Source organism: Littorina saxatilis, linkage group LG15 (genome assembly GCF_037325665.1).
Source record: "Littorina saxatilis isolate snail1 linkage group LG15, US_GU_Lsax_2.0, whole genome shotgun sequence".
NCBI classification, from domain to species: domain Eukaryota; kingdom Metazoa; phylum Mollusca; class Gastropoda; order Littorinimorpha; family Littorinidae; genus Littorina; species Littorina saxatilis.
Window position 1 is genome coordinate 22527370 of NC_090259.1, and position 142925 is coordinate 22670294.

The window sequence follows — 142925 nt, forward strand, 5'->3', positions numbered from 1 at the left end:
CTTGAACGGCAAGTTAAGCTGGGTGTCGTCCATCCCCGTGGACGCACTCGTTATCCTTTCCTTCATGCTCGCAATCGCAATCAGGAAGGTGACCCCCGGAAAGACGCTCCCGGCCAAGCCGTTCGCGGTCGATCCCAGAATCACCAACTTCCACAATACCTAAATGCCGTTTTCCGCTGCCCACGTCACTGCGCTGGACAACTTGAACGGCAAGTAAGCTGGGAGTCGTCCACCACCGTGGACGCACCCTCGTTAACCTCTCCTTCATGCTCGCAATCGCAATCAGGAAGGTGACACACAGAAAGACACTCCTGGTCGATCCAAGCACCACCTAGTTTCGCACACAGTGCCTAAATGCCGTTTTCCGCTGCCCACGTCACTGCGCTGGACAACTTGAACGGCAAGTAAGCTGGGAGTCGTCCACCACCGTGGACGCACCCTCGTTAACCTCTCCTTCATGCTCGCAATCGCAATCAGGAAGGTGACACCCAGAAAGACACTCCTGGTCGATCCAAGCACCACCTAGCTTTGCACACAGTAAACCAGTCGTCTTGCACTACCATGCAATCCGAAAGCTGACTCCCGTACTGACACCATTGTCTAGCAGAGAACCAGCTTTACTGTCTACCCCCCGCCCAGAGGGCGGGGTCGGAAGCCACACACACTCGCCCCCGTCCCCAGACTGAGCAGAGTGCAGTGGAACTTCCTTACGTGTACCAGGGCTCTTACTCCCCACTGAAAGGCCGCCAAAGCGGGTTGAGTCAGCCGAGAGATAAGAACTTTCGCCCGGCCGCCATGCGCCTGAGGCTACTCGCTCCTGACCACGTGCCGAGTTTTGGCCGGAGAACCCGGTTACTAACTCAGCAGACATACCTTGTGTACGAGACGGAACGCCGGAATGCGAACCCAAAAGCGGACACGGCACAATCTCCTCATCCTGAGAGGCATGCACCTCCGCTCTCGTGACTGTAGTGGCAGGAGACGAGCGAACGCTGGCAAGCGAAGAGACGCCAGCCACACCCGAGGGAAGAGAACGAAGCTCCGCTCTCGTCGAAGTAATCTCGGCCGCTAAAGTAGACACCTGCGAACTAAGAGATAACAACAAAGCAGCAACATCAGCGGATGCCAACCCCGGCACCACAGGGGGAGAATCCCCCTTAGCAGGTTTATTCACGTGAGCGGTCTTGTCAACCGGCTTAGCCGACAAAATGGCCGCCGTCTTGTCTACCGGCTTAGCGGGCAAATCAACAAACACATCAAAAGATTTTTTTTTGCAAGAGTATCTTCACCAGAAACGGATTGTTTAGTCTTCCTAGAAGATTCTTTAGAAGAAGTGGGCGCAGCAGCTACCTTTTAGGCGTACACCTCTTCTTGGCATTGTCGGCCATGACACAACAAAGACTCACGAAAAAATTTTGAAAAAATTTTGCAAGTCCAAAAAGCGGCCAACAACGCTGCCAAAATCAAGAATAAACAAGAACGACCTCACCTCAACAGTAGTAGAGAAGTCCAGATGCAAGAAGATACCAAGAGGAACAACAAAGTCAAAAGACTAAGTCAAAACGGCTGAAACAGCCGGAGCGTACATCAAATGCGACCAGTCTCACTGGCGCTGAGCTTTGGAATGAATTGCATATGGCGGTGTATGCGCGCGCATACGGAAGGCAGTCTCGTTTCCGGGCTGGCTTAGACACCCTTACGGGTCTCATGTCACTCTTTTTTTAGAGGCGCCTTCCTTGTTACCAAGGGGACGCGTACAGCGTTACCAGCACTGAACTAGGGTTAATTGCTATATGTGAGTTGGGTAAGATATGTAATTTAATGTACTACATTGCAAGCCCCTGGAGCAAATTTTTGATTCGTGCTTTTGTGAACAAGAAACAATTGACAAGTGGCTCTATCCCATCTCCCCCCTTTCCCCGTCGCGATATAACCTTCGTGGTTGAAAACGACGTAAAACACCAAATAAAGAAAGAAAAGGCCTGATTTTTGCAGATTGTGGGAGGTCATAAAAAAGGGTTCTACTGTATACAGGAATGTGCCAATTTAACTTGTTGTCACATGGTCTCCAGCTAAACAAGTCGGTGAGCGTTCTACCTGATCTGTACACAGCAGAGCTGATTTTAGCTGAGATGAGAGATCACACTCTTCACTAATGCATAAGCTATTACAGAGCAAGGCACAAGAAAGGTTGCCGATGGTGTTTACCTGAACAACACACCTGACGTTCACATTTACGAAAAAACAATATGCATCATATTCTGTTTATCTGAGCACTATGAGTGATGGGAGTACCTAACAGAACCATGTGCGGTAAAAACAACAATGTGCATCATATTCTGTTTATCTGAGCACTATGAGTGATGGGAGTACCTAATAGAACCATGTGCGGTAAAAACAACAATGTGCATCATATTCTGTTTATCTGAGCACTATGAGTGATGGGAGTACCTAATAGAACCAGGTGCAGTAAAAACAAACTCTGCATGACATGTTTTAAAACCACTGAACCATCGGATGATCATTACTCTTCCCTGGTTCAGTCCTTTCTTTTCTTTCAGTGATAAAATGCTTGCTGGAACACCTAGCTATCACATTAGCAGAATTCCAGCTTCAGGGATATATAGACACATGCATCCATGCAGTAAGTGCGATGTTTAACAAAAAAATACTGTAATGTCGTATTTATCTGACAATAAGCGTGATATTTTGTTTTACCTAGACGAAACAGTAATTTCATGTTTATTTGACAATAAGTGTGATGTTTTGTTTTACCTGGACAAAATGTGTGGTGTTGTGCTTACCTGAACAATACTGTGATGCTGTGTTTATCCAACAATAAGCGTTATTTTTTGTTTTATCTGGACAAAATGTGTCGTGTGGTGCTTACCTGAACAATACTGTGATGCTGTGTTTATCCAACAATAAGCGTTATTTTTTGTTTTATCTGGACAAAATGTGTCGTGTGGTGCTTACCTGAACAATTCTGTGATGTCTCGTTTATCCGACAGTAAGTGTGATGTTATGTTTTACCTGGACAAAATGTGTGGTGTTGTCTGTGCTTACCTGAACAATACGAGAGATGTTGTGCAGTAGTATGCTGGTCTCCATGGTAGGGGCAGGTAAGGCTTGCTGCTGACCACCCGTGCTGTTGAAATTCTCCACCTGGTTATAAAACAACAAAAGACAAAAGTTGAGAGAAAAAAAAAATTAACAGGTAATCCACAATAAACAATAAAGCTTTTCAATTTTTCATTGGCAAACATTAACCTGTCATAGAATTTTAAAAAAGCAATAAAAAAATTAAATGCCGCTAAAGCAATGTTTGACATCATTCTCTTCCTCACCCTTGATACTCCTCACCCCCCCCCCCCCATACACACACACACACAGACACAATAAACTAACATGTCTTGAAAGTATTCTTTTGAAACTAATTTTAAAAGACCTTTCAAGTTGCCATGCTTCAAGCTATACACACATACTTACATCAACACCTCCCCCCTACCCCCCCTCCCCCAAAAAAAGAACACTGTAAAAACACACAAAAACAAACAACAACAACAAAATCAAAAAGGAGCATCAGTTTAAAACACACAAACAGACACACACAAACAGACAAACACAAAGAGAAACATAATTTCCACCATTCACTGACCTTTTCCAGAATCCTTTCCACCTTGTCGGACATCTTGCTGACGGCCATTCTCATCTCCGTGTTCTGCTGTCTGGTTTCCGATAGCAACAGCGGCGCCATAGCGTCTGTGGAGGAGGAACCGGGCACCAGGCCAGCTGAGCTAGTTGTTAGGGAATGGCTTGCTAGGGTGTGGGTCGCTATGGTCGTGTTCAGGTCAAGGTCGTGTGTCAAGGTTGAGGTCAAGTTTGCAAGGTCAAGTCGGTTTCAGTGCAATGCAGCCAGGGTCAAGTATACACACAGGCAAGTTTGATAGCACAGTGTGGTCGAGGTCATAGTTTCACAAACAAACAAACAAACAAATAAAACACAAATTTGAAATGAGGTTGGGTTAAACCAGAAAAGTTTTGGGTTAATGTTATGTGTTTGAAGAGAACAGACATGTGAGGGACAGAGAAAAATAGTTACAAGGATAAAGGGATAGAATGTTGAGACACGAATACAGGTACAAAAATAAATAAATAAAGTGCAGTCACAAAAGCAAGGACATGTAAAAGCAAGGTAAAGATGAGAAAGAAAGAAACAACAACATCTGAATCAATAGGTTGCCATCGACACCAAAACTTATAGTAATTGATGAATTTTCTAACTAAGCTCACTGCTACAGCAGACATTCATACAAACAATGAAACATACAAACAATGAAGCATACAAACAATGAAACATACAAACAATGAAACATACAAACAATGAAACATACAAACAATGAAACATACAAACAATGAAACATACAAACAATGAAACATACAAACAATGAAACATACAAACGATGAAACATACAAACAATGAAACATACAAACAATGAAACATACAAACAATGAAACATACAAACAATGAAGCATACAAACAATGAAACATACAAACAATGAAACATACAAACAATGAAACATACAAACAATGAAACATACAAACAATGAAGCATACAAACAATGAAGCATACAAACAATGAAACATACAAACGCCACTGGAGCTATTATTATCACTAAAGTTGATAAGAGAAAACAATCTTTTTACAGCACACTTTTCCAACATGAGTCTTGTTTGCTGTCAAATCTAATACATACTACCAAAACAACCTCAAATCAGCAGACAAAGAAGGTACCAAAAGCTCCAGTAAACATACAAGTACCAAAATAGGCGCACATGTATGCTGCATTAATTAGCAAAGGTAGTTGCAACTTCAACGCCTAAAATGTCCACTTTTAGTGTTACAGTCTGTCACCAAAATACTTTACATCCTTCTATCTGAGCTATTCCTCAAAATTCACAACAAATATATATCTTGAACGATAATATCTGTAATTTGGACGTTGTTTCATCATTTGCTGCTGTAATCTTTTCAGACTGAACAATTATCTCATAAGTCTTCATTTTCTTTTTCTAAAGTCTCTGTTTCTTTACTGAAAAGACCAAAAGGTCGAAGCACTGCAAATTTTCAGCAATGTCATTGATTACATGTTTCATAAATTAACACCTCTTGGGTTTTTTTTGGGTTTTTTTTAATTGTGACATTTTTTATCTTGATACTGTGATTTCTGAAGAATAAAGTTTAACGAACATACTAACAGTGACACACACACACACACACACACACACACACACACACACACACACACACACACACACACACACACACACACACACACACTATGATACCTGAGAGTGGTGTGGGTTGTGGTGCATAGCCAGGTGCCTGTGACGTTGCCATAGGAAAACCACCCATCTGGAACAGATATATTGATTCATCCACTGGGTACACCCACCAACCAAAGAAATTATCAAACCGCCAGCCAACCAACTGATGTATAAAAACCAGAAAAACCATGCATTAGATGTGGACAAGATAACCAAAATTGCATTAAATTACATATTCTTACTCCGAATCACATATAAGCATTGACACAGTTCGAGATGCTATAGGTCTGAAAAGTCGGTATAGCATCTCAAACTGTGTCAATGCTTATATGTGATTTGGTTAAGTATATTAATCAAATGAAAATTTATTATTGAAATTTTCGACTTAAAATCATGTATCAACTCATTGTTCCTATCTCTTGTATAACCTAAGCGTCCGCTTTGTGACCTCTTTGCAAAGTGAACGTGGGATTTCAGGAAGAGCGACTGATCTGCTATGTTTACTAGAAACTCAAACCAAACATACTACATTGGAACTTCGCTTTTAAGACCCCCCTCCCTACCCCTATCCACCATTTTAAGACTTCCTCCCTTTTAAGATGTAACAGTTTCTTCACCTGTTGTTGTTGTTGTTGTTGCTGCATGGCGAGCATGGCCTGCTGTTGTTGTTGTAGCAGCGTGGGTTGTGGCTGGTACACCGACAACTGCTGAGCACCTGGTAAATCTGAAAGCACATGAATGTTTGTAAAGGCATAATGGCATACACACACCCACACACACACACATAAATCGAAAATTTTTAATTAAATTTTCATTTGATTAATATACTTACCCGAGTCACATATTAGCATTGACGCAGTCGAGATGCTAGGTAGACTGAAAAACGCTATCCCGTCTATAGTATAAGGGAAGCAACCCAAGCAAAAAAGTAGCAAGCTTGCTACCCTGGGTTGCCTCCCGTAGCGTGCATCACGCCACAGATCTCGTACCAAATACGAGACACCCTCATTCGACTTCTAGAATACAAAGAAACTAAAAGCGGGGAAGGTGGGAGGGAATTACCTATGTGACTCGGGTAAGTATATTAATCAAATGAAAATTTAATTAAAAATTTTCGATTAAATTACATATTCTTACTCCGAGTCACATATTAGCAGATAACTCCAACAAGGTGGTGGGTAAGATCAAAAAGTTCAAACTCACTCTAAAGTTCTGGAGAGACAAAAGCCAGCTGCCGCCAAGGAAGGAATGGGCCGAGACCCATCCTGACAGAGGGCAGCAATGTCTGCAGAACCTGATAAGACAAAATCCTAGCGCCAGAAGCTGTGCGCAGGACATCATCCAAACCCCATAGGCCAAAAAGGCCAAGGAGGAGGCCCAGGCCCTGGAAAAGAGCTCGGGCCGAGCCGAGGGAAAGATAGTATAAGCTATGACAAGGCGGAGGGCAAGAAAATCCCTTGCCAAGAAACTGGCCCACTGCCAAAAGTCAGGAAAGGATCCCGTGAGAAAGCAACCACTGACTCACTCTAAACCCTTGCCAGGAACTGGCCCACTGCCAAAGGACAGAAACGGACCGAGAACCACCCTGATTGACAGCCGAGATGTCTCTCAGGCAAGAAATGCGAAAGACAACCTCAGAGAGCCAGTAAGCTGTGCCCAGCACTTCTTCCAATCTTCTGAACCGTAAAACAGTCCGGAAAAGGACCCCAGTCTTGGATAAACCCGACCAAGTAGAGGGAAGGACAAGCTGCCCCCCCCCCCCCCCCCTTAAATGGAAGGAAATGCTAATGGCCTGGAAAAGATCCGTGCGTAAGGTTGCCGGCTAAGCCCTGAAAAGGACCGACCCTCACGGAGACCATAAGGCAAACATGCCAAAGTAAGAAAACTTTGGGATGGAGTGAGGCCCAAAGGCCGTTGAGAGAACAGTCAGCTCCGGAAGAGTGACCAAACTCCAAACCGGAAAGAGAGAGACGCCTGAGTATCAAGTACCAGGGTCCACCTCAATGAGCAAAACTCAAGGGAGACGGTCACCAGTCGTCCCATGCCCATCCCTGCGCAAGCAGAGAGAGGGGTAAAAAAGGGGACGAAGCGACCTAAGGTAGTGCCTAAGCACCGCAAATGCGGACCCGCAGTGGCCAAATCCTAATGTGACCGGAGACCGGAAACAAAATGACAAAAGCCAGCGTGATCGCAGAGCAGACTGCTTGTAGGTAATTGAAAATGAATCAAAAAACCCGAAACAGAAAGGACGAAGCTGGTAAGAAAGACGGAAAACCGTGAAGCGAACCAGCCGTCAGCCTCCCGAGACCAGAGTTCTCAGTAATAGTCATAGTTGCAAGTGAAGAAGGGGTGACCAGGCCGGAAGCCCAACCCGGCAGAAATCGTCCCAACTCACATCATGTAAGCATGATGGAGAAGAGGAAGAGACGAAATCCGCAGTCACAAGAACCAATTGCCAAAGTCGCAACACGACAGGCAGGAGACTATAACACAGGCTAAGGCCGAGAGCCTTGCTGCCCGTAGGCCGGCCATCGCACCAAAGTACTCAAAGTACACAGGCACAGTAAGAAACCAAAAGTTTCGGCCGCCGAAAAAGATGCTGGCCTAGAGGCCAGCACCGAGAAAACTGGGACATTAGCTAGACCTCTGCCCAAAAGGGGAGGAGTAGCCAAAAAACCTGAGAAAAAGTGACAAGCCAAGAATGACTTCTCAAACATGCATTGCCCAGACAATGCACCCTCAGGAAAATCTGAATGTTACTTCCGAGGCCAACTCAAGTGAACCTTAAGTTTGGACGAAACACCAGAACGCGTCTGATCGCTAGAGAAAGACAAAGTCAGACTCGGCGAAAGACAAACCTGGACCGAGTCCAGAAGCTCGTGGCAAGAGAAAACGGGGAAGCCCAAAGGCAGAAACCCCCCTTTAAACGGAAATCGACCTCTCAGCACCCATACGCTGGGAAAGAGAAAGAATGTCGAAGCCCGAAGCCACAAGCACAAGGAAAGCAACAACCACAAACTCCAACGGATGAAATGGCTGTTGCTCCCGCCGAGGCTAAAACCCCGAAGCCCTAAGGCCGGCTGTTGTTTCAAAAACCCAGCGTACCTATGACGGCTGTGAAAGAAACAATCTCACCTGAGCTGAGGACGTAGGCCGCTTAGGCTGAGTCCGCTTAGGTATAGCCTGCTTAGGAGCGGCCTGCTTTTGCTGCTTTCAAATTGAAGCTCAAAAGAAGGGAACCGCTGTTCTCTGTTGGTCTCAATCCCCTGCTTCTGGCATGAGAGGCCAGGCTGCCGGAGAGAGACCGTCCACCAAGGATGACGAACTGAGAATGTTCCTTGTCGACTCCTCAGAAAACCAGGAGTGGGCAAGAAACAAGTCCCTTCCGCACGAGACCGCATGGAAATAGTGCAGAGAGGACAGCCTCATCTGTGCCTCGTCCACCCTTGTAAGTGTGGAGAGGAGTGAGACACTTCCTCCGCGTCCTGCCCTTTACTAAGGGGAAAGGGCGCCAAGGAATCTGCCAGAGCGCGAGAAAGCGCCCGCAGGAGAGTCTCGGAAATGGAACTGAGTTCCAAAAGTTGTCAGCCCCCTTCCTCAGAGAATAGGAGATTCTGCCCATAGAGCGGCAGAACCGAATCCTTCCTCAACGGCTTCGTAAGAAGCGAAAGAAGTTCCGGCGTGACCGGAAACGGTGCACGCGGACGGGGAAAGGCCAACAGGCGGCTACGAGACGACCTTGGCCAAGGCAACTTCCTCTGGTCCGCTAAGGGCACGAAGGAGGAAGCCTGCGCAGGAGCGGCAAGGCATTCCGATGCCAGCTCCGAAGCTGAACCCTGAGGAACCAGCAACGAAACTGACGCCGGAGGCCACCCCCTGTCGAAGAGGGGGGCTCGGCGAAAAGGCAAAAAGGTGAAAAGCTACAAAGGGCGATTCTTCGAACCAGAAGTAGCTGCTTCCTCTTTGCCAACCGAAGTCCTTCCTGTTGGCAATCGATTGTGCTCATTCCCTAACTGAGGGGAGGATGAGAGGAATCAAAAACCAAGGAAAGTGGGAGAGAGGAGCTAGCGGCCACCACCGGAGTGTGTGGATGCTGCTGTCCCAACAGAGGCAAGAAGCCTGTATGCCCATAGGGCAAGCCTTGCTCGAAATTCACCGGCGACCAAACGGAAGCAGCGGGAACTGAACCGGAAAATCCGGGAGGAGCCGGAAGTGCGGCAGCAACAGCAGCACTATGCCAAAGCTGGTGCTGAGCCACCTACGAGCTGAAGCTCGGAACCCAAAGGTAGGCCGTAGGCCAGAACCGGAAGTGACAGTAACCTGTGCACTACCCGCTTGACCTACCCTCCTGCCAAGGCCGGAAGCGAAGCTGCCGGAAATGGCTGCCGTGCAAAGGGCAAAGCTCAAACCGGAAAGGGCCATGGGCTGCCCACACACCGATGAACTAACATTTCCAGCCGGAGCCGGAATAGAAGCTGTCGCGGACGACTGCTTACGTATAGCGCAGCTCAAGCAGGATGGGATCATTATTTGTCCACCTTCCAACGAGGCACTACTTCCGTGAACCGGAAGTGCCGCTGTCGCGTACGACTGCCGACGTAAGGCAAGGCTCGAACCGGACGTGACAGTAGCCTGTGCACTAACCAGTGAACCTACACTTCCGGTCGGAACCGGAAGAACAGCTGTCGCGGGCGACCGCTGTCATAGGACAAGGCTCGAACCAGACGTGACAGTAGTCTGTGCACTAGCAAGTGAACCTCTACTTCCGGCCGGAGCTGGAAGCGGCTGCCGCGAACGACTGCTGACGTAAATTCGGAAGCTGGCCAGAGCCGCCGAAGGCAGCTGCTCCTCGTACACGGACCCGAAGTCCGAAACGCCACCTGAAGGGGACGGCTCATAGCCAAAAGAACCCGACAAATGACGCTGCGAGGGAAGGCCGTAAGCCGAACGCCCATCCTGTTGGCCATCGATGAAACTCGCACCCCTGACTAAGAGGAAGATGAGAGTCACCAACAACCGAAGGCAGCTGACGAGAGGAGCTAGCGGCCACCACCGAAGTGGGTGGCTGCTGCTGTCCCAACAGAGGCAAAAAGCCTGTATGCCCAGGAGAACCACCGTATTCGAAATTCACCGGCGACACAACGGAAGCAGCGGGAACCGAACCGGAAAAGCCGGGAGGAGCAGGGAGTGCAGACGCAACAGCAGAACTATGCCATAGCTGGTGCTGAGGAGTCTGCAAGCCACAACCCGGAAGCCCTAGGCCGGAACCGGAAGTGACAGATGACTGTGCACGACCCGTTTGACCTACATTTCCTGCCCAGGCAGGAAGAGCAGCTGCCGGAAACGGCTGCTGTAGCAGGGCAAGGCTCGAACCGGAAGGGACCATGGGCTGTCCGCAAACCAGTGAACCAACACTTCCGGCCGGAGCCGGAAGCGAAGCTGCCGCGAACGGCTGCTTACGTAAAGCGCAGCTCGAACCGGATGGGACCATGGTCTGTCCGCAACCAGTGAACCACCACTTCCGGCCGGAGCCGGAAGGAAGCTGCCGCGAACGACTGCTTACGTAAAGAGCAGCTCGAACCGGAGGGGACCATGGTCTGTCCGCAACCAGTGAACCACCACTTCCGGCCGGAGCCGGAAGGAAGCTGCCGCGAACGACTGCTTACGTAAAGCGCAGCTCGAACCGGAGGGGACCATGGTCTGTCCGCAACCAGTGAACCACTACTTCCGGGAACCGGAAGTGCAGCTGCCGCGGACGGCTGCTGCGAGCACATACCTTGCGTCGACCGTATCCCCAAAGGGACCTGCTCAGGTGCACTCCCGCAAGCGGAAGCCACCGAGCGCCGGCCAAGAAGAGAAACGCCTCCCTGTGCACGGACTCCAGGGCCATCACAGAAGCCAGCAGGCTGGACAGGTGATCAGGAACAAAGGAAGCCAACGACCGAGGGTCGCACACCCCCGGGAGGGAGGCAGAGCTGGAAACAGGGTCCGTCCGTGACATTTCTGTACGAACGAGCGTCCGAATTTCTGGAATCAAAGAAGACAAAAGGCTAGCAACAAGAGCGCCAGCCTCCGGCGCAGGTACAGGGGTAGAAACGGCCGTGGTAGCGGCCACACCCGCCGCCCGCGAGCCAGACGAAGTTTCCTCCAGAGCCTAAATAGGCACAGAAAAACGAAGTTAGTCTTCGGGTCAGAAACGTAAACCGTGGGGTTCCTAGCAGAAGAGGTGGAAGCCGAGGACTTAGGTTTAACAGGGCCTTTGCCCCTACCCTCGGCCTTAGCCGCTCGCTTTTCTCACTATCAGACATGCTGACACACGAGAAAAACAAACTACTGAAAATACACAAGTCTCTAGGACGTAAAACTTCAGCAGAATAAACTAGCACTAACGCACCAGCTACAAGCAGCTACCAATGCTACTGGTAAACGCTCAAAGTCCCTAGCACGAACCCAAACTAACCAGCAAAAAACACCACGTGTAAGCGAAAAATGGCGACCAAAATGGCGGCCACAGCAACAAACTACTGAGCAAAATTCGTAAGTCCGCGGACGGAAAAATTCTCAGCAGAATGGCAATGCAAACAACAACAAAAAGGAACAATCTCACCGCTAGAAACAGCTATGAGCAGACGGGGAGCCGAGGCCGGTAGGTGTCAAGCAGACAGCAAAAACGGCCTAGGAGCGAAATCAAGCACGACCTGTCTCTCTGGCTGAAAGATGTCGAATGAGGGTGTCTCGTATTTGGTACGAGATCTGTGGCGTGATGCACGCTACGGGAGGCAACCCAGGGTAGCAAGCTTGCTACTTTTTTGCTTGGGTTGCTTCCCTTATACTATAGACGGGATAGCGTTTTTCAGTCTACCTAGCATCTCGACTGCGTCAATGCTAATATGTGACTCGGAGTAAGAATATGTAATTTAATGAATCCACATGCACACTCACACACAACCAAACACACACATTTATAAATCAATGCATACACACACATGCACACAGACACATGCATGACAAATACACACACACATACACACACAAACATACACACACACACACACAAATATAAACAGCTAACAATATGCACATGTCTCATGTTTTAACTACTCACATAAGCGCAAATAAAAAGCAGACACGTTTTTTTTCTAGAGACCAAAACATCGAGAGCAAAAAAGAGGACATAACAGACATTTCAACTAGAAAAACAAATAACAACATGTCAAGACTGTTGTCTTGTGATAATACTTCGCCATCAAACTCACTTTGCAAAAATGCCGGCTGAGCCTGTTGAGGCATCTGCATGCCAGCCATGTTTGGATCCATCGGTTGACCCATCTGCTGAGCGTACATCTGAGGCATGGGTTGACCCATTGCGTTCATCTGAGGCTGTGCCAGGTGCGGTTGAACCGGTTGGGCTGGGTGTGGTTTGGAAGGCAGCTGGGGCCTATTACTGGTAGGCTGAGGTGATTGCTGCAGTGTGAGGGAGACAACTTGAATGGATTGACATCATTTGTCCATCTGCAGTTCAACAACTAAGATATTCCTGTATTTCAAAAATCCGAAAACGTTCAGTCTTTTCAGAGATGTGTATAGTCTTGTAATGAAGGTAACTTTATAAAGAGAAATCTGTGACAACACAGTATGTAAAACAAACAAACAAACAAACAAACACCAATCCCCCTCACCCCACCCCAAACATACACACACACTTTTTCCTACTGGAATCAAAATAATGGATGATTCAGGCTGATGTTCTTATATTTTTGCAACAAAAGCTTGAACTTATGACGTACAGGTTCCTCTTCACTGTCAGGTTGTGCGGGAACACCTCCAGACATCTTGGGTAACATAGGCTGTCCCATCTTTGCCATGCGTGAAATCAGCTTGGCCTTGTCAGACTTAGGCGACTGTAACGTACAAGATGGTAAACGCATGAATGCACACACACACACAGACAGACACACACACACACACACACACACAAACCCACCAAAATCCTGCGCTGCAAGCCAAAAATGATTCTTAACATCCTCATATGCCTCTTAAACTATTAGAGACTTTAACCGGTTATACAAGTGCTAAAGTTCTTTATGTGAATTTGCATCACCTCATAAGTACACTACATCATACATAATCTCGCACGTCTGCACGTCTCCCCAAAACTAACAAAGTATTTCGAGAACAAAGACACTTTATCTCTGTGACTTTGTCATACCAGCAGTAGGAAATGACTAGTAAGGCCTCCACCAGGCTGTGCTTGTATCGTATATCAGGAAGTGCAGGTAAGCTCAACAACAACAACAGACATTAACAGATCAAAAGAGCCATTCTTCCTCCTCTTCTTCTTCGTTCATGGGCTGAAACTCCCACGTTCACTCATGTTTTTTGCATGAGTGGGTTTTTACGTGTATGACTGTTTCTACCCCGCCATTCAGGCATCCATACACTGCTTTCGGGGGAGAAGGGCAATGACAAAAATCTCAAAACACTGACGTGAGACAGTTGCTCGGTGATGGACTTGGATCGTTCTTTCACAGTGTCGTCGTGTGGGTCAACATCCGGCATATCGCCGGGCACAGGTTCAGGGGCAGTCACTGCTGCTGGAGTGCCGTCCCCTTTTTGTAGTTTTACCTGGGAAATATATCAGTTGGAAAAATGTCAGAGAGTACACTGCATGTTTTTACCACTCATTACAAAATAAGCTTCTATTACGTTCAGGTTTGAATGCAATTGTTTTGTCTTCCTCTTCTTGTCATTTGCCTTTTAGACTCGGATTGAAGCTGGTGGTCTTTGAAGCCTCCACGGGTCCGGGCAGCTTTTCTTGGAGGGGCGTCGGCCTGGGCCAAGTCTCGCTCCTCAGTTGGTGGAGGTTTCTTCAATCCTGTAGGATGTGGGCTGCGTCTTGTTCTGCCTCTCCACAGGGGCAATTATTTTTTTACCTTTATGGAAACTCAGACACTAAAATAAACTTTATTTACAAAGACTGAAAAAGGAAGAACTGAGAGGCAGAGAATCACTGCAGCTAACCGATATCGCCATGGATATGACTGCAACTCACCCTCACAACCTCAACTTCGAAGATGAGCGTAGCATTTGCGGGGACACGGTCTGGTACGCCTTGTGTCCCATACGCCAAGGCAGGGGGGATAACCAGTAGCCGCTTACCTCCCTTCCTCATTCCCAGCATCCCCTGGTCCCATCCCTGACAAAAAAGGGGTATTGAATATACAAAGTAACTTTACACCATAACTGTGCAAAGAAAAGAAAAAGTTTGAAAAAAAAAGAAGAAAGAAAAACCGAAAGAATGAAAGAATGCAGAAAAAGTCAAAAAGACGATTTTTCTTATTGTCAAGCATGGCTTGAAGGCACATTAAGTCTCCCGTAAACCATCGCATATACCGTCAGGCTTTTACACACAGTACAAACACCCTTTCATTTAAACACTCACCGCTTGAGAACATCTTAGGTGTCCTCCGTAAAGAGCGAGCAATTTTCAAAGAATTTATTTTTGCGTGGTTTATCTTACCCCTGAGCCATCGTGAACCCGTGTGATCCAGTTTCCCTTTTTTCAAACTTTCAAAACTTCGAATTGTACTGATCTTGTCTTGATGAAAAAAGAATTCTTTTATGATTTAAGAATGTTTGTGTAACAAGCTGTCAATTTATTATTTAGATTTTAAAAGTTAGATCTAGCGCGAAAACGCACCACGGAAAGTGTCCGAGACAATCTGCAAAATTAATTATTTAAAAATTGCTCGCTCTTTACGTAGGGCACCTAGGATGTTCCCATCTGGTGAGCGTTCAAATGGAAGGGTGTTTGTACTGTGTGTAAAAGCCTGACAGTATCTGTGATGGTTTACGGGAGGCTTACTGTGCCTTTAAAGACCATCTTAACTTGCTTTACACTAAAAGAACAAGGCAACATGTACAATCTAAGAATTTTGTCTGTATATTCTTTCGCACTCGGAATAAAAAGGGAATCGTTGACAAAAGAGTGTTTGTGAATACATTTTTCATTTGTATCAACAACACAACAAAACAAAAGAAAAAAAACCCGAACCCTAACCCGAATTACAGACCGACTGGTTTATTGAAAGATTAATAGATCAGAATCAAATGAAAAGCAACACAAAAAAAGATTCAAGAAAAAACTCACCTTGATCACTTTGCCCTTGCCCACTTTGAAGCGGAAAAGTTTGTCTGAATTTGTGTTGGTGTCAAAAACCTGAAAACAAAATATCACATGGAGTCTGAGATTCCCTCTTGTATTCATTTCTGCTAAAAATGTCAAAGTTTGGCTCACCTACCTAAAGAGCATTAAACTGAACATAATTTCTGTCCATTGTAACTTTCCATAAAATTATGTAACCAATCGTCCTGGTATACTGTTTGACCTCTACTCAACACATGATAGTTAATTTTACACACGCTTCGTGATCTTTTTCTCGGATCTCTATCTTCGGTCAATGAAGCATACTTTCTTGATCTGATATATTGTTCTGACCTCTGGCCACACTATCACTGGATAGTTTTGACCTCTAGGATGTCTTCTGACCGAACAGTTAAGTTTAGTTGCCAGAACATTTGGACAAATACAGTGGAGTCCGGGTACAACGAATCTCAAGGGAGATACATTTTAGTTCGTTATATCAGTAATTCGCTGTAGAGTTTTCAACCCTAAATGGCCTTAAGACAAGTTTTCCCACTCACCTTCAAATGATCGTCCCATCGATCTTTCCTTGGAGAGTACAATCTCTGCATGTTTTCAACAGCTTCATAATATAATCCATAGAGGCATAGTTCAAATGTTCACTTTACTGTCACAATTTTAGAAGTAAAATTTAAAAAGTCGTGTAAAAGCATGTACATGTACATTCTGATCAATCTCCGATTTCATGGTGTCCACCAGTTCTGGTGCATGTACTACCCTGGCCAAGTTTCCTCTCAAGACATCAAAGAGACCGCCCCATAGGTTAAACTCCCCATAGGGTCACTGACCTGGGTGCAGGAAGCGTTTCCTCTCTCATATGAAAGGGGAACCACCTCTCATAGCTAAAACTGGGTCAATGACCCCTGGGAAGAAGGTCAATGTCTCATAAACAAGGCCACCCAGCTATCACAATGGACCTGCCTTTGAATCACGCTGTGTGCACTTGTGTTTGTGTATTTTTGTCTTTGGAGACAATTATTGACATCAGTTCGTTGTAGCCTTGTGACTTTTAGAGACCAAACGGCTCTGGGGCATTGAAAACGTGTTTGTTATAAGAGGGGTTCGTTATGCAAATGAGTTCAAAAGGTTCGTTGTAGCCGGAAAGTAACAAGTAAGAAATAGAAGGCTGTCTGCCGGGAAATCAATGGCAGTTCGTTAAAAGCGGGATTTCGTTATACCCAGGTTCGTTATAGCTGGACTCCACTGTACACATTTTAAGTCCAAGTCCAGCTAAACTGTGTCCTCTGAGTCTTGAAACAACACCAGCTTTGGATGTTATGACTGTAACCAGTTCCATATTACACATCATCATCATCCATTAAATGTGAGCATAACCGCAGGAAACTTCAAAAATGAAAACATCTACACAGCCTAAACAACTTTACATGGCAGTGGCCAAAAGCATCTCTGGCTTGAGGCTGCCTAACAAGCATATATGAATGGATGAGTAACACTGCATGCAAGTTTGTTTTGACAATTATATATACCTAACGTTAAACTTTACAAAATAGTCAAACGGATGTAGATGCTTAGCTGTTTTCAGTCAAAACTTGTTCCTGAGTAATTACCAATCTAAATGATATGATTTATCGCAGAATCCATCTAGATTGCGTAATTATTTCCTCAAATATTACACATTTTTGTCTTCACATTCAGCGTTGACATACGTACCTGGCCGAAGCTGTTGTTGCTAAGCAACCAGCCCGTGTATTTGGCCTCCACACTGTCCCCCGTCTCCAGTTGTCCCCCCTCCCCCAGCTGGAGGTCCTGCTGAACCAGAGCAGTGGGCTGGCCGCCCGTGCATAACGCCTTGCATAGCCCCACCTGGAACACATCATAGATTTCACATCACTCATTTCTGGACTCTCTTACTTCTGTTTGTCAAATTAGAGTCGGCTGGCCGCCCATACATAATGCCTAGCATAGCCCCACCTGGAACAAGGACACAGCAGTAACCAGGTTAGGTCTTTCTTTATCAATATTTCGGCAGTGACAAACTGTCTTCTTCAGGATGGTAAAATGAAAGTACGGAATGACGGCACGTGATGGACAGTGTATTAGATTGTCATCATGAAGTATGACGTCATATTCTTTCTCGCGCGTTCTTTCTTTCTTTCTCGCGCGTTCTCTGTCCGGCTGTCTGTCTCTTTTATTCTTCTTCCAAATCATGAACTGGGAACCGGCACGGTTGGCCTAGTGGTAAGGCGTCCGCCCCGTGATCGGAAGGTCGTGGGTTCGAACCCCGGCCGGGTCATACCTAAGACTTTCAAATTGGCAATCTAGTGGCTGCTCCGCCTGGCGTCTGGCATTATGGGGTTAGTGCTAGGACTGGTTGGTCCGGTGTCAGAATGATGTGACTGGGTGAGACACGAAGCCTGTGCTGCGACTTCTGTCTTGTGTGTGGCGCACGTTAAATGTCACAGCAGCACCGCCCTGATATGGCCCTTCGTGGTCGGCTGGGCGTTAAGCAAACAAACAAACAAACAAACAAACAATGAACTGGGTCATTTTTGACGTTTCAATTTCAGCGAGTGGAGTTTTGAGTAGAGCTGGTTAAATTGGGTCTGCGGGTGGCCCAGGCTCAGTAAAAGTTTAAAACTATATACACAGTTCTGTGGAAATCTGTGTTCGAGGAGGATGAACCTGGCACTCCCACCAAGGTTGGCTTGGAAACACTCCAGTGAAGGAGCTGTGGAGAGCCATGTTGGGAGTTGGTTCCATTGACTGATGGTGCGTGGGAAAAAGGTGTTGCAAATGGAGGGGTGTGTCATTCTCATTTGAAACATTCTCTACGAGCCTGACTAGACTCTCTAACCTGTAGTCTGTCAATTTACAGTAAAACTAGGGCTAACTCCTGAATTAGCCCTGCGGAAGCGATGTCATATGCCAAAGTGTATGCCAAAGAAGCGTGAATATTTTGAGATTCATTGAGATTGATGGCGAATACATCATTCACTTTTCTATACAGTGGAACCCGCCCCCCTTTTAGGACCTTCAAAAATCTGAAAAAAATCAGGTCTTAAAATGACGGGAGTCTTAAAAAGAAGGTAAATGTACAGAGGTTATGAAGAGAACATCTGAGAAAGGAGGGTCTTAAAGTGGAGGAAGTCTTAACTTGGGAGGGGGGGGTCTTAAAAGGGGGGGGGGGGGGGGGTTCCACTGTAGTAACACCCTGTCAATACAAATGCCGGTGGTCGTTGTTGACAGGTTCGACTGTGGATCTATACATTTTGTCCCCAACACTACAACTATTAAACAAACACTGACGCAATTATCAGTCTTGCAATTATTAATTCTTTTATATCTCACCTCCTTTAGAAACTTCTCTGCATCCTGGCTGCTTGTGAACATGAAGGACCAGTTAACACGAGCGTCATCGTAGAAATTGGCGTAGTTGTTCGCTTGTACCTTGTTCAGAGAAGAAAAGAAAAAACATGTTGCAAAGCCAGGAACAGAATAAAGGAGACAGAAGGGCCTTGTCATTCAACCACACACATACAGACCTGTTTACCTAACTGGAACAGTTGGTGTATTTTCCACAGAGACTATAGTGTATTTTCAAAATATTGAGTGTATTTTCTTACCAGGTAGAGGTGCTTGTTAATCATATGTGACCGACGTAAAACTGTTAGCAGTGCAATTCATCGGATCACGTATAATCCAGGGAAAATATAGACCAATCGTAAGCGCTAACCGAAGCAAACCGGATTGTATCCATGGCCAATCACGTACACAACCCACATTCAGTTTAGAGACGCACGAAATAAAAACAAAAAATTATTTTTGTAATCGTCGTACTTTCTTATCAACCAGCGTATTTATCGTATTCTTGGAAACTTGGCGTACAAAATACTGCGAAATCGTATGAGTAAACAGGTCTGCACATTGTATGCAAACGTAGAAAGTAATGGTTTGACCAAAAAAAACCACAACTGAAAACTGTAAGACCCAACAACAAAGAAAAAAAATCATCTGTAACTCAAGAAATTAATGTACCTGAACAAACTTCCAAACTATTGCTTCAAAATGATACAAACTTTTGCTTGATGTCACTGTACAGATGTTAAGTTGTCCCATTACGGATGTATCGTAAATTAAGCCACATTAAAAAAGGTGGAATGCATTTACATGTTCATGTGCAGGTGTAAACAAACCAGCTAGGCTTCTTGTCTTGAAAATTCTTTCTGTCAGGTGAAATGTACACGATAAATCTTAAACTTAAACCTTCATGTGATTCTACCTCCATGTTCCCTATAATTGTGAATTCAGCCCTCGATCTCAACAGCTGTTTCAGTACCAAAGACAAAGTGGTGATAACTCACATTTAAGGCAAAGGCAGTAGTTATCTTGGCGTTGGTGAGCTGCTGCTGTTTGCTGACATACAGCAGTACGCGGTACTGAAAAAGAAAAGTGCTTGCTATACAATGGCTGTATGATACAAAATGAGACTGATAGAAAAGCTGAAGAGACAAACAAAATCAACAACCAACCAATCAACCTAAGAAAAGAGAGAAAGAAAGAAAGAAGGAAAGAAAGAAGGAAGAGAGAAAGACAAACAGAAAGAGAGAAGAAAGAATTTAAAGGAAAAGAGTCATGGATATCACGCATGCACAAGTTTTCTTTCCACTGATGCAAAACTTTACATAAAATCCTCAGCTATAAAGAATGTTGATGATTCCATTAGTGATCATGTGAAAACTAGCAATATAAAGACTCTTTCTCCCATCCCTTTCTTCCCCTTTAAAGACTCAAAAGTTTACTGTCCTTATAAAAACAAGGAACATTGCCTCTGTCTGCTTGCCTCAATTAATATCCCATCCCATGAGGACTTTTGGAGATCCATTGTGATGTAAGTCAAGTAACACCCATAACACCCAGTCTCTTCCTCACCCCGCTAGCTACCAGCTGTACATCTGACTTATACGTATGGAAGCATTTACTTTTTATTTAAAGCATTGAGGGGGAATATATGTGAGCAGAGTATGGAAGGCCATCAGGCCCCCGATTTTTTTTAGCCAAATCAGAATTATAAAAAAAAACACTTAAAAAAACAACAACACACAGAGACAAAAATACCTACCTACTTACCCTTTTTTGGGGTGGGTGGGTTTGGGGGGTGGGGTGAGACTTGTCACTGAAAACAAATATTCTAAACACAGGCATGGTACTGAAGGAATGGCAATTTCAGCTGAAATAAAGCCGGGGGTCCAGGGGGCCGCTCAGGCCCCCTGGCGGGGTCAAGGGGCAGCGCCCCTTGTGGGGGTCAGGGGGCAACGCCCCCTCAAGCTGACGACTTTTTACTGATTCAAATGTGTTTAGTGCCCTCTCCTTTAAGCTGAGAGGGATATAAGTGAAAGATAACAAGGCTTGAGTAAGAAAAAATAATAATCTCAAGTCAATAAGCAGATTTTTTTATTTTTTTTTTATTTTTATTTTTATTTTTTTTTTTGATTTTCGTTTTCGGCGGATTTCCGCCGATCGGCGGAAGAGTACCATGCCTGAAACAAATAATGTTGAGGGTGGGTGGCCTTATGCATACATAATTTCTTTACCTCGTGCGCAGCATGACTGGCAAGAATGGCCGCTCCCACTTTGCCCTGGCTGGCATACTGGCCATCCACTCTGAAAACAGAAATGAACGCACATACATTTTCAACAACTTGGTAGACATTGACCCTGAACGAATTTTTTTCACTTCCAAAGTTTGAGTGCACAAGAACACACAACAACAAAAAATGTAAGATGATTCATTTGATACCGGGGGCCCGGTAGCTCAGTCGGTAGAGCATTGGACTTGTGATCGGAAGGTCGCAGGTTCGAATCCGGGCCGGGACGGACACGGGTCAACTTTATGTGCAGACCCAGAGACGGAAGCCATGTCCCACCCCCGTGTCACCACAATGGCACGTAAAAGACCTTGGTCATTCTGAATACACCTAAACACGCAGACACCTGGGTAGCGCGACTCCGTTGCTGCTAGCTTTCCACTGGGAGGAAGCGACCCGAATTTCCCAGCGATGGGACAATAAAGTATGAAAATGAAAAAAAATGAAAAAAAATAAATGTAAAAAAAAAAAAAAAATCCAGTGTGCAAACAGATGAACCAACCTGCAACCAACCGACGGATCAATCTAACAAGGAAACAGAAAACACAAAGTAAACAAATAAATTAGCCAAAACGTACAGTTTGTAGGCATGAACGACAGTGGCTACGTTGACGCTGGTGGCAGCAGCTCCTCCTTCCCCTCCTGCTCCCCCACTCTCTGCAAAGTAAGGAGTAGACAGTGTTTGTAAACAACCACATCGATATGCATGACGCCATTAGTGCGTTTGCTTCTGACAGTTAACAAGCTCATTTAGCAATAGAAAATGAACCTGTAGATCCTCATGCACCAGTCAGCTTAAAAGCACCAAAACTGTTTGTTGGTTAACATCATGGTTGTTATCAATCACTCCTGAGTCCTACGTAGATTTTTAGCGTCAAAACACCAACACTGTCGTCTGGTTAATAATTCCACAGAATTTCAATCACTCCTGTGCCTGAAGATTGTCAGAATCAAAACACAAACTGACCTTGCTAGCTGGTTAATATAATAACTAAAGTACAGTTTTTCAATGAATTCAACAAGTGTAGTAAGTGGTAACCGTGCTTCTGCTGGTCTTCATCATTTGTCTTATGCACACACTAGCAGATGTACAGTGGAACCTCCCCTTTTAAGACCTCCAAAAATCAGAGAAAATCAGGTTTTAAAAAAGACGGAGTCTTATTAGAATGGGGGTAATTTAACAGAGGTTATGAACACAAACTGAGAAAGTCTGAGAAAACAAGGTCTTAAAAAGGTGGGGGTCTTAAAAGGGAGGATCCACTGTATTCAGACACAGACATACACATGTACACATACAAATCACAACCATCTGGGAATGTACACACACAAAAACACACACAAATGCAAGGTGTGTTAAATACCAGAAGGGGTACACTACGTTTACATTGTTTTACTAACAAACATTCAAGCACTGCACCTTTCTTCTTTGGCTGTTTGGGAGCGGTGTAGGTCAGAGACTCATTACCGCCTTTACTGGCAGCCTTGTCCATGCCAAACACAGATGCCAGCTTGGACCTGCACGAGTGAAAGAAAATCAAATTATGTGAATTTCATTACAAAGAAGCAAATTTAAACAGGAACGGAGCCAATTCTATAACAGAAAAGGGAGAAAGTTACACAGTTTTCTGTCTTTTACCATATATACCCTGAAGAACCGGATTTGGATTCATTCATGTATGCATTCACAACATCAGCTTGGCTCTTCTAAAACTTCTTTACCTTCTCCTGCAAACAGCTAGGTTTAACACATTTAGATTTGATAAATACTGCATTCAATATTCCAAAAGCGTTCTGGCTTCATCTGCTGGATACAAGAGTTACTGATAGTGTCAAAAAAGTATTAGAGCTTAGAATTGCGACTTTGATTGAGAAGAGTATAGCTTTTTATTGTTGAATCTGTCTATAACAATGTACACGTGGTATTTCGACCATCCAAACAACCAATCAAAAGTGGTCCTTAAAGATAGTTATTATGGGGGGATAGGTGAATCACATTGGAAAGAACAACACTGGGTTTTGCTGGGGGCGGTCGTAATGGGCAGGCAGTCGTTATCAAGATCGAGGTGGTCGCCAGGACAGGTAGTACTTCACATCAATTTGATCAATAGAATTCATCATCACGGTTATGGAGCAATTTAGTGTAAATTGTTGCAAGTCTATCGTAATAACAGTGACTGTTTCTTAACCATCTTTCTGTCAGATTCCTAACCACAACAAAAAACAAAAACAAAATCCTTATGCTAATGGCCACTGGGGTACACAAGTTTAAAGCTGAAAATGTGATTCAAGGGTTTATGTTCACACCAGAAAATAAAGTAATAACAGAGCTTTCTTTTAATGAAACAGGCATTTGCACAGCGTGTCAAGTTCTTGGTCAGCACAAACAACACTAACGTTATTTTTTAAGTAATTTTACTTCCCCGCCCCCTCTGCACACACATCGAACTCTGCAACAGTCACAGTGTGTTATGATTTTGTATTTTCTCCACAGCGTTCGCATGAAACCTACCCCCCAGGCGAGAGAAAGTCCTGTTCGTCATCTTCAGACGTGAAAAACATTCCCAAACTTCGCTAAACTTGTCCACAGGCTTTGGCACAACTTCAAACAGGGCCCGTCTCACACCGATCATATGAGTAGCGAAACCGGAAGTGTGAACTACGCATTTGTAAATACGGACAGAATCCCAGCAAAAAGTGATGACGTCAATTTTCAACTCTTCCGGGAATGGGATTTTCGCGGGATACCCCACATGCATTTCAAAATAGAAATGGATAATCAAGCACACAAAAGGAAAAATGAAAATCTCATTTGCAAGACATAATCCCCGATCATTCTGCTATTGTTTGGTGAACACATTTTCTAAATCTCTCTTCGCAGTCAAAAATGAGATCAAAAAGAAAATCATAGGGCGCTTTTTTGGACCACCCAGTAAATAAGACGTTTAAGTCAGTGTTCGCCAGTCTCCTGTTCATCGTTTGAAACTGGGAAAACTTGAAATGTGAACATTTACTTTCACAAGCATTATCGTCTGGGTTGGTCATTGTTTCGTACAATTACAACACACCGTGCCGTTGCGTTTGAACCGTGCCCGGCCTAGACCCTATCGATATTCCAAGCTCTCGTAATCTCTCGCAAACTTCAGAGCATAGCAAAGCATGCGGTACAGCGATCTCGTGCGAGCTGCACAAGCCAAGGTTCGAAGTTCTCGCGATGTTCAAAGCATAACTAAGAGCGTGTCTCGCGAGAGCTGCTCAGATACCGAAAAGGTCTATTGTTCAGTGATTATGACGCCCCTCATCATGATGAAATAACTCAAGGATTGTGCCGCTCTGTCACTTTTCCCACTCGGCCTCGTTGATCTTGTATAAACTCCACTCTGAACACACAAAAAACACCTTCGATAGTACTCGGACGATCGACCTTGGGTACCTTACATTCATTGGGTCAAATTTGTCAAACCACGCATTTTTTATTTTTTTTAACTGGCTTAGAACTGAATTTGATTCATCCTAAAATGTTTCCTTTCACATTCAAGGGACGTAACCGCTCGGTACACGTTTTTGAAGAAATCGAATTTTCGGGTGAAATCTTTCTTCACATGCAAGACTGAAACTGACATGCTTTTTGTCCAAAAATAAGTTCACTTCTTTAATTTTACCAGGAAACAACATTTCAGTCTCGAGTATAGATCGAGTGGGAAAGGTGACAGAGTGGCCAATCTCACATCGTTACACCGGGGAGAAATCAGCTTTACGAGTCAAAAAAAAAACCCAGCTCAACATCAAGTTGGGTACGCGCAGAGCCGCCTCGTGTGCTGCGTACATGCCGGTCTTGCCCGCAAAACAAAAAGGTACGGTAAAGGTGGCAAAGTTGAACCACCACAATGCCAAATATTATGCTTTGCAATATTGATAAGGATATACTGTCTGTTACTGTTCTTGAGCCTAGGGCAGACACACTCGCATACACAACAAGAATTAAAAACAAACATATTCAAAAGAAGGAAAATAAACAAAATAAAATTCCATTATTATTAAAGTTTGGTTACGGCTTAGCCGGCCTGGTAAATTGGACGACAATAATAAGGTACACGTTGGACCAATAATAAAAACCAAGTAACAAATAACTGACAACACATTTGTAAAAATTTTTTTAAAATAACCTAAACGCATATTATCCCGAATAATGCAGAATAGAAAATAAATCAATTTTTATCATTGTGTTCATTGTCCAATTTTCTCTCTCATTTATTTGGGACATAGGCTACGTTTTAAAAACAACAATAAAATAATGCTGAACAGCTGATTGCAACACATCTCACGCACGAGAAGAAGAAAACATAACTAAACAATTTCAGCACATAGATGTTATGATGACATACTTCATTTGTAGTACACTGGTCCAACTTTCACTAATGATGTTATAATGCGTCGGATTTTTCAATTTTCCCTCCGTGCAGAGGTCCAATTTAGACATTTTTTACTTTTTACACACACACACATACACACACACATACATACACACACACACACACACACACCAAATGAAAACAATAACAGAACCCATGAATTTCTATAATATTATATATATGAATGACGTACATCGAACTGAACATTGCAACAAGAAAACAACACTCGACGTACCCACATCGATTATAATACAAAGGCGTATTCCTTCCAAAAACAGATGGACACTTCCAGAAAAACACACGTACGTGTTCACAACGGAAGCTGGTGGGTGTTTTATGGCGATGGGGCATGTGATAATAATATTTTTGAATGGAATGAGCAAAGTCACTACTTAACCGCGACGAGTACATTTATATTTATGCGCTGTACGCCACAACGGTACGTAATCAATTTTGATTGTTTGTATAGCTAAGAGAAAATTAAAAAAACAAAAGTAACACGACAAAAATAATTAATACATTCTGTGTTGCGAGAATATGCTTTTTCAATGTTTGAGTCTCTCTTCTGAGGGGAGGACATGTGGGGGCGGGGGGGGGGGGGGTAGGTGTGCCAGTGTGTGTGTGTGTGTGTGTGTGTGTGTGTCAGGCTCAGTGTGTGTGTGTGTGTGCGTGCGTGCGTGCGTGCGTGCGTGCGTGCGTGTGTGTGTGTGTGTGTGTATGCGCGCGAGCGTGAAATGTTTGGAAGCAAAATGCCAAATATACATCCGTTTTCCCGTAACTTTGCAAGTTTTTGCAATAAGGTCTACTTCTTTTTACATTTAGTCAAGTTTTGACTAAATGTTTTAACATAGAGGGGGAATCGAGACGAGGGTCGTGGTGTGTGTGTGTGTGTGTGTGTGTGTGTGTGTGTGTGTGTGTGTGTGTGTGTGTCTGTGTGTGCGTGTATGTGTGTGTGTGTGTGAGTGTGTCAGTGTAGAGCGATTCAGAGCGGTAAACTACTGGACCGATCTGTATGAAATTTTTACATGAGAGTCCCTGGGCATATCATTCCCAGACGTTTTTTTTTCTCACTTTTTGAATAAATGTCTTTGATGACGTCATATCCGGCTTTTTGTAAAAGTTGAGGCGGCACTGTCTCACCATCATTATTCAATGAAATTGATTGAAATTTTGGCCAAGCAATCTTCGACGAAGGCCGGACTTTGGTATTGCATTTCCGCTTGGAGGCTTAAAAATTAATTGATGAATTTGGTCATTAAAAATCTGAAAATTGTAATTAAAATTATCTTTTTTATAAAACGATTCAAAAACAGTTTCATCTTATTTGTCATCATTTTCTGATTCCACAAACATTTAAATATGTTATATTCAAATTAAAAGCGAGCTTTGAAAATTAAAACTATGAAAATTATGATTAAAACTAAATTTCCGAAATCAATTTAAAAACTTATTCCTTGTCCGTTCCTAATTCCAAAATCATATAGATATGATATATTTGGATTAAAAACAAGCTCAGAAAGTTAAAAAGAATAGAGATACAGAAAAGCGTGCCTCGTATTTTGCTCAGCGCAAACACTACTGCGCTTTTCTGGATTGTCAATTTCACTGCCTTTGCCACGAGCGGTAGACGATGCTACGAGTATACGGTCTTGCGGAAAAAATGCAGTGAGTTCGACTGAGATTGACTAAATGTTGTATTTTCGCCTTACGCGACTTGTTTCTTTTCACTTTTTCACCACGATAAAAACCAGTGTTTATTACATCAGACCTTTTTACTTGTACCTTAATTGCGTGTGCCCCCTCACTTTGACTTTGACCTTATCGGTCTGTGCGATATGTTTCCACTTGTCCTTTCATACAAACAATGATAACAGGATGGTGTGCTGATAACCGGCAGACGCAAGGTGACAACCACATTTGCCTGTCGCTACGAAGGAGGACGAAAAGACGAAACTAAAAAAGACAGCTTACGAATAAGCGGGGACTTTTTTTATGAGAGGCCACGGTCGTCTTTCAGTTAAAACATTTTGGTGGGTACGTTTTTGCATTGAGCAGAATTGAGTTACTTATACTGGACAAATAATGTTGTGAGGACATTTCAAGATGCTCAATGTACTTGTGTATGGCAAGCATGCTTTTGCAAGGTGCGCAAGGCGACAACCAGAAAGCGAAAAGAGAATGGCGATATCCGATGTGTATTTGTTCTTTTTTTAAATTTTTTTTTTACTATCATGATTACCATTTTCAACTCTGTGTTCGCGAAAAAAAATTTCAATCGAGCTGTTGGGGGTCTGGCAGAGAATGGGTAACCGTGTCTGCTGACCGCTTCCTGAGATGGACGGGGAGCACCATGTAGGTCTCGGAAAGGCGTGGTAAAGATTTCGTGCGGCATCAAGCGATGAAAGGAACTGCAAATACTGGATCTACACTGACTTTTGACGCTAGATACATAAATCGAAGTATTTCTTACCGCTGAACCATTTCCTCCGCCCTTTTTGTACCTGCAGTTAGAATATCAGTTTTTGAGAGTCATTGCCACAAGATAATTTGAACGCACCTCTCTTTGTCACATAACAAACGGATGGAAATTACCTCAGCTATTGAGGTCTAACGAATGACGTCTCACAACGTGCGCGGTCGTCCTTGGCGGTCAAGAAAGCCGCCGCGATCATTGCGCAGACGACACTTCTAGACCCTCAATATTGTTTGTGCGCATCACGTGCTCCACATAAATCGGCCGGAAACGAGGCAATTGGGAAACCTGGATAGGATATGGAACATTCTAGAAATGTCAAGGGAGGTTACTCTTGCCTTTTTTTTAGCCCCGGATCTCATCGTGGTTCTTCTGCTTTTGGCAGGTCAAACAGACTGGAATTTGAGGATCAGGGTTTAATAGATGGTTGTGGTAATACTCTGATCTGAAAATTCTCCTGTTTTAAGTACGAAGTGGTAAAACAGCTTGGCATCACTGGAATGCGAATACAACGAGATACTGATAAGAAGAGAGAGAGAGAGATAGAGAGAGAGAGAGAGAGAGAGAGAGAGAGAGAGAGAGAGAGAGAGAGAGAGAGAGAGAGAAGAAAAACATCCCCAAAACGAAGATGCCTCAGGAGTGTGAATCTTAGTTTTCCTTATCCACAGGACGTCTGAAACAGGCACAGAAAAAAACAAAAACAATGACAACTTTGAACAAGTTCAAGGCAAAGTACATTATTACCCGGATTTTTTTTTATCTCCTCCCTTCTATTCTATCGGGGACGGGGGGAGAGGTGGACAAGAAAGAGGGCATGGAGGGAGGAGGAGGGAAAGGACGGGGAGGCTCGAGACTGCAGTGATTTAACCCAGTCTTTCACTTGGAATAAGTGAATTCTGTTCTGTAATGTGCACTAGTGATTCAGAGATAAACAATTGCAGTGCACTTTTAAATCTTCTTCGGTTCCAGTCCTCTAAGGCACTACGTATATATTCCGTAGCTGAATTTTCACCGGTGTTCATCCTTATCACTCAGAATGGCGTTGAGGTTGGTCCTGCTGCTGGCGGTGCTCACAGAGATCGACTTGTCAGTGGGCAGTCCGACGTCATTGAACAGACAGAAGAGGTCTGATGACACAGGTCCACTGGGAGTGGTGGTGGAGCATTTAACCCAGCAGGTCATCTCTCTCAAACAGCAGGCGGAAGTGTTCAAGACAGAATTCGTCGCCCTTCAAACAAGAGCAGGTACTGTTCTACGTTCGTGGGCTGCACCTCCCGTACGTGTCCACGAGTGTACTTTTAAGCCTGTTTTGCTGGGTTTTTTTCCCGCCACTTGGTCCGTGGTTTTTTTTTTTATAATGTGTTTTATTAAGGATGCATGCTGGGTATTTTCGCGTTCCCATGACCCTCCAAACTAACTCCGTCATGTATGACATGATCTTTTCCGCGCGTATTTAATAGACGATGTTCTGAAATAACTCGGGTTTGTATGGGCTGTGAAAGAGTTTGTTTGTTTGTTTAACGCCCAGCCGACCACGAAGGACCATATCAGGGCGGTACTGCTTTGACATATAACGTGCGCCACACACAAGACAGAAGTCGCAGCACAGGCTTCGTGTCTCACCCAGTCACATTATTCTGACACCGGACCAACCAGTCCTAGAATTAACCCCATAATGCCAGACGCCAGGTGGAGCAGCCACTACACTCTAAACAAAAGTGTTCCACTCCTGAACACCCTTTCTGTAACCACTTCTGAACACCCTTTTAGTAGAACACTTTTGGAACACTTTTGGAACACAAAAAGTGTTCTATACACAAAAAAGTGTTCCAAAAGTGTTCCAAAAGTGTTCCAAAAGTGTTCACATCTGAACACTTTTAAGTGTTCACCCTGCTGTAACCACTTCTGAACACATAAAAGTGTTCAGGTCAACACTTTTGGAACACTTTTGGAACACTTTTAGAACACTTTTAGAACACTTTTAGAACACTTTTGGAACACTTTTAGAACACTTTTAGAACACTTTTGGAACACTTTTGGAACACTTGTAGAACACTTTTAGAACACTTTTGGAACACTTTTGGAACACTTTTAGAACACTTTTGGAACACTTTCATCCTGCACTGTCATACAATTCAGAAAGACATTAAAATCAAATTTTGTGAGCAAAGAAGCATTTTTAATTGACAAAAAGAAATGTCTGCAGCAGTCGCAGAACAAACGGGTCTGGGGTAGGAATTGTTGAACACATAATTATGATAATATACCGAGCAACAAAATTCGTCATTGTTTGATTGACAAAATCTTCATCAATTATAGAGTTAAAATTATTAAACTACAAAAGTTTAATGAAGGCATGTTTGACCTTGCTTTTGTGTGATTATTTTGATGCTGTGACTGTTTTAACACACAAGACAAGCAGGTTTATCGTAAAACACATAATGCGCGCTCGCAGCACGTGCAAGTAGAGCAGGAGAAATCTGATATGTGAGATGTGTTCACTAATGCATTAGCAACCAAAAGAGACCATGGCACGCTTGCTGCCAGTCTCACTTTTGAAACAGCCAGGATGCCAAGATTGACACCACCAAAATGCCAGGTCGATTTAAAGCTGGGGGTGATCCAGAAGCGCTGGCATGTGCTTTAAACGTGCATGTGTCAACAGTTTATCACCTTCTGCAATGTTCTGGTGACATTGGAAGCACTGCAGTTATGCAACGCGGTAGATTTTTTCGCATTACCCCAATAAGACAAGATCGCAATTTCCTTCCACAACGTCTTCGACATCGATTCAATTCAGCCGCTGACAATACCAGGAACATCACTGGTAGCAACCAGTGTCCGATCAGTGGCCAGAGAACGCGATGAAGGCTGACTGAGCGAGACCTCCAAAACTTCGTTTTGTCCCGTGTGTTGAAACAATCGCAGCATCAAAATACTCACGCAACAGCTGTGTCAAACATGCCTTCATCAAAATGTTGTGGTTTGATAATTCTAACTCCATAATTGTTCCGAGATTTTGTCAATCAAACATTGCAGAATTTGTTCGCGTTTCTTTTGTTGCTCGGTATATGTTGCTATTAAATAATATGAACGGAGCTCTGGTAAACCCCATCTTGAAAGTTCACACACGAAAGTCCGATAACAAAAACACCCTTCAGAGTTGGGAGGATTCCAGGCCCTTGGTCTTTGGTTTAGTTTTCAACTCGCTGTCCGGAGCATCCTGTTCGAAATAAAAGTGAGTTTTAGAACATGATGCATTTCCAACTCTTAACAGGTTTGTGTTAAACGTTTGTACTTAATTGATAACACTGAAGTGTAAATCTTAACTAATAGTGGACTTCTTCTTGCTGTCAGCAGATCTCCAACAATCGCAGTTACAGGTAAACTTTTTTTATTCCAGAACGGGCATAGGTCACATAACAGAGAACAAATACGTCACGTCCAATTCGCTCTCACCTTCCCAACACACAATGACACTCGCATGCACGCACATGCACACACGACTGAATGTAAAAAGTAATCCCTCTTGAAGCAGGAGTCTGTCCCTAAGAACAAAAAGTAGAATTAAAATAGGTCTTTCGCAAGGATTTCATTAGCGCGTGGCCACTCTGGAAAATGGCACTCTACAAATTGTTTATATAAGGTAAGCAGTAAACCGTACTGCTAATGTGGCGAGGCCTTGAGCACGCCCGTTTTCCTTAACTCGTTCTTAACCTATGTGAACCCAGGGAAAACACCTTGTCAACAATCACTGGAAGCCAAAGATCACTGTCGCAATTAATCGTGAACTCCGATGAGTTTTAGTTTAAAGAAAAGGGTGTCATATTGAATGCACCCTCTAGTAATCCGTTTGTAAAGAAACTACCTAAGTTTTGTTGGTTTGATCTAAATAATGAATTATAAGGAAATCATTTATTATGTAATGTATTCTATATTATAGAATGCATTCTATAACGTCCCGAACTGCCTTCTATGATAAAATGCATTCTATTTACACAAAATACCAAAATGCTTTTTATGATAGAATGCGTTCTTTAACGTCCTGAAATGCATTATAATTTATATGCATAATGTCCCGAAACTACAACAGGCCAGCCCCGCAAAGAAAAGCAGAACTACACACACACACACACGCACAGAGAGAGAGAGAGAGAGAGAGAGAGAGAGAGAGAGAGAGAGAGAGAGAGAGAGAGAGAGAGAGAGAGAGACAGAGAGAGAGACAGAGAGAGAGAGAGACAGAGACAGAGAGAAAGAGAGAGCTGTGTGTGAGAGTGTTTGTAGATCTGCTTTCGAAGCAGGGACCATACCGAGCTGGCCTGTAGAAGTTTTGTGGCGCTTTATGGAATGCATTCTATCATAAGAATGCATTGTTGGACGTTATAGAATGCATTCTATAATAGAATACATTTCTGGGCAAATGACAAGTATGATTGAATGCATTCTATATTATACAATGTTTTCTATTTTATAGAATGCATTCTATAAATATAGAATGTGTTCTATGATATGGAATGCATTCTTTAATATAAAATGCATTCTAATTTCTATCATAATTTTCTAAAATATTTCATTATTTAGATCAAACTAACCAAAACTTACAAACGGATCGCTTTTAACTCACGTGATCTCAAGCTAAACCTAAGTGAACCGAAGGAAAACACCTTGTCAGCGACCATTGGAGGCCAGCGATCACTGTCAAAACCAATCATAAACTCCGATGAGAATATTTTCAAAAGAAAAGGGTGTCATATTGAATGCACCCTGCATACACTGTTAGCGGCAATGGCAGATCCAAGCGGATCAGCAGCGTGTTGTCTGTTGGCCATGCTTTGACTAAAGCTGGCCTCAGTGTTTACGGCACTACTCTACCATAACGAATGGAAATTCTGAGTAGACTAAGTTCAGGAAAACATTTTATCATTGCAGGCCTCAGCACTCACTGAACTTAAAAATATGTATATTTTTTCCACCTTTTAAGGAGAAGACTGCAAAATAAGGCAGCATTCTCAAAATGTAACTGCGCTGTATCCCACAGAAAGCTTAAACTTACATGAAGTGCATCCACAAGGTTTCGTCGCATTACTGTTAGCTCCATCTCCAGAAAGTGAACTGCCTCAGCGAAGCAGTATGGTTCCTGCACACACAAGATGCATGTTAAGAAATCAAACACTATTTTACTGAAGTTCCTGATTCTCATACTTTTTTTTATTGTGAAACTGTGTATCAACATTTAGATTTCTGTCAAATGTGGAAGGAGAGGGGGCTGGCTGTGTGTGTGTGTGTGTGTGTGTGTGTGTGTGTGTGTGTGTGTGTGTGTGTGTGTGTGTGTGTCCACATATGAGTTTGGCGACTGTCTGGTGTGTTTTGCACGGAAATATTAATTTTGAAACAGAGTATTTCAGCAAATAGTATAATCAATGATTCCGCAACCGCCGGCACAATTGGCCTAGTGGTAAGGCGTCCGCCCGGTGATCGGGAGGTCGTGGCTTCGAACCCCGGCCGGGTCATACCTAAAACTTTAAAATTGGCAATCTAGTGGCTGCTCCGCCTGGCGTCTGGCATTATGGGGTTAGTGCTATGACTGGTTGGTCCGGTGTCAGAATAATGTGACTAGGTGAGACATGATTGATGAAGCCTGTGCTGCGACGTCTGTCTTGTGTGTGGCGCACGTTAAATGTCAAAGCAGCACCGCCCTGATATGGCCCTTCGTAGTCGGCTGGGCGTTAAGCAAACAAACAAACAAAACTTATCAGATCAATATTTCTCTGCAAAACTACACACTATATGCAAATGCAGGACATGCGTACCTTGGTAAACACGTCTGGGTTGCCGTCAGTGCCTCCTGTTCATCCTCAGTGCAATTCAGAAGAAATGTGCGCAGGTTACGCCCACATCGATTCGCCACATGGGCACATCAGCTCAAACGGCTTCCCAGTTCCCTGAAAGTGTGATAGATCTGTGAAATTAAATACAACCAAGCATGCATAGAATTATTCTAAATTGCGCACACAATCAACCTGGCCACTATTATGATGAATGTTGTTCATTAATGTATGCTGTTTTTAGCCTACCGCTTCACTTTATCTAGCGTGCAGATCGTACATCTATGATCTAACCAAAGGAAGAAGAAGAATCCGAAAATCTGCAAATGTATTGCTCTGACCACAGGCGGAAGGTATCGTTCACTGGACCACCATTATAATTATAAGGAACCCCTGGACATACAAGTATAACAATAACACAAAACCAAGCACATCAACCAGAATAAAAAATCAACATCAAATTGAAATAGAGTTTATTTACCAACGCAGAACTAATGTAAAAGGTCCACTGATCAGCTGAAACCGTTGCGACAGCAAAATTAGAGAAATTGTCTTCAAACGTCCACAGATACAAGTAACAGGAACATGTTACAACAAAAATACGAGTGACTAAGCTTAGATGAATTAATAAAAAATCTCAGCAAGCAACTTACAGATAACAATCGGAAATCCTGAGCCAAATCAACGCAGCGACAACGCAGACAGGTCCACAGATCTAAAAGTGTCAACGTTCTTTTTTGGTCCAGCTGAAGCATGATGGGACAATTAGTAACATTATTAAATTGTAAAAATAAAAATGCTAATACTTACTGCTTATTAGATGTCTCAGATGAAATAAATGTTTGATGAAAAAATATAAGCACAACACGATTAAAAACAAAAACAAAAAAACGTCCCGCAGCGGTCTAGGGGGTATAAACATTATATACTCTAAGCGACGCTAGATCCCGACGAGTCTCCGTAGCTCAATCGGTAGAGCGCTGACATGGCAAGGCGAAGATCTCGGGTTCGAATCTGCTCATGGCCCAAATATTTTTAATGTATTATTTTATTCGGACCATGACTAAAAGACGAAGTGGAACACTTGTGGAACACTTGTTGAACACCTGGTGTTCCACTGTGCAAAAAAGTGTTTACCATGTGTTCCAAAAGTGTTCAGGTAGCAGAAGATGCTTCAGGATAACACATTGAGAACACTTTCTGTGTTCCAAAAGTGTAAAAATGTGTTCACCCTAACACTTTAAGTGTTCACCCAAAACACTTTCAGTGTTCTCAAAGTGTTATAAAATTTAAATTGCCAATTTTAAAGTCTTAGGTATGACCCGGGCGGGGTTCGAACCCACGACCTCCCGATCACGGGGCGGACGCCTTACCACTACGCCAACCGTGCCGGTTTGTGAAAGAGTGAAAACCCTTGCTTTTACGGGAACACATAAATCTGCACGTGCTCCTTGTCTACGTGTTTCAGACACGCCCCTCTGTGGTGATGGAATGTTTGTCCTCGTAAAAGCAAGGGTATTCACTCTTTTGCAACCCATACTAGCAGTTGCTCTGGGAGACAGGAAAAACCTCCACCCCATATGGCAGGCCGACATCCTTCTATATATATATACGACTTGTGTCTGTCTGTCTGTCTGTGTGTGTGTGTGTGTGTGTCTGTGTGTGTGTGTGTGTGTGTGTGTGTGTGTGTATGTGTGTGTGCGCGATGCACGGCCAAAGTTCTCGATGGATCTGCTTCAAATTTGGTGGGCATATTCAGGTACACCCGGGACAGGACACAACCTGGTCGATATTTCAACACGTTCTCCCAGCGCGCAGCGCTGAACCGATTTTGGTTCCACCTCAGCTACCCGGGCCCCCATACCGACACACCAAAGCCAAAGTTCTCGGTGGATCTTTTTCAAATTTGGACACCGTATTCAGCTACACCCCGGACACAATATCATCGATGAGATATTTCAACACGTGCTCTCAGCGCGCAGCGCTGAACCGATTTTGGTTTTTCTGTTCATTTCACCATTCCCAGTAACTCTTCCTTATCTTCTCCATGTTTTCAGCGTTTACCTCCCTTCCTTCGTATGGTGCACTATAGTATGAGGGGGCATCTTCGGATATTCCCGGCGTTCTGTTACTATTTTTAGAAGGTCACCGCAGTGTCCAGAACGTAAATTGGACCCGTAAATTATCCTCACTGTAAAAGTGCAAAGGTCGAATCAGTTCATAGCCACGCGAAAAATACACTGTCATCTATCTCTCTATAGATACGGCTTCTCTGTGTTTGTGTGTGTGTGTGTGTTTGTGTGTGTGTGTGTGTGTGTGTGTCTCTATGTGGGCAACACCTGTGGATTGTTCAGTTCTGTTTGTGATGTGGTCTGGCGGCTTTTGTGTATTTGTATGTACTGGCCTTCCTTTGAGAAGCCATAACAGTTCAAAAGGGCTTAGAGATAAGCTCTAAACTGCTCAATCCTGTTTGAGTGGAGTTCGCCTCCAAAGGTGATTAACACGGTTACATTCGTCGACAACGATGGGACTCGATATGGTCAGGAATGGCATTATGGCCACTGAATCATTTTCGTGCTGTTCCCATTCCACGAATCTGGGAGGGACCTAAGCTTGGCGGGTCCATTGTTCGGACCCGGCGAAGCCGGCGTACGGCTCTAAGTACTTCTTCCCGGCGAAGCCGGCTACCCGGCGAAGCGGGTATTCATCTAGTACATGTATATGTACCGTAAACTACCTTGTATACGTCCACCCCCCCTATGCACCAACTAGGTACTATACCCTTTGAAGGAGCAGTTTCTTTGCTAGAATAACGATATTTTGTTCATTTGGCATGGAAGTGTTCAAAGGATGCGTTATTGCACACAACTGTCCTCTCTCTCACACACACACTGACACAGTACATACACTGACACACACACACATACTGACACACACATACACACACACACACACACATAAACACACACATACACACACAAGAAATTCTGCAAGAACACCTAAATCAACCTCTTCAGGCATCACTTCCCGTTTTGCCGTTTTTTCTTTACCCTCCCAGTCCGATGCATCAAAAAGGTATCGTGATTCTCTAGCCACTCTTCATGTAGAATCCTTCTGGCCTCTCCGCGAAACATTTCCACACACACACACATCATAGTAACACACACACACACACACACACACACACACGGAATTCTGCAAGAAAACCACGAAGATAACCTTGTTGCTTTAGTGTATGTTAACAAGTTTATGACTTCAAAAGATCTTTGTTTCTGATGACACGGCCCTCTACCCGTTCTTGGTCAAATAATTGCGAATAAGGCTACAAACCTAGAGAACACAAAGCACTTTGTCAATCCTCCTCCGCCTCCTCTTCCTCCTCCTCCTCCGCTTCCTCCTCCTCCTCCTCCTCCTCCTCCTCATCATCATCATCATCATATTTGAAGTATTCTGACTCGCTCACTGAGTTGTATCATGTTATTTTGAAGGATAGTGGGCTTTTAACTATGATTCGCGATGGCCTCTTCACTGCATGGTCTTCACTGGTCCATATTAGGCGCCAAGGCTCCTAACATGGACCAGTTGGGGATTTTTCTGTATTCTTACTGAATGTCTATCAAAGCTAACTCGCTCTAATTAGACCTAACGGCGAAATAAAGAGAGAACAAATACAAAGTACAAAATGAAACTTCTCCACAAGGAAACAAGCTAATTATCACCTTGGGACAAAAAGTGGTCTGTACTCGGGTCGCTTCCCCCACATGGTCTTCACCTGCATAAATCGACCTCACTGTGTTTTTTGTGGGAATAACGGGAAAGCAATCATATTTTTTTAATTGTTTTTTTAATTGTTTTTTTTTTTAGCCCATATTCAGTTCATTTCAAAAAGTGTATAAACATATACTCTGCATCTTCTTTCTTATCTTTCCATAAACATAATTATGTAATAATACTAACAGCAACGAAATCCTGTTCTCTACATAATTTCTAATCGTGAATTAGAAAAATAATAATCATCCTTATCTTGCTCAAGTCGACTAGCGACATGCCGGCAGACAAACGAAATGTTTTATGTCCAAATAAAAACAAAAAAACCCATCAACCTCATATTAACTCCAAAATCAAATTTCCTAAACTCCTCAAAGCATCCATATTATCAGAGGGTCACAACTGAATGCTGCCCCCTTTTCTTCCTTCAGCGTCCCTGGAGAAGACGGTGGCTTTCTATGCAGGCAACAGCAACGACAAAATTCCCACTGCACTGTCCGGAACCGTCATCTTGGACACTGCATTCACCAACGTCGGTAACGGCTACGACACCAGCACCGGGGTCTTCACCGCGCCTGTGTCTGGTCTTTACGACTTTCAGGTAAGTCAGTAAAAGTAGCCTGTGCTTCCAACACTGCGTCTTTAATTTTGATTTCTTTGGACCATGGACGAAAGTCACGGAGCCACTTACACGAACTTAGTTCACATTACCACATATTTTCAGGATCTTTTTTACCAATACAAATCCTTGAAAATCCTCGACCAAGCCGATGGTAAGTTGGCTACATGCATGCTACTTCTGAGGTTTTGACAGTTGAGCTACCAGTTTCAAGAATCGGGCCACAACCGCTGGGATTGCTGGATGGGCTGGATTTTTAGATGATACGCTCATACGACAAACTGTTGTTTTCCCATTTTTCCGCTTAGCTTTGTCTTTCCTATTTACACTTTGGTCAAGTTTTGATTATATCTTCGTAAATGTTTCAATTGAATCGATCTATAACGTGCATCATGTGTGATTGCAGGCTGTCTTCATGCAAAGAGAATTCAGTGGCAATGACATTTACGCTGCGATCTATATAAACGAACGAGCAGTAGCTGGAGGCGTGGCTGATGGAAATGGAGCGTGGGATCAGGCTTCCATTCGGGCCATTGTCCACGTCACAGCTGGCCAAAAGGTCGCCTTGAAGAATAAGTCCAACAGGGCTGTCAACTTCTACGGTCATGAGTATACAAGATTCTCTGGATTTCTGATTAAGGCTGATTAGTGTTCTGTTATCACACTGATCTACAACTGTATCTAGAGCAATCGAACAACGTTCCAAGACAGAATAAGATTGTTTTACATTTTTTAAGCTTATTTGTTTAATTTATCTTTTTCAAAATTTGTTTTATTTGTTTTCTGTGAAATAAACTTTCTGCGTTATAGCAGTAAATCTGGATCGAAGATTCGACTAACTTTCTGTAGGTCTAAGAAGAAATCTCTTTTAATGTTTTAGAGCAATATTGATTCTGCAGAATAAAAAGAAACATGTGGCAGTTCACTCCGCAAGTTTAAGTTTTGTCCAGTTGCTGTTGAATTTTTGCATGAATGTTTTTGGATAGATCAGAAATCGAAACGAGGGTGGTGGTGGTGGTGTATGTGTGTGTGTGTGTGTGTGTGTGTGTGTGTGTGTGTGTGTGTGTATGTGTTTGTGTGTGTCAGTGTGGGTGTGTGTGTGTGTGTGTGTGTGTGTGTGTGCGTGTGTGTGTTCGTCTGCATGTCTGTCTAACTGTTTGTCCTCAGCTATGTTCCTGCACCTTATGCGTAAAATTTCTTCGTCAGAGTATGGTCGATTGATAAGTTAATAATAACAGGATTGTATGCAGCTAACCGACCCCACCCCCCCCCCCCCACCTCATTCGTAAGTTGCTACAAAGGAGGAAGAAGAGATAACATCGAAAAGACTGCTTGCTAAGCACTAAAGAAGATATTTTAGTGGAGGGGTGTTCGTCCTTCCGATAACACCTTTGAAAGGTTCGTTCTGTCTGAGCTAAACTCTCTACTGTTTTAAGTTAGAACAAGTGCTAACATTGATTCGCTTTTGTCACTGGGATACAATAACTGCAAGAAGAAGAAAAATTAAAAAAAATTAAAACTCGGAAATACACTAACGTGTAAATCACTTTTTTTTCTGCATGAAACCATAAACACTCAAAGATAAGCGGCGTTAACAATGTTGAACGTGTAAGTTGATCGCAAAAAACCTACTGGTATCTCCGCGCCATTTTTCCTTGGGGGAAAGTTAGACTGACAAGAGCAAGGTCGTGAAGGGTGGGGAGGGGGGGTTGTGAGTTGGGGAAGCCTGAAACTGCAGTGATATAACTGAGACTTTCACCTAAACTCAGTTCATTCTGTTCTGAAACGTTCACTGCTGATTCAGAGATAATCAAGTGAAGTGCACTATCAAAGCTTCTTCGGTACCAGTCCTCTAAGCCACTACGCATTTCACAGCCAACGTTTCGCCTTCTCAGTCAGAATGGCGTTGAGGTTGGTCCTGCTGCTGGCGATGCTCACAGTGATGGACCTGACAGTGGGCAGAGCGACGTCATTGAACAGACAGAAGAGGTCTGACGACACAGGTCCACTGGGAGTGGTGGTGGAGCAGATGGCCCAGCAGATACTCTCGCTCACACAACAACTAAACGCCGCCAACGCCAAGATCACCGCCCTTCAGACAAGAACAGGTACATGCCTTTGTTGTGTTACGCCGGTTTTCATATCTAGTACCTTGTTACGCCTCGTTTTGCGTCGAAAGGGGGTGCATAATCCAGCGTAACAAGTATTTTCTAGGTTGTACTTTTAGTACGGTTGCTAGAAGCGCTGACCAACAAGTGTTCAGATATTTTTCTAATTGTCGTTTCTAGATAGTAAAATATGTGCTGAAAACAGTCAGCTATCGCACCATCAAGAAATCGGTTCCCTAGTACCCCTTTAAGGCTCTGGAACCACCCCGGGTGGCAATATCGGGTCGCAACAAAGAGTGTTCCCCATAGCCGGAAAGAGCCTCAACCGTAAAAGATAGAAAGAAAGGTATTGAACAAAACAGACGCACAACACCAATGTGAACCATTTGTGTTATCATACTTATATTGAAATATTGATGACCATGGAATAAATGGGTTATTTTTTAGATTTCTGACAAAAAAATCGCGAAAAACATGACAAATTGTCTTTTTTATAGCCTAAACTATGAAAGATTTAAAGACAAGTATTGAACACAAAAGATAGCAATGGATAATGGCAACAACATTTGCTCTCATTGTTGTACAAAATTGTTGATTGTTTTTTAATACTTTTCCGTTTTTGTGGATTTCACAAAGCATACCAATTAAACGGCAGTCCAGGTAACTCGTCCGAATTTTTGCGGCTAAAAGCCTCAACATTTGAAGATAGAAAGACTATCATTGAACAAAAACTATGGTAAACACTAATGTTAATAACTTTTGATCTCACACTGATATTGAAATATTGATGACCATGCAATTAATGGGCTATTTTCAGATTTATGGGTACAAAATCGCCCAAAACATGACAAATTGTCTTTTTTCTAGCCTAAAGTATGAAAGATTTAAAGACAAGTATTGAATATAAAAGATTGAACGGGATAATAGCAACAACATTTGCACTCATTGTTGTACACAATTGTTGATTGTTCTTGAATATTTTCCGTTTTTGTGGATTTCACAAAGCGTACCGATTAATCGGCAACCCGTGTCAATCATTCGAATTATTTCATGCTGCGCCAAAACGATTGAAAATGGATGGAATATTAGTGTTTGAAGACAAAAGGCGCACATTGTCATGTTAAGCATATCTTGTTACACCGTATACACATCAAAATCGTGATAGCTCTTGGTTTGAATGTTACAATGTTTGATTTTGTGCAAGTTACACACATTGATACTGACAAAATGAAATGATATTCCAGGACAATATATCCAGCGCGCTCTTTGGGTCCCCAAAACACTGTACATGGTGAGTCTTCCCCTTTCCTTTGAATGCACTGGTGCAGTCCTCTCCGCTGTACACATAGAACCCAAGAAGAGTGGCACAGTAGTCATGCCCCAGGGACTCTGCAAGCTCAGAGAGGTTGATCAGTGGCCGATGTTTTCCTGATCCCGTATCCAGGTATACAGTCAACTTGATGGCTTCAGCGTGGTAGAGAAGAATGACAAAGATGTCCGTGTCCGGGGTTCTGACCACAGCGTTCTTGTATCCCAGCGCTGCGGCATGATGGAGGTACAGCACCACCCATCATGAGTTTGTCCAAGTCCAATGGTTCGTCTAGTTGCTGTGACTTGACGAGAAGCAGAAACGCGAGGTCGCTTTGCACCTGGTACTGGAGGGCCTTTCCTTGTGAGGATGTGAGCGTGACCTTCTTGCTGCAAGCCTCCATTGTCTTCAGTTTCTGCCAGCAGCCTCTTTATAGGGTCAAAGAAGCTTCCTGGCTCTCCACTTTGAAGGCGGGTGATGAAGTCAGTTTTGGCGACCATGCCTTTAGCTGCCGCCTGAAGCAAGTCCTGTTCGACGTCCATGCGGACAGGGGCACCAGACGCCAAGGAATAGAGCCTGTCTTTGTCTGAGATGGAAAACGGGTTCGTGAAGTTCTTGACAGCAGTGATGACTCTCTGAACAGCCTCCTCGCTTTTCTTGATTTCGGCTTTCTCCAGTTCGCGATGTCTCCCCACCTTTGGACAATCTGGATCGTCGAGGAGGTTCACCATCTCCAAGATCTGTTCATAGACTGGGATGTCATACTTCGGGTGGTGAAGCAGTTGGAAGAGTTTGCGTGCCTGATGTACAATTACAGTCGTGATAAATCAGTTGATGTCGTTCGTGGAAAGCTACTCCGCAAGATGGTGGAAGACAACGAGAAACTCACGTCCAAGTGTAAGGTCGATCTAGCCCGCATGCCTCCCTGCCAATCTGCTCTGATGCCGCACATTCAGCGAGTAAACCACCGCGTTGCCCTGTACAAGCGTGCTCATGAAGGCATTCTGGAGAGGCCCAAACCCTACGACCAGGGGCAGGGATGGACGAAAAATGCAGACCGTGTCCTGGAACCCGTGTGGTGCCTCAAGCCCATCCTACCTGTGTCGCTGATCGATCTTCTGGCAGATGGTGGTTGTGAAGAAGAGGATGACGAGGAAGACGAGGAAGAAGATGAGGAGGTTGACTTTGACGCGTTTGCTGAAAGCGATGACGAGTTTTGAGTTATCATTACAGTCTGTGTCATTTGATGTCGTCTACTGCGGACTATCGCTAAAGTGAATATAATTATTTTCTACTTTGGCACCACAATGGGACTCACCATGTACAGTGTTTTGGGGACCCAAAGAGCGCGCTGGATATATTGTCCTGGAATATCATTTCATTTTGTCAGTATCAATGTGTGTAACTTGCACAAAATCAAACATTGTAACATTCAAACCAAGAGCTATCACGATTTTGATGTGTATACGGTGTAACAAGATATGCTTAACATGACAATGTGCGCCTTTTGTCTTCAAACACTAATATTCCATCCATTTTCAATCGTTTTGGCGCAGCATGAAATAATTCGGATGATTGACACGGGTTGCCGATTAATCGGTACGCTTTGTGAAATCCACAAAAACGGAAAATATTCAAGAACAATCAACAATTGTGTACAACAATGAGTGCAAATGTTGTTGCTATTATCCCGTTCAATCTTTTATATTCAATACTTGTCTTTAAATCTTTCATACTTTAGGCTAGAAAAAAGACAATTTGTCATGTTTTGGGCGATTTTGTACCCACAAATCTGAAAATAGCCCATTAATTGCATGGTCATCAATATTTCAATATCAGTGTGAGATCAAAAGTTATTAACATTAGTGTTTACCATAGTTTTTGTTCAATGATAGTCTTTCTATCTTCAAATGTTGAGGCTCTTAGCCGCAAAAATTCGGACGAGTTACCTGGACTGCCGTTTAATTGGTATGCGTTGTGAAACCCACAAAAACGGTAAAGTATTAAAAAACAATCAACAATTTTGTACAACAATGAGAGCAAATGTTGTTGCCATTATCCATTGCTATCTTTTGTGTTCAATACTTGTCTTTAAATCTTTCATAGTTTAGGCTATAAAAAAGACAATTTGTCATGTTTTTCGCGATTTTTTGTCAGAAATCTAAAAATAACCCATTTATTCCATGGTCATCAATATTTTAATATAAGTATGATAACAGAAATGGTTCACATGGGTGTTGTGCGTCTTTTTTGTTCAATACCTTTCTTTCTGTCTTTCACGGTTGAGGCTCTTTCCGGCTATGGGGAACACTCTTTGTTGCGACCCGATATTGCCACCCGGGGTGGTTCCAGAGCCTTAAAGGGGTACTAGGGAACCGATTTCTTGATGGTGCGATAGCTGACCGTTTTCAGCACATATTTTACTATCTAGAAACGACAATTAGAAAAATATCTGAACACTTGTTGGTCAGCGCTTCTAGCCACTAAACTAATTTGTAACCAGCAGAAGGATTTGGATCTCGGTAAAACAGTTCGACGTAAGAAGGAGTGGGTATCGAAGATGGGCGCAGCTGTTAACCCGTGATTTGTAAAAATGTAAAAACATTTTACAAATCACGTCGAACCTAAAACCGCGATTTGTAAAAATGTAAAAATGTAAAAATATCGCATTCCACAAAGTAATGCATGCCTTTTATTATTATTAATTTTCCTTGTTTAGAGCCTTTCTTTCTTTCTTTCGTTATTTGGTGTTTAACGTCGTTTTGTCAACCACGAAGGTTATATCGCGACGGTGTTTAGAGCCTCTACGCTGAGTGGTGGGGGTGGTTTTAGTTCCACATCCCATTATGGTGCAATCCCATTTTGCCGCCGTCCCATTTTTTGCCCCATGCCATTTTCGCGACATTTCACAAGCCAAACGTCATTTTACTAACATGTCATAACAATAGCGCGACATCCCATTTTGACACCATATCCCATTTGGCCGCCATGCCGTTTCACCGCATTCCATTTCGCCCCCATCCCATTGTCGCGACATTTCACAAGCCAAGCGTCATTTTACTACTGTGTCATAACAATAGCGCGACATCCCATTTTGACACCATCCCATTATTTTGGCCGCCATCCCATTTTTGGCTCACGTAAGTGTAGCCTATGCGATGCTAACTTTTGTCTGTCTGTGCGTGCGTGCGTGCGTGCGTGCGTATGTATGTGTGTATGTCTGTGGTAGAAACTTTAACATTTGAAGACGTCATATTACATTGACGTCACATTATGACGTACGAGGGTTAGACGTCACGCGATGGAATTACAGAAAGTCTCGGTGATTGTTATTTTGAGCGGGCCGAGGTCGACTATTTGGCAGTCGTGTCCATGTAAGTAGGCTACATGCAGAACAGATCTAGATCTAGTGTCTCGCTTTCTTGCACAGTTTCACCTATGCTCTTTCTGTGTGTGTGTGTGTGTGTGTGTGTGTGTGTGTGTGTGTGTGTGTGTGTGTGTGTGTGTGTGTGTGTGTACTGTGTGTGTGTATGTGTGACGGAGTGATTGAGTTTGTGTTACTGTTTGTCGATTTCTTACGTGAGCCTTGAAGGCTTCGCCTCTTGTTGATTTATTCTTCTTGTCAAGCCTCACTATACTGCGTTATTCAACTAGGAAGACATTCCGTTTACGCGAAATCCCATTTTTGCCACAATCCCAAATGTCGCGAAATAGGGATGGCGGCGAAAGGGGATGACGGCAAAACGGCATGGCGACAAAATGGAATGTGGCGCTAGTGGTATGACACGGTGGTAAAATGAGTGAAATGTCAAAATGGGATGGGGGCGAAATGGGCTAACGGCGAAACGGGATTGCGCCAAAATGGGATGTGGAGCTAATGGTACATGACATGGTGGTAAAATGACACTTGGCCTGTGAAATGTCGCGAAAATGGGATGGGGGCGAAATGGGCTAACGGCGAAACGGGATTGCGCCAAAATGGGATTTGGAGCTAATGGTACATGATATGGTGGTAAAACGACACTTGGCCTGAGAAATGTCGCCAAAATGGGATGGGGGCGAATTGGGATAACGGCGAAACGGGACCAATAGACTAGACCCCTTGTTGGGATTGACTTTGCGGTAGTGCGACTCTGTCACTGCTAGCTTTCCACTGGGAGGAAGCGACCGGAATTTCCCAACGATGGGACATCCTAGTAATGAAAGAAGAAAAAAAGAAAAAAAAATCTTAAAATTAACAGAGTCGCGCTACCCCAAAAGTCAAGGGATTTCGTTTTTGTCCCTTGACTTTGGAGATGACAAGAAAATATCGGGCGCAAAAACGTGATTTGTACATTTTTTTACAAATCACGGGTTAACAGCAGCAAAGAAGCAGATTATTAAAACATGATCACGTACCAACACCATGAAGTAGAGAAAACTAAGTGAAGCTATTATTTGACTAATGTAGTTTTCTAGCACTGTAAATATGACTACAAACACAAAGCCCATTCTCAAACATATATCATCGGTAGCAGAAGCAGTATTAGCACCTGTCAACAAAATTTCATCATCATCATCATCATCATCATCATCATCATCATCATCATCATCATCATCATCATCATCATCATCATCGTTGTCGTCGTACCGTCACTATCGTCGGCGTGATCAAAATCGTCATCATCGTCGTCGTTCTCACAAGAAACAAGAAATTCTTACGAGGTAGGAAAAACACCCCCGTCAAAGGGAAATAACCTTCTCAGTTGGTGGCAGTGACTGAGTGAGAATGGTTATTTCCCTTTGACCATTAAGATGTCCCTCTATAAGTCCTTGTATAATTTTAATCCACCAATAACTCCCTAACCGTGTGTTTGACTGGTCCCAATTTTTGAAAAGGACCGTCTCAGGAATGTATAGAACCTGTTCACCAAGTTTGGTGAGGATCGGTCCGGTCATTCTTGAGATCTATATGCGAACACAAACAAACAAACAAACAAACACATCGAGCGAAACCTCTACACACCCCTATACCGGGGGTGTAATTATGCCTGATACTGCCATCCTCAACTTATTAATACGTGAGATCAATACTTGCTGCTCGCGGCGCGTGCACAAATCAATAACAGCTGTCTTCGGGTGTGTTTTTTTTAATAAAGAGAAAACATCGGAGTATAAGCTAGAGCCTGGGTCAAAAATTAACGTTGCTGCTTTTGTTTATTCAGCGTCCACGGAGAAGACAGTGGCATTCTATGCAGGCAACAGCAACGACAAAATTCCAACGACGCCACTCGGCACCATCATCTTGGACACTGCTTTCACCAACGTCGGTAACGGCTACGACACCAGCACCGGGGTTTTCACCGCTCCCGTGTCTGGACTCTACGACTTGCAGGTAAGTCTGTGAAAGTAGCCTGTGCTTCCAATACTGCGTCTTTCACTTTGATTTCTTTGGGTTGTACATATGCTGAACGATTCTAATGGAGTAAAAACCAAGGGATACTATTGGTCTGACCGGCGTTTCTGGCAAATTTGACGAAGTTGAAGAATTGGGGAATCCATTGTACCTTAATCTTGACACTCAGCACACGGCACGATTTTCTCGAAAACGTACAAGTATGGTGATTGATTAAATCCAAGTGAGTGAATGAGCTTCCAAGCGTTGCTTCTCTGGGGTGCTGGAAACAAAAATAGTCCAGACTTATTAGCCTGATGGCAAGACGGGTGTAGCGTCCTAGTAAGAGCAACAGGTACACAAACGCCGTTTTGCACCAAGGGAAGTAACCCCACCCTCACAAAAAATGCCCTTCCTTTATTTGTCTGTTGTAAGCTTTCAATACACAAGTTACTTTTGCAAAGTGAAGGCAATCTTCATGCTCGGTAGCATTATTTGTAACGCAGACGTTTTTGGTATAATTTTGAAAGATATCTGTAAGCACTGTAACTTTCAAATGACACGAGTCAGCGACATTTTTTGTGTTACACTTTTAGTGTCGAGCTCTCTGGCTGTCGCTCTTTCATTTGTTTGCGCCTCTATACATCTAACATTGCCTAAGACCGATACGAAGCGGAATATGTTCTTATTGCCACAGTTTCCACATTAAAGTTGTCATTAAATACGAAGTTTACTACCAGATATAAAAATTATTACATTGAATTGTAATATCAATTACGCGAACCAACTTGCAGATTTTAACAGTTAACTTACCAGTTTTGAGGGCTGCTGTGGGTTTTTGTGCTTTTTGTTGTTGATCTTTTTTTTCTTTTTTTAATTTTTTTTTTAAAGTAATGCTCTTACACAACATCCAACGTTTTTCAATGAACTGTTTATTTTTTTATTTAAAAAAACCACAATCTTAGCTAAACGTTTTAAATGGCGAATACACAGCGTACGTGCATCAATGCAGGCTACCTTCATGGAAAGAGAGGTCACCGTTGCGACAATTTACGCAGTGATCCAGGTAGACGGACGTGAAGTAGCAGGGGGCGTGTCTGATTACCGAGGTGGAGCATGGGATGAGACGTCCATCCGGGCCATTGTCAACGTCACATCCGGCCAGAAGGTCACCTTGAAGAATGCTGTCAACGCGGTTGTTAACTTCCATGGACTTGCCTATACAAGATTCTCTGGATTTCTGATTAAGGCTGATTAGGGCTTTGTGTCATACTGATCTGCATATGGGCATCCACGGAATAACGATCAAAGGCAGAATATAGTTTTGCTTGTTGTTACTGATTTTTTGCATGATTTTTGCTCAAATATGCACAGTAAAACTGATCTCGGAGTACAAAAGGTTTAATGACGGAACTTTTTGCGTCATGGCAATGAATCTGGATCGATAATTCGGCGAACTTCTTGTTCAGTTTTTGAAAGCTGTAATGAGTCTGCACAACTTGCAAAAAGAAAGCTGTGCCACGGTGTGTGTGTGTCAGTGCATGTGTGTCAGTGTGTGTGTGTGTGTGTGTGTGTGTGTGTGTGTGTGTGTGTGCGAGTCACTCTCTTCGTATATGTGTCTTCTTGTCTGTCTCTCTGTATATCTCCACTGTGCAAAGTTATAGAGCCATGTTGATTTCTTCCTTCAAGTTGCTACGGGGGTGGGTGAGGCGATTCTCGTGTTCATCATGCAGTTGCTTGCCTTGAAAATGAAATGAGATTATCGGAAGGAATTGCAAGACTTTTGGGTACAAATTATCTCTTTTTCGCCATAATTTTGCAAGTCATGTTGTAAGTCAAGTCAATGAAACCAATAGTTTGATTCCATAACCCATGGATACACGAAAAAAAAAGTCGCGTGAAGCGATATATCAAAACAGTTTGTCGGACTGAAACTAAAAGATAAACACTGAAAACCCGGGAGCAGTCATCAACAATACTAAGGAGGCTTGGCTAGCCGCGAAACCTTAACTGACACGAGACGGGTTGCGCTAGTCTCCGCGAAGCATGCGAACATTGGACCGATTTCCTCAAATATGTACACAGAGGGGGGCATCTATTAAATGATAAAAAATACAATTCCGGAATCATTTTTGAATCTGTTATTAATATTTTATTTTTAATTAATTTTGTTGGAATATTAATGAACAAATTAATTAACTAATGATTAAACTTCCAAGCTGAAATGCAATTCCATGGTACGCATTGGGTCACAGATTGTTTAATCAACTTGTAAATTTCTATCAATTTCATTACAAAATGAGGTCACTATAGTGCCGTCTCAGCTTTTTGCAGAAACACGGATCATAGTTTGATTTCATTTTAAGTCGTTTGTCAACAACACCAACAACAACAACAACATGCAAAAAGGGTTTTATGATATCATTCAGAAGATTTTGTTTGCAACTTTTCATCACGATCTGTCCTGGAGTTTTCTCGGAATCGCTCTGACACACGCACACACATACATTCACCACCACCTACGGTCTCTGGTCTATCTGGTAACATTTATTCAAAACTTATAAACGTAATAAGGAACATGCTATGATGACAACGAATTACATGTGCATCTCTACAAAGGGTGTGGCTGTGAAAACACTAGTTTACATAGGCTACATTTATACCACGGTAAAAATCAGGTACGAGTTGAAAATACATTCATACCACGTGACATTCGGCTTCCTGTGAAAACCGGTACTCCCCATGTACTCGGCTCATATCACGAGTCAGATCTGACCAGGCTTATAAATGGGATAACCTAGAAGCTGACCATTCATCCACTTGGTCACATACTAAAAGTCAACATCCTGACTACTTTAGTTTGGTGCAGAGTGTTTTTTCAGTACATCAGTGTAATGAATAACCGTTTAACTTGAGTTCGTCTAATTAATTTTAGCCACAAGCAAAACTCAGTAGTGTACGTGACCTAATAAAAAGAGTTTTTACACACACACACACACACGCACTGGCACACACACCGCGGCCTACACCGTGACACGCACGCACGCGCACGTGACACACGCACACACGCACACACTGGCCCATACACAGACACTGATACCACTGACAATACATTCGGTTGCAATAATGAGTTAACTTAACTGACATGCATGGTACTCAGTCTCCGCGGTCTGCCGCTTCGAAGACATTTCGAAACCTTGCGTGATGATGGAGAGTTTCTTTTAATTTAATTAAATTTTTTATTTCTTTTACACAACAAAAGAAGATAGACATGTGCTGCAAAAGGACCGAAAACAACCCGCTCTCCTCTTCCTACAAAGTTATCTCCCTTAGTTTTACTCTTCTCATGAAGGAAAGCTCAATTGGTCGGATTGTGTCCAAGATGGCTGACTTCAAGAAAAGAAAAGCTGTGCTGCGGAAAAGAAGACATTCTTCTGAAAGTTCTGAGAATTCAGATGAAGAAATCGAAGTGATTGAGTATGTATCTTATCTTTACTTCTGATTTATATCCGTCCCATGAAGCAGAAACATAATCGATGTCTGTTGGTGAAGCACGAAAAGAGCTTTGTTCTCAACAGACACAAAGTGACAAACAGACGGCCAGCGTGGACGACATGCTCAACGAACTAGAGTGGCCCTCGCTAGAAGAACGCAGGAAAGAGGCCAGGCTCTCCATGCTGAAGAAGATCACATCGGGATCCGCACATGTGAGGTGCGAGGAGCTACACCTACTCGCCCCAAGGGCTAGAAGAGGAGTCCCCACAGAGAGACAGCAATTCAAGCGGATCCCAGCGAGAACAAACTACAGAAAGAACAGCTTCCTCCCAAGAACAATCAGGGACTGGAACGAGACCCCTTCATCCCTCCTCCTCTCACACCCCCAGGCCCCAGACTCCTGCATTGCGCAGGAGTCGAGTTCCTGCATTGTGCAGAAACTCCCCAGCCCCCAGTAGATTCTAGCTAGGCTTTTTTTTTTTTTTTTTTTTTTTTTTTTTTCCCACTCTTTGGAATCTGCAACCCTCCACAATGTGACATAATGGTCAGCCTAAATGACCGTGGTCACAATATGGAAGAAGAAGAAGAAGAAGAAGAAAGAGCACAATCGGGAGGCAGTGGGTTAACTTTATCAGCCCTGACTGCAGTGCAGGCTCAGCAGCCTCTCCAGCCTGGAGGGTTTTGGCACTGTAGTGCAAATCTGATGGGTACTTCACTAAATCGCTTCTAACTCTGCAACTAATAGTTGTAGACACATAAAATGTTGTGTGTTGTATGATAAGGCCTAAAAAAAAAAAAGGTGTGGTTACGGTAACCCGACCTACCCTATTTTTACTTTTAGGGGCCGATCCTATAACTTTTTATTACATTTGTCAAAAAAAAAAAAAAAAAAAAAAAACGAGTGCAAAAAACGCAATGAAAGCGAAAGCGCCCGAGTCGCACACTTATTTCCCTGTCAAGTAGGTTTAATTTGTACACATTAGAAAAAAAAGTTAAAAAAAAAAAAAGTGATTGCCTACCTACCTACCTACCCTATTTTTTTGGGCTATGTTACCGTAACCACACCTTTTTTTTTTGGCCTAAGTGCATGTTCTTACCTGTTGAGTAGCAGTCAGTACCTTCTGAAGTGTGTAAAGTTCAAAGAAATCCTTCTTCCAAGTCACAAACACAACACCAAAAAGTATGCCAACAAGTCACAGGATGTTTCTGTCTCACATTTGCATCGAAGCCCGCGCACAGGTCTTGTGCACTCAAATCACCACTTGTTTCACTCGATTGAGACAAAGAAATGTCGCATTCGGCACCATAATCACTGTCATCGTCGAGAAAAATCTCGTCAAGAACCTGCCTCAATGAGTAGCGGCGTTGGTTGCTCATATTTCGCAGGAAAAATGCTCAAAAAACACTCAATCGGACAATTTTCGTTCGCCAAATTGCTCCAAACAAAGAAGAAGGAAGTGGGAACAGATTTACCTCCCTTGCTCGTGACCTGCCTTTATATTTAGATCAGAAACAAGGTCAGAGAAGATGCGTGTCACCGCCCGACAGTTTGTCGGGCACAGGCGTTGAAAGCTGCTGAGGAGTTTGTCGGGCGCAGGGCGGAAAGAGTTAATCACTTGGTGACTTACTGTCTTAGCGTCCAGATCCAGAGTAACAGTAACAGTAACAGCCACGGGAAATGAAGGTTCTACTACTTGTGAATGAGAAAAATACTAAATCTTTCACTGAAGCTGGTCTACGTCAAGATAACTGTTACTGTAAATCATTATGTAATATTTATAATGTGAAAAATATAAACAGATTCCTGAAGTAGTTTATATGACTATGAGTGACTTATGTATGACATAAAGAAGTCAAGAACCTTTGAGTAGGCAGCGTATTTCTATCTATAATAGCTTGGGCTGAGGATACAACTGTAGTGCAACCCTGTCACATACAGCACATTCTACCTACCTGTGATGTAGTGACATGCAACTTTTTACTATTTTTATTTAGACAATTTTCCATATTTTTTTTAACTACAAAGAAGTTAATATTATTTGTCTAATGTCTGCTCTGAGGTAATTTTTTTTGAGTATGTCTGTGTGTGTGTTGTGCAGGAACAAGCTGGAAGACATCAGAGCGTTACAGAAGCTGAGAGGACGACAGAGCGGGGTCAGCGCAGCTAGCCTGGCACTTGGTAAAAAGGTGGACAAGACGGAAGAAATTACTGATGTAAGAAATTGCTTTTTTCTCTTGGCCTTGGTTTGACTTCTGTGACACTTTTGTTGCTGTTGACAGAACTAGTGGTCTTCATTGTCACCGCCGCTAAGCTTGCTTTCTATTCTTTCAAATGTTAATTCATGAGGATTAGTGTTGACAGATCAGCTTATTGAAGTTATTCCTTTGAGCATCCGTCACTGAGACCTTTCCACATTTGTTCTCGTCATTGTTATATTAGTATCCCTATGGAGGCATAGAAATTAGCATGACTAATTTAAAGGTTCTGCATGGATCCCAGATCTGATGATCTTTTGATCCACAGTCAACCGAACTATTTCAGCACACAGCCGTGTTAACTTATTGCATCCTTCAAGTATAAATTGCCATATTTGTACTTGTGGTCACATTCTTTTATGAGCGAAAATTAAATATGTGCGGTTGAATGTGTCCTACTCACACTGTCCCCATTTTTAGTAACTAGTAAGACTAGAGGAAGTATGTGATTTGTGAATCATGATAGTTTGAGTGTTCTTTACTCTTATTTTGGAAAAAAGGGAACCATGTTGAAACTGAACGTGACTCCTAAAGGCAAGTTTGGCTACACATTTACACATGCTTTGTCTGCAGAAGCTTATGTGCTGCCTTGATAAGTGTGTTTTTCATGTAAAACTTTTCCTTCCAGGAGGACGACTGGCAGCAGTTGACAACATTTACATTTCTTTGTGAGACAAGTCTTTGGGCATGTTAATTGTTGTGCAGCTTTGTATAATAGTAATAAACTGACAAGCTGGTCTCAAATGTAGAAGTTTAAGTAGAACTGAATTAAGTTCTAAATATGGTAAGCCTAGCTAATTGATGTACATGGTTTCAGTGACATGAGAGAACATTTATATTTATATTATTTCATTTTTATTTTCTGTTTCAGGCTGACCCTTTCAAGATGAAAACAGGAGGAATCATTGACATGAAGGCTTTAAAAAGACAGTAAGTGGTCACATTCGTGTCTCTGTGTGTGTACTGTCAGTGTGTGCATGCATTTGTGTGTGTATACTTTTACAAGTTTATAGAAATAGGATACACCTACCAGTTACTCTATATAAAGTGGTGATAAGTGAGTAATTGGTATCCATTGGTTGAAAAAAATTTCTTTGGATTTTTGACACAGAGTAGTTTTTAAGATCAGTTTAAAAAGTGAGAAGTTGGGAAAGTAAAAGTCTACAAGTAAAAACGAACTTATTCAATGCAGGATCATGTCTTTGAACAAAATATATGTCCAAAAAGATGTGACTAATATGAGTTATCATACTCAGTAAAAGCATTCTGTAAAGTGTAGCGTTAGCTGCATGCATGCAAGGGCAAGAGTATATTTTGTCAGGGCATATAGTATACTGAGATATCCTTATAAAATTAAGAACCAAGCAGTCATTGTTTCGTGGGGAATGTTCTGATTCCACAGGAGTATCATTTTCTGTTCATTCTATCAAACAAACAAACACCAGCTTCTGCAGGGAGGCTTGTATATATATTGCAATGGAACCCCCCTCCCCCCCCCCCCCCCCCCCCTCCATTATGACCTTCAACAATCTGAGAAAATCAGGTCTTGTTAAGGATGGAGTCTTAAAATGGAGGTCAATTTACAATTACTATGAACAGAACATCAGACAAATTAGGGTCTTACAAAGGAGGAAGTCTTAAAATGGGGGTTCTTAAAAGGGGTTTTCCACTGTATTACTGTAAAGACAGTGTTGAAGGTATTTGTGTTGATTGTTTTTCCAGGCCTTTGACGGGAGAAGTAGCAGAAGCCATCGGAACGTCGTTTGCCGCTGAGACCAACCGGAGGGATGAGGATGCTGAGATGTAAGTGTTATCAGTGGCAGTCTCCTTCATGCTTGGGGGCCCGGGTAGCTCAGTTGATAGAGCACTGGACTTGTGATCCTAGGGTTGGAATCCGGGCCGGGACGGACACGGGTCAACTGTATGTGCAGGCTCAGAGACGGTGTCCATGTTCCACCCCCGTGTCACCACTGTGGCACGTCAAAGACCTCGGTCATTCTGCCATAAGCACACCTAACCACGCATACACCTGGGTAGCGTGACTCTGTTGCTGCTAGCTTTCCGCTGGGAGGAAGCGACCCGAATTTCCCAGCAATCGGACAATAAAGTTATAAAAATGAAGAGAAAAAGAGAGAAAAAAAGACTGTCACTGTTGTTTCTGTTTTGTAATATTGTAGTTGGCATGTATTAATCGTACTCAAGCCAAGCAATATTCCTAGTGTACTGAACATGTTTAAAATAATGTCTTATGTCACTTGTGTTTATTCTTGCGAAGCTAATAAGCAAAGTCTGTGTGTGTGCTTGCGGCCGATGATAGGAGAGGTTATAGAGTGATTATTTTGTTTATTTAAGTGTACATGTATGTATTTTGATTAATGTTGTTGATTTGTTTTGTAGATGCGTGTGTTGGGTGTGCTTGGTTGTAGTGAATGTTTCTTAACCGCAATTATCAAAACAAGTTCGCAACCTTGGGCAATAAAATATTCTGTATGAATGAATAGAACAAAAGGCAATATTTTGTGCTGTATTTTTATTTAACCTTTCATTCATTAACCTATGTTCCATTTTGATTCTTGATTTTGGACCATTAGCAGTCTATCTGTATTGGATGACGATGGTTCATGGTTAAAGTGTTGATGATGATGGTGATGATGACAATGATGATGATTCTCAACAGGTTGAAGTACGTGGAGGAGGAGGTGGCAAAACGAAAAGGTCACATGCAGGAAGAGGGCAAGGACAAACAAAGGTCAGTTGGCAGTTTGCGCCTTTTCTATTACACTGTACTGAATTGCAGGCTGGGTTTTATAATTAGAGACACTTCATTGTGGTTCTGCTGATCAAAGTGATTGTCATTTTTGTCACATTCTGTTCAAAAGGTCTCTGAATTTACCTTCATTTTCAGTCTTAACTCTGAAGGTCGTAAACTATTCAAGAATGGCAATTAGCATGTGTTGTAGTGTGTTTGGGGATTTGTTAATTAGAAACATAGCAAGAAATTGGACAAGATGTGAATGAATGCTTTTCTGATCTGAAATCTCATTGGTGAGTGATGCAAGAACAGGTTTTTTTTGTTTTCGTGAACAAGAGCAACAAAAACAAATAAACAAACAAGTAGTTAGGTAGGTAATTTTTGTCGTTATCGTTGTTGGTGGTAGTGGTCTGACTGCCAGAGCATCTAGGCTGTGGCAACTTTTTTTCTCATCCAGGTGCATGCGGCTTTTTATTTGCCTGAACTTGTTTGAGTTGTGTCCCCTAGATGTAAAAGAAGAGTTGTGTGTTTGTGTTGAAGGGTCAAAATTATTTTAGGGTTAGGAAGAACAAAATATGGTTAGTTGTGGAACCAGAAACTCTCAATATTTTTATTTTTATTTTTAAGTTTTACTTCTAATCTGAAGTGACCTCAGTGACTGTCATGACTTAGTTGAGGCGATGATTCTCTATTAATCGGTGCATGTGACAACGTGTGCAGTGCTCACTGACTGTCATGACATAGTTGAGGTGAAGATTCTCTGTTGATTTGTGCATGTGACAATATGTGCAGTGCTCAGTGACTGTCATGACTTAGTTGAGGCGAAGATTCTCTATTGATCGGTGCATGTGACAATGTGTGCAGTGCTCAGTGGCTGTCATGACTTAGTTGAGGCGAAGATTCTCTATTGATCAGTGCATGTGACAATGTGTGCAGTGCTCACTGACTGTCATGACTTAGTTGAGGTGATGATTCTCTGTTGATCGGTGCATGTGACGATGTGTGCAGTGCTCAGAGACTGTCATGACTTAGTTGAGGTGAAGATTCTCTATTGATCGGTGCATGTGACAATGTGTGCAGTGCTCACTGACTGTCATGACTTAGTTGAGGTGATGATTCTCTGTTGATCGGTGCATGTATATATTATGATTGTATTGATTGTATTTATTGTTCAAAATGCCCCCAGGGGTTATGGACTAATAAAACTTGAACTTGACATAGTTGAGGTGAAGATTCTCTGTTGATTTGTGCATGTGACAATGTGTGCAGTGCTCACTGACTGTCATGACTTAGTTGAGGCGATGATTCTCTATTGATCGGTGCATGTGACAATGTGTGCAGTGCTCACTGACTGTCATGACTTAGTTGAGGCGATGATTCTCTATTGATCGGTGCATGTGACAATGTGTGCAGTGCTCACTGACTGTCATGACTTAGTTGAGGCGATGATTCTCTATTGATCGGTGCATGTGACAATGTGTGCAGTGCTCACTGACTGTCATGACTTAGTTGAGGCGATGATTCTCTATTGATTGGTGCATGTGACAATGTGTGCAGTGCTCAGTGACTGTCATGACTTAGTTGAGGCGATGATACTCTATTGATCGGTGCATGTGACAATGTGTGCAGTGCTCACTGACTGTCATGACTTAGTTGAGGTGATGATTCTCTGTTGATCGGTGCATGTGACGATGTGTGCAGTGCTCAGAGATTGTCATGACTTAGTTGAGGTGAAGATTCTCTATTGATCGGTGCATGTGACAATGTGTGCAGTGCTCACTGACTGTCATGACTTAGTTGAGGCGATGATTCTCTATTGATCGGTGCATGTGACAATGTGTGCAGTGCTCAGGCGAAGGAGGACTTGCTGTATGAACTACCGGACCATCTGAAGGTGTCCACATCCACCAAGCGCACAGAGGACATGTTGTCCAACTCCATGCTGTCCGGCATCCCTGAGATCGACCTGGGCATTGAGTGAGTTGGGACTGTGGGTGTGTGAGTGTATGTGTGTGGAGGAGTGTGTGTATGTTTTTTTTTCTTTTTCTTTTCTTTTCATTACTTTATTGTAGTATCGCTGGAAAATTCGGGTCGCTTCTTCCCAGTGAAAAGCTAGCATCAACAGAGTCGAGCTACCCAGGTGTGGGTCAGTGTGTGATGGTGAGGGTGTGTGTGTTTTTGTTTGTTTGTTTGTCACTGTGTGTGTATGTGAAGAGGGGTGTGTGGCAGTGTACGTGGGAGGGTGTGTGTGTGTACATACAGGATATGTTTTCACACTTCTTGGTTTTGGGCATTCCCTGAGATTGGGTGAGGCTTTGATTGAGTTCAAACTTGTGTGTATGTCTGTATGCGAGGGCGAGCAGGTATGTGTGGGTGTGTGTCTTTATTATCCCAGCGAAGCTGGAGGTATCCCGTGAACGCTATACTGTAATCGATTTGAGAAATGTGCATACCGAATAATACATGATAAAGAAGGATTCTTTGTGCCCGAAAATGGGCCACAGTTGGAGATGGAAGTTCACCAAAAATTGGGACCATACTAACAAAAATACGGTGGGTAAAATTGGCGCCCCCATTTTTTGAGCAAACGCCACCCAAGGCCGCTTTGGACGGGTAGAAATTCCGTCGTTTCCAAGTCTATGGATAAAGCTCGCGTAAGAAGAATACGTCACGGTCGAAAGTCTTTGATGTCAATTAATGCATCATGACGTCATGCCTCCCTGTAGTCTTTCTCTCTCGCGCGGTGTGTGTGTTTGTGTTCATTTTGTGCACATGTGTTAGTGTTACTGTTTGTGTGTGTGTGTGTGTGTGTGTGTGTGTGTGTGTGTGTGTGTGTGTGTGTATTTGTGTGTGTGTGTGTGCGCACGCGTGCATGAGTCTGTACTCGTGTGTGTGTAAGTGTGTGTGTGGTGTGTGTGTGTGTGTGTGTATTTGTGTGTGTGTGTGTGTGTGCACGCACGCGTGCATGAGTCTGTACTCGTGTGTGTGTGTGTGTGTGTGTGTGTGTGTGTGTGTGTGTGTGTGTGTGTGTGTGTGTGTGTGTGCGCACGCGTGCATGAGTCTGTACTCGTGTGTGTGGGGTGTGTGTGTGTGTGTGTGCATTTGTGTGTGTGTGTGCGCGCGCGTGCATGAGTCTGTACTCGTGTGTGTGTGTGTGTGTGTGCATAAGTGTATGTGTGTGCGTGTATGTGTGTTTGTTTGTAAAGGTGTGTATGTCCGTCTGTCCATATGTGTGTATGGGTGTGTGTTTTGTGTATATGAAGTTTTTGTGAGAGAGTGAGTGAGTGCGTGTGTGTATGTGTGCGTGTGTGACTTGGGGTGTGTGTGTGTGTGTGTGTGTGTGTGTGTGTGTGCGTGTGCGTGTGTGTGTGGTGCGTTTGTGAGAGAGAGAGAGAGAGAGAGAGAGAGAGAGAGAGAGAGAGAGAGAGAGAGAGAGAGAGAGAGAGAGAGAGAGAGAGACGGACGATTGGTCTTTCGCTGGGGGTATGCAGTGCCTTGGCAATGCACATCCACTTAATTGTTTGTTGTTTTGTCAGTTTCGCCTGCTGTTGTGTAAAAGTTAATCAGATGAACGAGTTTGGATTCATGCATCAATGCGCAAGTGATTTAGCATGCAGGTACCTGTTTGGTAAAAAAAAAAAATGTGGGTATCAGTTTCATGTAAGCAGATTGATCACGTGAATTTTGATGCATTGCTCTTACCCTGGTAACTTTCCAGCTGCATAATGGTTATTGACAATGTGTTACAGGGCAAAGATCACCAACATTGAAGCGACAGAGGATGCCAAGCAGAAGTTGCTATGGGAACGCATGAACAAGAAAGAGGAGGTGTCAGCCTTTGTGCCCACCAACATGGCTGTCAACTACATGCAGCACAACAGATGTCAGTTGGTTGTTGTTGTTGTTGTTGTTGTTTATACACCCAGCTTCTCTCCTGTTTTTGCTATTGTTTTGTGTCAAACTATTTTGCTCTGAAGTTAGGACACAAACAGCCAAACACAACTTTGTTGTGACCTGTTCAATGAAAGAGCTGTTAGACCAGAAAAACCTTTCTTTGTTTTATGCTTACCAAGAATCTGAATACAGTGGAACCTCACCATGTTTAAGCCCCTTTCCTTATTTTCTAACTTGCCCGCTTTGAAGACCATACTTTTTCAGATCCCCTGTTCGTTATGTTTGTTCATTTTGCCCCAATTGCAAGATTCTCTCTCATGTACTTCATTTCTCTGACAGCGTATAGCAGGTTCAATTATGAAAGGAAGCCACTTTTCTCTCAGTTTTTGAGTCCTGAAGAAAACGGGTTCCACTGTATCTGATGAGTTGGACCAAGGTCAAGGACACACTACCTGATGAGTTGGACCAAGGTCAAGGACACAATACCTGATGAGTTGGACCAAGGTCAAGGACACACTACCTGATGAGTTGGACCAAGGTCAAGGACACAATACCTGATGAGTTGGACCAAGGTCAAGGACACACTACCTGATGAGTTGCTATCTTGTGTTGCAGTTAAAATTGAGGATCATGCGCCGAAGGCCAGAAAAATGGAGGCGCCCAAACCAATTCCTCTGCGTGTTGGTGACATCGAGCGACTGGAAACACCATCTGGTATGTCATTTGATGGATGGTGGGAGGGAGAGACAGACAGACACAGAGATAGATGGAGGGGGGGGGGGGGGGGGGGGGAGGGGGTAGAGAGAGGGGGGGGGGGAGAGAGAGAGAGAGGGATGGATGGATTGTTTATTCATTAAGGCCAAAGCTCCATTAAATGGGTGTGAGAGAGTGGGGGAGGTTGGGGAGGGAAGGAGGTTTTAGTTGTCCCGAGATATGTTTTCGAGTCCTTGTTGATGTTTCTGTAGTACCGCAGGTGTATTATAATGTGTATGGGTGTGAGCTTGGATATCTGAGTGTGTGTCTTTTGGTGAATTTCTTAAAGTTAACAGAATGCTGATCCTCCAATGACCAACTCAAACATGACAAAATCAATAATAATAATAAAAAAAAACTTTCTGGAAGACTTTAAAAGTGGCTAAATCAGATTCTGGAATGTTGCCCTTTTGGGCTTGTTGTTTTACCCATGTGTGTGTGTGTCTGTCTGCTTGTCTGTCTTTGTGTTTGATTGTGTTGCCCACATTTTGAAAATCCGACACCTTAAAAGCTGTACTGTGTTTAACCATACAGTAAACATTACAAGTATCAGGGTTTCATCATTGATTTGCTGACTTTCACAATCATTTCAACCAGTTATAACTTAAAGCTCAATTTTAAATTTGATGAGATCTCTTCATAGATTAATGCTATGCTGGTTTGCTTGCAGATGGAAAGCGATCCAAGAAGCCCGTTCAGGATGAAAAAGCCACCGACGACTTCCACTACGAGAAGTTCAAGAAGCAGATGAGGCGATTTTGAGACAGGGTGAAGTATGGACATGGTTTCTGCAAATGACAATGGAAAGAAAGTGGCTGGATCCACGGGGAATTTTCAGTTTGCCTGAGCAGTTTGTTCACCACCACAGCGAGAACAAACGGCAAAAACGCAGGTGTTGTGGAACATCTTCAGGTGTCAGGACAGATCCTAGTTCCAGCAAAAAGGGTTTTCTGTAATTCCTTCACGCATTGAAGAAGACTGTCGATCATCGCTGGCCACAGTGACTTTGAAGCCTGAAAATTGTGTGGAAGTTGATCATCAGAAACAACTTCTTACGCTTTGGACCTACTTCTCTGAGCTACCAACAAATTCTACTGTTTGCTGTAATTTTGTCAGTGAGGAGACAGAGAGCGGTTCATGTCAAAATATTCATGGTTACGGTTCTGGAATCACTGGATCAGTGATTATGGATAGCTGAAGATAATGTGCAAGAATTGTCCCTCTGTGTACTGTGAATTAAGTTTGAGTTATTCCACATTAAGGCGCATGCCTCTACTGTTGTATATGTGTGCATTTCAGATATGCACAGCATTACGCAGGATAGGCAGGGAAAGTTAATGTGGAGAGAAATGCTAAATATTGTGATCCTAGTCAAAGAGAGAGAGAGAGAGAGTGAAAGCTTTAAAGCTACATTACAATGGTTTTTTAAAAGGGTAATGGTTCAAACATGGTAAACTGTAAATGTCATATTTGGTTGACTTTCAACACCGGCTTTTTTTCATTTTATTGTATGTGAAGCAGGTGTTAGGGAAAATATGTTCTTAAAAAAAAAATTCTGTTTAGGTTTTGTTTATATTATGAAGCTAAAATTGGGGTAAGCAGTAAACATTTTTTTTGTGTCTGAACTATACTTTGGTCAAAGCCAAGTGATTATATTGCATGTATGAGCATGTGTGAATGATATACACTTATGAGAGAGAGATAGAGGCGGAGAGGAAAGTATGGGAGACTGAGAGAGAATGTCAGTTTACGCCTGTATTTCTTCGTGTTAATAAATGGAAATTTAATACATATACATTGTAACTGTGTCTGTCTGTGAAGAATGAAGTCTTCTTGTGCTGTGTAATTGTAAGAATTTCTCTTTTTGTCCTTCATGTATTCAATCATCTGTGTGTATGTGTGTGAGTGCCTGTGTTCAAATCCTTGCTGTTGTGGTTGCTGTATTGTGAAGACAAAACTCTGTGTGCAAGTGATGTGTGTTTGTAGTGTGTGTGTGTTCATATCCTTACTGCTGTTGCCATATTGTAAAGATGGTCGTGGGAACCCATCTTTATAACAACTATGTGTGTGTGTGTGACACCTTTGTCAGTGTGCAATGAATTCCAACTCTAAAAACAACAAAACAGCCAGGCTGTAGAATTTTGGTTTGTGGCTGGGTCCCACTCGGTTGGTAGCCTTCTCGTGCACATCAGCTCTGGTTAGCATAGCAAAACATTCACAGGAACACAGAGAGGATTCGAGCAGACAAAACAGAGAAACGACGAGAAAGGATCAACATTTTCGTCAGGCGCAATGTAAGGATTGATTGATTGACAGGTTGTATGAGGGTTTGATTGTTTCTTGAGAAGTGAAGGCCCTGTCAAACACTTAGGCCATCACAGTCTCGTTTTTCTTGGTTAAAAAAAAACAGTCTAAGAAAAAAAAGAAACAAGAAAACAATAACAGAAAGCTTACACACATTGTCAAACAAACTGAGAATAAAAACCCTTCTTTGTGGAAGGAAAAGGAATCAAAATACCAGGTTCGACTGCTGAAGCTGCCATGATTCTCATGTTTCGAAAAATGCATCTGTCTGAAAAAAAAACCCACCAAAAACCTAGTCTTTCCAGTGACCTTGACAGTAAAGCGGTAAGTTTTTTTTCTTTCTTGCCACAGCCTAGCTGCGCCAGTGTATCAAATTTGAGCAGAAAAGCTTTCATGGTGTTGAGGTTATTAGAGGAAATGTCCAGGCACGGGACATACAACTGATGACGAACGGTCACGCATTTAAACTTTTCAGCTGACCTTTATCTTCAACATTCGGGTCGTGTGTGTGTGCTTGGCAAAGCGGTTTTTATTTTTTATTTTTTTTATTTTTTTTTTTTTACATCGATAGTATTATTTATAAAATCAACGTTTCTTGGTCAGAATTGGGGACAGACATTGGACATATCATCTCACACAAACACATATTCCACAATTTCTCACCACACACAGTAGCGTTAAACTGGGTTAGTTCAACGATACAACGAGACCATCATCAATCGTTGTGTGACAGTGCAACAAGTGGTAGGCTGTGTGTTGCACGTGTTCGCTGCATTCATCACATGTCTGTGACAGTTCTCCGCGCTTCTCCTGTCACAGTAAGCTGCTGCTACTGCTAGCAACATTTGTCGCTGAATCAGCCGCCTGCAAATCCAGCAGTTTCCCCCTCAGTACAGTGGATTAAACCCCCTTTTAGAACCTTCAAAAATCTGAGTAAATCAGGGTTTAAAAGGAGGCAGTCTTAAAATGGAGGTAAATTTACAGAGGTTATGAACAGACAATTTGTGACCCTCCACCACGAAATGAGTCGCATGTCACATTTGCATGATTTTCATATTAATTTTTTACATTTTCGTAAAGAGTTTTTTATGCTCTATCCAGTGGTGAAAACCGTTTTAGAAAAGAGCGAAAACTGTTTGAGTTATAAGCCTGTGACTAAGGTGACCCTCACACTGTTACAAGACACTCCCCGGACTTATATTAAGCCTAGCGCAGAACCGCGCGAGGTGACATGCGACTCATTTCGTGGTGGAGGGTCACATTTGAGATAACGTGGCCTTAAAAGGGAGAGGGCCTTAAAATTGGAGTTTCACAGTATGAGCGAAAAATTGGTTATTTGATTTTTCTTCTCCAGTATTGTAAAGCGCTTAAAAATATGGAAGGATTCGCTCCATAAAAATACTGGTTTTTTTTTTTAGGGCAGTATGCCTTTTTGCTTCGTTGCCAAGTCAGTCGATTCTCCTGGATCAGCGCTAAACCGGTCGGCCGGCCGTGCATGTACTCGTTGAACACATTCAGGCATAGGAGATATATACATTTGCTGCACTACTGAAACTACATGTTTTTTGTCCTGGAGGATTTCATGACATGGACCCAGTCAGGGGTATAATTTAGGTGTAGGCCCTACTGGTGAAAATACGTACTACTGGGCTTAGTTTTTCTTTTCATTTCATGACAAAGGATGACTAACTAAGTCAGCGCGAGGATTTTCTACAAAGACTGCTTCTCTTTTTCCCCGATTTTCATTTTTTACAAACGTGAAAGTGACTGGAATGGGACCGAATATCAAGTCAAGAAACGTTCGAGTTGTTGTCAGGAAAATCAGCAACCCAAGCGACCAAATAATCAATCTATCAATCGATCAATCGATCGGCCTAATAGCTTGGTACACTCGTTAAGGAAACCACGACGCGAAGGAAAGGTCTGCGAATCAAATACCCCAAAAGTTAATTAAAATTCAGAGTTATGTGGATTCTAATTTGGCGGAACGTTATCAGATACAATTATATGTCAAAATGAAGGGTTTTCTTTTAGCCGTTTACCGTCTGTTTATTTTAGATAAACTTAGGCTATTTCTCGCGCTGTGAGGAGCTGGGAGATATATTAGCGGTGTGTACCATCACCATAACAGGAAATGACGGTCAAACGTTGATTAATGATTATATCGACCCACGTGTTTATAGGCGCAAAATTAAACACAGTGAGAAACCACAATCCGCGACAGCATGTTTGGCTTGTATGTAAATTACCGTCTCCCTACACCACCTTTGGCAAGTTATTCAACATTGATAATGCGAAGTGATTCAATGATTTTTTTGGGTACAATAAACCGGCACACACAGAAGTAGGAATAAATAAAAAATATATATAAAAAAAGGACTGTACGACAGACCTGTCGACACGTGCAACCCTCGTTGGACGAAAAACTGGGGGGGGGGGGGGGGGGGAGGAGGGGGGTAACTAAAACTGAGAACAGTCGATCTGCATGTACGGTTGATGTGCTTGTGTTGCAGATGAAAAAACTGATCAACACATACAGCTTTTGCTAGATGCAAAACTGAGAACACTGCATGTTCAGTTGATGCTTTTGTATTGCAGACGAAAGAATTACCACCACATAGGGTGTCTAAAAAAAAAGTAACCAAAAAGACATTGAAACATCAGTACCGAGAAAGGGAAAAACTAAGAGAAGGGACAATGAAATCCGAATGACAACACAGTGGTTCCAACAGGATGGAGCCCCACCACATTCTCATCCAGAACATCCCACAGGAAACATTCCCCAATGTAATGAACAATATGGCAATGAGGATGCAGTCTGTCATTGGAAAACGGGGTAGCTACATTGATCACGTGGTGTGAAGAAACAGACGATCTCAACTGAAAGCTGTTAACTGGTGACAAAACTTCTATGAACTGACTACACTATCACGCAAAAATGATTTCAATAAAGTTACTGACTTGTCTGTAGTACTGAAAGAAAATCTGGTAATTTTTTTTGAGACACCCTGTATATATAGGCTATAACACTTGCTAGATTAAAAAGTGAGAATGGTATGCATGCCCAGTTGATGTTCTCGTATAGCGATTGCTTTCGTGTACTGTATTTTGCAGAGTTGCTCTCTGCATTCCACGTGTGCTGTCAGCTTGAAGACATTTGATTATAATTGCAATAAAACATCCATCATCCATCAGTTCATACTTTACTCATACTCTATTTCTATGCCTGTCTCTCTCACTCCCCGGTCTATCTCTGTCTGTCTTTCTCTCTCTCTTTCTCTCTCTCGCAATCTCTCTCTCTCTCTCTCTCTCTCTCTCTCTCTCTTTCTGTGCGAACACTTCTTACCTACGGTACAACTAAAAGACCGTCATCCCCCCCCCCCCCCGACCCAGCCCCCCCCCCCCCCCACCCCCACCCCTACCACCGATATCTGCACACGTGTTGCAAGCCGCGTGCAAACAGCTTCACCTCAGTTCTGTCCCATGTCGCCGCACAGTTCTGTCCCATGTCGCCGCACAAGATCGGAAATCTCGTCCCTTTGTCTTTTGCTTCGTGTTTCGGTCAGACGTGAAACACAGTGAAGCAGCCATTTTGAAACTTCGGTCAAACATGTTCCAGCGGCACCATGATGTCGTCAGCAAGGCTCGAGAAACTTGGGTGTGATAGTCTGTGCTAGCTTCTGAAAATGGATCATCATTACAAACAGAAGGAGTGATTCTGAATTTAGTGCAACTGTGCGGATCATCTGTGAAGAAATCTGTTGTGCAGCTGGTTCTTTCATGTGTGAAAAAAAGTTGTAAAGCATTTTACTGTGATATATTGCTGTATTTATATCAATTTATTTATTGACGGATTCACTTGCAGGACAAGTTTAGCAACAAAAACTGTATAATTATAGCTTTCAACGTTCAGTGATCGACATCGCCTTGCTGCAAAAAACAACAACGATTATTGGAAGAAGAAAACACAAACAAGGCATACCAGATCAGTGGAGAAAAACACAAACGGTTGATGATTTAAAATATCACAAACACTTACCACAGGCACTGACGAAACAAAATAGTTAACGTGCTGATAGGAAGACAGGGCATGGAAACAACATAGCACATTACAGAAGAAAAGCCGGAAAGATCGAGAGAAAGACAGAAGAGAATTCTTGAGAGGAACAAAGTTGTGATTCAATAACCAACGAACCAACCAACAAACAAAAGTACCACAAAACCCCAACAAACACTGTTAACAAAAGGAAATGAACATGGAAAACACGGACAGCATGGAAGATGAACAAAACCACACCAACGAGAATGGGGAGGTAAGCAGTGATCCTCAGGAGTCCCCGGTAGCTCAGCCGGTGTTCCAAGAAGTGTTCATAGACGATGAGGACAAGGGAAAAATGAAGGACGCTACAGAGGAAGGGTGCATGACGAAAGTGGCCAAGATATTCCATCGCTACAGGAGATACACAGTCGTTCTGGGTGGAATCTTCGTCTATCTGCCCATTGGTGTACCTTGGTATTTTGGTAAGTGTGTGTGTGTGTGTGTGTGTGTGTGTGTGTGTGTGTGTGTGTGTGTGTGCGCGTGCGTCGCTCTCTCTCTCTCTCTCTGTCTCTGTCTCTCTCTCTGTCTCTCTCTCTCTCTCTCTGTCTCTCGGTCTCTCTCTCTCTCTGAGCCGTGGTCAAACTCTAAACAGTTCCGATAATAAGAACACTTGTTTCACAGAAAAAAGGAAAGAAACGAAAACACACACACACACACACACACAGTGACACACACTCACACACGCACACACACACATACACACACGCACACACACACATACACACACACACACACACACACACACACACACACACACACAGTGACACACACTCACACACACAAACGAAAAAAATATCTGCATCCATGCGCCATGTCGTTCGTTTCTTTGTCTGATTGTGACTCTTGGTTTGAAAGAAGAAAAAGTGAAAAGAAGACGTTTTCTGGAAATAACTCTGTCAGCTTTTGCAGCTGTCTGGTAGTGAAAGAGTCCCTTTACCTCAGCAAAGCTTTTCACAATATCGTTAATATCCGGAGCATGTTCCACGCTTCCGATCGGCTTTATCCTGCGATTGGTACGAACAACTAACTATGATGTGTATGCTATGCAGCGTGCGCTAAATATGATACCATTTTTTCTCGGAAATATAATCATCGGAGCCACGAATCGCCACCGATGGCTTGCTGATCACTGGAAGTGTTCGCTAAGCACTTACGTGTGTTTTCCTAAACTCACGTGACCTCAAGCCAAACCCACGTGACCTCGATCAAAACACGCTGTGAGTGATCCCTACATGCCAGCGATCATTTCCGCAACAAATTGTGATATCCGATGAACACGTGAACGCTGATTTTTGAAAGAAAAGTGTATAATTTTGTGCGCGTAATGCGTTACATACACATCAGAGTCAGGATAAGGCCGATCGGAAGCGTGGAACATGCTCCGGATGTTGTGTAAAGCTCGTTCGAGGTAAAGCCGGGGCTCTTACTCTTCCAGACCGCTGAAAACTCTACAAGAGTTATTTTTGAAAATCGTCTATTAGAAAAAGAAGCACATGTCTTTTGATAGATTGGTAGATTGATTGATTGATTGATTGACTGCCTGCCTGCCTGCTTGCTTGCTTGCTTGATTGATTGATTGGATGAATTAAATGCTTTATTTGAAAACAAAGGTGAAGAAGAAAGACATGGAAGAGAAACAAAAGGGAAGGGGAAAAACTCTTCCCCATCTACATGCACTTATTGTCTCCCGGGGACCCGGTTAAGTCAAGTCAAGTCAAATCAACATTTATTTAAAAAAAAACCTTGGGTTACATGAATTCCAAAAAAAAAATTATGTAAAGAAAATTGCAATAAACACGACCAAAAAAAAAGAAGTAATAATGAGACACAACACTTCAAAGAAACGCGACGGGACAACGATAACATGTGTACCGTGAGTCGAATAGCATGGTGTGCCATGTTATTGTTCATAGTCCGATTGTTTGGCAACAGAGTTTTTTTTCGATATCTTTCCACGAAGGCACATGGGGTAGAGCACTGGACTTGTGATCCTAGGGTCGCGGGGTTCGAATCCGGGCCGGGACGGACACGGCTCCACTTTATGTGCAGACCCAGCGACGGTAGCCATGTCCCACCCCCGTGTCACCACGGTGGCACGTTAAAGACCTCGGTCATTCTGCCATAAGTGCAAATGGCTGATACCTCCTAAACACGCATACACCTGTGTATCTCATCTAAAGTCGGGGTAAAACCCGGGAACGGCTTTGCCGTGAGGGCGTAACACTTGAATTTCTCTCTTATTGTCTCCTTTTGTACACCAGGCAACCTGGCATCGTACTTGGCATCCTACTTCCGACGGCAGGAGGCCACGGTGGACGAGGTGGTGGACCCGCAGTGGATCTTCGCCGCCTTCTTCGTGGCCTTCTCCCTTGCCATCGTCATGTCCGGCTACCTCGCCAACTTCCTGGGGACCCGCCCCACCATCGCCATTGCTATGGTCATCCACAGGTGGGTTTTTACAATGGAAGCTCTGTCTCAGTTAAGACGTATGAACATCCAAACACAGATAGACTGCTGACGTTCCCAAATTCAGAATAAAAAAAACCAAGAATGGAAGGTTATTCAAACGTTTATTCTAAATTGAATAAATGTCTTATTACCTCGTAAAAAATATTTTTTTTAATCATTAAACATTACCTTGCCGGCATTTTGCAAGCGAGCTTCACGATTTTGAGATAGGCTAAGTTCTTTATCTGTTTCATAAGTGTCTGTCTGTCTGTCTGTCTGTCTGTCTGTCTGTCTACCTTTGGGTCGGCGTACTAGTAAATGGAACGTGTTGTTTTGTCCATAAAAAACGTTCTAATTAATTACTTTGGGTTCTTGTCTGGATGGAGGCTCGGGGATGATCAGGGGCGAGGGTGTATATGTGAGAGTGTGCGTTGGGTGTCTTAAAAATAACATTATCATTGCAATCTTTTACTCTTTTGCGATTCTTTCTTTGCCCGTCTGTTGTCTTTTCGAAAGACGGCACCAGCACGGCAGACATTCGCATACGGATCGCTACAGCCACATCAGCGATGGCCAGATTAAACAGGGTGTGGAAAAGCTAGTCGCTAGTCATTTTCATCTTACTCTACGGCTGCGAGACTTGGACACTGAGCCTGAGGAAACTGCTCCGAATACACTACACAGAGCACAAGACCAACGACTACGTGCGAAACCTGGTCACTCAAGATCATCGCGGGCCCCCAAGAACCCCTGCTGGCAACCGTCAAGCGTTGGAAACTGATGTGGTTCAGCCATGTCACAAGGCACGACAGCCTCTCCAAAACAATACTACAGGGCACTGTCGAGGGAGGACGCAGACGAGGAAGACATCGCAAGAGTTGGTCAGACAACATTAAGGATTGGACCCAGCTGAGCTTCCCCGACCTACTGGTGACAGCCCTCGACAGAAATGCATGGAGAAGAGTGCCTCCTTATCCCTCATGTCCCCCCGACGAATGTCCCAGTCAGGGGATTTTTGATGATGATGATGATGTCTTTTCAAAGGCATACCAGTAATTGTAATTATTTCATTCATTCACCAGTTGTTTAATCCGATGATACACTATAATTATAAAGCAAGGGTTCTGAAGAACACAATGGTACCAAAAGCAAATACTTTGGTCTGAAAGCAAAGACAACGAGACATTTGACAGTGACTGGCGTAACCAAGTTTTGACTTGACCTTCACTATAGCATTCACCGTCTGGAATACACTGTTACAGTGGTGCTACCTTCCTGAGTTACTTCGCCATTCAACACTCCATGCTGGCACTGATCCTGACCTTTGGGGCTGTGGGAGGCCTGGGGGCGGGGCTTGCTTACGGACCTCCCATGCCTGCAGTCTCCAAGGTGGGTTTATTGTGGGTTTGTTGTGGGGCCGTCCTGGGTCCCTCTTTAACTGCGGCTGGGTGGAGATAGTGACACGGAGCATATTGTTGTACCGTTCTAACGAGATCAGTGTTTTTGTTTTTTGGTGTTTTGTTTTATTCTCTCCTAATTTGTGCATCAGTTCAACTTTTCTGTTTCATCTGTCGACGATGGTGTCGATAGGAAAAAAAGTAAACATTATAAAAATAAAAAAAAGCAGGCGTATTCACTCTCTCGCAACCAATACAAACTCGACAGAGTCATTTCCGAAGTTCGTCTATGAAGGACCGCAAACTAACTGTGACTGTTTCAGTGGTTACCGCGTCGCGTGGGGCTGGCCAGTGGGGTACTGCTGATGGGGTTTGGGGGCGGGGCAGTGTTCTACAATGAGCTTATCACTTTCTACATCAACCCCGACAACATCAAGGCTGACGTCACCACCACAAGAACGTCGTGAGTAATGTACACCACAGTATGTCTCTGAGTACACGCATAGATCATCAATGATGTGCATTTATGTTAAATTGTGTTTTAGTAAGTGTGGTATCGTGTAGGTGTATGTAACAACGTGCACAAAACACTCGCATTTGTTTGGAGGCAAAGCCTGCCAAACAGGAGCGTGTTTCGGCTCAATTAATAGCCCTATAAATAAACAGTCTGTGTTGATAACCACAAATATTGACCAAAAGCCACAAAAACACCCAACAAAAAACAACACCACAAAGACAACAACACACAAACACAGTAGTCAGATCCTTTTACAATCAAATCTCTGAAACCCACGCCTGTCTCACGGGTATTTTTGATCTATAAATAGCTCAGTGCTCAAGACAGAGAACTCTGCGGAGCAGCTGCTGTGACAAGGGGGACTACTACCTGCTTCATTCTGCCACATGTAGGTTAGGTTTACACGACTGCGGTTCCTTTCAGAGTTATTGTGTGTAGTCGTGTACGGTTCTTCTCTCAAGGCGTGAGAAACTGGTGTAAAAGAATATATATGAAAAGTCCCCGTGTTTCTTAGAGTCTGCCAAACTAATGTTCAGGGAAAATGTTGCACCTGGACACAATGACCGAGAAAAATGTCCGGACCGAAAGTATATCTCTCAAAATGTGATGTCGGTTAAATGAGTACGGCAATGTGATGTCGGGTATGAATATATATGGCAGGTGTTTCTCTCAGCGTGTGATACTGGACCCCAAGCTACTCCTGGTGATGGGCGCTTCGGTGGACGCGGCTGCATTAGCTCAGAGTGTGATATCGGGTTATGTAAGTCATACATGTGTTTGGCAGATACTTCTCTCAGAGTGTGGTACTGGACCGTATCCCCACGCTGTTCCTGGTGATGGGGGCTCTGACGCTGTTGCTACAGCTCATCGGGCTGGCACTCATCCGAGATCCACAGGAAGGTGACGTGGTAAGTTAACCCTCAACGTCAACACCCTCGATCTCTTCCGCTAGCGTGTAGCCCTTTCCTTGTCCGAGTTCATTCCGAGTTGCCAGGCTTAGTGTGAACAGAGCTCTTTGGGAAAACTATCATCTTCTGTCCTTCTTTTTGAATGTATAGTGGATTTTTTTGTTTCTTCATCACCCGTTACAGGATTCATGTATAGGTGTTTTCTGCCCCAGTTACTATAGGAAGAAATATTAACTATATATTGCTGTCCACAAAAGAGTGATGTATCTCCAGTACCTGCTAACTTGGAAGTTCAGGCACATATGACACTGGTTTGGCGCGGGGGATCGGGAGGGGGGGGGGGGGAGAGATGTCGGGCTATAAACGATGGAGGTCTCCCTCAGCCATAATATATCTAGATATATAGGAGGTCGCCTCCAAACCCCATCTCCAGTCAAAGCCAGTGTGATGTGCTAAGAATTAATGTATGCATTTTTTGCGGCAGTCTGTCTTCTTGATATGCCGAAAGTCATATGCCGAACAATAGCGGATGCATGGATGATTGATGAATTGATGGTTGGATGATGGGTAGACCCTCATCGGGCGAACTGATCAATGGACGGAAGGGTGGACTGATGAATGGGAGGATGGATGGATGAATGAATGGATGGATGGATGGGTGGATGCATAAATGAATGGATGGATATGGATGAATGGATGAATGAACGAATGCATAAGTGGATGGATGGGTGGAAGCATGAATGAATGGATGGATGGATGCATGCATGAATAGATGAATGGATGGATGGATGAATGGATGAGTAGATGGAGGGATGGTTCAGGGATGAACCAGTGGGCGGACTGATGTACGGACGGAGGACGATCGGGTCTACAGATGGATAAAGAAAAAATGAATCTAGACATAGACATATAGGCCTACAGAACACTTTATTATCTGAAGACGAGAAAATCTATGAATGGGTGGGTAGAGTTAGTTGTCTTACCAATGTAGCAAGTAAAAACTGGTTTCGCCTTTTTCTTTTAGATCGACGAAGCAGAGAGCATAGAGCTGAAACCTATAGTGGACAAGAACAAGAGTCCTGCCGTGGATATGAGAGACATCGACGCACAGAGCGACACCAAGTCAACGCAGTCGATGTAACACTCACACAAACACACACACACACACGCACGCACGCACGCACGCACGCACGCACACACACACTGACACACACACACACACACACACACACTGACACACACACTGACACACACACTGACACACACACACACACACTGACACACAGACACACACACACACACTCACACACACACACACACACTCACACACACACACACACACACACACACACTCACACACACACACACACACACACACACACACACACACACACACACACACACACTCAAATAATAAACGAATTCCGAAAATAAGTCTGTCGGTATTGTATGGGTTGTGAAAGAGTGAACGTTTCTTGCGAAACATAGTACATGTTCAAACATTGGAGAAGCCAATCACTAGCGAGGGGTTTGTCGGAAAGACGCGGGAAAAATGGGTGTGTTTCCGACCAAACCCGCCTCGCTAGTGATTGGCCCCTCCAATGTTTGTACGAGGTTTTGCAAGAAGAGGTCACTCTTCCACAACCAATACAAACCCGACTTTTTCAGGCCAGTGAGCGAACCTGAGCCCAAGGAGATGAGTCCGACAGAATTGCTGAAGACGAAGGATTTCTATCTACTTTGGATAGCGCTCGGCCTCAACCATTACGGCTACGTCATCAAGAACAACTATTACAAGGCAAGTGCACGTAACGTCCGTTGATCAGCGGAGAAGATTATGACAGCAGTGCGTGCACAAAGTCTATACTAACGAACGGGATTACCATGTTTTTCAAGACTACAGGGTGACCCCCCCAAAAAAAAATGCAACCCACAAAATGGTTGATTCTTTGGTATGTGTTTAGGTGGAAGGGTGCTCTTATTCAATTTCCACGTAAAAGCATGGATAGATCTGTGGTGGTGCACTTCATGGTTTACTCGGGAAGGAAATTACCTTTAAAACAACGAAGCGGTTTTCATCTGACGAGGCTGCAAAACCTGTCCGTGTATTTTTGCTAAACCTGTTGCCGAAATTTACAGTTATATTCTGTGTGTGTGTGTGTGTGTGTGTGTGTGTGTGTGTGTGTGTGTGTGTGTGCGTGTGTGTGTGTGTGAGTAGGGGAAAGGCTCCTAATATGGACCGGCTCCTAATATGGACCACCTCCTGTTCTGACAAACTAACGGCGCTAGAGCGCTCAAAACAATTTCATTCGCTGTATTCACCCTCTCTGGATTACTTGCAAATGTCAAAACAGTTGCAGAAACACAAACCTCAAAACTGTCAGGTTTTTTCTCTTTTTTTTAACTTTTGGCAGCGTTCACTCTAAATTTGCCGCCTAAAACGGACTCGTTTCTGTCTACAGCCAAAGCTTTTATCACACAAAAATTGCTATATATGACAGCTAAGACGGTATTTGTTACATTTTAGCAGTGTTGACCCCGAGTTTCTCCTGCAAATAAAAAATAATAGCAAAATCTCAAAGTATGTGCGAGTCCCCTAATATGGACCACCTTCAACAAATCGAAGAAAATAAAAGCTAAAGGCTATTTTCATTAATTCATTAAGAAGCTTGCTGGAAATAACCTATAACTAGCCCTCGAGATTTAAAAAAAATACAACAAAAAGTCTTCTTTTCGTGGAAGTTGATAATTTCACTTATTTTCACTCTGTTTTTGATAAGCTTCTTTAGTTTCCTGGTGTGCTTCAAATAATGCTCTCATCGACCCGAAACAGATAAATCTAAAGCATATTTTAATTAGTCTGACTTGTACACTAAGTTGTATCATGTTATTTTGAAGTATAGGGGGCTTTTTACAGTGATTCGTGAAGGCCGCTTGACTGGTCCATATTAGGCGCCCAGGCTCCTAATATGGACCATTTGTGATTTTTTTCTGTATTTAATTTTTGCTGAATGTCTATCAAAGCTATTTCACTCTAATTAGTCCTAACGGTTAACCTAAGAGAGAAGGACTACCAAACACAAAATGAAACTTCTTCGCAAGAAAACAAGTTAGTTATCAGCATGAAACAAAATGTGGTCCATATTAGGAGCCCTTCCCCTATATATATATATATATATGTGTGTGTATGTGTATGTGTGTGTGTGTGTGTGTGTGTGTATATGTGTGTGTGTGTGTGTGTGTTGGTGTGTATGTATATATGTGTGTGTGTTTGTGTGTGTGTGTGGGTGTGTGTGTGTGTGTCAGTGTGTGAATATGTGTGCCTGTGTGTTCAAGAAGTCATCGGTGTGTTTGACTGTCTGTACACAGGAGTACGGAGCGCGGCGAGTGGACAATGACCACCTGCTGACCTCTATCGGCACCGTGTCCACTATCGCCGTCGCCATCAGCAGACTCTTCTGGGGCATGCTGACTGACGTCATTGGCATCAAGGTCACGTCACGCTTACGTCATCAGTATAAATACTCTATTATGTGGGACTTTTTTTTGTACCTTGTAAGCATCATGCATTGAGAAATCACTGTGTGTGTCTGTGTGTGTGTGTGTGCGTGTGTGTGAGTGTGTGTGAGTGTGTGTGTGTGTGTGAGGCGTGTGTGGGTGTGCACAAGCACGCGTGCTTGTGTACGTGCCAGTGCCACTGTCGTCTTATAGGAACGAGAGATATAGTGCGTGTGCTCATTGCTTTTGAATATGAACTTTAATTTGTTATTTTTTTGGTTTTTATATACATATATATTTATGTGTTCGTGTGCATGATTTGAGTGGATACCGCAACATCTGTACGACATCCCATGTTTGCGTAATAACATTCTGTCAAGCTCATAACGCGTTGAAGGCCTGATTTTGTGTGTGTGCAATGGCCCTAATGACAAACGACGTCAACTGAACAAACAGACTTCTCTTTTTAACCCTGTATTCCAAAGTGTCATCTCTGACGTCATTCGTGAAAAAAGGCGAAGCATCACGTCACGTAAAACATCGTGTCACATCTCCTAGGAACTTGCAAAGAATTTCGAAGAAGAAGTCTGTCTTGGTGATTTCGTCATATATTAGGAGAAGAAAATCAATCGTAAGGTCACCGCCAGGCTGCGCAGGTATCGGTTTCGGATCTCATTAATTGCCCTTGAACCTTTTACAGATGACGATACTTGTGCTGACGGGCACGACAGCCGTGCTGACGTCATTCTGGTTCTTCACGCTGCTGGCCGGCCCTGCGCTCTACTTCGTGTGGACAGTGATGGTCACGTGGACACTGGCCGGAGCCTTCATCGTCTTCCCCCTGGCCGCACTCAATGTGTTTGGTCAGCGTCACTACGCCTCAAACTATGGGTTGATTTCTACTGTGCAGGTACGGGCACAGGCAGTAGGTATCGTTCACTGCACTGGTCAACACTATCAGTCAACGATACCTATACCGCCTGCCGGTGGTACAGGTAGGGGTTCTGGTGGGGGGAGATGGAGGGCGTGGGGTAAATTCTGAGCAATATTGTCCAGTGTTTATAGCTTTCACCTAGGCCTGTTCCTTGAAGACGGGCGCAGTGGCCGAGTGGATAAGATCTCATATGCGGAAGGTTCGCAGGTTCGAATCCCGGCCTGACGGGCGCAGTGGCGTGGTGGTAAGACGTCGGCCTCCTAATCGGGAGGTCGTGAGTTCGAATCCCGGTCGCTGCCGCCTGGTGGGTTAAGAGTGGAGATTTTTCCGATCTCCCAGGTCAACTTATGTGCAGACCTGCTAGTGACTTAACCCCCTTCGTGTGTACACGCAAGCACAAGACCAAGTGCGCACGGAAAAGATCCTGTAATCCATGTCGGGGTTTGGTGGGTTATGGAAACACGAAAATATGCTCTGACTATGCTCTCAGAGTATTGTGTGGGGAACCCAAATGGGCAAACGAGCTCACACGTAACCAGACAAATTCTGGAACGCTGAAGAAGAAGAAGAAAAATCCCGGCCGCGCCTGGTGGGTAAAGGATGGAGATTCAGTTTTCCGATCTCCCAGGTCAACCTAATGTATTTGTGCAAACCTGCCTGTGCCTCATCCCCTTCGTGTGTACACGCAAGCACAAGACCAAGTGCGCAAGGACTGAAAAGGAGCTGTAATCCATGTTAGAGTTCGGTGGGTTATAGAAACAGGAAAATACCCAGCATATACTTCCCCCCAAACTGGTCCTGCATGAACAGCGGGGTAAAAACTGACGGCCATACACGCGTGTGCAAAAAAAGCCATGAGTGAACGTGGGAGTTTCAACCCATGAAAAAAGAAGAAGATTAAAGAGTGAACTATTTGTGGTTAAAACCATAGACCTATGTTAGGTCCCTGTTAAAACTAACCAAAAACAGAAATAATCAACTTTCAAGTGCTATAATTATAGTCTCATTGCACTGCTACCTATTTTGTAGGAAACGGAAAGTAATGATGGGACAATAGAATAGACGATGTTCTGAAATAACTATGTCAAGTGTGTGTGGGCTGTAGAAGAGTTGCATGCTCACACTTGGACATACATACATATAGGCAATTGCGACTGATTGGCCTATCATATCACGTGGGTTGGACATACATATAGGCAATTGCGATTGGCCTATCATATCACGTGGGTTTGTTTGCTTAGTGTTTTTAAGGACAAAGAACTCTTCCACAACCCATACGCACCGTTATTTCCAGAATTCGTCTATTACTAAAAACTGGTCTTTTTGGGTTGCGGGATTGTTACTACATATGTGACCCTCCACCACGGAATGAGTCGCATGTCACCTTTGTATGATTTTCATATTTTTACATTTTCCTAACGAGTTTTTTATGCTCTATCCAGTGGTGAAAACCGTTTTAGAAAAGAGCGAAAACTGTTTGAGTTATAAGCCTGTGACTAAGGTGACCCTCACACTGTTACCAGACACTCCCCGGATTTTTATTAAGCCTAGCGCAGAACCTCGCGAGGTGACATGCGACTCATTTCGTGGTGGAGGGTCACATATGATGAAACTAAGCGCCCTATAATAATAATAATAATGATTATTATAATTTTCAAATAATCATCATATTTTTGATGGTTCTGATGTGTAATCTGTGAGGTGTTCCATCACAATCCCGCGCGGGAGGTGAATGTATGTCTCTTACTTTCTTTTTATGCTCAGATTGTGATTAACCTTGCGTCACCACCCTTGATTCGGGCACTGCTGGACAACATCGGCTGGTTTGGGGTCTTCTGTAGCATAGCGGTCAGCAACCTCATAGGTGGGTCAAATCATCTGTACGCAGGCATGGGAGAATGAGCCGAACTCATTTTGACCTGAGTTCAGGATGGCAGGGATTGAAAGAAAAATCTTGGAAAACTAGCGGGGTCCCCCGGAAATTTGTGAAATCTAGTTGAAAATCTGTGCAAGCTGGCGCATTCTGGGAGTATGTTTCATGAACTTTACACAGCAACAAATCTGACCCAATTTAATACATGTTTTGTATTGCCAGTAACCAACGATCATTTGAATCCTTTAACACACGTACCCTTTGTTAGCAAAAGTGACTCACGCGGGCGGAATCTCACAAAAAGAGGGGGCAGTTTAATTTATGGAGGTCATTGGTCATACTAGCATACTTACTAGGCAGATTGTCTTATTCAATTTTTGTTCTCTCGAGTTTTGTTTCATCTCGGAAATGTGTAGCTTTTCTCGGGAATCCTCGGATCCGAGGAGAAGTCCCATGCCTGTGTATGTGTATGTAGGTTATGTGCTGCGAAGGTTATGTTTTATTACTGAGAGAGAGTGTGTGAATGAGAGAGAGACTGAGAGAGTGAGAGAGAGAGACAGAGAGAGAGAGAGAGAGAGAGAGTGAGAGAGAGAGACAGAGAGAGAGAGAGAGTTGTTTGTGTTGCAGAGGTGTTAATACTTTGAGAGAGACAGAGAGAGAGAGGGAGTTGTGTTTGTGTTGTAAGAGATTATGTGTTATTACTTTGAGAGAGAGAGAGAGAGAGAGAGAGAGAGAGAGAGAGAGAGAGGGGGAGACAGACAGACAGACAGGAGAGAGAAAGAGAGTGAGAAAGGGAGGGTAGATCATCTTTTCACTGTTCTTTAAAAAAAAAAAAAAAAAAAATTTAAAAGGGAGGGAGAGAGAAAGCAATGTTTCTGAGGCCTCGTTTACAACCTGTCTGTTCCAGGAACCATTGCTGCTCTATTTCTGTCTAGAATGTGACCTTCAACCAACATGCAGAGGTCACCAAACTTTATTCCCAAGTTCGTGTCAACATTATGCAGATATGAGTAAAATATTGTCCATGTTGGATTCACCAGCAACTTCCTTGGTCTTCTGCTTTTTCATGAAGCTAAAGAGAGAGAGAGAGAGAGAGAGAGAGAGAGAGAGAGAGAGAGAGAGAGAGAGAGAGAGAGAGAGAGAGAGAGAGAGAGAGAGAGAGAGAGAGAGAGAGAGAGAGAGAGAGAGAGAGAGAGAGAGAGAGAGAGCACAGACTCAGAAATGATGTATCATATTAAAGCCAGCCAATGTGAACATCTGGCATAACAGAATCGTTGAGCCCCCTCGCAACGCACTCAAAAACGCAAATATACACACACAGCACATTTCAAATAAGTATAATGCTTTACTTTCACGTAAAAAACGCAACACTGTCTGCCATGAAGACGCATCCTGTGCTCTCCCTGACACAGCGACACTCTGTCACAGTTCGGTATCCCTAAAATATGCATAAATAATTATTCTGTGACTGACTTTCTTTATTTGGTGTTTAACGTCATTTTCAACCATTCTAGGTTATATCGCGACGGGGAAAGGGGGGAGATGGGATAGAGCCACTTGTCAATTGTTTCTTGTTCACAAAAGCACCAATCAAAAATTTGCTCCAGGGGCTTGCAACGTAGTACAATATAATTATTACCTTACTGGGAGAATGCAAGTTTCCAGTACAAAGGACTTAACATTTCTTACATACTGCTTGACTAAAATCTTTACAAAAATTGACTATATTCTATACAAGAAACACTTAACAAGGGTAAAAGGAGAAACAGAATCCGTTAGTCGCCTCTTACGACATGCTGGGGAGCAATCAATCAATCAATCAATGACGCTTATATCGCGCATATTCCGTGGGTACAGTTCTAGGCGCTCTGCAGTGATGCCGTGTGAGATGAAATTTTATACGGCCAGTAGATTGCAGCCATTTCGGCGCATATTTACCTTTCACGGCCTATTATTCCAAGTCACACGGGTATAGGTAGACAATTATTAACTGTGCCTAAGCAATTTTGCCAGGAAAGACCCTTTTGTCAATCGTGGGATCTTTAACGTGCACACCCAATGTAGTGTACACGGGGGGAGGGTTCGGACACCGAAGAGAGTCTGCACACAAAGTTGACTCTGAAATAAATTTCCGCCGAACCTGGGATCGAACTCACGCTGACAGCGGCCAACTGAATACAAATCCAGCGCGCTACCAACTGAGCTATATCCCCGCCCCAATCGGGTAAATTCTTTCCCCTAACCCGCAGGGGGTATTCTGTTCACATCTGTCAACCATCAAATGTGACCCTCCACCACGGAATGAGTCGCATGTCACCCTTGCATGATTTGTATATTTTTACATTTTCTGAAAGAGATTTTGATGCTCTATCCAGTGGTGAAAACCGTTTTAGAAAAAAGCGAAAGCGTTTCGAGTTATAAGCATGATTGTGACAACGGTGATCCACACACTGATACCTTACACCCCCCGGACGTATATTAGGCCTAGCGCAGAACCCTGCGAGGTGACATCCAACTCATTCTGTGGTCGAGGGTCACAAATGTGGCCATTTCTGCGACTTTGGGCATTGTTGACTGAAGCCTCTAATTGGAGAAACATGAGGTGTTGGACCAAAATGTAAACAAATTTGACTCACAGTGCTTGCTGACTTCAAGCCGAATTTCTTAAAGTTCAAGGAAATGTCAGCAATAACACATTGTAAAACAGATAAATAGTAATGGAAAGTACATGGGTGGGACTGAAAAATGTCATGAATCCTGAAGGCACCAAAATTTAATTTTGTGTAGTCTGCTATTTCGGACTTGAGTGCACCAAAGAGGGAGAAAAAAAGGCTATAATCGAATCCGGATTTCCGGCATATACCGGAAGAATCCCACCCATTAAATAGTGTTGGGATGCACATAATAATAATTTTGACCACATGAGCGTCTGTTTTTGCAGAAATGGCCACAATTATCAAACAAGAAGGGCAAAGCCCATACGACTCACATGCTTGACCTTGACCTTTACATGACCTTGACCTTCAGAGTCAAGGTCAAATAACTAAACCTAGCAATGACATCATACACTAAGAACTGCTTTACACATTTTTCCTACCAAAATACATGTGACCTTGACCCAAGGTCATGCAACACAAAGCTGTTAATTCAAGACATAGGAAGTACAATGGTGCTTATTGGCTCTTTCTACCATGAGATATGGTCACTTTTAGTGGTTCACTACCTTATTTTGGTCACATTTCATAAGGGTCAAAGTGACCTTGACCTTGATCATATGTGACCAAATGTGTCTCATGATGAAAGCATAACATGTGCCCCACATAATTTTTAAGTTTGAAACAGTTATCTTCCATAGTTCAGGGTCAAGGTCACTTCAAAATATGTATACAATCCAACTTTGAAGAGCTCCTGTGACCTTGACCTTGAAGCAAGGTAAACCAAACAGGTATCAAAAGATGGGGCTTACTTTGCCCTATAAATCATATATAGGTGAGGTATTCGTCCGTCCGTCCGGACTCGGGTGAGTACATAGACTCACTTTTGCTTCGCATGTGAGTCAAAAATGTGAAAAATAGCTGTTTTTTAGACAACATTTATGGCCCCTGCGACCTTGACCTTAAAGCAAGGTCAAGATGCTATGTATGTTTTTTGGGGCCTTGTCATCATACACCATCTTGCCAAATTTGGTACTGATAGACTGAATAGTGTCCAAGAAATATCCAACGTTAAAGTTTTCCGGACGGCCGGCCGGACGGCCGGACGGACGGACGACTCGGGTGAGTACATAGACTCACTTTTGCTTCGCATGTGAGTCAAAAATGGGGTCCTTGTGCCAAATCAACTCCAGCATCACACATTGCTATATCACAGTGGAACTCCACTTCAAAGACCTCCCAATATCTGAGAATTTCTTTCTGTGTTTGGTGTTTAACGTCGTTTTTAACCACGAAGGTTATATCGCTACGGGGGAAGGGGGGAGATGGGATAGAGCCACTTGTCAATTGTTTCTTGTTCACAAAAGCACTAATCAAAAATTTGCTCCAGGGGCTTGCAATGTAGTACAATATATGACCTTACTGGGAGAATGCAAGTTTCCAGTACAAAGGACTTAACATTTCTTACATACTGCTTGACTAAAATCTTTACAAACATTGACTATATTCTATACAAGAAACACTTAACAAGGGTAAAAGGAGAAACAGAATCCGTTAGTCGCCTCTTACGACATGCTGGGGAGCATCGGGTAAATTCTTCCCCCTAACCCGCGGGGGGTAATGCAATCCTAAATTGTAAAAGAACAGGTGGACTTCTCTTGAAAATTGTCAAAGTTACAGTGGTACATCTTCAAACCCCCCCCCCCCCCCCCCCAAAAAAAAAAAAAAAAAAAGAAGAAGGAAAATGTTAACAATGTCTTTAAAAAAAAAAAGGGAGTCATAAAATGAAGGAAAGTTTACTTACGCTTTGGAGAGGACGTTGGGTCTTAATATAGATGGAGCCTTAAAATGGCCTGTGGTCTTAAAACGGAGGTTTAACTGAATGACCAGCTTTGGAACTGAACAAAACATATCAATACAAACTGTGACCCAAAACAATAACAAACTAGATGCAAAACACTTTTCCAAATGTGACGTCATGCCCCACCAGAACACTCACAGGTGACAAAACCGCTGAGTCGAATCGTTAAGCATCAACTCAGACTATAAATCAGCATTCTTAAAAGCTTATGACATAACATTACTGAAGCCCACTAGCCCCCCCCCCCCCCTCCAGGTACATTTTAAAAATGTGATGTTCACGGCTGCAAAGTTAAGGTAACAAATAACAAGTCGTGTAAGGCGAAATTACTACATTTAGTCAAGCTGTGGAACTCACAGAATGAAACTGAACGCACTGCATTTTTTCACAATGACCGTAATCCGCACAGACACAGACACACACATACACCATGACCCTCGTCTTGATTCCCCCTCTATGTTAAAACATTTAGTCAAAACTTGACTAAATGTAAAAATAGGAGAACACACAATTGAAACTTCTCACAAGTCAGGTTGTGAACACTGATTACAGACAAATCATGTTTGATTCTGCGAGTTTTCTTAACTAAGAATACACCTGATACTTCCAAACAGCCACATTATGAAAATGGGTCAATGTTAAAAATCACAAAACAGCAAAATGATGATATAATTAGATGTTTACACATACAAAACTCAAGGAACAAATTAAGTGGAAAGGTAGAGAACACAAGCTTTCTACAAAGAGCTGGCCACGGCTATGACGGCTAATACCAGCGCCAAAACCACACAATTAAGATCTTCATGTGAATGGTTATTAATTATCAATGAAAATTATTACTTTTTTTCCCAAGATAATGGTTAATTTCAAGTTTCGGCTCTAGAAATCCGTCGCAGTTTAGCCAGAACTAAATTTGTGTAATTTTCACACTAAAAGTCTTGTCTGCAATGATTGAAAGAGAGGCGTGATGTTTTGGCGGAGGTATGCTTGGCCAAAACTGAAAATTAATAGTTAACACTGTGAAGTACCTAGAACACGTGCTAATTACAATTTTCATGTGAAAACTGAAAAGCCTTCATACTCGAATAAAACTTTAAAAAAAAACTACAGTGAAACCTCCTTTTAGTTTCAAGACTTTCGTTCTTTTCTTCAGATTATCTGTTCACTACCCCTGTAAACTTATCTCCATTCAAAGACTCCCCTCCTTCTAAAAACCTGATTTTCTAAGATTTTTGGAGGTTGTAAAAGGGAGGTTCCACTGTAAAACCAATTCACGAACTTCTTCAAACTCAAAGTACAATTTTTCTGATGCTGAAACCAAACGTATTGACATTATAACATGATTTAAAGAACAACTCTGCAGACTGAATTCAAATTCATGCTGGGTCTTCATTTAGTCTTACCTTTTTTTGAGCTGTTTCTTCTTTAAACTAAAAAAAAATCAACAAAATCACACAAAGAACTGGTTTTGAGTCACACATTTAAGTAAGTAAGAATATTTTATTATCCAATGAACAATGGCAGAATATCAATCAAAATTGAATCATCATAAAAAAATTGGCAACTACAGGCATTTAAAAAAAATTATAATGAACACAGAAAAAACAACAAAATAACAAGAAATCAATAAGCAGTGTTTTGACAGACACTGGCAAGTGCGCATTATTAAAGTTACTGTTCAAAAAAATATCTGACAACACTTGCCATGGAGAAAAATTAGAGACATATGTACACCCCTGCATATGTACACACACACACACACACACACACACACACACACACACACACAGTCACACACACTCTCTTTCTCACACCCCCACACACTCTCTCTCTTTCTCTCTCACACATACACACACACACACACTCTCTCTCACACATACACACACACACACACTCTCTCTCTTTCTCTCTCACACACACACACACACATACACACTCTCTCTCTTTCTTTCTCTCACACACACACACACACACACACACACACACACACACACACACACACACACACACACACACACACACACACACACACACACACACTCTCTCTCTCTTTCTCTCTCACACAAAGAACTACCTCATGACAACTCACAGAACTGAACAAAGTAATAAACATGCAATTATAACTAAAATCACTGAAATCTCTGTGGATGTAAAAGGTAAAACTTGTGTGTCCCAAGTCTGCTTGGAGGTTTTTACTCAGGTGCTGTTGTTGCTGTGTGTTTGGTTCCATGGTAACAGATCATTACCTGAGACCTGGTTCGACTCTTGCGGCTTGCCGCTCCGCCCGAAAATCATACTCGTACTGAAAATACAAACAAAACTAACATTAACAACCTTTACATACACATGGAATTACTTGTGAAAGTCTATATGCCCCAGCGACACAACAAAAAACAAATAATGTTATCAAATTTTCAGTTGTGTGTATATCTTTCAGGTAGCGAACTGCATACATACATGGGGACCCACACACATACACACACAGCAAATGTATACACACACACTCACATACACACACACACAAATACACCTGTTCAGGTGGGCGATGGATGCAATGTAGAAGACAACAGTTACCTCTCTTTCTATGTCCATCAATGTCTTGTACCTGATGTCAGGAATTCCCAGCTGCAAAACCAATATGATAAAATGAACCAAGGTCTGTTTGGCATGCGAGTGCAATCACATAATTATATGCATCACAAACCACATACTCTTATCTCTGAGGTAGGGAATTGGTTTCAAGAAATCATGATTATTGGAACAAATTTTTAATAAATGTATATGTATAGGGAAACCCCCCTTTCAACATCCCTTGTTTTAGGACAGCCCCTTAAAGGCTGCCATACTTGTAGCGTTCATGTGCCAATAATGTTATAAAACTGTACCTAAGGGGATATAATAACGATTGGCTGTAGCTTTCGAACACAGAAAAAATTATTTCAGTATTGCAAAGTGGTGTTGATAGTGTCGAATGTAAACAGAACAGTCTCAAACGCCATCTTTGGTTTACGAAACCGTCCTGGAGAACTGTTGCTAAACAATGCAATAAAGAATTAATTATTTCTCGTAATTGGTAAGGACTTCAAACCTAAAACTTTGCAGGGAGCTTAATTTATACATCCCCGCAACGATGGGAAAAGCCCTGGAAGTAATTAAACTAATTAAATAGGACTATGTCAGCCTTTAAAACAAACGACCTGCCAGAATGCTTAACAAATTGACACCAACAGAATTTCAGTTGTGTGTATTGCTGCTTATCCCTTATTTTTTCAAGACTTATTGAGAGCTTCAGGTTCTGCATCTGCATCTGCATGGGTAACGCCAGCAGAATCCAAAACTTTGGCTTAGTACCGGCGGAATTGGGGAGAGCACTAATCAGGGTTCGTACTGCCTTCTAATAAGGTAGCACAAAAACTGTCAACTGATGTTGGGACAACGAAAAGCTCAAAGAATGCCAGATAATCTGATTAAACTTGCAGTATCTTCCTCGGCCGTGACTTCAAAATTGCTTATTTTCAGCGGATCGGTCAAACTTGTTGGCTCACATGAAGGTCGTATCTAACCAGGAAGGCCTATCTAAAGCAAGTAGAGAACACATCAACAAATTGAACCCAAACAAAGCAACATCAACCTTAAAGAAAGGTAAATGAACAAAGGAAAACAGTCAAATGACTGCGTTTATTTATACCATTTCAAACTGTTCACGACAGATCTGTAAAAAAAAAAAATCAACAACAAACAAGTAACAACTGACATGTTGACACACTAAACTACTTTTTATTCAGCAAATCATATCCTGTTCCTTGAAAACGCATGCTCTGAGAGCGTAAAGCTATAAGTTTCTGCTTTTGTGTGGTCATGCATGTGTGTGTAGTCGTGCATGTGTGTGTGTGTGTGGTGTGTGTGTGTGTGTGTGTGTGGTGTGTGTGTGTGTGGTGTGTGTGTGGTGTGTGTGTGTGGTGTGTGTGTGTGGTGTGTGTGTGTGTGGTGTGTGTGTGTGTGTGTGTGTGGTGTGTGTGTGTGTGGTGTGTGTGTGTGCATGCGCATGTGATTTTTCGCAGCAACTATATTATGGTAGTATGTAAACATGGGATATTCAAGATCATGTTCGTGCTGCATATCTGCAGAGGAGCTGTACACAAAGCTGGCAGTTGACGTAACATTTCACACCAAACCCAGGGATTAAACCTGCTGCTGATTAGATCTCAAGCCAGATGCATTAGTCACTATGCCACAATCCTTTCTAGGCAGGAAAGTTACTACAGTGGAACCCCCCCCTTTAAAGACCCCCCAATTTAAGACTTCCTCCCTTTTGAGACCCTGTTTTCTAAGACCTTCTGTTCATATCCTCTGTAAATGTACCCCCATTTTAAGACTCCCTCCTTTTCAAGACCTGATTTTCTCAAATTTTTGGAGGTCTTAAAAGGGGGTTCCACTGTACAGTGAGTGGAAGTCCGAACCCTCTTTTCAAGACCCAAAGATTTAAGACTCACAAAAACAGGGCACTGTTACATGCTTGTGATTTTGTTTTAGCGTAGCAATCTGTAGCCTGGCATAGCAATTGCTCTTAAAATGTAGCATGGAATCACCTGGACAACACAGTTGTCCACTCAGCCTCTACTGAGGCATTCAAGGCGGCGCTGACTACCAGCTGCCGATAAACGACGTCGCTGCGCACACCCACCCGTCACACCAAAGCAAGCAATCTGGATGCTAGCGACGTAACCCGCTACAGATACAGATACATGCTACGCTGAAAGTGTAGCAGTTGGCAGCTCTGGGTTTCTAAATGTGCCTCTGTGATATGACTTTCTACTTCATGATACCGATTTGTCTCCATGTTTGTTTGTTTTTAACAATTGTGTTAGGTCTTTTAACAGAGATTTGATTGTGATAACAAATCATATTCTTTTCGTAACTTACATTATGTAACTCGGCAACAGTCTGGAAGCGGGAATTCAGTTGCCATGGGATACCACAGAGTGCTGTATGGAAAAAGGGCAATGTCAGTTACTTTCTTCATCAATAAGTAATATGTAAGTGATAATAAATCAAACACACTTGAAAGATATCAGCTATTGTATGAATCTGAAAGAAAAGTGGACACAAAGTGTATTAACCATCCCTCTAATCTCCTTTCAAAACATGGAAGCTTGCACACACACATGCACACACACAAATCTCACTAAAAATTCTCTGCCTCTTTATATCTAATAGCCAAACGCTGAAACAGACATTCTCCACCTGTCTATTTGTCAGGGCCTAGCATTGGAAAAAGTGAGTTCAGCTTACTTCTTCTTTCTTCTTCTGTGTTCGTGGGCTGAAACTCCCATGTACACTCGTGTTTTTGCACGAGTGGAATTTTACGTGAATGACCATTTTTACCCCGCCATTAAGGCAGCTATACGCCTTTCGGAGGAAGCATGCTGGGTATTTTTGTGTTTCTATAACCCACCGAACTCTGACATGAATTACAGGATCTTTTCCGTGCGCACTTGGTCTTGTGCTTGGGTGTACACATGAAGGGGGATAAGCCACTAGCAGGTCTGCACATAAGTTGACCTGCGAGACTGGAAAAATCTCCACACTTAACCCACCAGGCGGCCGCGGCCGGGATTCGAACCCTCGACCTTCCGATTAAGAGGCCGACGTCTTACCACCCCGCCACAGCGCCCGTCAGTTCAGCTTACAAAGGCGGGGGTCTGGGGGCCGCAGGAGGCTCCCAGTGGGGTCCAGGGGCTTTGCCCCCCGAATTTGAAGACTTTTTTGAGATTTTTTACCTAAAATGACCCCCCCCCCCCCCCCAAAGAAGATTGAGCAACTAAATTATGCCTTCACCAACAAGCAAAACACAGACAGAAAACAAGAAAACTGACAATCTTGTGTTATTTGGCCTAAAAGTGCCATTCCCACTTCCAGGAATACCTGGATTCTTTGTCACTGAATGGCTGACCACGTTCAACAATGTCGCTTCAAACATTATTTCAAGTCTAGAGCCACAAAACACCGGCACAAAGCATGCTCGCGCGATGCCAGAGGAAGTGCGTGCTCAAGCAAATTGTCAAACCGATTGAGAATTGAACCGAACGACGCACAAAACGAAAGCTGGGACTGTTTGGGTTTACCGTTTGGGAATAACAGGTTTTTGCATTTCGGCGTACACCAAATCAAGTTCCGCGTACTGGAGATGTTATTTCGGTGTAAAGTACGCTGAACGGCTTACAATGCTGAGGCCCTGATTTGTACACACCAGTCAGCCACCCACACAGACACAGTTTTCATCTTGCTCCCTTCCCCCCCCCCCCCTCCCCTCTCTTTATCAAATCACATGACAGCATAGCAACAGTCTCAGCCTGTCTGTCAAGACACACAGACACAGACAGACAATCAGGCATATTGAAATATTGAAAGAGAGAGAGAGAGAGAGAGAGAGAGAGAGAGAGAGAGAGAGAGAGAGAGAGAGAGAGAGAGAGAGAGAGAGAGAGAGAGAGAAAAACACATGAACACACACACTCAAACAGACAAAGAGAGACAAACTCACACGCACACACAGAATCAGACTAAATGAAAACCCCAGGCACTGTGTGAAATGGTGTTAATGTTTGAGCAATCCAACGCACACACAGACAAACAGAAAATGGTATGCAATAAAACTCACGTCCGTTCTGTGCAGCGCCAGCGGCGTTACTGTTTGAGCGTTCAATACGCCTGCTGGTGTTGGCCCCGGCACAGGTTGCACGGGGTTGGTAGGGTAGTGCGGACCCTACAGGAATCCTGTGTACAACCAGTCCATTATCTTTTTATCTTTTTTTTTTGAAACAGGGTAGAGCAGAAACCATCTTTAAGGACCCCCCCCCCCCCTCCTTAAAAGGGGGGTAAAAACACCCTCAGGCTGAGTGAGATGTACTCAGAATGACTATACTGTAGTAGAATTTTAGCCAAAAGAAGGGTAAATGGAGATGTACATTCAAGTGGAGCCACTCTTACGACCCCCCTTCCTCAGAATGCGGATTCCAACACCCCCACAATGTGTTAGATGTGCTAAAAAAGACTATTTAAGACAATTTCACAAGTCGGCAAATAACTGAAGATACACTGATATTCTCAATATATTACAATAATATTGAAGTGAACAATCTTACAGTTGAAAACTAAGTGGAGCTGAAGAAAGTGCCGCTCACCTGAGAACAAATGATTTTTTTTTTAAATGCCCAGCAAAATGTATACTTTCATTGGGCAAGTGTATTTCTACATCCCTGTACTTACATGTTGTAGGGCTGAGGTACGTAGCCCTGAATGCCGCTGACGGCCTGAGGTTGGGTGGGGGTGGCCATGGGCAACGCGATTTTCCCCATCTTGTAGCACAGATTCATGTTGTTGGTCTCCCTGGGGAAAGACGATGACAAAAACTATGCAATGCGATGCTTCCAGTGATTAGTAAAAAAAATCTTGCAGTCAAAAATAAAGAGGAAGCTAAGAGAGAGAGAGAGAAAGAGAGAGAGAGAGAGAGAGAGAGAGAGAGAGAGAGAGAGAGAGAGAGAGAGAGAGAGAGAGAGAGAGAGAGAGAGAGAGAGAGAATTAAATATGGCCAGAGACAGAGAGAAGCAGGACACACACACACACACACACACACACATTCACACCCTGCAAATAGAAACAGCATGGAAACTGCCACTTACCCAACCAGTGAATAGCAAGGAAAAAGTTTGCACACACACACACACACACAAGGAGAGAGATAAATATATTAATATAAATAGAGAAATATCGTCAGAGAGACAGAAGCAAGACACACACACACTTTCACACACATAGTGGAGAAAGAAACTGATTAGAAATCGCCACTTACCCAACCAGTGTATAGCCACAAAAAAAGTTTGCACACACACACACTGACACACACACACACACACACACACACACACTGACACAATTTAACACATGCATAGAAAGAAAGTAAAAATGACACTTACCCCACAAGCGTATAGCCAGGAAAAAGTTTGCACACACACACAAACACACTGACTCAATTTAACTCATACCAAGACAGAAAGTATAAGTGACACTAACCCAACCAGAGTATAGCCAGGGGGAGGTTTGCGACAGGAGCGGGAGAGAAAGATGAGCTCTGTGATAGCGTCAGTAGTCATATTGGGTAGCATCCAACGTCCACACAACAATTTCTTCTTTAGTGCTTTTTCACCTGTCACACACAAAACACAGTGCTTTTTCATGTGATTTTTCATCTGTGACACACAAAACTTTTTTTTATCTGTGGCACACAAAACACAGTGCTGCTTTTCATGTGCATTTTCATCTGTGTCTCAGTCACACAAAACAGTGATTTTTCATCTGTCACACACAAAACACAGTGCTTTCTCATCAGTCACACACAAAACACAGTGCTTTCTCTTCTGTCACACACAAAACACAGTGCTTTCTCTTCTGTCACACACAAAACACAGTGCTTTCTCTTCTGTCACACACAAAACACAGTGCTTTCTCTTCTGTCACACACAAAACACAGTGCTTTCTCTTCTGTCACACACAAAACACAGTGCTTTCTCTTCTGTCACACACAAAACACAGTGCTTTCTCTTCTGTCACACACAAAACACAGTGCTTTCTCATCAGTCACACACAAAACACAGTGCTTTCTCATCTGTGACTGTGAGACACAAAACATAGTGCTTTTTCTTTTGTAGGTCACAAAACAGTGCGTTTTCATCTGTGACACACAACATTTTAATCTTACAACTGGTCTATTCTGGACACCAATGCTATAATCTGTCAGGGTTACTAGTACTACCGCCCCCCCCCCCCCCCCAACACACACTAACACCCCATTCCTTAAGACAGACATAAAAGCAAAAGTCGAATAACTTGCAAAACCAAGCTGAACAGCCCTTAACAGTTGGACAGGGTACTTCAAGCCAAAAGTGAGATACGAGTTACATAGAAATGTTGGTGAGGAAGGGACAGTCAACATCCATCATTCCGTATCCACAGACTAGAGCAATCTCCTTACGTGTATCATGTGTATTTTCCACAACGGTAAAACCAGGAGGTATCGGATCTCTTTCGTTGATGAAAGCGACATCAATCAAGACATCCTTTGACTGAAACATCACAAAAACGTATTGCTATAAAATACAAGTAGAGACTGTGGAAACCACGGTGAAGGTCAACAATTAACATACAGTGGAACCCCCCTTTTAAGACCCCCCAATTTAAATCTCCCTCCCTTTTAAGACCTAATTTTTCAGATATTCTGCTCATAACCTCTGTAAATTTACCTCCATTTTAAGACTCCCTCCTTTTTAAGACCTGATTTTCTCAGATTTGGGGAGGTCGTAAAAAGGGGGTTCCACTGTACTTACTGCCCGTCATGCCGGTTGGCATGTAGGGCAAGCAACGAAGGACCTCCACTCCACTGGGCGAGTCTCTGGATGGAACCCCGCGTATGGTTCAGGGTCTTCAGGTCTTCTTCCACCGTTCGTCACCAAGTGTTCTTGAGTCTGCCTCTCAGCAATTACGCAGCTTCTTTAATTAACAAGTATGCCGCATCAGGGGAGTTGCTAGGATGCTCTTGCTCCCGCACAATTGCCGAAATGGCCATAAATGTTTCCACAAACATAAGAAGTACAAGACAGTCCTTGGCGTCACTTTTCCCTCAATATGTCACTGTGGAAAAAGTTTGGCAACTCTGCTAAAATGACACCAACAATATGGGCGATTTCAAAAGCAACATCTTTGAGAATGAGATTGTACAAAATATTTATTTTCCTCTCTTCCTTTGCAGTTTGCTGGTGTCTTAATCACGGATTGTGCTGCATTTTTCAAAACCAGACATGACCTACGCATCATCATTGACAAATGGCGCCATGCGAGTCACGCTGTTTCCAAGACCAAAGCTTCATTCTAGTTCCTACAAGTACAACCTACAGTCCGTTATAACCTTTCTTCTCTAATTCAGCACTGCGAGTGGTGCTTTAGAGGGATAGTGAAGTTAAGGTCTATCTAAAAAAAATAACTGAACCAAGTACATCAAAAGTAATGATATAAGGCAGTCTTTAAAAAAATGTCATGTTTGCATTCTCAAATGTGTCAAAGTCTCAAACAGACAAGAATCAGATGTAAGTGCAATCCATGTTAGAGTTCGGTGGGTTAAAGAAACATGAAAATACCTTCCCCTGAAATAGGCATATGCAGCCAGAATGGCACGGTTAAACACATCAAAATTCAAAACATAAACGAGTACTCACCTGAGTCGAAGTTTGTGTAGAATTCCACGATGTAGTTTACAGGAACGGAGGGATATGTGAGATGCGCACACCGCCGGAAACACGCCATTTTTCACAGCTCAGGTCATCTGATATAACCATATCAGATGATCTGACTTATCTTTAAGCAACCAAAAATGTTTTAGTTGCATTTACATTTGATAAATTAGCTTATTTCCTTTAATGGGGAGGGTGAAACTGAAGGGCGGGCACATATCCCTCCGTTCCTGTAAACTACATCGTGGAATTCTACACAAACTTCGACTCAGGTGAGTACTCGTTTATGTTTTGAATTCCACTTCTCGTAGTTTACCGAAACTACGTGATTTGTGAGATTTTAAAGTTGGTTGATTAAAGATTATAATTCAAACAAAGGAATAATCGAAGTCACACTAAAGTTAAATATCAAACATTTATTCTCAAAAGACAACATGAGAATAGTGAACACCTGTCTTGGCTTTTACACCAAACATACATTGTTTGAAACAACCATGTATTACAAAAATAAGTGATGCATTTATTTTCCATTCATAATGGGAATTGCAATTTCTTCATAACCAAAGAAACAATAAACACTGCAACACATTTGAAAACAATGGATCAATTGTCCACAAAACCATTTGCATTTTCTTTTACATGGAGACAGGGAGATAATTGTCTCTAGATCTCCATTTGTTAGCTCCCTTGTCTTGAATTTTAACCTTTCCCAATGCAAATTATCAGAATGTAATCAAACTTAGATTACTGAGCTGGAAGTTTTTTATTTTCCAACTTTCGCATAATAGTTTAAGATAGTGTTTGATTTATCTTTACTTTCCAGTGATTTGTTATAGAACTTTTTGAAAGTGGATATATTTGACCAGCCTGCCACTTTCAAAATATCTTCAACAGCAACACCCGACTTGAACATTGCTGAAGATGATGCGCCCCGAAAGCTGTGGGGTGCAAAATTTGTAATTCCTGAGCGTATGAGGACAGTTTTTAGCCACCTAGCTATGGTGTCTTTCGCCGCTGGCCCATGTGGCTGTTGGTAACACAAAAGTAACTGGTCAGTCTCATCACTCTCACATCTGAATTCTACAGTACTATTAATGTACTGTCGAAGACAAGTCACCACACACAAAGTTTTGTCTTCTGTATAAAACGGTAACTGCAAAGGTTTTGGATGAAAGCCAGGTCTAGACTGCTTCAACTTTTCAGTTATGTAAATTGTACATCCATCATCATGAAAACAAATATTTCTCAACCTGATCAAATGAATTGTCTGCACTCTGTGGGCAGTAATTAACAACAACAAGGAACACAATTTTAAAGTCAAATCCTTCAATGAAAGTTCAGAATTTTCACCCATGTTTCTGAAAAACTGCAAAACTTTGTCTACATCCCAAGTTTCATTGTATCTTGGTTGTGGTGTACGCAGTTCAAAGATTCCCTTTAGAAATCGAATTACTAAAGGGTGACATCCTACTGTTTTATTGTCTGGTAGAATAACCACTGCAGATAGTGCACTCCTTGCAGTGTTTATAGCACTGTATCCTAAGCCATCTTCATACAGCTTAGTCAAGAACTGTAACACCTCATCTATAGTCGGACGAAGGGGATCACACTGGCACTGCACACAAAACTTGCTCCATCTGCTGAGGTAGGAGGCATACTGCTGTCTGGTTGAAGGTCGCCACGATGCCCAGATAACTTGGAAAGTCTCACCTTGAACTCCTCTTGCTTCGAGGGATTTCCTGATAAGCAACAAGCCAGAAGTTGCAGAGTCCTGTGGAGCGGATGCACATCTTGCGTATGTGGTAGATGAATGGTAAGCTTTCCCTTTGGAAGAAGAACAGGCTCTTGTGTCAGCATTTTCAACATCTGGGGGTACCATACTGCCGTAGGCCACTTTGGAACGATCAAGATTCCTTCCGCTCTGTCGCGCTGCCATTTGTTGAGCACTTTCTGCAGCAAGCTGAAAGGCGGAAAGGCATATATTAACCATTTTGACCAATCTTGGGTAAAGCATCAATGGCCAAGGCTTCTGGGTCTGGTATCCAGGACACGAATGGTTTCATCTGAAAATTTAACCGTGATGCAAATAGATCGATGTCTGGCTTCAGCAGACGATCTTTTAATTTGCAGAAAATATCATGATTCAATTTCCACTCAGTACGATCATTGAATTGTCTTGACAAAACGTCAGCTTCTGTATTCAGTATTCCTGGGATATGTGAAATTGATATCCAAATACCATTTTCCTTGCACCACATCCAAATTTGTTTTGCAACGTTATTGCAATCTGGAGAACGCGATCCTCCCATATTGGATATATAGGAGACTGCACATGTGTTGTCTGTCAAGACTTTTACATGTTTTCCTGTGATCATTTCTTTGAAACTTTTCAAAGCGTACAAAATTGCCATCATTTCTAGAACATTGATGTGCAAATTCATTTCTGTTTCGGACCATCGCCCTCCAGTCTTAATTTGACCACAAACAGCTCCCCAACCACCTGAACTTGCAGCATCCGTCTGGATTTCAACTTCAGGATTAGTTTTTTCAATGGGGAAAAAAGAGGAATCTAAATTTTCAATCCACCAGTCTAGTTCTTCTGTTGTCTTATCTGTCAAGCTTGTCAGCGATTCAAAATTTCCTGCAGAAAATTTTAACGATGTGGATTTCAGTCTGTCTAAACTCCTATAAAACAGTGGGCCCCACTGAACAGCTGGAAAAGTTGCTACCAACTGGCCTATAACTTGTGCCAGTTCTCTTATGGTCACCCTCTTCTTTCTTTTGAGTTCTGAACATGCGAGCACAACTTTTTGCTTTCTTTCCAGGGGTAAAGTAACTGTCATATCTTCAGAGTTTAAAAGAAACCCCAAGTACCTCAGTTTCTTGCAGGGTTTGAGGACTGATTTCTCTGTGTGGATAATAAATCCCAGTGAATCGAGTAATTTCACTGTCTTTGACACATTCTCTGCACACTCTTCAAAAGAATTACCTTGCAGATAACTATCATCAATACAGGAAGTGGATAAATATCCCTGTGATCTGAGTGTGGCATAGACTGGTTTCATTAACTTTGTGAAATAACGAGGGCAGTTACTTAGTCCATTTGGGAAGCAGGTATACTGATAAAGTTTGTTTCTCCACATGAATTTGAGGTATTTCCTGCATTCTGCTTTTATTGGTACAGAGTAGTATGCATGTCTGAGATCCACTGAAGCCATGTAGCAGCCTCTTATCATCATTTGAGTTGCTGACGTAAGATTGTCCATCTTAAAGTGCTCATATTGTACTGAATCATTAAACTTTTTTAGATTCAAAATGAGACGGTAGGAGCCATCAGGTTTTGGGACCATGAAAACAGGGGAGATAATTTCATCTTCCTGATGCACCGATTTTTCAATAACTCCCAAGGATAACAGTTTTTCAATTTCCGAATCCATTTTTGTCCATAGATTTCCTTGTACTTGATTTTTCAAGTAAGAAAGATTTTCAGAATTTAAGTCAGAAAACTCATCTATTGGAATATCAGCACCGCACACCATGTCAAGAATAAATGGGTCTGATGTTATTTCTTCCCATTTTTGAACAAACTTTTTTAGTCTACCTGCTTCAAACGGGCGGTTAGGTATTGTATCTTTACTTACAGATTTTGGCAGAGAAGGTAGTGGAGCTACTGCTGGCCTTGTTGCCACTCGGTTCGTCCGCTGCCGCGGTACAGCAGTCCCTGCAATGTACGGCCCCCGGCGTGAGCGGACACCTGACATGTACGGACACATTTGCTCGGCACGGAGTGTTTTCCTTCTATATTTGCCCCCCCTTAAACGGACACCTGCAAAACGTGGACGCGGACACTCATTTTCGGTCCCAACAGCAGGTCATACCTCCAATGTACGGACAGACCATCGTCAAATTTTCACCACAACAAAATCGATAACAGAGCAGTCCGGCTCTTGGTACAAAGATCACAGCCGCAATGGCGTGACGACAGTCACTGGTAACTTGAGTGCACCTGTACCCATCAGGAGGGGGGTATAGTTTTGGTCAGGAGTGGAGTACATGCGAAGATGCCAACATGAAACTGCACTGTGCTCATTATTCTTGTCTGTTGGACGTAAACAACAGAAACCACATGTACAGTCGATGAAGGTCCTGAGCGAAAGAGAGTGAAAAACCGGCCACAGTTCTCAGCATCGTGTGTCTGTGTGTAACCCCTTTCATTGACAAGATACTCTTCTTTCCCCTCAGTGAGTCGGTTGCCTAATCTGTGAACCCTTCAGTTGTCTTGCTTTGTCAAAAGTTACGACACAGTCAACTGGTTTTGCTCTGAGTGAACAGTTGGAGCTGACCTCTCTGGCCACAGTCCCAAACAGTACATGGCTGGAGGGAGTGAGAGAGAGAGGGAGGGAGGGGGGGGGGGGTGGAGGGGTAGCTGGCTAAACTCGGTGGGGTGTCCGGTGTCACTGCATGTCAGCAGGAAGAGCATTGGAGAGAAATAGAGAGGTGTACTCTTCCACACAATTTCCAAGCATCAGTTGTCACGGCTTGGGGTAGGCATTTAGTGAGGGAGAGTGAGAGCTGTGTTATGTACAGTGTATTTCCGACTGAAGAGTGAAAAGTCACTGCCATGCCACATGATCGGCATGCAGTCAATAAAGCCAGACAAGATGAAAATAAATTACATGATTATGACATGCAGCTCTATCTGCTGCTATTTATTCAAACTGGTCTTCAAGCTTATTCTTGCAAGGCATCTGCACACGCTCCTCTGTGCTGTGTTTGTGTGGCTGCTTTCGTATGTCAGTGCATGGTGAGTGTGTTCACTGCCTTGAGGATTTATTTTATCTCTTCTTTTCAACACTTTTCATACAAATCATTTTTACAGAACGTTTAAAGAAGTATTAGGAGTTTATTGTTTAGCAGCCACAAGAAGTGATTAGCATAGACTCAATGCTGTTGTTTGTGTGTCTCTGTGTGTGTATGGGGGAGGGGTGGTGTGGTCACCCCTCCCGTGACCGGACACCTGCAATGTACGGACAGTTTTGCTATGGCCCAAGGGTGTCCGTTCATGAGAGGGACTGCTGTAGTTCATTCTGCCCCGTGCACGGTAAGGTCCTCTCCCTCTCATTCTGCCTCTTGGTGTCCAGGTTCTTCCTGCACCTCTTGGCCTCCAATTCCAATCGTTTTTTGCAAAGGGGTTGTTTTGTGGAAAAAACTTTTGACCTTTTACTCCACTTGACTGACTGAGACCCAGGCCCATTCTAGCTGTTGTATCAATGTTTGCACATGCAGCTTTCAGGTCATTGCCAAACAACATATCTGTGATTGGAACTTCAGCTGAACCAAGTTTTTTGTACTTTTTGTTCAGTTGAGCATTTGAAATTTTCCCCCTTCTGTCGATTGACAGATCATGGTTTGTTTTCTGTACAAGTGCAATAGAATCTGCTACACCTTTCATGAGTCCCCGAATTTCGGGTGATTCACTTTTCAGTATGGTTTTCCATATGTTTGTGAGTGCATAGGTCGCTGTACACAGCGCTTTCTGATACTGCTGTAGTTTCAAATCTGCACCTCTTGTTGCACGGTCAAGTATTGACCATATCTCCGGATTGACCTTTGGAACAACAACCTTCAAGTTTTTAGGTCTGGCATACTTGTTCATTTTTTCTTTCATTTTTTCTTCTGAAATTTGACCTTTTGCCATGGTCTCATCAACCAGCTTCGCGATACCTTCCGGTATTTCTGGTGCAAGCTTTTCAGCATTGTCGAACTCTTGTTCTATTTCTGCCATTTCAGTGTCAGAATTACTAGTGCCACAAGTTTGACCACAAGTTTCACCTTCGTTCACTCTGATCATCGATTCTATTTGATCATCATAATCTTCGAACGAATCAGATTCGTCTCCAGATTCTTGTGACTCTGCTTTTCGCTTTTGTCTTTGTGTCATCTTCGAACCATGATCATCAGGCGATTCGCCTTCGGTCTGGCCTTGGCCCTGACCTAGCAGCGCTAGGATACGTTCGTTTTGTTTTTTCATGTTATTCCAATCGCTGATTGGAATGGTCACTGCCTCTAACCGAGGTTTTTTCTTATTCTTTTTCTTCCCTTCTTTTTCGTTTGACACATGTTTGTCCTTTTGACTTGAACAAGGCAAGTCTAACAATTGATCCACTTCATCCGCGTGGATTTGGATTTCAGGCACTGATTCAGTGCTGTCCATTGTTCGAACAAATTCTAAGCATTTGCGACAACAAATAAGGAAAATACACTTACCGCAAGTCAAAACAAATGGTTAACCGAAGGAATAAATCAGTCAAGTTAGGAAAAAAGGATCCTAAAAGGAAGGATTAACCTGATAAAGTAAGACCGGATTTTTGGAGAAGCTGCTATGGCGGCCGGAAGTCGTACGGGAATGGCGTGTTTCCGGCGGTGTGCGCATCTCACAAATCACGTAGTTTCGGTAAACTACGAGAAGTGGAATCAGGAGTGAACTTGGGAGTTTCAGACCATGAACGAAGAAGAAGAAGAGAAGAAGAAGAAGACGTAAGTGTGATAGCTGTGTTATGACACATGACTGTGCGAACTACCATCTCACCATGTCCGGCACAGATCTCTCCACACACAAGTAGCGCATGGTGCGCCGGCCCCACAGTCCGTCCTTCCACAGGTCCGCATCCTCAGACTTGTCGAACGTCTTGTCAATCTAAACCAACACAAACATTCAGTGTAGAGCAGGGCTTGAAACAATCTGAGATGTGTCGTACGTCTTGTCAATCTGAACCAACACAAACATACAGTGTAGAGAACTGAGAAACAATCTGAGATTTGTCGTACGTCTTGTCAATCTGAACCAACACAAACATACAGTGTAGAGAACCGCTTGAAACAATCTGAGATTTGTCGTACGTCTTGTCAATCTGAACCAACACAAACATACAGTGTAGAGAACCGCTTGAAACAATCTGAGATTTGTCGTACGTCTTGTCAATCTGAACCAACACAAACATACAGTGTAGAGAACTGCTTGAAACAATCTGAGATTTGTCGTACGTCTTGTCAATCTGAACCAACACAAACATAGTGTAGAGAACTGCTTGAAACAGTCTGCACATCTTGAAAGCACAGTCCTTCCCATGCATGGGTGTATCTTAACACTCATCCTCCCACCCGAGGCGGTATTCGAAATGATGTCGTGCGAGTTACAATTCTTAACCTTCCCCTCTGGCTGTCAATCTCCATAAATTGACCAGTCACTGCATGACCCCCCCCCCCTCCCCGCTCCCTACCCCCATCCCCCCCCCCCCACATGCATTTGCAGTACACTATGATTAGTATGAATATTCAAGATAAAATCAATGTATTCAAACACAACAAAATAAATTGCACTCACCCAACTGCTCTCTCTCTCTTGCTCTCACTCACACACACTTCACAATAAATCATGTTCACATCATGTCCAGTTCAATTGTAGAACAATGTACAGGTATTAATTTGCTCAAAATGTATGAATTTAGAACACAACTAACCACAGTGAAGTTTGGTGGAGCCTTGCTTGGGTCGCTTATAACACAGATCCCTGTGATGGGCAGGTCAGGGTAAGAATCCATCCTGATGACAAACAATTATGAACAATGAGTGAGACATTGATCAATGCCGGGATTTTTTTTTTAAATTATAAATGAAATTAGACAGTGAATCACTGAATATTATGTTACCTGCATATGAATTTACAACACTAAAGTTCAAAATTACCAAAGAAAAGGTTACCCCTTCATTCTTACGGTACTAATCAAGTTTGCCCTGGTCGTTCAGATAAATACTAAAACAAAAAGTAAAATTCTAAATAAAACGACAGTGTTTTACTTTTAATTTTAGTTCTAACTTCCAGTTCTACTGTTGATCGAATTTCGCAATGTTTAGGCTTTGGCATGAAAATGCTTTATAGTCGGGATTTGACATGATTAGAGTTCGACTTGACATTTAACATACTTACCTTAAACTGCCGGACAGATTTTAGAGCAGAAACTATTTCAAAGAAACAGGAAATAACGGAGATACGTTTATTTTCTTCGCAGCAAACTGGAGTGTCCCTCAGACTATTTCCCCGACTGAATCAGAATTATTAATTTTACAAAATGAGCTGTTTGGGAATAAGCAAAATGAGTAGTCACGTTGATTGCATCTTGGACTGTTTAAATTATCCTCTCTTGTATATCATACAAAACTCGAACGAATAAAGTTAATTTGTATGAATTCAAGCACGAAGTTTGATACTGACGGTGGTTTTTAGCGCGATGATTGGGGAACTTTTTGGAGCGCTAGCTTTTGCTGACAAAGGGGACGTAACTCCTCACACAGACAAATGTACTTTCGGTTTCTCGTGTGAGCTTTGACAGTGATAGCTAAGTAGCTTTTCATGTTGGCTAGCTTCAAACGGGTTCATGCAGTCTTTAAGTGTTCAACTACTGCATGCGACGGTTTAAATTTAAAATATGCTTTAAAATAAATGCGATTTCGTTTTAGATGGGCAAGGCATTTCTGGTGTAACGATGTCATCTTGGCCCAATTAAGTTAAGGTCGCCCATCAGTACCATTGAAGGTTTTTGTGTGTGTTCAGTGTGGAGTTTATACAAGATCAACGAGGCCGAGAATCGTAATATGACCACGGGGCCAAGATGTCATCGTCACACCCGCGTCCACGGTTTAGGTGACGTCTTTTCAATCCGTTCTTCCCCTTCTTCTTCGGTTTCCCGGCCTTTGACTGGAGTTGGCATAAGTTCTGTCAGTGGCTTAGCGATCTTTGAAAAACCTTTGACGAATCGCCTATAGTAACCAGCGAAGCCTAGGAACTGACGTACTTCTTCGGGAGTCCTAGTTGAGGCCAGTTCCTCACTTTCTCACACTTGATCAGTCAGTCAGGGTCGGCTTCAATACCGTCCTCCAGCAGATACAACATGTCCAACGTGCTTCACTTTTTCCTGACAAAATGAACACTTCTTAGGATTCAGATTGAGTCCACACTCTTGTAGGCGGATCAAGACTCTATCAATTCTCTCGAGGTGTTCCTCAAATGTGTCAGAGAAAATGATGATGTCGTCAAGAAAAACGAGACAGATATGTTTAGGTGCAAATCCCAAAGACAATCCTCCATCAGGCGCTGGTATGTCGCAGGCGCATTGGCTAAACCCATGGCCATTCGGTTGTATTTGAAGACTGACCCTAATGGGGCTACTGTGAAGGCTGTTCGCTCTTTGTGTTCTTCTACAATCTCAACCTGATGGTAGCCACTCTTCAGGTCTAGAACGGAGAAGTATTTGGATCCAGTGCTATTATTATCACAGGCGATTTTAACCACACTAGCCTGCGTAAGCCTATGCCCAGATACTACCAGCATGTACACTGCCCCACAAGAAATAAGAGCACTCTTTACCACTGCTATACCACAATCAAAGACGCTTATCGTGCACTGCCTAGAGCACCCCTCGGCAACTCCGATCATGCAATGGTGGTTCTCACTCCGACCTACCGACAAAGACTCAAGGCTGTTAAGCCGGTTACAAAAACGGCCAAGAAATGGACTAGTGAGGCCTCCGAGACGCTGCAGGGTTGCTTTGAGGCCACGGATTGGGGCGTGTTCAGGGACAATTGTGATAGCTTAGATGAATACACTGATACTGTTACCTCATATATTGCCTTCTGTGAGCAGGTCTGCATTCCAGCTAAGACTGTACGCATATATGGTAACAACAAGCCCTGGTTCAGTCGTGAGGTCAAGGTCAAACTTGACGCTAAGAACGATGCTTTCAAGAGCGACGACCAGGTGCGGTACAAGCAGGCCAAGGCAGAGGTCAAACGTGAGATCCGCCATGCAAAGACTACCTATCGCCAGAAGATTGAAGACCACTTCTCCTCGAACAACACCCGTGAGGTCTGGCGAGGCCTCCAGCAGGCCACAAACTATAAGCACAAGGCTGCGCCTTCAGACAATGTTGACCCTGACTTACCTGACAAACTGAATGTGTTTTATAGCAGGTTTGACCAGAAGAACCCCTCACTCGGTTACCGTCCTCCTCTCCCTGACCGGCGATGCGTCTCTTTTGGCGCCGGCGTTTACCATCCAGGAGAGTGAGGTCAGGGGTCTCTTCCGTAAACAGAATCCAAGAAAGGCTTCTGGTCCTGACCTTGTCTCAACATCGACCTTGAGGTCCTGTGCTGACCAGCTCGCGCCTGTTCTTACTGACATTTTTAACACTTCTGTGCAGCAGATGTCTGTGCCACGGTGCTTCAAGTCTTCAGTAATTGTCCCAGTCCCCAAAAAGCCCAAGGTAACTCAGCTGAATGACTTCCGCCCTGTGGCACTGACATCTGTCATCATGAAGGTTCTGGAGCGGTTGATTCTGCGGCACCTGCGGGCTTTCACGGGTCACCTGTCTGACCCACTCCAGTTTGCTTACCAAGCCAACAGGTCCGTCGATGATGCCGTCGCCATGGGTCTTCATTTTGTCTTGCAGCACCTTGAGAACCCTCGCACCTACGCTAGAATGTTGTTCATTGATTATTCCTCCGCATTCAACACGATCATCCCTCACAAGCTCTTCCACAAACTGATTGGTCTCGATGTCCCTCTCTCTCTCTGCCACTGGCTTCTAGATTTCTTGCTTGACCGTCCTCAGGTCATCCGACTCATCAACTCACTCTCTGCCTCACTCACTCTGAACACTGGTGCCCCACAGGGTTGTGTTCTGTCCCCTCTACTCTTCACCCTTTTCACCAACGACTGCACCTCCGCTCACCCATCCACACACATAATCAAATTCTCAGACGACACCACCATTGAAGGCCTGATTTCTGACTCCAATGAGGACGCATACCGGGGGGAGGTTCAAAGAGTGGTTGAGTGGTGCTCTGAAAATGATCTCGAGCTAAACGTTCTTAAAACAAAAGAAGTCGTTATCGACCCTCGACGAAAGAAAGACCCCATCTTGCCCCTTGAAATAAATGGGGAAGCTGTAGAACAGGTCTCTTCATTCAAATTTCTCGGCACACTGATCTCTGAAGACCTGAAATGGGACGGGAACACCACGTCCATCATTAAGAAGTGCCAGCAGCGGCTGCACTTCCTGAGACAGTTGCGCAAGTTCCGTATGTCACAGCAAATCATGGCGCAGTTCTATCGCGCAGTCGTTGAGAGCACCCTGTGTTTTTCTATCACGGTCTGGTATGGCAGCACCACTGAGAAAGAGAAACAGCTACTGGAGAGCATTGTGCGGACAGCCTCCAAGGTCGCGGGCTGTGACTTCCCTTCCGTTGCCTCTATTTTTGAGTTGCGCTCAGGTCGAAAAGCAGGAAAGATTGTTCGCGACTCATCCCACCCGGCAAACCACTTCTTCGAGCCTCTTCCATCTGGTAGGCGCTACAGAGCTTTGAAAGCCAGAACTAGTCGCTTTCGCTCTAGCTTCATCCCCCATGCTGTACTGACAACTCCTGTAGAGTAGACGTTGTAATATACTGTAGTTATAGGATTGGGGGGGGGGGGGGGGGGTTCTTTTGTTACTTAGTCCTTTCACTGCATTCCATTACTGTTCTCATAACTTGTGATAGTGGAAGTATGTGCAATGTGGAATGGTCCTTATTTTTTAGGTGCTTGAGTAGTTCTGTGATGGTAGTAGTTTTGTGCAATGTGACTCTAGGTTCAGGTGCTTGAGTAGATCTGTGATAGTCTGTTAATACTGTTGTTTTAAACTGTCTAACTGGCTAGATTATGATTATATAATTTTATGTGATGATCTGACTAAATGATAATAATTACGTGTACTACTTACTTTTAAATGGTTTATAATTTTTAGGTATTGTTCTAGTATTCACTAATGTTGCATTGATATTACTGGCACCCCTTTTAAACGGATATGGTTCTTACCTTTACAAGGCGACGATGTGAATTTGTGATGTAGATATGTGGCTGGTTATGTGTGAGTATGTAAATAATTGTGTGTGTGTGTGTGTGTGTGTGTGTGTGTGTGTGTGTGTGTGTGTGTGTGTGTGTGAGTTGTGTCTGTGTGTGCATGACAGTGTAATGTACGTATGTATGCATGCATGGTGATGTGTGTCTGCATATGTGTCTGGTTGGTTTTTATATTTAGTCAAGTTTTGACTAAATATTTTAACATCGAGGGGGAATCGAAACGAGGGTCGTGGTGTATGTGCGTGTGTGCGTGTGTGCGTGTGTGTGTGTGTGTGTGTGTGTGTAGAGCGATTCAGACTAAACTACTGGACCGATCTTTATGAAATTTGACATGAGAGTTCCTGGGTATGAAATCCCCATACGTTTTTTTCATTTATTGATAAATGTCTTTGATGACGTCATATCCGGCTTTTCGTGAAAGTTGAGGCGGCACTGTCACGCCCTCATTTTTCAACCAAATTGGTTGAAATTTTGGTAAGGTAATCTTCGACGAAGCCCGGACTTCGGTATTGCATTTCAGCTTATTATTATTATTATTATGATCATTTTTATGCGCCTAATCTAGATATAGCCCTAGGCGCTTACATATTAATTTCTGCCGTTTGAAATGGAATTTTTTTACAGACAGACAGACAAACAGACATTTTTTACACACAATATATAATGCATTCACATCGGCCAGTGAAGCTCAGTAGCCTATTAGGCGAGCATTCACCTTTCACGGCCTTTATTCCAAGTCAAACGGGTATTTGGTGGACATTTTTATCTATGCCGATACAATTTTGCCAGGAAAGACCCTTTTGTCAATCGTGGGATCTTTAACGTGCACACCCCAATGTAGTGTACACGAAGGGACCTCGGTTTTTCGTCTCATCCGAAAGACTAGCACTTGAACCCACCACCTAGGTTAGGAAAGGGGGGAGAAAATTGCGGCCTGACCCAGGGTCGAACACGCAACCTCTCGCTTCCGAGCGCAAGTGCGTTACCACTCGGCCACCCAGTCCCATAAGCTTGGTGGCTTAAACATTAATTAATGACTTTGGTCATTAAAAATCTGAAAATTGTAAAAAAAAATAACAATTTATAAAACGATCCAAATTTACGTTCATCTTATTCTCCATCATTTGCTGATTCCAAAAACATATAAATATGTTATATTCAGATTAAAAACAAGCTCTGAAAATTAAATATATAAAAATTATTATCAAAATTAAATTGTCGAAATCAATTTAAAAACACTTTCATCTTATTCCTTGTCGGTTCCTGATTCCAAAAACATATAGATATGATATGTTTGGATTAAAAACACGCTCAGAAAGTTAAAACAAAGAGAGGTACAGAAAAGCGTGCTATCCTTCTTAGCGCAACTACTACCCCGCTCTTCTTGTCAATTTCACTGCCTTTGCCATGAGCGGTGGACTGACGATGCTACGAGTATACGGTCTTGCTGAAAAATGGCATTGCGTTCAGTTTCATTCTGTGAGTTCGACAGCTACTTGACTAAATATTGTATTTTCGCCTTACGCGACTTGTTATTTTATTTTTACCGTGCCGTGCCAAGATGAAATCCTTTTGCAAAATTGGTGAATAAATATCTTGTATCTTGTATCTTGTATCCTGACAAGGCGTCAAGAAGTTCCTCTATCTTTGGAAGAGCATACGAATCCTTGATCGTTCTCGCGTTGTCGAAAGTCGACACATTGGCGCAGGGTTCCAACTCAACTCAACTCAACTCAAATTTATTAATCCATATGGAAATTATATTGTGACAATACTCATTTCCAATCAAAAGAATAAGAATGCATAATAAAAAATAAAAACATCATAAGAAAATAAGTGAGTATGATTATTATGAGTATGATCACAGTCTCACTAACGCAAACAGTCATCCGTCAAGTCAAGTCTGCCAACACACAACTCACTCACACAACAACAACAGCAACAGCAATACAATTTAACAAAAACCATAATTCCAATAACAAAAAGACGTCCAAGAGTCCACCTCCACATCCAAGCACACACAAGGTATACAAAGCACCACATGTCGACTAGAACACCGCACATTTGAACTACGGTAATACAGTTACTAAAAAATACATACATTACAGATAACCCAGCAACAGAGTACAGTAATAATTATGACAAGAGAAACATGATAGAGGCCTCTAACATGTGATTGGTTGAAAGCATGGATAGCTCTGGGAACAAAAGAATTGCGGAAACGTGACGTTCTAGCAACCATAGCCCTCAGTCTACCACTCCTGTTAATGCGTCGAGAGTCAAATTCAGGTTTCAGTGGGTGTGTCTCGTCAGCCAAAATTGAGGTCAGTCGGTCAGTCAGTCGTCTCTGGCAAACTGATTCAATGGTCTCTTGTTTCCTGCCTACAACAGATCCAGCCTTCTTGACTAGCTTTTCTAGCCTGTCACTATCCTGTTTACTAAGGTTACCCCCCCAGCACACACATGCATATGTCAACACGCTACCAACAGTGGACAGATAGAACATCTGCAGGATGTCATTACGAACAGAGAACGATCTAAGCTTCCTTAGACAGTACATGCGCGTGTGCGCTTTCTTCAAGATTTGGTCAGTGTTGGCATGCCAAGACAGCTTGTTGTCGATCACTACACCTAGGTAGCGATAGCTTTCAACCTGTTCGACTTCAACACCAGCTATCACGATAGGCTTGTGTGCTACCTTTTTTCTTCTAGTGTCTAGTGAACGCACTAGAAAAGTCAAAAAACATCAGTCTAACACATGCTCCAGGTTTATCCAGATGAGAATAGATACTGTGCAACACATGTAAAACGGCATCCTCAACACTTCTACCCTTTCTATAGGCAAACTGCCACGGATCCATAAACTCCGCGGTAAGCACCTGAAGCTTCACTAATACTAGTCGCTCAAGAACCTTCATGACAGCAGAAGTCAATGCTACAGGTCGCAGGTCGTTCATCACTTTGACCGGGGTTTTCTTTGGAACTGGGACGATGCAAGATGTTTTCCAAAGGGATGGGATTTTTGACTGTGACAGAGACATGTTGAAAATCACAGTGAGAATTGAGCAAAGCTGCTCAGCACAAAAAATTAGGACTTTTGGTGTAATACCATCCGGGCCTGCTGCCTTCTTAGCATTACAGACTTCTTGAGCTGTTTCACAACATCTTCCTCAGTCACAGACATGATTTCGCCCTGCTCATTAATAGGAGTGTTCACGAGTCGATCGGTCAGTTCAGTCCTGGTCTGGCTGAAATCATGCCTGTCAAACCGTTTGTAAAACGCATTGAGATCGTTCACATCATAGTCACTTGGAACAGAGCCACCCTTGCCACTACCCTTCTTACCCGTGTACCCACTCATCATCTTCATACCCTCCCACACCCTCTTCATATTGTTGTCCTTAAAATTTTCTTCTATTTTCTCTTTATATTGTCTCTTCCCTTCCTGTATCACAGTATTCAGTATTCTTCTGTATGTTCTTTCGTTTTTCTTTGTCCTGAAAGTTCATTTTCTTCTCATTTATCCTTCTTCTTTACCCAGACCACGTTTGAAGACCACCGAGAGCGACTGATGACCCCGCTATCCAGCATCTGCTGCAAATGTTCGCGGACTTGCGTGTACATACCAGGTGGAATCCTTCTGTGGCGCTCCTTGAAGGGCGTGTTGTCATTCATTCGGATATCATGTTTCACCCGGGATGTCAGTCCAACGTCATCTTTTCCGCTAGAGAAGGCTTCTCTGCGTTCTCTGAGCATTGTCTTTATAGTTTGTCGTACTCATGCTCGTTCAGGGCCTGCGATGTGATCTTAATATCATCCATGAAAGCATCAGAATCAGGACTATCCTCAGGGTTGCTTTATCTGTTCACAATAGTGACTGGCTGTACGGCTCACACAGTATAGATCTTGACTCGGATGGTGACTGTTTGTGTGGTAACGTTTGACACATGGACATCTACAAATCCTGTGTGCTTGAACTGATAGTTGACTATGCTTGCTGTTATGTCAAGGAGGCTTGCCAAGTCGCCGCTGAGTGCTGGCTGAGCAATAGCGCAAGTAGGCTCGTAGTCTTGTCTATCACGTCTATCTACAAGTCCAAGGCAGTTCCTGTTCTTCTTCAGTTCCTTTTCCCTTAGAACCATACATCTGAAGCTGAGATACCACGGCGTGTGCATGTTGGCTACTTGTAGAAACTTACAGCCATGTTCCTGCCTGGTATGATCCAAGAAGTGACTCAGAATGTTTGTGCCTATCAAAAGAGGTACGCTACGATTGTAACGGCTATCTGGGACGACAAGTAAGAGACATTCTTGCTCCTCGATGCCATGGCTCCCTGTTCCTGGGGCTGTTAATGAAGCGATGATGTACCCAAGGTATGGAAGTAGTTCTCCATCGGCGCATTCGATCTTCAGTACATTTTGAAGTGGATATAATTATGGGTACAGTGTAAGCAAATGTTCATGGTGAAAACTCTCGCTTACAGTGGATACAGTTGAACCAGTGTCCAGTAGCGCTGTTGCTTCGACCTAATTTATATTCACTGCTACCTCATTGCTCGATCCCACAAGTTCTGGTTCTTGCGCTGTGCTTGGGCTACTCATGCTGAAACAATGTGGACCTACATCGAGCCCATCCCTGTAGGTCCGTGTGAAGGAAATCACGAATAACAGTAACAGGCAAAGTTTGACAGTGATATCCTCTACGCTTTTAGAGCACTAACCAGAGATATAGCGTGACATAGCAAAGTGTGTTGCACGCACTGTGAGTTCAGCTCACTGACCGGGAATAGTTGATGTTGTAAATCGCAACTAGGGTATTGTTACACTTTACCACTGTCCTTGGACATTGCATGAGGGGTTGTCCAAGTAATCTGCCGGGAGGAAGGAAGCCCGGATAAATGCGACAGGAAAGCACTTGACAGGTAAATGGAATAAGCATTCGAGTATCGCTAGAGTGTTTATCGCATAAGTTGAATCGACTAACACTGTAAACTGTAAACATAGCAGACAGATATCTAAGACAAGATGTCCGCTATTTATGTCTGTGCAGTGCGTCGTATAACCGGTCTGAGAGGGAGATAGCGACCAGATGACAAGGGTGAAGGACCGAGAAACCGCCGAAGTATCATAACTCTAGACCAGCATAGCTGAAATTCGATGGGATTTCGCGAAGTTATTGCAAGGTTATGGTTGTCCGTCAGAGGTCCCAGGACGAAAATAACTGAGTAGACCGAGGTCTCCAGTGGAAGGAATTAGTATTCAGATACATTTCCTAGTGAACGGCCATAGACGCTGTGTAATTCTGTGTATGAACAGAGTTAAAATATGTCTATAAGATCTTAAGTACATAAGATATAATGAGTGTTTAGTAGGCAGAGCAGACGGTGATTTGAGTCTGCCGGAATATGAACTGTAATTGTTTTTCTGACTACACACGAGCCGTGAGTCGATACCAGTAAATTAAGTAGATATCGTCACGTGTGCCTGTGAGTTCACGGACTGTTTGTGTATTTCTCTACATAAGTGAAAGGTAGAGGGTTTTGTTAGTGAAATTGTGCACGGGATTGTAATCTTGCTTTGTTTTTGCATCCAAACCTGTGAGTACCCAATTTTTGAATACCTAACATTTATGTTCATGATTGTGTGTATGTGTGTGTATGTTTGTCATACCTGTATAATACAGTGGAAGGAACCTACATTTGGAGACTTTGTGTTTGTTCCTGTACGATAGCGTACTAGCGCATTTGCATTCATTCACAGTCCGTTCGGATTTAACACTTGCTTGCTATGATCTACTCGCACTCTGCACCCGACGCGGATGTGTCCCTTTTCCCCGCAGCGATGGCAGATGATGTCACCGGTCTGACGATGTTGTTGGCTGTTGGCTCCCCGACCTCGGCCACGACCTCTCTGGTTTTGATAGTTGGCAGAGTTCTGATAGTTGCCATAGTTTGCAGGCTGCCCTTCTTTTACACTTTCTAACTCTGTCGCGAGCTGAAGCACCTGTGCTGCGTCCGCCCCGTGATCGGGAGGTCGTGGGTTCGAACCCCGACCGGGTCATACCTAAGACTTTAAAAATGGCAATCTGGTGGCTGCTCCGCCTGGCGTCTGGCATTATGGGGTTAGTGCTAAGACTGGTTGGTCCGGTGTCAGAATAATGTGACTGGGTGAGACATGAAGCCTGTGCTGCGACTTCTGTCTTGTGTGTGGCGCACGTTATATGTCAAAGCAGCACCGCCCTGATATGGCCCTTCGTGGTCGGCTGGGCGTTAAGCAAACAAACCGTGGCGATATAACCTTGAATGGTTGAAAACGACGTTAAACACCAAATAAATAAAGAAAGAAAGAAAGAAAGAAAAAGCAAACAAACAACAAAAACAAGCACCTGTGCTCTTAGCTCATCTACATCATTAGGGGCTTGCTGGGCAGCTTTCGATATGTGACCATCCACCACGAAATGAGTCGCATGTCACCTCGCGCGGTTCTGCGCTAGGCTTAATATAAGTCAGGGGAGTGTCGGGCAACAGTGTGAGGGTCTCCTTAGTCACAGGCTTATAACTCAAACAGTTTTTGCTCTTTTCTAAAACGGTTTTCACCACTGGATAGAGCATAAAAAACTCTTTAGAACAATGTACAAATATGAAAATCATGCAAAGGTGACATGCGACTCATCCCGTGGTGGAGGGTCACATATTGGCTTGACCTTTGAGGCTTGGCAGGAACTGTCTTGCTCTATCTGCCTGATGGCGCTCCTCAGCTCCTCAAAGTTTTGAATGGTGTCGAACTTGTGGCCTGTGCGATCCTTCAGTTCCTGTCGCAGGCCTGTGTAGAACATGACTCGGAGCATTTCATCCACCTCCATAGCGCGGACTCGGCCCTGGTCCTGTGCTTTAGCTAGTAAGTCCTCGAGCCGGCAGCTCCATTGGGTCACGTCTTCTGCGCTTTCTTGTTTTGCACCATCGAAGGCCGCTAGTAGCTTCTCGCCTGCCTGGACATTCCCGAAGACGCTCTCAAGTTTAGTCAGCAGCTCCTTTAAAGTAGCAGAGATGCCCAACCGCATCGCGATTCTTGCTGCTTCTCCTTTCAAGGACCGACGAATTACCTCCAAGGTCACTGGCTCATCACAAACACCGTTCTCCATTAGACATCTCACCTCAAACTTCCATAGGTCAAAGGTAGTCTGTTTGTCGCCTTGAGGATTTCCAGAGAAAACTGAAATCTGGGGTGTGCGGGACAGCGCCAATGTCCGTGGTGTACACTCTTCAAAAAAAGTTAAGGATCACTTTTTTACAAGCACGCCACACAAAACAGACAAGACAGAATTCTTTCATTTTTTAAAAATTATATAATTGAACAACCAAGGAGTAATGACAAACAAAGCAAAGATCGAACGCGGCAGCGACAATTTAGCTAGAGTGTGTCAAACGTGACAACCCTCGAAAATGGAATTCACAACAATGTGAATCAGTGTCAATAACGCGTGTGCCCTCCGTTGTGTGCCAGGCATTCAACACATCGTTGGCACATGGAGTGGATCAGGTTGCATATGAATGCTCTGGGAACTCCATTCCACTCCTGCTGGAGCCATTGCAGCAGTTGACCCAGATTGGCAGGAGGAGGGTGATGTTGCTGTACCCGACGACAAAGCTCGTCCCACATGTGCTCTATGGGGTTCAGGTCCGGCTGTTGGCTGGCCACAGCATCCTGTTGACCCTGGCCTGCTGGATGAAGGTGTTTACAGCTGCAGAGCGTTGGGGAGGTGCGTTGTCAGCCTGAAGAATCGCACGAGGGCCGATCGCTTGGAAAGCTGGAACGACCAGGGGTTGCAGGATCTCATTCTGGTAGCGGAAATCGGTCAAGTTGCCCACTACATGGTACAGAGGTGTCCTTAGACGTATGCTGATCTCTCCCTAGACCATCACAGAGCCTCCGCCAAAACGCTGTCGTTCCAGAACAGCGCCTTCTGCGAAGCGCTCTCTGCAACGCCTCCACACTCGGCAGGTTCCAAGCAAAAGCGGGACTCATCTGTAAACAACACCTGAGCCCACTGCTGACGTTGCCACCTCACATGTTGAGTGCACCAGACTCGGCGAGCTGCTCGCTGATTAGCAGTCAGGGTTGTTCCTCGGACTGGACGCCTTGCACGCAAGCCAAAGTTGTGTAAGCGGTTTCGGATCGTCTGACCACTAACAACTGTGTTGATGGTAGCTTGTAGGCGTTACCTAATGTTGTTTGCCGTAGCCATTCTTTGTTGCATGGCCTGCCTCTGAATGAAGCGATCCTCTCTTTGTGTGGTGACTCTGGGCCGACCAGAAAGTTGTCGCTCCTGCATTCTTCCAGTTGCGTGGAATCTCTGTTTTAGTCTGATGATGACAGAGGGAGCCACTGCAAGCCTCTGGGCCACTTGCCTGGCAGCAACACCGTCTTGTAGCCATCCTATTGCCCTTCCTCTATCCAAATCGCTCAGTTTTCTTCGTGGGGGAATGTTGCTCCTGTGCATAACTGTGTCAGCGTGTCAACCTTTAAACACAAGCTGGTGAGCGATGTTCATAGCCAGGACCCTGTTGTAGCACGTGCATCACAACCTTTTGCCCTGGCATGCGTTCCGCAAATTTCATGGGGCTATAAAAAAACACCCTTTTTCTTCCAAAATGCAGAAGCTTTTGAGAAGTCCCACAAAGGGAAATAATTAACTCTGCCTGCCAAACAAAATTCTAGGTCAAGACTCATTGTTCATGTGTTAATTCAAACACATTAATCTTTTAATTATTATGTCGATGTTTAATTGTTTGGCACTTTTTAAAAATTAGATCCGTTTTTTCAACCGATCCTTAACTTTTCTTGAAGAGTGTAGGTCTGTCTATGTCCTCCTTGCTGTGTGGCCGGCTGTCTGCCTCCTCCCCTTTCCTTGGCTATGGATCCATCTCTCTAGGTCCTCTTTGGTGTCTGCTTTTGGAGTGAGACCGATCTCCCTAAAAGACTTAAGCAGCCTAAGTTCTTCTTCTGTGACTTGCTCTGCCATACTTGTGGTATGTGTTAAAAGCAACAAACAACAATAGCCACAACGATCACACAAAATAACTGATTACGATCTATTCCTGCAAATAGACAGTTTAGTCAAGGGACATTACTCCTTGAAAGCTCTAGATCAAAGATGGCCGCAAATGAAACACGTGCACTGCAGAAAGAACCTTTCACCTCATTTATCTGTAAGTTCTGTTCTATGCAATTAAGCTACTTCATAATTCAATCATAGTGTTGTTCATGCATAGTCACAAGCTTCTGTCCATGCGCAGTATCTTTATCTTTACACATTTAGCTGAGTCATAATCGTACATCAATAGTTAGTTCCATGTTGCCTAATGCTATTAGTCAACATAGTTCATTTCCTTTCTTCGATTGCAGAACCGTGGTCATTGTTTGAGTAAAGATTATTTGAACAAAGAGACAGCGTTCTTATCGATGACTACGGTCAGTTGAGCCCGCAAGCACCTACACCACCATTGTGACCATGCCTGCCGTCGCTTGCCCGATCCCTGACTGTGACTACCTGACAGAGGACCTTGACGCTGTCATCGTCGCTGCTCTCCTCACAGCTCACGGCACTACCCACACGCAGGGACCCACAGCAGCAGCAAAGATCGACAGAGTCAGGCGACCAGTCATCTCCGCCGCTGGCACCCGTGAGGAATGGGAATACTTCCTGTCCCGATGGTCCGACTACTTGTTTGTTTGTTTGTTTGCTTTACGCCCAGCCGACCACTAAGGGGATGGTCCGACTACGTCGCCGCCACAAAGGTGAAAGGCCACGACAAAGCCTTACAACTTCTGGAATGCTGCGACGAGCCTCTACGTAAAGATCTTACTAGATCAGCAGGCGGTAGGTAGCCTGACAGGAAAAACTGAAGAGGAAATCTTGGCCGCCATCAGAAGACTAGCCGTGCGCCAAGAGAGCACGATGGTGGCCAGAGTTACACTTCATAACATGAGACAGGACCGCGACAAACCGGTGCAAGCATTTGGGGCCCGCCTCGCTGGCCAAGCCGGGGTATGCAGATTTACAACCAAATGTCCCTCCGAGGCTTGCGGCCGTGACGTCAGCTACACCAACGCCATACTACGCGATGCCCTCATCCGCGGCGTTGCAGATCCTGACATCCAGTTAGACCTCCTCAGCCACGAGAATCAGGATATGAGCCTGGAAGATGCGCTCCAGTTCGTGGAAGCAAAAGAAGCTGGCAAACGATCAGCCTCCTGCCTACTGGACTCCCACGCAACTGACTCCGCATCAGCTTCGGTTGACGCCGCAAGCAGCAACTATCAGAATGGTAAACGCTTCGCCCTAAAAAGCGACAAGAAAGAACTCTGCACGTACTGTGGAAAAGCAGGCCATGGTGCACACTCCCTGGCCCGAACCCGCAAGACCGACTGCCCAGCATACGGCCATAGATGTCAGCTGTGCAACAGAGATCACCACCATGAGTCTGTGTGCCGTAGCAAGGACAGACCAAGGCGCCAACCACCACCTGCCCCAGAAGACGGCGAAGCAGCCATTTTCGACGCCCTGTGCACTGTGATGTCGTCCCCTCGCAGACAAAACAGGAAAACCACCTCCATTGATCATCATCTATTCGACAATCTGTCGCAAACATGGTTAAGAAAGGGTTCGCAACCTCAACCGTTCATCAACCTCACAATCCAGGCCTCACACAAGGGCTACAAGGCTCTCGGGTTCACACTCAACACCCCATCAAAGTCCATCAACCAACCTGCCATGGCAGACACAGGGTGCCAAAGCTGCCTCGCCGGCATCGTAGTCCTCTATCGCCTTGGCCTTACTGCATCTGACCTTGTCCCCGTGACAATGAAAATGCACACCGCCGACAACAAGAACATCAACATCCTTGGCGCCACAATACTCCATATCACAGCCAAGGATACCGACGGCAGAATCTTCGAAACCAAACAGATGACCTACATTACGGACTGCTCCGAGAAATTCTTCCTCAGCAGAGGGGCTTGCGTAGACCTTTACATCATCCCCAAGGACTTCCTCAAGGTCGGTGAGACAACAGACCACTGCGATGCCACACTGCATGACACCGCACCCTCTGGGTCCACTGCCCCCTGCGCCAATTACCACCGGCCCCACCCCAACGCCTACCATCCCCCGACGCCAATAGGGAAAAACTACAGCGGTACCTACTAGACTACTACAAGTCAAGCACGTTCAACACCTGTGAGCACCAGCCCCTCCCCCTCATGGAGAGCCCCCCGCTCGAACTCATGGTCGACCCAACGGCAAAACCGGTGGCTCACCACACCCCTATACCAGTCCCACTCCATTGGCAACAGGAAGTAAAGGCAGGCCTTGACCAAGATGTCCAACTGGGTGTCCTCGAACCTGTTCCCATAGGCGAACCTGTCACATGGTGCCACCGGATGGTAATCTGTGCGAAGAAAAACGGCAAACCACGCCGGACCGTTGACTTTCAACCCCTCAATGCTCATGCGACAAGGGAAACACATCACACCCCCTCCCCGTTCCACTACGCTAGGTCTATCCCACACGGCAAAAAGAAGACCGTCCTCGATGCATGGAACGGCTACCACAGCGTCCCCATCCGAACAGAAGACCGCCACCTCACGACCTTCATTACACCTTGGGGCAGATACCGTTACAAAACGACCCCCCAAGGTTACATAGCATCTGGCGATGGATACACCAGGCGATACGACGAAATTGTCGCCGAGATTCCCAACAAGACCAAATGTGTTGACGACGCCCTACTCTGGGCAGACACCCTGGAAGACAGCTTCCATCAGACAGTCCAATGGCTCGACGTCTGTGGCCGCCATGGAATCACCCTCAACCCGGAGAAATTCGTCTTCGGCAGCGACACAGTGGAATTTGCAGGGTTTGAAATCACCCCTGACACAGTCCGCCCTAGCAAGAAACACTCTCAGGCCATCCGCGACTTCCCAACCCCAGTCAACATCACTGACATACGATCGTGGTTTGGACTCATCAACCAGGTGTCCTTTGCATTCAGCATGGCCGAGAAAATGCTACCATTCCGCGAGTTACTGAAACCAGGTACACCATTTCAATGGAATGACAACCTGAACTCCCTGTTCGAGGAATCGAAAAACATCATCATCAACGACATTGACAAAGGCGTCCAGATCTTCGACGCACGACGACCATCATGTCTCGCCACTGACTGGTCGAAAACAGGCATCGGATTCTGGCTGCTCCAAAAGCATTGCACCTGTCCCACAAAGTACCCATTCTGCTGTCAGACGGGATGGAAGGTTACCCTTGTTGGAAGCCGCTTCACTCATGCAGCGGAATCACGCTATGCACCCGTCGATGGAGAGGCATTAGCCGTCGCGGATGCTCTCAACAAAGCCAGGTACTTCGTCCTCGGCTGTGAAGACCTGACGATTGCTGTTGATCACAAACCTCTCCTGAAACTATTTGGAGACCGGTCGCTCGAAGACATCCCCAACCCACGACTACGGAACTTGAAAGAAAAAACCCTGAAATACAGGTTCCGCATGGTGCACATCCCTGGAATCAAACATTGTGCAGCTGACACTATCTCCCGACACCCAACTGGAGATCCTGTCAAAATGCCCCTCACTGATGATGTGGCCTCACTCCACTCCTCCCCATGTCTGTTCCCTTCCTCCCTTGACGGCATACGATGCCCAGCTCCGCAGATTGAATTGGTTGACGACACCTCTTTCTCAGCCTTCACACTGCACTCCGCTCCCATCCAATCTGTGACTTGGGACCGCGTACGAGATGCCACATCAAGCGATGAAAACATGTTCCTACTGTCATCGATCATTGACAATGGCTTCCCGGACAACCGTCAAGACCTTCCTCCATCACTGCGGGACTTCTTCCAATTCCGCGAAGACCTCTTTACACTCGACGGGGTAATACTCTACAAAGAGCGAGTGGTCATCCCACCGTCACTTCGTCCTGAAGTCCTCGCCGCACTGCACGCTGCGCATCAGGGGGTGACCTATATGAACTTGAGGGCCGAAGCATCGGTATTCTGGCCAGGAATCACACCTGACATCACTGCCGTGAGAGCTAACTGCACCCACTGCAACCGCATTGCACCCTCTAACCCCAGTGCCCCACCCACACCGCTATTAACCCCAGAATACCCCTTCCAATACATCTGTGCTGACTTCTTCCACTACAAGGGAGCAAACTACGTGGTCATTGTTGACAGATATTCCAACTGGCCCATTGTTGAAAGATCACACGCTGGCGGAACTGGGGTCGTTACATGTCTACGTCGAGCATTTGTGACCTATGGAATCCCTGAGGAACTAGCATCAGATGGCGGGCCGGAATTCACCTCCAACGAAACCCAACAATTTTTGAAAAACTGGGGTGTACACCACCGATTGTCGTCGATAGCCTTCCCGCACAGCAATTGCCGGGCAGAAGTGGGCGTCAAAACTGTCAAGCGACTAATCACCGACAACACCACCCCCAATGGTGACCTTGATACAGATGCCTTTCAAAGGGCCACGGTACAGTACAGGTGCATCTTTGGCCATCCAATCAGGGACTTCATCCCCATACTCCCAGGAAACTACCAACCACACCGCACATGGCGTGAAACACTGGCCGCACGAGAGTCTGCCCTACGCAACCGCCACATGCAAAACTGGGAACGATGGCCCGAAAGGACAAAACGACTACCACCCCTCAAAGTTGGCGACTACGTCCGAGTCCAAAATCAGGTTGGACCCCACCCACTCAAGTGGGACAAGACTGGGACAGTGATCGAGGTTCGCCAATTCGACCAATATGTGGTAAAAGTAGATGGATCAGGCAGAGTCACTCTACGCAACCACAAATTCCTCAGGAAATACTCACCTGCTCTCCTCCCCTCTCCAACAAGAACCATCACCATTGACATGCCCCTTCCCACTGCGCCCACTCAACCCATTGCACCCAGTATAATCACTCCGCAAACAGCACAGCATGGGACCTCGGGCAATGTGATCCCACCCCCTGTCAACCTTCCCCAAGCATCCACTTGTGCGAACCATGACCAACCCTCCCACGACGCCGTGAGCCCAACACCTCCTACACCCCAACTATCGCCCAAGATGCGTGTACCCCAGAGCGCTCTTGCTACGCCTACCCGCCCAACCCAGAGTCCCTGTGGGCAACGCACCGCCACACCAAGGATCAGACCGCAGCATGATATTCCAGCCGCCAACCCCACTGTTTCATCAGGAGCCCAGCCGGAGAGTTCTACCCATCAGCCCAGACGCTCCGGCCGTACTGTTCATGCACCCAAATGGCTCAATGACTATATTCCTTAACGCCATCTTATTACTGGCCCGTCCAACACCCATTCCTTTATCCTCAGCCTTTAGTAGTACTGACTAAAGACTTGGGGGGAGATAACTGATTACGATCTATTCCTGCAAATAGACAGTTTAGTCAAGGGACATTACTCCTTGAAAGCTCTAGATCAAAGATGGCCGCAAATGAAACACGTGCACTGCAGAAAGAACCTTTCACCTCATTTATCTGTAAGTTCTGTTCTATGCAATTAAGCTACTTCATAATTCAATCATAGTGTTGTTCATGCATAGTCACAAGCTTCTGTCCATGCGCAGTATCTTTATCTTTACACATTTAGCTGAGTCATAATCGTACATCAATAGTCAGTTCCATGTTGCCTAATGCTATTAGTCAACATAGTTCATTTCCCTTCTTTGATACCGCCCTGATATGGCCCTTCGTGGTCGGCTGGGCGTTAAGCAAACAAACAAACAAAAATCCTTTCTTTGATTGCAGAACCGTGGTCATTGTTTGAGTAAAGATTATTTGAACAAAGAGACAGTGTTCTTATCGACAAAACAGGGCTAATTTCTAACTACAACTGTCACAGAGTCCTAAAAAATAGCCTGGAAGGTCGCAATAACCTACCGACCAAATGCGAAAAATGCCCTGCGAAACAAATCGTATCATATACCACGATGTTTACAACTTCCTGAAAATATCAAAGATAAGAACATCAGGCAATAAACAACATCAGATGCATAAAAAAACTATGTTAACACTGACATGCAATCATCCGTTCAATGTTCTTAAAGTAAGATCAAGCTTGTTTCCTGCAAATAATCACACAGCATGCATAATGAGGTTGGTTTCAAAATTGTCTCCCTTCAGTATTCAGGTAGATTGTCTCCCTTGCTCTTATACTGTGCATTAACCCCATACAGACTCAATATGGTAAAGTCGTACGCCTTTTGCACTGTTTAAGAAACACAGAGACACAGAAACACGTCTAGACAGAGTACTCGACTCGCAGACTGAGCGCTAACATAACCTGAAGATGAACACTTCTAGCATAACACACTGCAGACGTCACAGGATGAAGAATATACAGCATGTAGACTGGACATGTATGATGGTGCTGGTAAACATCACAGCTGGCTGCTGCTGGAACGCACCCACCTCTGCAACTGGCGTTGATGCTCAGACTGACCTCAGTTCTGGCCAGGGACGTAGGCTGAAGGTTGCGTGGTGACTGCATGGTGTTGCCACGTGAAGCCTTGTGCTTGGTTGACGTTGTAGCCTGGCCAACCTCCCAAGTAACCTTCCCACATGGATCCCATGTGGGCCCCAAGTGGGATCCCACATGGTGACGTTGTGGGAAGTCCCACATGGGCGCCATGTGGGATTTGATTACGACTTCCAGTGGGAGCCCAGTGGGAAGTAAATGGGACACGAGTGGGAAACGGGTGGGACACGACTGGGAAATGGGTGGGGCACGAGTGGGATCAGGGTGGGAAACGAGTGGGTTTCACGGGTGGAAAACGAGTGGGATTCAGGTGGGAAGCGAGTGGGACTTAGGTGGGAAACAAGTGGGATTCAGGTAGGAAACGAGTGGGGTTTAAATCGGAAACGTGTGGGACTTCTTTTTCTTCTTCTTCTTCCGTAGAGGACTGGGTTCTTGCGAACGTCTCAAGAGTCCTGCGAATTTAAAAATCATCACAAATCAACTTGATGCTGGACTCGTTACGAGCGCGTGCGCAGCCACGTGGGAAAGCCGTGTTGATGCGTTTATCAACCTTCGAGTTTGACAGTAATCCCACTAATCGTCTTCGCTTTGTTGAATATGAAGCCCCCATTATATTACTCGGTGTTCTTCAGATGTAATCTTTGATCCATGCACATGCAATACTCGCGCGCAAGAAACGTATTCACAGTATATTCGCCGGCAATTGTAGCAAATTTCAAACACACACACACACACACACACACACACACATACACACAGTACGAAATTTTTACTTCGAATACACCTGTTGTACGAAAAAAGTACTCTGCAAGGAACGAACAAATTACTCCCTCCACAAAATGTTTACTCCTCAAAATTTTACTCCCAGTAAAAATCTCGTAGAATACTTTCTTTTTGTTCGACCTACTAAAAAAATACTCCCTGTACGAACGTTTTACTCCACGATTATTTTGCTGTCAGAATAAGTTACTCGATCCTCATGTTATTCTTGGAATAAATTAACAATTGTTAGTTTTTTGGGGTGTTTGTTTATTTGCTTGACCTGTTCTTTCTCCCGGCGTTCGTACACACCAGAGGAGTCGACGCCTAAAAAAAGTGCCAACGATCGAAGAGGAAATCCACGACCTTTCGAATTTCGGCAATACAATACAATACAATACAATAACTTTATTAATCTCTAAAAGAGAAATTGCATTGCTGAGCTTTTGTGTCCGTAATAAAACATACATAAAACATTCAAAAATAAACATTTGTTCTTTGTCATTCATACATTCTTGTGTTCTTATACATTTCTTCAATTCATACATCAATATTCTATAGCCTTCTGGGCTACTTTTGCAAGAGCATAATCGTTTAAAATTAGTTATAACCATGTGATTTTCAACCTTCTTCTTCTTCTTCTTCTTCTTCTTCTTCTTCTTCTTCTTCCATGGGCTGAAACTCCCGAGTTCACTCATATTTTTGCACGAGTGGGTTTTTACATGTATGACCGTTTTTACCCCGCCATTCAGGCCGAGTTCGGGGGAAGCATGCTGGGTATTTTCGAGTTTGCATAACCCACCGAACTCTGACATGGATTACAGGATCTTTTCCATGCGCATTTGGTCTTGTGCTTGCGTCAGTGTTCACACGGAGGAGGATAAGCAGGTCTGCACATAAGTTGACCTGAGAGATCGGACAAATTTCCACCCTTAACCCACCAGGCGGCCGCGGTCGGGATTTGAACTCACGAATTCCGATTAGGTGGCCGATGTCTTATCCACTACGCCACTGCGCCCGTCGATTTTCAACCGATTTTTTCTTCTGGAAGAATTGCAAAGCGAGGGAATGGAGGAGTGCGTACATATATCTAGATGTTGCATTCGGTTGGAGTACACTGCAGGAAAAGTCGCTCGAGTCTTACACGATAGTTGAACAATGCTCAACCGAGGTTTCGAGTTGACCAAGAGGCGGCGGAGAGTAGGCTGAACATATGCTTGACAATTCATACACTGTCATTTCAAATGTATCGCCAACTTTTCGCCGACTTCTCGCCGACAAAAACTTGGCTAAACATCCGAGGAAAACATCAATGTGCACAACACTTGTGGCTCTAATGCAATGAACTAAGACATTATTACCTTACACGAGCATCTTGTGGGTCTAATGCAATGAGCTAAAGCATTGTTACCTTTCCACGAACCTCTTGTGGGTCTAACGCAATGAACAAAGACATTATTACCTTACACGAACATCTTGTGGGTCTAACGCAATGAACGAAGACATTATTACCTTACACAAACATCTTGTGGGTCTAACGCAATGAACTAAGACATTATTACTTCACACTAACATCTTGTGGATCTAACGCAATGAACTAAGACATTATTACCTTACACAAACATCTTGTGGGTCTAACGCAATGAACAAAAACAGTATTACCTTTCACAAACATCTTGTGAGTCTAACGCAATGAACTAAGACATTATTACCTCACACGAATATCTTGTGGGTCTAACGCAAGGAACAAAGACATTATTACCTTACACGAATCTCTTGTGGGTCTAACGCAATGAACTAAGACATTATTACCTTTCACAAACATCTTGTGGGTCGAACGCAAAGAACTAAGACATTATTACTTTACACGAACATCTTGTGGATCTAACGCAATGAACTAAGACATTATTACTGTACACGAACATCTTGTGGGTCTAACGCAATGAACTAAGACATTATTACTTTACACGAACATCTTGTGGATCTAACGCAATGAACTAAGACATTATTACTGTACACGAACAACTTGTGGGTCTAATGCAATGAACTAAGATATTATTACTTTACACGAACATCTTGTGGATCTAACGCAATGAACTAAGACATTAGTACTGTACACGAACATCTTGTGGGTCTAATGCAATGAACTAGCACACACAACTTTTTCTTGACAATCACCGGGTCAAAAATGGTCGCCCTTCATCCAAGCACCGTAGATTCAAAACGTACCGACACCGATTCATGCTCAACGTATATAGCGAAGACCCGCTCAATGTAGCGAAGACCGCGCCAATTACAGTACCTGATTCTGTGATACCTTAATATGATTGTTTTTATTTTTATTTTTTTTAATGTAACAGCTCCATGTGATACTGAAGAAAACATCTATTGCAATATTCTGATGGTGATACATATTAAGATGAATCAGCTCATTTATGACAAGACCAACAACCACACAAATATCACCAATCATGATAAGGGGGATAATCTATAAAAACACAAGACTTGTGATCAGTCAAGCTCATATTTACAAGACTGAAAAGAAGATAACATAGGTAAAAGTTTGGCATGATATGGGCACGGATTGGTGGAAGATAAGGGTGGTTAGGGGGATAACTGCTTTCGTGCGTGTGTGTGTTTGTGTGTGTGTATAAGAGAGAGAGAGAGAGAGAGAGAGAGAGAGAGAGAGAGAGAGAGATAATGTGTATGTGCGTGTGCGTGAGTTTGTGTGTAGGGCCTATGTTTGTGTGTAAATGAGTGTGTGTGTGTGTGTGTGTGTGTGTGTGTGTGTATGTGCGACTTGGGTTGTGTCTATGTGTGTGAATGTGTGTGTGTGTGAGAGAGAGAGAGAGAGAGAGAGAGAGAGAGATAATGTGTATGTGCGTGTGCGTGAGTTTGTGTGTAGGGCCTATGTTTGTGTGTGAATGAGTGTGTGGGTGTGTGTGTGTGTGTGTGTGTGTGTGTGTGTGTGTGCGACTTGGGTTGTGTCTATGTGTGTGAATGTGTGTGTGTGTGTGAGAGAGAGAGAGAGAGAGAGAGAGAGAGAGAGAGAGAGAGAGAGAGAGAGAGAGAGAGAGAGAGAGAGAGAGAGAGAGAGAGAGAGAGAGAGCGGATTTGTCCTTCGCTGGGGGTATGCAGTGCCTTGGCATTGAACTTCTACTTAATTATATTAAGGCCACAGAGAGAGAGAGAGAGAGAGAGAGAGAGAGAGAGAGGCACAGAGAGAGAGAGAGACAGAGTGAGCGAGCGAGTGAGCAAGAGAGAGAGATAGAGAGACACACACACACACACACACACACACACACACACACACACACACACACACTGAAACATCCTCGCCGAGACGATCGTAGCTTTGTCGTTCGTCGTTGTAAACCAAAGCTGCGATCGAGCGTATGGATCGTAGCGGTGTGCATTGCCTGGAGATCTCCCAAGGGAAAAACATTAGACGCAGTTTAATGAAATGTTGCGTTCCATCAGATCAATCAATCCCACACAGCGACTTATGATTATTATGAAAATGTTGTGAAAAGGGTTGATTCTGACCACAGTGTTTCCATGTTGACACAGGCGTTTTTGGAAATCGCTCTTCTCTCTTTGTAATCTCAAAAGGCCATTCTACAAGAAGAACTTTTTTTCTCATCAATACCACACCGGTGACACTGTGACGGTTCCCCTACGCTTTGTGTCCGGTGCCCTGACCCTTTGTGTTCGGTTCCCACTCGGTTCCCACACGCCAAAATTCGCGGACAAAACATCCATTTATGGTAGTATTACGCAATGTTGCTCTCTGAGAATGGTCTTGTTAGATCTGTGAGTGTTTACACTACATGCCTAGGTGCTGTTGGATTGAAGGTTTTTGATATTTTAGCCGTTATTAGGTAGAATGCCTTCCACTTTACTGCAAAACTGCATAATTCGTAGCATCGGCAAGAAATATCCTACCAAAAAATGCCTGCTTGGAACTGTCGTTGGTCCAGCAAAAAGTTCAACATGTCTGTAGCAGACAGCCCAAGTTTCAAGATTGTAGGGCCATCCAAACAGCCGTAATAATAAAACCAACAAAAGTAGTCAGTGAAATTGGCTGTGTTCGGTCCCCACACACTTTTGTGACGTAGGCGTGACGGTTCCCATAATTCATTGTGTCGGTCCCCACTTTCTGTGTCGGACCCCACTTTCGACCTAATTTCTCTGTGACGGACCCCACAACCAGCCTATTTTGTGTCGGTCCCCACACCTTCTTGGATTTATGACTTGCCGGTTACTTGTATCATTGTATTCATTGAATCTAATTGTCTCGGAGTTATTTTTCAGCAAAAACCGGCAAGGCAGCACCTTTTGTGATACCAAGTAAGTCAGATGACATCAGTATGTGTGTGTATGTGTGTGAGAGAGAGAGAGAGAGAGAGAGAGAGAGAGAGAGAGAGAGAAAGAGAGAGAGAGAGAGAGAGAGAGAGAGAGAGAGAGAGAGAGACTAACTTTATTAGTTTATGCCACAAATAATATATAACATTATTTATCTCTGGGACGGTTCCCAGTATACCAGCAAATTATGTGTTGATCCACTCACACCTTCTTGAACTGGCCTTCCCAATATCTACTCTTAGTCTTAAGGCCTTGGAGATATGCAATTTGGCACATTTTTAAAATAAAAGATCCACCTGTCGTATGTGAGATTCAGTTTTCAGAGCAAAATGCTGCCCAGGGACTTCTAGTGGTGATTGAAAAAAAAAAGAGTACTTGCCTGTGTCAAGTATGTGTCTTTATTCACGCTTGTTGTAAGAGGCAACTTTTCCCAGCTCCTTGTGTTCATGACTGCTTTCTCTTAAAATTAATTACTTTATGACAGTCAGAATACAATGGAACAAGGCTACATAAACCCTGACAGCCTACGACAACGGCCCGACTAAGGCTCAACACCGCGCCAATAAATTCAGCATTGGGCCAATGTTGGGCCATGATTGCTCCGTTTTCGTAGGCTATCAGGGTCAAAGATACATATTGGTAAACTAGTAAAATACATGTTCAGCATCATCAGCAATACCACAAAAGGATTAAAACAAGAAATTCCTCCGATAGGAACTACACCCCCGTCAAAGGGAAATAACCTTCTCAGTTGGTGGCAGTGAGAATGGTTATTTCCCTTTGACCAACGGGGGTGTCCGTCTATACCAGGCCTTGTATAATTTTAATCCACCAATAACTCCCTAACCGTGTGTTTGACTGGTCCCAATTTTTGTAAGGACCGTCTCAGGAATGTATAGAACCTGTTCACCAAGTTTGGTGACGATCGGTCCGTTCATTCTTGAGATCTACTTGCGAACACAAACACATCGAGTGAAACCTATACACACCCCTATACCGGGGGTGTAAAAATCCTATTAGCTGTATGTCAGCGGCACAATGCAACCAGAACCAGCGTTTATGTGGAGTGATCGGGTGCTGGTCACTACCGCGAGCGTCACTACCGCGAGTACCACTACCGCGTCTCACACTAAAGTTGTGTTTCCGTACCCGCGATAGCGTTTTTCCAGCGGTGCGACGAAAATCAAGCACATAGAAAATGACCAGGAGTGTTTCCACACGCGCGACGCGTTAGCGGCGCGACAAGCGGCAAGCGACGCGATTTTTTTGAAAGGGTCCTGGAGCGATTTTTTCGCGTTGTCGCGCGGCAACGCGGGAGTTTACAGATTTTACCGCATGTTTAAAACGCAAGTACGGAAACACGTCACGCGTTTGCGCGCGTTTTCTTTTGTCGGTGCCGCTGTCGCGGGTACGGAAACAGAACTTACCGCGAGTACGACACTACCGCGAGTACGACACTACCGCGAGTATAACACTACCGCGTGTCACACTACCGCGAGTATAACATTACCGCGTGTCATTTTATGACTTCCATGGCTGAAGGCAAAGGTTGAAATGTTTCCTTGAAATATAAAACAAAAAGGCCTGGTCTGTTCTCTGAACACTAATTCAATGTTTGTCATGCTAACCAAGAACTCAAAACGATCAGAACACACTATCAGAATACATATAGAATGGGTTGCTTCCAATCAAAGCCGTTAGAACACAAACTCACAAGAAGTAAGTTTGCATGCGTTCTCTCTACGGTTATGGTACTCGCGGTTGTGGTACGCGCGGTAGTGTGACACGCGGCAGTGTTATACTCGCGGTAGTGTCGTACTCGCGGTAGTGTGACACGCGGTAGTGTTACACGCGGTAGTGTCGTACTCGCCGTAGTGTGACACGCGGTAGTGACGCTCGCGGTAGTGTCGCACAACCGGAGTGATCTGGAAAGGTGTCAATCTCTCTCTCTCTCTCTCACTCTCTCTCTCTCTCTCTCTCTCTCTCTCTCTCTCTCTCTCTCTCTCTCTCTCACACACACATACACACACATACTGATGTCATCTGACTTACTTGGTATCACAAAAGGTGCTGCCTTGCCGGTTTTTGCTGAAAAATAACTCCGAGACAATTAGATTCAATGAATACAATGATACAAGTAACCGGCAAGTCATAAATCCAAGAAGGTGTGGGGACCGACACAAAATAGGCTGGTTGTGGGGTCCGTCACAGAGAAATTAGGTCGAAAGTGGGGTCCGACACAGAAAGTGGGGACCGACACAATGAATTATGGGAACCGTCACGCCTACGTCACAAAAGTGTGTGGGGACCGAACACAGCCAATTTCACTGACTACTTTTGTTGTTTTTATTATTACGGCTGTTTGGATGGCCCTACAATCTTGAAACTTGGGCTGTCTGCTACAGACATGTTGAACTTTTTGCTGGACCAACGACAGTTCCAAGCAGGCATTTTTTGGTAGGATATTTCTTGCCGATGCTACGAATTATGCAGTTTTGCAGTAAAGTGGAAGGCATTCTACCTAATAACGGCTAAAATATCAAAAACCTTCAATCCAACAGCACCTAGGCATGTAGTGTAAACACTCACAGATCTAACAAGACCATTCTCAGAGAGCAACATTGCGTAATACTACCATAAATGGATGTTTTGTCCGCGAATTTTGGCGTGTGGGAACCGAGTGGGAACCGAACACAAAGGGTCAGGGCACCGGACACAAAGCGTAGGGGAACCGTCACAGTGTCACCGGTGTGAATACGGGGTATACTTTGACCGGATGCGTATCGCTAGCGCTACGTGTCATTTGTGCTACGTGTCATTTGTCCTACGAGTAATTTGTGCTACGTGCCGCTATCGCTACGTTGATTAGTGCTACAAATAATTTGTCTATGAGTCGCTATCATTCGTTCATTATCACTACGTGTCGACAGCACTACATCTTTTAGCGCTACGTGTCATTATCGCTACGTGTCAATACCACTACTTACTGACGACTCTCTGTTTCTCATTTTTTCTCTCGCCCTCACTCCTTCTGGTTTGTTTGTGTATATGTATTGTATGTGTGTCTGTTTCAGTGTGTGTGTCAGTGTGTGTGTGTGTGTGTGTGTGTGTGTGTGTGTGTGTGACTCTCTCTATCTCTCACTCGCTCGCTCACTCACTCTGTCTCTCTTTCTGCCTCTCTCTCTCTCTCTCCCACTAGCAGACTATGTTCAACCGATATTACAAGAAAGTGGGGTGAACCCAGGTAGGATGGCCCAAATTCCCATTAACCCCTTCCCCTTTGGTTCATGGAGTCCCCCATTATCATCCCTGATCATGATCTGGGTATAACAAAGAAAGATAACCCTGTGCTTGTCTCATCAATAGTAAGAGAAATAATCTCAAACAGTTACAAAGATCACCTACAAATATTTACTGACGGCTCAAAACAAAATGATGGCCAAGCCGGCTGTGCTTTTGTCATCCCTGACCTCAAAATAACTAAAAAATTCAAACTCAACCAGGATGTGTCCATTTTCACTGCAGAAATGTACGCCATCTTAAGAGCATGCCACTATATCAATGACCTCCCTCAACCCCCAACAAGAGTCGTGATCCTCTCCGACTCAAAATCAGCTCTGACTGCTCTCCAAAATGGTTCCAGAAACCGGGAAGAGCTTCAGACGGAAATATTGTTCCTCTGTCACCAGATCATTGCCTCTGGAACAGAATTGACCCTTATGTACATCCCCTCACACACGGGGATCAGAGGCAATGATATGGCTGACAGAGCAGCAAAAGAATCTGTCACAGATCAAGCAGAATTTCATGACCTCAAATTAACAAAGACGGAAGCAAAACACAAAATGGCCAAAGTTGCCTGGCGTCACTGGGAAACAGAATTAAAAACAGAAGGCGATGCCCATGGTTGGCTTATTCTGCCCCGACAAACAAAACAAAACAGGCCTACACTCCCCACCCCCCTCCTTAAAATACTTCGCAGAATTCGCACGGATGGATGCGCTCACAAGTTCTTTCCCCGTCTCTGTGAATGTGGAAAGCTAATATCTTTTTTACACCTCTTTGACCGCTGCCAATCACTCCAACAAGATTTCCGCAACCTACACACCCTTGTCAACGAACATAAACTGAAACCCCATGAGTTTTTAGATGAACATTGCACGCTTCAATGGAAGCCAGCATACACCCTGTGTCTCTCAATACATAAGGCTGAAATAGGACATCTGTTTTGAAAACTTCATCCCCTCTCCTCCTTCCCACCCCTCAACCCTCTCTCCCACCGACCCCCCCCCCCCCCCCCACGTCCAACAACCAAAGCGCCTACAACACCTATCACATAGCTCTATTCAAACAAGGCTAAATCACATACACCGCCCTCCTACCTGAACTTAAGTTCCCCATTCTGATATATTATTTTAGCAAGTTATATTTAATATTCTTATTTGGCTAATAATTATTTTTATGTTTCTAGTTACGTATTTATTTACTTATTCAGCCAGTTCTTTATTACATTATTTTGGCATTATCCAAAAGTCTAAAAAATATTTTACATAAATAAAAAAACAAATAAGCCTACAAAACCGCTCCACTTCAACTATATTTCGCGTACACTATGGCAACAACCCCAACAAAATCTTTACTTCCATCCCCATTTTGAAATATCGCAACAACAGACTTCCAGATCTATAACACGATCATATGTGTTCTCTGTTTGCATGTCTGTCCAGTGTCCTGTCCCCCCATAAAGCATATCAACTCTACCTGTCCCAAGATAGGCCAATTGGTTCTAAGAGGACGTTAAAACTAATTATCATCTCTCTCTGTGGCCTCACAATAAACCATTCTGAGTTCTGAGTTCTCTCTCTCTCTCTCTCTCTCTCTCTCTCTCTCTCTCTCTCTCTCTCTCTCTCTCTCTCTCTCTCTCTCTCTCTCTCTCTCTCTCTCTCTTATGTTCGTTTGTATGTATGGTTTTGTTTGTTTGTTTAGTCTGTTAATCGTTTGTTTGTTCGGTTGTTTGCTTTTTACATTCAGTCAAGTTTTGACTAAATGTTTTAACATAGAGGGGGAATCGAGACGAGGGTCGTGGTGTATGTGTGTGTGTCTGTGTGTGTGTGTGTCTGTGTGTGTGTGTAGAGCGATTCAGAGTAAACTACTGGACCGATCTTTCAATCAATCAATAGGAAGCTTATATAGCGCGTATTCCGTGGGTCCAGTCCTAACCCTAAGTTGTCAACACAGGACTAACAAAGAAACTAACATCTACAGACGGACACGAACCCTATCACACACTAGCAAACCCTGTTAAACATACAACAAACAACTGTTGAGCAACAATGTACACATCAATAGCTAGGTCCAAACAAAATAATATTAAGCACAAAGAAAACACCTCTCACAGAGCACAGCACAAGAGTGTCTTTTGGGGCACAACACATCACGTCGAACATGAAAGTCGCAGCCAGCTACGGGAAGAACTGAGTCTTCAACCTACTCTTGAACGCGTCAAGAGAGGGGCTCTGGCGAAGCTCAAGCGGCATGGAGTTCCAGACATTTTACATGAGAGTTCCTGGGTATGATATCCCCAGACTTTTTTTTTCTCAATTTTTTTTATAAATGTCTTTGATGACGTCATATCATATACTTTTGTAAAAGTTGAGGCGGCACTGTCACACCCTCATTTTTCAATCAAATTAATGGAAATTTTTGTAAAGCAATCTTCGACGAGAAAGAGAGAGTGTGCGAGAGAGAGAGAGAGAGAGAGAGAGAGAGAGAGAGAGAGAGAGAGAGAGAGACAGAGAGACAGAGACAGAGACAGAGAGTGTGCGAGAGAGAGAGAGAGAGAGAGAGAGAGAGAGTGTGCGAGAGAGAGAGAGAGAGAGTGTGCGAGAGAGAAAGAGAGAGTGTGCGAGAGAGAGAGAGAAAGTGTGCGAGAGAAAGAGAGAGAGAGAGAGAGTGTGCGAGAGAGAGAGAGAGAGAGAGAGAGTGTGCGAGAGAGAGAGAGTGTGTGCGAGAGAGAGAGAGAGAGTGTGCGAGAGAGAGAGAGAGAGTGTGTGCGAGAGAGAGAGAGAGAGTGTGCGAGAGAGAGAGAGAGTGTGCGAGAAAGAAAGAGAGAGAGAGAGTGTGCGAGAGAGACAGAGAGTGAGAGAGAGAGAGAGAGAGAGAAAGAGGTAATAATAGAGAGGAGAGACAGCGAGAGAGAGAGAGAGAGAGAGAGAGAGAGAGTGCGAGAGAGAGAGAGAGTGTGCGAGAGAGAGAGAGAGAGTGAGCGAGAAAGAGAGAGAGAAAGTGTGCGAGAGAGAGAGAGTGTGTGCGAGAGAGAGAGAGAGAGTGCGAGAGAAAGAGAGAGAGAGAGAGAAAGAGAGTGTGCGGGAGAGAGAGAGAGACAGAGAGAGAGAGAGAGAGAGTGTGCGAGAGAGAGAGAGAGAGAGAGAGTGTGCGAGAGAGAGAGAGAGTGTGTGCGAGAGAGAGAGAGAGAGAGAGTGTGCGAGAGAGAGAGAGAGTGTGTGCGAGAGAGAGAGAGAGAGTGTGCGAGAGAGAGAGAGAGTGTGCGAGAAAGAAAGAGAGAGAGAGAGTGTGCGAGAGAGACAGAGAGTGAGAGAGAGAGAGAGAGAGAGAGAGAGAGAGAGAGAGAGAGAGAGAGAGAAAGAGGTAATAATAGAGAGGAGAGACAGCGAGAGAGAGAGAGAGAGAGAGAGAGAGAGAGAGAGAGTGCGAGAGAGAGAGAGTGTGCGAGAGAGAGAGAGTGAGCGAGAAAGAGAGAGAGAGAGAGTGTGCGAGAGAGAGAGAGAGAGAGAGTGTGCGAGAGAGAGAGAGAGAGAGAGAGTGCGAGAGAAAGAGAGAGAGAGAGAGAGTGTGCGGGAGAGAGAGAGAGAGAGAGAGAGAGAGTGTGCGAGAGAGAGAGAGTGTGCGAGAGAGAGAGAGAGTGCGAGAGAGAGTGTGTGTGCGAGAGAGAGAGAGAAAGAGAGAGTGTGCGAGAGAGAGAGAGAGTGTGCGAGAGAGAGAGAGAGAGTGTGCGAGAGAGAGAGAGTGAGAGAGTGTGCGAGAGAGAGAGAGAGTGTGTGCGAGAGAGAGAGAGTGTGCGAGAGAGAGAGAGAGTGTGCGAGAGAGAGAGAGAGAGAGGGTGTGTGCGAGAGAGAGAGAGAGAGAGAGACGAGAGAGAGAGAGAGAGAGAGAGAGACAGAGAGAGAGAGAGAGAGTGTGCGAGAGAGAGAGAGAGAGAGAGAGAGAGAGAGAGAGAGAGAGAGAGAGAGAGAGAGAGAGAGAGAGAGAGAGAGAGAGAGAGAGAGAGAGAGAGAGAACTCGAACTCGAACTCGAAAACTTTATTACCGAGGGATGATAGCATTAGGTCCATATGGTCCTTTCTTACAGCTAGTCCCTACTATAATACACACATGAAACAAAGAACAAATATGAAGAATGAAAACATTTAAACAAAAAATCAAATAAAACAAAATTATGTGGGGAAAAGTATAACAAAATAAAAATAAAAAATTCAAAAGTGTGCTTGTTAATGGAAGCATACTATACACTTTCTCTTTCACACACACTCGCACAAATTGTACACCGACTTAGTCGTTAGAGAGGTGCTTTCGGAGCTGTCTTTTAAAAGAAGATAATGACAGACATGACTTGATATTTACAGGTAGTGAATTCCAAAGGAACGCACCAGAATAAGAGAGAGTGTGCGAGAGAGAGAGTGTGCAAGAGAGAGAGAGAGAGAGAGAGAGTGTGCGCGAGAGACAGCGAGAGAGAGAGAGAGAGAGAGTGTGTGTGCGAGAGAGAGAGAGTGTGTGCGAGAGAGAGTGAGAGAGAGAGAGAGAGAGAGAGAGTGTGCGAGAGAGAGAGCGAGAGAGAGAGAGAGAGAGAAAGAGGTAATGATAGAAAGAGAGGAGAGACAGCGAGAGAGAGAGAGACAGCGAGAGAGAGAGAGAGAGAGTGTGCGAGAGAGAGAGAAAGAGAGAGAGAGAGAGAGAGAGAGGGAGAGAGAGATAGAGAGAGTGTGCAAGAGAGAGAGAGAGAGTGCGAGAGAGAGAGAGAGAGTGTGCGAGAGAGAGAGAGAGTGTGCGAGAGAGAGAGAGAGAGAGAAAGAGAGTGTGCAAGAGAGAGAGAGAGAGTGTGTGCGAGAGAGAGAGAGTGTGTGTGTGCGAGAGAGAGAGAGTGTGTGTGTGCGAGAGAGAGAGAGAGACAGCGAGAGAGAGAGAGAGAGAAAGAGAGAGTGTGCGAGACAGAGAGAGAGAGAGAGAGTGCGACAAAGAGAGAGAGTGTGCGAGAGAGAGAGAGAGAGTGTGTGCGAGAGAGAGAGAGAAAGAGAGAGTGTGCGAGAGACAGCGAGCTCTTTCTCTGTCTGTCTGTCTGTTAATCCCCCCCCTCTCTCTCTCCCGATCTATTTTCATAAAAGAATTTGGGAGAGAAGAAAAGGTTTCAATATCCTCGGTTATACCTTGTGTCAATACTTGTATTTAAAAATATATGCAATACACTGTCTTACAATTTGTCAAAAACAAAGCCCTTTTAATAGTTTATTCTAAAAAGATCAAAATCCGAAAGAAACAACTGAAAATCATGCAGAGACTTTCTTCCAAAAATTACAAATCTCTGTCAAAATGAAAGGAACAACAAAATATTCCTTCAGAGAGAGCGAGAGAGAGAGAGAGAGAGAGAGAGAGAGAGAGAGAGAGAGAGAGAGAGAGAGAGAGAGAGAGAGAGAGAGAGAGAGACACACAAGACAAGACAAGACAAGACAAGACAAGACAAAGACAAATTCTTTATTAACGATGGTATTGGCATAAGCAAACATGTGCTTTTGTACATCCAGCCCTTGCCCATGGGAGGGTTTAATCTAACGATAATACGTTTAAAAATGTTAGAACATGAATCAAAGAGGTAATAACAAGTCGCGTAAGGCGAAATTACAACATTTAGTCAAGCTGTCGAACTAACAGAATGAAACTGAACTCACTGCATTTTTACAGCAAGAGCGTATACTCGTAGCATCGTCAGTCCACCGCTCGATGCAAAGGCAGTGAAATTGACAAGAAGAGCGGGGTAGTAGTTGCGCTGAGAAGGATAGCACGCTTTTCTTTATCTCTATTCTTTGTAACTTTCTGAGCGTGTTTTTAATCCAAACATATCACATCTATATGTTTTTGGAATCAGGAACCCACAAGGAATAAGATGAAATTGTTTTTAAATCGATTTCGGAAATTTTATTTTAATAATAATTTTTATATTTTTAATTTTCAGAGCTTGTTTTTAATCCAAATATAACATATTTATATGTTTTTGGAATCAGAAAATGATGAAGAATAAGATAAACGTAAATTTGGATCGTTTTAAAAACAAATTTTGTTTTTTACAATTTTCAGATTTTTAATGACCAAAGTCATTAATTAATTTTTAAGCCACCAAGCTGAAATGCAATACCGAAGTTCGGCCTTCGTCGAAGATTGCTGGGCCAAAATTTCAATCAATTTGATTGAAAAATGAGGGTGTGACAGTGCCGCCTCAACTTTTACAAAAAGCCGGATATGACGTCATCAAAGGTATTTATCGAAAAAAAGAAAAAAACGTCCGGGGATATCATTCCCAGGAACTCTCATGTCAACTTTCATAAAGATCGGTCTAGTAGTTTGGTCTGAATCGCTCTACACACACACACAGACAGACAGACAGACAGACAGACACACAGACACACAGACACACACACACACACACAGACACACGCACATACACCACGACCCTCGTCTCGATTCCCCCCTCGATGTTAAAACATTTAGTCATAACTTGACTAAATGTAAAAAGCAAACAACCGAACAAACAAACGATTAACAGACTAAACAAACAAACAAAAACATACATACAAACTAAGAGAGAGAGAGAGAGAGAGAGAGAGAGAGAGAGAGAGAGAGAGAGAGAGAGAGAGAGAGAGAGAGAGAGAGAGAGAGAGAGGGGGCAGAGAGAGAGACAGAGTGAGTGAGCGAGCGAGTGAGCAAGAGAGAGAGACACACACACACACACACACTGAAACAGACACACACACGCACACACATACACAGACATACATAGGCCTATTATACACACACAAACCAGGAGTGAGAGCGAGAGAAAATATGAGAAAGAGAAAGTCGTCAGTAAGTTGTGGCATTGACACGTAGCGATAATGACACGTAGCGCTAAAAGATGTAGTGCTGTCGACACGTAGTGATAAAGAACGAATGATAGCGACTCATAGTCATAGACAAATTATTTGTAGCACTAATCAACGTAGCGATAGCAGCACGTAGCACAAATGACACGTAGGACAAATGACACGTAGCACAAATGACACGTAGCGCTAGCGATACGCACCTCTTATACCTCCTACTTTGCTTTTTGACCTATGCAGAATAATCACTTGTCGCAAACCTGAACTTTGGTAAGGCCTGTCTTACACTGTGCCGAATATCCTTGCGAATATGAACATGTTGTATTCGGCAAAAACCAAACGAATGAACAGGGAAATTCGAAGCCTTACCGATCATTGCGAATGCATACAAATCCATTATACGAATGCCTTGCGGGCGTATTACGAACGTTGCGAGTGGCCCTGCGAGTGTTGCGAGTGCTTGCAAACATTTTACGAATAAAGCGATTATGCAATTCGCATTGTTCGTAATACTGCTCTTACACTGTGCCGAATTTCCCTTGCGAATAGAATTCGCCAATAATTCGTAATGATCGGGACATGGTCGCAAGACATTCGTAAATGTTCCTAACCATTCGCCCCCATTCGTCTCTTGTTGCGAATATTAGCAACATGCTTCTAATATTCGCAAGGAAGGCATATTCGTAAGCCATTCGTAATCATCGTAAAGGTATTCGTAGCGCTCGCAAGGCATTCGCAATGATCGGTAGACATTCGCACGCACTCGCAACCATTCGTAAGACATTCGCAAGAAATGTGTATATGAAAAGGTTATATTAGGCCCAAAAAAGAGACGAATGGACAGGAACAATATTGGTCATTCAAAGCCTTACGAATCCTTGCGAATGTCTTACGAATGGTTGCGAGTGCTTGCGAATGTCTACCGATCATTGCGAATGCATACGAATCCATATTCGCAAGGATATTCGGCACAGTGTAAGACAGGCATAACGAATGTTTGCGAATGCCTTGCGAGCGTTACGAATACATTGCGATGTTTACGAATGTTCGCAATAATATTCGGCACAGCGTAAGACAGTCATAACGAATGGTTGCGAATGCATTGCAAGCGTTACGAATACCTTGCGATGATTACAACTGTCTTGCGAATACTTACGAGTACGTTGGGAAAAAGTTAAAAATATTACTTCCTTGTGAATATTAGGAAAATGTTGCTGTGTTCAAAACAAGAGACGAATAGTAGCGAATGGTTAAGAACATTTACGAATGTCTTGCGACCATGTCCCGATCATTGTGAATTATTGGAAAATTCTATTCGCAAGGGTAATTCGGTACAGTGTAAGAGTAGCATAATGGAAACAAAAACAAGCCCTTAAAGTGGTAAAAGTGCTAATTCTATAACTTTCTCAGATTTTTTGATTTTTTTAAACATTCAATTTTACATTGAGTGTATCCGAGTTTCAGAATACTGCTTCAACTAGTAAATAGTTGACTTTGTACGAAAAATACCTTTAATTTAGTATATCACATCATATGTTTAGCTTGAAAAGCAACGATATTTCGCGTCTACGTATTTTGAGAATTTAGTGTTTTTCATCTGCATCGCGTTATATTTCAGTTAGCTGAACCTTTTTCTCAAATGTACTTTTAAGGTCAAATTTGATATTTTTGTCATTACAACATTTCTCCTAATAAAATGATAAAAAAAAATCAAATTGTTCTAACTTTTTTCAATTTGTCAGTCTAAAAAAAAAGGGATTCTTGCCCGCTTTTAAAGTTTAATAACTCACAATGTATCAATCGTACAAATTTCATATTTTGTACAACACTTGTAAAAGTACTTTGACATACACAACATAACTTACAAGACAGCTGTTCAATTTTAAAGCAATAAAAGCACTGTAAAATGCCTCGATATGCACTGTTTACCCTTAAGACAAAAAACCACTCGTGTTGTAACCTCTATATAAAATCTCACTGCACAAAAAACGGTAAGGATATTGATTTTTGGTATGTGTCCTAATGGAGGGATGTTCTTATTCTATGTAAAACCTTGGCCAAATCTGAGAAGATGAGCCGTAAGGTGAGTACCGTACCTTGAGCAGGTGACTCGGCACATAAATAGAAAAAGAAACTTTTCGACCGAAAAGTCTTCGCTCGGTTAGTTTCATGGTGAAGCAGCGAGGGTTGAACGGTGAGAGGATGAGTTAACGCTGCTCTCTCTGAGTTAAACAGCTCTCACCCCTGTCTTTATTCGTTCGTTTCCTTTTGACCTTCTGGGTTGGTGTTACGGCGATGCAGCAAGAGCTGCTGCAAGAGCCTTTCCTCGGCAGCTCTCTGTCGCCTCTCCAGCACCATGTTGAGCGTGTAGAGGAAGGGGTTAATCGCCGAGTTGAGCGGCAGCACCAGGATGGCCATGGCCACGTTCACTTCGCCAGGGATGACCGCCCCGCTGCGGGCTAGCACACCCAGCAAACCTATTGGGAACCAGCACGTGAAATCAGACACCACCACAACAGCCAATCGTCGGGCTATCCTCGCGTCACGTGATACGTTGGCAGTGTGCGCGGCTACAGAGATTTTGTTCATGTTGACGGACACGTAGATGAAGAGCTGGCCTACAGCGATGAAAACGAAGAGGAGGAAGTTGAAGACGATCATGACGGCGAAGGCGTAGTCACGGCCAGCAAAGTCAGTCCTCGTGATGGGCAGCGGCACGCAGATCCCTGTCTGGCTGTAGAAACGCCAGTGTGACGTCACTGGCAGGAGCGGCACCGCGGCCACACAGCAGCCAACCAACCACGTGACGACACAGGCTGAGTGCGCAGAATGGAGGTGGAAGTGGGCCTGTGAGAAGGGGAAGCGCAACACGAGGAACCTGTCCAAGGTGATGAGACAGATGTTCATGGCGGACACCTCGCTGGACAGAATGCAGAGAAAGCCAGCCACAGCGCACGTCTGGCTGTTTCTCCAGCCTACTTCCTCCCACAGGTAGTTGCCCAGGTACAGCCGGTCAGCCGTGCCGATCACCACCAGGTAGGCGCCCATCAGAAAGTCCGCCACACACAGGTGGATGACGAAGGCCAGAAAGCCCGACTTCTTGCCTTTCGTCTCAACGAAGCCGCGGACGATGAAGCTGACCAGGTTGCCGGTGAGAGCCAAGGCAGCGAACACGGAGAGCGCCACGCGGTATACGTCTGAGCGGAGCAAAGCGTCGCAGGATGACACCTCGTCAGTTGGGGCCCAGCACTTGCTGGCGCTGAGTCCTGGCGGCATCATGGCGGGACAGCACAGCTTGTAGTTATCGGCGTACACAACCTGCAGACCCTGCATGCCCTGGAACAGAGTCCTGGAAAAGGAGTTAGCCGGGCAACCTCGGACATCTAACACACGCAGTGAGAATGTCTTTTGCTCGCCTCCACGGCCTTCTAACAGCTGTTGTGCGCCTGAGTGCGAGAGGTTTAGCTTTTCTAACTGCCTGAACGGTGCGACTGCAGAGAACTCAAATATCGCCATCGGTACTCGAGACAAATCCAGATGACGAAGTGTTGTCACCTCAGACGACAGCGAATCGTTGTCAGTGAACAAAAAGACAATGGGGTTCCCCGCAAGAAACAGAACTTGTAAATTTGGAAACCTTTTCACGTTAGCAACACTTACGGAAGCGATCTGGTTGTCGCTGAGATCTAGGCTGCGGAGGTTAGGAAGGTTGACGTCATCAAGGCGCATGACACCACATCTGGCCAAACTGAGAAAAACAAGCATGGTGTTGCTGCTCAGCGCTGTCAGCTGCATGCCGCTGTCCCTGACGTCCAGATAGCGCACTGCGAGGTGGAGGTGTGCGGAGAAGGGCTGTGTGCAGAGATAGGACAGGCCATGGCACGTGCAGTTAGTTGGGCACCCCAAGTTACAGAAAATCTCGTCGTCAAACTCTGGACACTGCGGGATGTCGTCACACAGATGACGTGTGTGCAGGCACACGGCGGACCCCCGGCACCTGTAGAAGCCTGGACACGTGTAGCTGGGACAGTCCGCCTCGTCCTCCCTACCCGGACAGTCGTGCACCCCGTTACAGCGCACGTACACAGGGAAACAGTAGTGTGTGGTCACACACATAAAGTGGGACTCCGGGCAGGCGAAAGACGCATTGCTGAGGTCAGACAAGGCGAGCGGGCGCATCATGACAAAACCTAACCGGTCAAAGTCTATAATGGCAGGGTAGAATAACTCCAACCGCCCCGCCGTTCTTGCGTTGTAGCACGACCGTTCGTCGCTGGCGTCACGGCAGTCAACTATGTGATCACAATGTTTCCTTGAAGGAATACACTGAAGAAAAAAAGAAATAGAAGAAAACTGTCTTCAAGAGGACGCAATGAGAGAGAGAGAGAGAGAGAGAGAGAGAGAGAGAGAGAGAGAGAGAGAGAGAGAGAGAGAGAGAGAGAGAGAGAGAGAGAGAGAGAGAGAGAGAGAGAGGGGGGTTGACACACTTAGTTCCGAGTAGAGCTTTTATGAATTAAGACATGCTGCGTAATCTAGTTTCTGAGTGTGTGTGTGTGTATGTGTGTGTGTGTGTGGGTGTGTCTGTGAGTATGTCTGGGTGTGTCTGTGTGTACGTGTTTGTGGGGATTACGTGTATTTGTGTGTGTGTGTGTGTGTGTGTGTGTGTGTGTGTGCGTGCGTGCGCGCACGTGTGTGGTTGTGTGCAATCGTGCGTGCGTGTGTGTGTGTGTTTACGTGCGTTTGTGTGTGTGTGTATGTGCGTGCGTGCGTTTGTGTGTGTGTGTGATGTGCGCGCGCTCAAACGTATGACGCACCTGTCCACTCTGGCACATGAAATGAACACTGTCCGCGCATAACGGGAACACGCAAAAGTCCTCATCGCTTCCATCCCAGCAATCCTGCCGGAAGTCGCACACTGTACTGTAGGGAACATGCGCTGTCTCACTTTCACACCGGAAGTAAGGAGACCCAGACGTCACAGACACTTTCGCAACGTTTTCAACTTTGCACGTTGACGACACGGGCATTCCCCACTTTGCGCTCTCTTGGCTGTACGTGATGACGTCACTTTTTGCAAAACACTCACATGTGACGTCACAGGCCAAAAAAGAGTGCGTCCAATGGTGATCAGGACAGCGGACCAATTGGGAGGGAAGGTTCTGGTACTGGACTGTGTCTTCCCTTACAACGCGGGGCAGCTGTATTGTGCCTGGCAATATCCCGCTGGACAGGCCCGATTCTTCGTTGAGATCGTATTCACACAGGTACGAACTATTTTTTTCTTCAAAGCAAGGAAGCATCTCGAAGTAACGTCCATTGCGCATGGAGGAGACAGCACAGTCGAAAACAGTCTGTGGGGGATTACCCAACGCTGGTATTAAGGCCACGGAGCCGTCTCCCCATCTGTAGGTTGACCTGTAGCTGCGAAAAGCATTCTTCTATTTATCAACTGAACTCGAGGAGTGTTGAGCCTGGATGCTCTTCGTACAGGGTGAAAATTAAAATGGGCGGCTTTGAAGAAAGTCAATGACAAAATCTAAAAAAAAAACTACTCTGCGCATGAAGCAGTTAGATTGTTGATTTGTGCTATGTTTCCAAGTGGAAGTAATGTCTTACATTGCATGCACAAGCCTGGGCCCGTATGCATGAACTGGAAGTCAGAAACACTGGAAGTAGAGGCCTCTTTTGAAAGTGGGAACTCCGGCCCGAAGTTAACTTTCTAACTGTTCCCTATGCATGAACGACGTAGTGCTGATTTCGAGAGTATTCGGTCAAGGTCGCGAAGATTGGGGGAATCCCAACTAGTACATGCGTTTGTTAACGGTAAGCTTGGCGACCAGAAGAAACAAGTCTCATCGCGAGTTCAAAAGGGCGAACGTTGAGCGCGCTGTAGTACTAACAGCGTTATTGCTGTTGTTTTTTGAATGGTTAAACGAAAGGGTCGGTTCAAACCTGTGATGATTGTCTTGGAATCGAATGACTGCCTAGCTATGACAATGACTTTGTTGACCTGAATGTTAGGGAGAAAAATAAATGATTATGTTGAACTTTTTTTCTCCTTTTTAATTTTTTTTTTTTATCTCAGTTGCATGCAGGCAGCTTCAACCCTTTCTGTTTTGCCTCTTTTTTTTAATTTTTTTTTACATTTAGTCAAGTTTTGACTAAATGTTTTAACATAGAGGGGGAATCGAAACGAGGGTCGTGGTGTATTGGTGTGTGTGTGTGTGTGTGTGTGTGTGTGTCTGTCTGTCTGTCTGTCTGTGTGTGTGTAGAGCGATTCAGACTAAACTACTGGACCGATCTTTATGAAATTTGACATGAGAGTTCCTGGGTATGATATCCTCGGACGTCTTTTTCTTTTTTTCGATAAATACCTTTGATGACATCATATCCGGCTTTTTGTAAAAGTTGAGGCGGCACTGTCACACCCTCATTTTTCAATTAAATTGATTGAAATTTTGGCAAAGCAATCTTCGACGAAGGCCGGGGTTTGGTATTGCATTTCAGCTTGGTGGCTTAAAAACTAATGAGTGAGTTTGGTCATTAAAAATCGGAAACTTGTAATTAAAATTATTGTTTTATTAAACGATCCAAAAACAATTTCATCTTATTTTTCGTCATTTTCTGATTCCAAAAACATATACATTATGTTATATTTGGATTAAAAACAAGCTCTGAAAATTAAAAATTAAAAAAGTATGATCAAAATTAAATTTCCGAAATCGATTCAAAATCTATTTTCATCTTATTCCTTGTCGGTTCCTGATTCCAAAAACATATAGATATGATATGTTTGGATTAAAAACACGCTCAGAAAGTTAAAACGAAGAGAGGTACAGTAAAGCGTGCTATGAAGCACAGCGCAATCGCTACCGCGCCAAACAGGCTCGTCACTTTCACTGCCTTTTGCACTAGACGCGGACTACGTTCAGTTTCATTCTGTGAGTTCCACAGCTTGACTAAATGTAGTAATTTCGCCTAACGCGACTTTTGACTAAATGTTTTAACATAGAGGGGGAATCGAGACGAGGGTCATGGTGTATGTGTGTATGTGTGTATGTGTGTGTGTGTGTGTGTGTGTGTGTGCGTGTGTGTGTGTAGAGCGATTCAGAGTAAACTACTGGACCGATCTTTATGAAATTTGACATGAGAGTTCCTGGGTATGATATCCCCGGACAT

The 142925-nt window shown here is 43.8% G+C and overlaps 8 protein-coding genes and 2 long non-coding RNA genes across 12 annotated transcripts in view; 4 read left to right on the forward strand and 6 right to left on the reverse strand.

Annotated features, from left to right (window-relative positions):
• The window catches only part of LOC138948827 (FK506-binding protein 15-like), a 51516-nt gene extending 27737 nt beyond the window's left edge, over positions 1–23779 (reverse strand). The window contains exons 1-16 of one of the 2 annotated variants that reach the window (XM_070320456.1): positions 23649–23779; positions 22557–22654; positions 21718–21796; positions 21086–21155; positions 19856–19930; positions 18843–18941; positions 17205–17357; positions 15480–15548; positions 14382–14525; positions 13817–13954; positions 13117–13230; positions 12586–12793; positions 5947–6053; positions 5351–5417; positions 3659–3762; positions 3067–3165 (exon numbers count right to left, since the gene is read on the reverse strand). In XM_070320456.1, coding sequence (XP_070176557.1) covers positions 3067–3165; positions 3659–3762; positions 5351–5417; positions 5947–6053; positions 12586–12793; positions 13117–13230; positions 13817–13954; positions 14382–14525; positions 15480–15548; positions 17205–17357; positions 18843–18941; positions 19856–19930; positions 21086–21155; positions 21718–21796; positions 22557–22654; positions 23649–23698 — 1674 coding nt within the window. In that variant the 5' untranslated portion in view covers positions 23699–23779. Of the gene's footprint in view, positions 1–3066; positions 3166–3658; positions 3835–5350; positions 5418–5946; positions 6054–12585; positions 12794–13116; positions 13231–13816; positions 13955–14381; positions 14526–15479; positions 15549–17204; positions 17358–18842; positions 18942–19855; positions 19931–21085; positions 21156–21717; positions 21797–22556; positions 22655–23648 lie in introns of both variants that reach the window. The other variant, XM_070320455.1, reaches the window with a different exon arrangement.
• Positions 23780–28977: 5198 nt separating this feature from the next.
• Positions 28978–38882, forward strand: LOC138947955 (C1q-related factor-like). Its single transcript, XM_070319480.1, has 3 exons — positions 28978–29265; positions 38046–38215; positions 38640–38882. Exons 1-3 carry the CDS (start codon positions 29058–29060, stop codon positions 38880–38882), a joined length of 621 nt encoding a protein of 206 aa, XP_070175581.1. The 5' UTR covers positions 28978–29057.
• LOC138948834 (uncharacterized) lies at positions 30347–34653 on the reverse strand. Its single transcript, XR_011450093.1, has 4 exons — positions 34500–34653; positions 33832–33963; positions 33075–33158; positions 30347–31244 (listed from the first exon to the last, which is right to left on the reverse strand). It is a non-coding gene; the product is annotated as an uncharacterized lncRNA (long non-coding RNA).
• Positions 38883–42513: 3631 nt separating the features above from the next.
• On the forward strand, positions 42514–48355 carry LOC138947956 (C1q-related factor-like). The gene is made up of 3 exons (XM_070319481.1): positions 42514–42547; positions 46855–47024; positions 48037–48355. The coding sequence occupies exons 1-3, from the start codon at positions 42514–42516 to the stop codon at positions 48280–48282; spliced, it is 450 nt and encodes a 149-aa protein (XP_070175582.1). The 3' UTR covers positions 48283–48355.
• A 2025-nt stretch (positions 48356–50380) lies between these two features.
• On the forward strand, positions 50381–62096 carry LOC138948835 (splicing factor C9orf78-like). The gene is made up of 9 exons (XM_070320464.1): positions 50381–50501; positions 52619–52733; positions 53647–53705; positions 54498–54578; positions 55453–55524; positions 57373–57504; positions 59277–59410; positions 60037–60135; positions 60845–62096. The coding sequence occupies exons 1-9, from the start codon at positions 50407–50409 to the stop codon at positions 60934–60936; spliced, it is 879 nt and encodes a 292-aa protein (XP_070176565.1). The 5' UTR covers positions 50381–50406; the 3' UTR covers positions 60937–62096.
• Positions 62097–65998: 3902 nt separating this feature from the next.
• Positions 65999–79196, forward strand: LOC138948868 (oxalate:formate antiporter-like). The gene is made up of 11 exons (XM_070320501.1): positions 65999–66999; positions 68839–69025; positions 70288–70414; positions 70746–70885; positions 71724–71847; positions 72872–72984; positions 73516–73645; positions 75217–75339; positions 76046–76255; positions 78044–78143; positions 79060–79196. The coding sequence occupies exons 1-11, from the start codon at positions 66729–66731 to the stop codon at positions 79092–79094; spliced, it is 1560 nt and encodes a 519-aa protein (XP_070176602.1). The 5' UTR covers positions 65999–66728; the 3' UTR covers positions 79095–79196.
• Positions 79197–79477: 281 nt separating this feature from the next.
• LOC138948870 (multivesicular body subunit 12B-like) lies at positions 79478–101054 on the reverse strand. Of its 2 annotated transcripts, XM_070320506.1 has the most exons (12): positions 100935–101054; positions 100468–100549; positions 99537–99644; positions 91696–91786; positions 90738–90870; positions 89934–90053; positions 89326–89441; positions 87591–87652; positions 86356–86379; positions 85242–85292; positions 84914–84969; positions 79478–84097 (listed from the first exon to the last, which is right to left on the reverse strand). In XM_070320506.1, exons 2-12 carry the CDS (start codon positions 100546–100548, stop codon positions 84067–84069), a joined length of 873 nt encoding a protein of 290 aa, XP_070176607.1. In that variant the 5' UTR covers position 100549; positions 100935–101054; the 3' UTR covers positions 79478–84066. The 2 variants fall into 2 exon arrangements, with proteins under 2 accessions (XP_070176607.1, XP_070176608.1); XM_070320507.1 differs by lacking the exon at positions 86356–86379.
• On the reverse strand, positions 93447–96659 carry LOC138948876 (uncharacterized). Its single transcript, XR_011450116.1, has 2 exons — positions 96589–96659; positions 93447–94907 (listed from the first exon to the last, which is right to left on the reverse strand). It is a non-coding gene; the product is annotated as an uncharacterized lncRNA (long non-coding RNA).
• A 9602-nt stretch (positions 101055–110656) lies between the features above and the next one.
• On the reverse strand, positions 110657–113924 carry LOC138947957 (paraneoplastic antigen-like protein 5). The gene is made up of 3 exons (XM_070319482.1): positions 113778–113924; positions 111606–112121; positions 110657–110836 (listed from the first exon to the last, which is right to left on the reverse strand). The coding sequence occupies exons 1-3, from the start codon at positions 113922–113924 to the stop codon at positions 110657–110659; spliced, it is 843 nt and encodes a 280-aa protein (XP_070175583.1).
• A 24072-nt stretch (positions 113925–137996) lies between these two features.
• LOC138947958 (G-protein coupled receptor GRL101-like) lies at positions 137997–139925 on the reverse strand. The gene has a single exon (XM_070319483.1). The coding sequence runs from the start codon at positions 139923–139925 to the stop codon at positions 137997–137999; it is 1929 nt and encodes a 642-aa protein (XP_070175584.1).
• Positions 139926–142925: the final 3000 nt, after the last annotated feature.

What these genes read in the sequence shown, in the direction of transcription:
- LOC138947955 (XM_070319480.1), top strand. Translation starts at nt 29,058, where the DNA reads ATGGCGTTGAGGTTGGTCCTGCTGCTGGCGGTGCTCACAGAGATCGAC. An exon ending in CGCCCTTCAAACAAGAGCAG is followed by an intron (nt 29,266 to 38,045) that starts GTACTGTTCTAC and finishes TTCTTCCTTCAG; the next exon opens with CGTCCCTGGAGAAGACGGTG. An exon ending in CTGGTCTTTACGACTTTCAG is followed by an intron (nt 38,216 to 38,639) that starts GTAAGTCAGTAA and finishes GTGTGATTGCAG; the next exon opens with GCTGTCTTCATGCAAAGAGA.
- LOC138947956 (XM_070319481.1), top strand. Translation starts at nt 42,514, where the DNA reads ATGGTGGAAGACAACGAGAAACTCACGTCCAAGT. An exon ending in CGAGAAACTCACGTCCAAGT is followed by an intron (nt 42,548 to 46,854) that starts GTAAGGTCGATC and finishes TTGTTTATTCAG; the next exon opens with CGTCCACGGAGAAGACAGTG. An exon ending in CTGGACTCTACGACTTGCAG is followed by an intron (nt 47,025 to 48,036) that starts GTAAGTCTGTGA and finishes GCATCAATGCAG; the next exon opens with GCTACCTTCATGGAAAGAGA.
- LOC138948835 (XM_070320464.1), top strand. Translation starts at nt 50,407, where the DNA reads ATGGCTGACTTCAAGAAAAGAAAAGCTGTGCTGCGGAAAAGAAGACAT. An exon ending in GAAGAAATCGAAGTGATTGA is followed by an intron (nt 50,502 to 52,618) that starts GTATGTATCTTA and finishes TGTGTTGTGCAG; the next exon opens with GAACAAGCTGGAAGACATCA. An exon ending in AGGGATGAGGATGCTGAGAT is followed by an intron (nt 54,579 to 55,452) that starts GTAAGTGTTATC and finishes GATTCTCAACAG; the next exon opens with GTTGAAGTACGTGGAGGAGG.
- LOC138948868 (XM_070320501.1), top strand. Translation starts at nt 66,729, where the DNA reads ATGAACATGGAAAACACGGACAGCATGGAAGATGAACAAAACCACACC. An exon ending in ATTGCTATGGTCATCCACAG is followed by an intron (nt 69,026 to 70,287) that starts GTGGGTTTTTAC and finishes ACACTGTTACAG; the next exon opens with TGGTGCTACCTTCCTGAGTT. An exon ending in CTGACGTCATTGGCATCAAG is followed by an intron (nt 75,340 to 76,045) that starts GTCACGTCACGC and finishes AACCTTTTACAG; the next exon opens with ATGACGATACTTGTGCTGAC.
- LOC138948870 (XM_070320506.1), bottom strand. Translation starts at nt 100,548, where the DNA reads ATGGATTCTTACCCTGACCTGCCCATCACAGGGATCTGTGTTATAAGC. An exon ending in GTACCTCAGCCCTACAACAT is followed by an intron (nt 89,442 to 89,933) that starts GTAAGTACAGGG and finishes GGTTGTACACAG; the next exon opens with GATTCCTGTAGGGTCCGCAC. An exon ending in CTGTTGCCGAGTTACATAAT is followed by an intron (nt 86,380 to 87,590) that starts GTAAGTTACGAA and finishes TTTTTTTTACAG; the next exon opens with ATCTGTCGTGAACAGTTTGA.
- LOC138947957 (XM_070319482.1), bottom strand. Translation starts at nt 113,924, where the DNA reads ATGGCAGAGCAAGTCACAGAAGAAGAACTTAGGCTGCTTAAGTCTTTT. An exon ending in GGCAGACAGCCGGCCACACA is followed by an intron (nt 112,122 to 113,777) that starts GCAAGGAGGACA and finishes CGCACACCCCAG; the next exon opens with ATTTCAGTTTTCTCTGGAAA. An exon ending in GTTCCTGCCAAGCCTCAAAG is followed by an intron (nt 110,837 to 111,605) that starts GTCAAGCCAATA and finishes GGCAACTATCAG; the next exon opens with AACTCTGCCAACTATCAAAA.
- LOC138947958 (XM_070319483.1), bottom strand. Translation starts at nt 139,925, where the DNA reads ATGCGCCCGCTCGCCTTGTCTGACCTCAGCAATGCGTCTTTCGCCTGC.